A 141443-nucleotide genomic window follows, 5' to 3' on the forward strand; every position below is an offset into this window, starting at 1 on the left:
TTCCAAAATTAACATTAGTGAATTATTATTATTAATTTATCTTAATTAACAAAACTAATAATAAATTTTTACATTATCTTATCGATTTATTAGATTTACGATCTTGATCGGTGAAGGCGAAGCTTCCGGTGATAGTGAAACTTCCGGCGAAGCTTGTGGTGAAGCTTCCGACGAAGCTTCTTCTTCTTCTTGTTCTTCTTCTTCTCTGGGCATCAGTTCCAATATCAAATTTAGAAATTCTCGACAAAAAGACGATGTTGAAACAAATCGAAACGACAACGTCGACGAGATTGCCACCACCACCCACCAATGCTAATTAATAAGAATCATAGGTCTTTGTTCTCCGCTGCTGAGACAACCAGAGCTTATGAATGTGAAGGGGGGGGGGGAGAGTAGAAACAAAGATGTTTTGCTGGATGGGAGGGGGGGGGGGGGAGAGTAGAAACAAAGATGTTTTGCTGGATGAAGGAAGTGGAAGAGAACTTAAAGCTTATCCTCCACTTAGATCCTTAGGCTTTGTTTTTTAGTAAATGAAATATTGGGTATTGGAATTATTGGATATTGAATGAAATCTGAACTATTGGAAAATTTTGGGTATTAGAACTGTTGAGAAATGTTGGTAATGAATGAAGTCTGATTATGAGTGGTGGCTTGAATTGTTGGGTATTAGAATTTGAACTGTGAATGAAATGGAAAAATATGGGTAATCTTGAAGCTGAAATGTGTATTTGAAGGCTAATATCTCATTGTTAGACATCAAGGTTATTGCATACCAAGTGTTTGATATAAAGTCATTGAGAAAAATCAACTGGTAAAGAGTAAGAAAGTTCTTCATCATCGTCGATTTTGATGTCTTCGGCTTGTATTGCGTTGGTTATGGAGTTGGCTTGTAGTATTGATAAGGCCGCATAGAATGGGATTGATCTTCTCGTTTTTGTCGTTACTATATTTGAGATTTCTGAATATTTAGGAAAGTCATCCTAAACATTATGAAATCCTTCCTAAAACTCAATAAATGAGCTTTTGAATCATTTAATTTTTGTTTTGCCTTAATGTATCATAGATTGCTCCATTTAGTGAGGATATCTGATTTTATTTTGTGGACATCCTAATATTTTATCTATATATGTATAAGAGTAATAATTTGATATTGTGTCTTCCTAAATATTTTATGAAGGGTATTATGAAATTAAAGGTTTCTTTCCTAAATATTATTGAATCTTTCCTAAATTAATCTCTTTTTAGTGTTTTGTCGTAATATGTGGAAGATATCTCCATTAGTGAGGGGTAATTATATCATTTTTGTGCATATTTGGCTGTTTACTAATATCCAGACATTTTATAAGGGATTAAGATCTTGTGAAATTTATACGAGTGGGTTTGGGTTGTGTTCATGTGTTATGTATGTGGAAATGAAGAAGAATCTGACAGCGTGATATATATATATATATATATATATATATATTTTTTTTTAATGAAAGTCATTATGAATGTTAAACGATCATTCCTAAACCATCACACAATCTTTCATGAATGAAAATTCATTTATGAAAAGCCCAATATGACAAAGATTATTCCATCAATGAAGAGTAAAAATTTCAATTTTGTGCATATTCTCATGTTTGTCAATGTCTAGGATTTTTATGAAAGTTTTCCTGAAGTTCATCCTGAATTCTAAACTTTTTATGAATGTCATCATGAAATTCAAAAAACTTTCCTGAATTGGCATTTTCGGTAGGAAAAAAAACTACAATTGGCATCAATCTTTGTGTGAACAATGTACTTTTAAGGATTCACTAGATAATATGAAGTGACAACCATTTATCTCAAATTTTTCTAAATTAATATGGAATGAACCTAAGAACAACCTCAATCATCACTAGAAGAAAAGTGGAGACATAAAAGGGCAATATGAGTCGTTTATAAAGCAATCTGAGTCAACACTAGGTACTCAACAACACCTAGAAGCAATCGAAGAAGTTTCTTATAAACAACACTTATCTCAGCTTCTTTGAAACCATAATCCAAACTTGGATGACTTGAAGCTGTTAGATTCAAAGGAAGTCCGATGTTGTAGAAATCATTAACAAGCTCAGAGAATTGAGCAAACATAAGCTTCCCAATCGCAACAATGGCCAATCTCGTGTTATCCATAGTAACTCCGGTCTATGTTCCCTGGAAGTTACCACCATGGATCGCCATGTTCCTCAAAACATCGATCAACGCGTTGTCGTTAACAGAGTTATTTTCACTCTCAATCGATTTCGTAGCTTGAGGCTTCTGCAACGGATCCATGTCGTCAAGCTTATGAGCTAATTTCATGTATGAGTTTCCGTCGGGGACGTGCTCCATTATCGCCGCTGCTACAATTTTTCCAGGGTGATGCTTCAAACGATGAGTCAGATGATCAATGAACTCAGGCTTCTCACTCATCACCTCCTTGAAGATCACGGATAAAACCTCAGCTAACAACGCTTGAAAATTGGCTTTGGAGTTAGGACGTGCGGTGAGGAGTCCGGCGATGTAAGAGATAGGACGAGATCGCCGGAAGCTTCCGGAGAGGAAGCGAAAGAGAGATGTTGTGATTGAGGAGACTCGTAATCGCTTCGAGGATCTCAAATCAGAAATCTGAGTATCCGTGGAGTAAAGTGTTGACTCGTACGAGCATGGCGACTTTTGTGGCTTCTCAAAGAAGCTGAGATTTAGGTACATAATCGGTGGAGGCAGAGCATAAACTAATAATTTTTTTTTTAAATTAAAAAGATATAAATTTGTGCTAGTTTTGGAATACTGAGACTCTATGCTAATTTTGGAAGAAAAACTTAAAATGGTGCTATTTTTGAGAATTGCCCTTATTATTTTTTTTTCAGAAATTTTATAATTTGATTAGTTATCAGGTTTATAGACCCGTCATGAGTCCATAACTAACCATAACTAGCTAGGAGTGGGGGACCCTTTTTTTGTTTCTATCAAAGGAGTGGGGATCATGAACATTATTCTGTTTTACAAAAAGTGGCATTTTGACACATTTCACATAAATTAAAAAACATTAAAATATACATATCTATCTAATATATTAAAGGAGTAGTCGAAAGACCTCACATTCAATCTCACAAAAATTGACCTCCCTTGTCCTTAAAATATTTTTAGATAAGTTTTTTTCTCCTCAGACTTAGGATTACTATTTTGCCATTAATGAGATTCAAAATCTGGACGTTTTTACCTTTTTTATAATTTTAAAAAATTATTAAAATAAATTGCAAAAATATACGAAAAACTCGGTATCTCGATATTAAACACGGCCATCACGTTCAATCTGCTCATGTAGCCAGGCAGGACCCCCCAAATCTATGTATGTATTTGACTTACCATCATGTGTAACGCTCTTTGCAATCGACCGCACCACTCCGTTTGACTTGGGTGAAGCTAGATGAACTGACACTACCTGCATTTGAGTAATTACCTGATCAATCTTACGTAGAATTGAGCGGTACTTAGGCCATTCCTGAGGTCTCTCGATCGCACGTGTTACTGCTCCACAATCTATCCAGACTTCACATGATAAGATCTGTAAGTCCCGCAAATTCTCCAGACACCATAAAAGGCATTGCAGCTCTGCAGCAGTTCGATTCACTGTCGGTAAAAAAACATGTCGGGAATGAAACAACACGTCACCCACATGATTCCTAAGTATCCAAGTTCCACCCGCAAAGGACTGACTATTGACCCATGAAGCGTATAAATTACATTTGAGCGTTCCAACAGCCGGTCTAGTCCATCTCCTTTGTAAAACCAAAGCTCTTCCACCACCCAAAACAAAAGTTTGTTCTTGATTTTGCAACCTGTTCTGTTTTAACCATTCTTCTGCATCTGCCGCAGCACCCGCAATTAGCACATGAGAATCTTGATTCCTTCTATTGAAGACCACCGCATTGTGTGCCTTCCAAATCTCCCAAAGTATCCAGGGTATAGCAACCCTTATATTCGTTGGTATCTCAGTTTTGGTGAGTAACAACAACAAATAATCAATATTCTCCAAAACTGATACTTAAAAACCTTGGACAGGCAATGGCAAAGCAGTTTCAGACCAAACCTTTATCGTGAAAGGACAATGAAACAAAACATGTGACACAGTTTCGTCTCCATTATGGCAAACCAGACAGACCATATTAATTTGCAAACCATGACTCCTTAAGCAATCTGCCACCGCCAAAGCACCTGATAACACTCTCCAGAAAAACATTCTAATTTTTGGAGCCATCTCTACTGTCCATATCTTCCCTTTCAATGCATTTAATGCTTTTGAACTTTCTGATTCTCCACCAAACCCCTCAGCAACTTTAGATATCAGGCAATACCCACTCTTAACTGAATAGTTCCCATCATTAGTATACACCAGCACCATTCTATCATGTAAGCAGGAGTCCGGAGGGAACGATCTGATTTTGGCTACATCACAAGGAGGAAAAAGTTCTTGTAAAGCCTGGAGGTTCCAATCTCCTTGATTGGTTATAAGTTCAAAAACTTGGAGATTCAGATTAATCATCTGTTCCTTATTACACGGTCTCCTTGGAAGATCATCAAATACCCACTTATCCAACCAAACACTAGTATCCTGACCATTACCTATAGACTTCATTAGGCCCTTCTCCAGCAATTCTCTACCAAAGAGTATACTTCTCCATGCATATGAAGGTCGTGGACCAAGTGTAGCCTCCATAAGAGATGTCGTTGGGAAATATCTGGCTTTATAAACCCGCGCCAACAACGAAGACGGGGCATCCAATAAACGCCAAGCCTGCTTCGCAAGGAGAGCCTGGTTAAAACGTCCTATATCCCGGAACCCTAAACCTCCCTGGTCCTTTGACTTACACATTTTCTCCCAAGAAACCCAATGCATTTTCTGTTTCTCTTCTACTGCATTCCACCAGAAACTAGCCATAGCACTCGTTATCTTCTTACATTGATGGTTCGAGAGCGGAAGCAGGACATTGCATACACCGGTAAAGCCAACACTACAGCTTTAAGTAGAACTTCCTTTCCTCCCAAAGAAAGTGTTTTCTCAAACCAACCTCTTAGTCTAGAAGTTAACCGGTCCTTTATGTACGCTAACATGTCCTTCTTGGAGCCACTGAAACATTCTGGGAGACCTAAATACTTCCCGGCACCTCCCTCCTGTTCAATACCTGTAAACAACCCGATAACCCTCTCATATATGGATCCAATTTCTTCCTAAAGGTTATCGAAGACATTTGGTATAAGAACTCACACCATGTCCGTACATGTCCGTACGTCTGTACAACCAACTCATGATGGGCCATCCGTACACATTAGAAGATCAGCGAGTCCAGCCCACAAGCTAGAGTCTCCAACGGTCACAAATGATCTAGAACCATCCTTAACCTAGCCGTTGTCCACATTACACAAGTGGGAAGCAAGAGAAGTCAAATAGGAGTCACATGTGTGGTTAAGGAAGACATGTAACTTTCGGTCATATAACTTGTGCATAGGATCTATAGAGAATATTCTACTTTGTATAGTCTTTAAATAGATTGTAACTAGGACCCATTTTTAGTAAGAAGTGAGAATTCTTCTTCTCAATATTCTTTTACACTCCACACTCTCTTTCTCTTTTTCTCGTTTACACTCTACGATTCTCTTCTCTTTCTCGATCACTTGTTCTACTCTTAGTAGTTCTTTCTATTCTTACATGGTATCAGAGCGGTTATGCTCCTCATTCTAAATCTCACACCCACCAACTACTTCCACTTCATCTCTCTTTCCATTTTCTGTTTCGACTTTGAAAGTCAAGTCTCTTTATCCGTTGGACAATAGCTTTACCCAACGGTTATTTCGACATGGAAGGGTCTAAAACCTTGATTGTTCCAGTTACTCTCAAAGGAGAGAACTATTTTTTTGTGGGCAAGAACCACAAAGACGGCACTATGTGGCCGAGGGCTTTGGACCCATATTATCAAATGAAGCTCAAAAAGAAGAGCTCAACGAAGACGACAAAGCTGTAGCTGCAAGTGGTGAGGAAAAATGGTTCCAAGAAGACCAAGGTGTTCTCGCCATCATACAAAACTCCATTGATGCTCCAATACCCGAAGCCTACTCGTATTGCGAAACGGCCAAGGATTTATAGGACACCTTGCAAAATGTGTTCGGTAACACTACCAACTTAAACCGAGTATTTGAGATCAAGAGGGCCATTAACAACCTTAGCCAAGAAGACATGGAGTTCACCAAACATTTTGGGAAGTTTCGATCTCTTTGGGCTGAACTTGAGGTGCTTCGGCCGGCCACTCTCAATCCGGTCATCTTGAACGAGCGGCGAGAACAAGACAAGGTGTTCGGCCTACTCCTTACTTTGAATCCTTCCTACAACGACCTCATCAAACACATCCTTAGGTCGGACAAACTACCAAACCTTGATGATGTGTGTAGCGAGATTCAGAAAGAACACGGTTCAATAGGCTTGTTTGGGAACAAAGGAGAGCTTGCAATGGCCAACAAGGTGGAGATAGCTTCCGCGAACAAAGGCTACTTCAAACACGATGACAAGAATCCACCTATTTGTGAGCATTGTAAGAAAGTTGGACATTTCAAGAGCCGATGCTGGATCCTTCACCCTCACCTCCGTGTGAATTGACCGATGAATAACCGTGGAGGACCAAGAGCTCATCAATCGACTATGGTGACCGAAGCAACAACCTCCGAACCAAACCAACAAGTATCCGGAGGAAATGGAACTGCCCTAGCAGCTTCATCTGAGCTAGTAAGGAGATCCGATCTTGATGCACTCATCAAAGCCCTCAAGGAGGCTTCCGGTAACTCCTTTCTTGCTTTAACACCGAATAAACCCCTTATAGTTGATTCTGGTGCATCTCATCACATGATTAGTGATTCTAAGTTGATTAGTGACATTAAACCTGCCTTAGGAAATGTGATTATTGCTAATGGTGAAAAAATACCGGTTAAGGGAATAGGAAACTTAAAATTGTTTGATAAAGAATCTAAAGCTTTTTACATGCCTAGTTTTACTTCTAATATCCTATCCGTTAAAAGGGCTACAACTGATTTAAATTGCTATGCAATATTCAGACCTAATGAGGTTTATTTTCAGGATATTGAGACAAGTAAAGTGCTTGGTCAAGGTTCTACTCAAGATGATCTCCGTTTGCTTAAGGACCTAAACTTATCTTCTCCGAATTCCTCTTGTTTTAGTTCAATTTCTAGTAATGCAAACAATGTTATTTGGCATGCTAGACTAGGACATCCTCATTCTCGAGCTCTAGAACTTATGTTTCCAAATATTTCTTTTACGAATGATGAATGTGAGGCTTGTATTCTTGGTAAACATTGCAAATCTGTTTTTCCCAAGTCATTAACTATTTATGATAATTGTTTTGATCTTGTTCATTCCGATGTTTGGACCTCTCCATGTTTACCTAGAGAAAATCAGAAATATTTTGTGACTTTTATTGATGAAAAATCTAAGTATACTTGGCTAACTTTGCTTCCTTCTAAAGATAGGGTTCTTGAAGCTTTTATTAATTTTCAAAATTATGTGACTAACCATTATAATGCCAAGATTAAGATTTTGAGATCAGATAATGGTGGAGAATATACAAGTCATGTTTTCAAACAACATCTCAACAAACATGGGATAATTCATCAAACCAGCTGCCCGTATACCCCACAACAAAATGGTGTCGCCGAAAGGAAGAATAGGGATCTCATGGAGGTGGCTCGGTCTATGATGTTTCATACTCATGTACCAAAACGTTTTTGGAGTGATGCTGTTCTAGCCACATGTTATCTCATCAACCGGACGCCTACAAAGATTTTGCGAGATGTCTCTCTATTCGAGGTATTAAACAAAGAAACCTACTTTGGATCATCTTCGTGTATTCGGTTGTGTTTGCTTTGTGTTAAGACTAGGAGAATTACGGGATACGCTTGATGCCAAGAGTACCAAAGGAATGTTCATTGGCTATTCCACCGCTCAAAAGGGCTACAAATGTTATGATCCAGAAGCAAGGCGAGTTCTAGTCTCTCGTGATGTGAAGTTTGTCGAACATCAAGGCTTTTATGATAAGAGAAATTGGGAAGATCTTCAAGACTTATCTATCTCGGCTTCCGATAAGGCTAGAAACCTCCGGATCATCCTTGAACAGCTAGGTGTGGAAAATGATCGGGCCAACCAACAACCAGCTGAGCCAAACTTACCAAGAGAGCCTAGTCTACCTAATGAAGCTGAACCAAGTCAATCTACCGATCCTGACCCAGTCTCCGATCCGATAGATGCAACACACGCCGATGAAGATACATTACAACATGTTGAAACTGAGGTGCAAAGTGAGGACGAAAGCACACCAACCAAAGCTGGAGATGAGGAAAATGATCATGAGGAGGTCATCCCACTACGACGTAGCCAACGCCTGGCAGTAACACCATTAAGAGACAGCCAACGGATTGCCTCGCAAAACAATCGCGTGTACTATAACAATGCAGCAGTAGAACATCCGATTCAAGCAGTTTGTACTCTGGCTCACTTTCCGGCGTAACACCAAGCCTTTCTTAGCCAAATTGATGATCATTGGGTTCCCCAGACATATGAGGAGGCCAAAGACCAAAAGGTATGGCGTGATGTGGTTCAAGCGGAGCGAACAGCTATGGAGAAAAACCATACATGGGATGAATCTAACTTACCAAAAGGGAAAAAGGCTGTCACATCGCGCTGGATCTTCACTATTAAGTATAAGAGTAACGGGGAGATCGAACGCCATAAGGCTCACCTAGTTGCACGCGGGTTCACGCAAACGTACAGGGAGGACTATCGAGATACGTTTGCTCCGATGGCCAAGCTACATACGGTTAGAGTCGTTCTCTCCTTGGCAATGAATCTAGATTGGGAACTTTGGCAAATGGATGTCAAGAATGCATTCTTACAAGGCGAGCTTGAAGATGAGGTTTATATGAGGCCACCACCCGGGTTAGAAGACACTATTGGTCCAGGAAAAGTCTTGAAGCTCAATAAGGCTATATATGGCCTTAAACAGTCACCAAGAGCATGGTACCACAAACGGAGTACAACCTTACTTGGAAGAGGCTTCCGCAAGTCCGAATCAGATCACACACTCTTCACACTACCAAGTGACAAAGGTATTGTAGTCATTCTAGTATATGTTGATGATATCATCATATCTGGAAGTGACAAGGTAGGCATTCAAGATACTAAAGAGTTTCTTAAATCAGTTTTTGATATTAAAGATCTTGGAGAGCTTAAGTATTTCCTTGGGATAGAAGTATATCGATCTGATAAGGGATTATTCTTATCACAAAGAAAATATGCACTTGATCTCTTAAGTGAAGCAGGAAAGCTTGGATCAAAGGCTGTAACTACACCACTTGAGGAAAACTACAAGACAGCCGGAAAGGGGGAGCTTGAGGCAGCTCCATTTGAAGATGTCACACGATGTCGACGTCTAGTAGGTAAGCTTATATATCTGACTATTACTAGACCTGATATTTGTTTTGCTGTGAACCAGGTAAGTCAACATATGCAAAACCCAACTAGACATCACTGGAACATGGTAAATCGAATCCTCAAGTACATCAAAGGATTACCGGGACAAGGCATATGGATGGGAAGGAATGAAAGCACCGAATTGGTGGGATATTGCGATGCTGACTATGTCGGAGACCGTGGGGATTGTCGTTCAACCACCGGATATTGCACGTTCTTAGGAGGGAACCTGGTCACATGGAAAAGCAAGAAACAAAAGGTGGTCTCACTATCGAGTGTGGAGTCCGAGTATAGGGCCATGAGGAAGCTGACTACCGAACTTATGTGGCTTAAAGCCTTGTTGAAGGATCTTGGAGTCGAATCATCAAAACCCATCACTATGCACTGTGACAATGAGGCAGCCATTCATATAGCCACCAACTCCATATTCCACGAGAGAACGAAACACATTGAAGTTGATTGTCACAAGGTGCGAGAGCAAATTCAACTCGGTGTCACCCTCCCATGTCACACCGACAGCAAAGAACAACTAGCCGATATTCTTACAAAGGCAGCAAGTCCACAAGTGTGTGAGTATATTCACCCTAAGCTCGGCCTTAAAGATCTCACTCGGCCATGAGGTTCACTACCTCGGCACCTACACTCTTTTTCCCTTATGTTTAGTTTTTCCCAAGTGGTTTTCTATACTAAGGTTTTTTTAATGAGGTGGGTGCTCGTGAGTCCAAGCTTGATGCTCATACTCGATCAAGCTTGAGGGGGAGTATAAGAACTCACACCATGTCCGTACATGTCCGTACATCCGTACAACCAACTCATGATGGGCCGTCCGTACACATTAGAAGATCAGCGAGTCCAGCCCACAAGCTAGAGTCTCCAACGGTCACAAAGGATCTAGAACCATCCTTAACCTAGCCGTTGTCGACATTACACAAGTGGGAAGCAAGAGAAGTCAAATAGGAGTCACATGTGTGTTTAAGGAAAACATGTCACTTTCGGTCATGTAACTTGTGCATAGGATCTATAGAGAATATTCAACTTTGTATAGTCTTCAAATAGATTGTAACTAGGAACCAATTTTAGTAAGAAGTGAGAATTCTTCTTCTCAATATTCTTTTACACTCCACACTCTCTTTCTATCTTTCTCGTTTACACTCTACGATTCTCTTCTCTTTCTCGATCACTTGTTCTACTCTTAGTAGTTCTTTCTATTCTTACATTTGGAAGTTTATCTCCTGAGCAGACGCATCTCCATATAACCGTAGACATTGCAACAAGTTTGAACATTCCTTCAAGCTGGCACGACACAAAAACGACACAAAAATAAGCTATCATCAGCTAAGAGAAGGTGTTGGATCGACGGGCAATCCAGAGTAAGTTTCAATCCCGTAAGTCGACCCTCCTGTTCTGCCTTATTCATTACATGGACCAATGCCTCAGCACAGAGAATAAAAAGGAAGGGCTATAGTGGATCCGCCTGCCGTATCCCGTAAGGCGACCCTCCTGTTGTGTGTTGTTTTGGTTTGTTTTCTTTCCTTATTGAACCTTTCCATTGTTGAACTTTTATTTGACATCGAATGCAGACGATTAAAAAAAAATTGCGAAAATATATGAATTAAAAGTCAAAATTCATATAAAAAAAATGGCAAAATCGAAAATATAATATATTTATATGCAATATCTCTCTTTAAAAAAATGGAAGATAAATAATAGAATATATTACAAATATTCGTTTAAAGAAAATTTGAATTTTAAAAGTTATTAAAATAGTAAAGATAATTATGACGATTTTCCTTCTAAGCAATATATATATAGGCTCAGCCAAAACAGTAGAAGTCGGATTCATTAAGCTAAACATATAGTTTTGAGAGTCTATTTTTTGTATTATTTTGGTTCTAATGAATCAGGTTTACTATTGTATGATTTTGATTTTTTTTTCATGTTGATGTGCTATTGCTTTGGTGCTTTGCATGAATTAATTTTATGCTACTATAATTTGTAATTATTATCTTGAATCATATGAAAGTTTTACTCATTTTGTAATGTTTGATTGTGTTTTAGGTCTACCTGTTACGGACCATGGGTTTTTTTGTATATCAAAAATCAAAAACAAGATTGGACAAACAAGTTGATTAAGCAAGCAAAAAAATCAAATCAGTGAGGTATTATTAATAAGTGTGTTTATTTGTTTTTTTTGTAGTGATTGTTATTTAATTTTATTTTCTTGGTTAAACATGATCATATTTTTATTCGATGATTTTTTATTATACAAGCAAAGGAGCAAAGACAACTTTTGGTAATATAATCTTGGTGTTTTATATGATTCATCGGATTCTAATTTTTATGCTCTTTTTTTTTGTAGTGGTTGTTTGGAAAGCAAGATCAATCAATCATATACTTTGTCTATGGTTTCTCCATCTTTTAAATCATGTATGTTGTATTATTTTCTATATTTTGTTTTGTAGTTTAGTAATTTGAAATAAACTCTTATACGTAACCTAATACATAGTTTTTGTTTCAGTTGAATTCATGGATGATCATTGATCATAGTTGTGGATCTACAAAATTGAATATAATGAAAATCATGTATTAATTTTTTGCTAATCCGAAACCTTAATTTTTAAAAATAATATTGTTGCTAATTTTTTGGAATGATTATAGTTGCAAATATATGGTAATTTTCTAAAAACTTAGATTTCTTTCTGTTTACAAATAGATTTAGATTTTTACAAATATGTAGCAATCCTTATGGTTTGTAGAACATCCTTGGATCAAAGGGGGAGAAGCACCAGACAAGCCTTTTGATAGCGGTGTGTTGTCCCGTATGAAGAAATTCCGAGCAATGAACAAATTTAAGAAGCTAGCTCTAAAGGTCAATGCACAGGTAGGTGACCGAGTGTGTACACGAGGTTCAACTCAATCCAGGTGATCGAGTGACGGGTCGGGTGGGTGCTCGGGTTGTACCTAAGATTTTTAAAACAAACAAGAGCGAAAGCAAACAAGTCATACTCCGAACCAATATAAACAAAAGAACTTGATCTAGCAAGTGCTGAAATCCTAAACGTAGCAAGATAAAATTCAACCAAATGGCAACGACGCCAAATTGATAAACAGGTTTTCACCAGGGTATCAATTCCCTATGCAGTTGTAGTACAAAGGGTTATCAATCCAAGTGGTTGCTTATGCTAGCAGGAAGGATGCAATCAGAACAATGCAAGTCAAGCCAAGCAATTAAGGGTTTTGATCTAACAATCCTAAAATAAATAAAAGAAAAGAATATAAACAAAGAAACCACACGACCTAAGCACTCGATGCAAGCATTCGAGTACATGATCAGGTGGGGTGATCGAGTAAACAAAGATGGTATGAACAACTCGAGGGGTTACTCGATGCAGGTTATCATGTACCTGATTGGGTAAGTGATCGAGTAATGAATGAAAATGCAAACAATGAAGATATGAAAGCTTCTAAGGATGGGGTAATAAAATCCTAAGCATTCCTAACCAGTACATATGTCTTACATGCCTCAAGCAAATATTTCCTAGACAGTGAATCTCTAAAATCTTGTTAAAACACTCTCGTGATAAAAACAATCAACCTTGATCACTCCCTTACCCAACTCTCATTGGAGAAACATGACCAATCAGGCATTAAGATCCGATTCATTATTGTCAGTAAACCCCTTACTCATCTAATCTCTTAGGCTAAGTGAGTAAACCTCTAGAATTGGTTGATTCAAGCATCTCATATACACCTCTCGGTGGTAAAACACCTTAGATCTAATCTCACCCTCTCGGTTTGTTGACAGCATTAAGAACACCAATCTAGAAGGAAATCTATTAAACATATACAATCAACTAAGACATCCTAACCGATCAAGAACACAAAATCATCTTTCCCATCCCTAGAAACTTTACTACACTATTCGGAAATCATAACAAGAAACATACAGTATATATGAACGAAAATTGCATTCTATTAAACGATAAAGTAGAGGGATAAGAGTACAAGATAGAAATCTAAAGAAATGATAAAAAGTTATGAAATAAAATCTAAAACAAAAGGAAAAGTGTTTTGAGTCGCTCAGTTCTCTCATAGGAGCTCTCGCTCTCTGGTTTGAGGGTATGCGGCGTGCTCGTTTGCGAGGAAGGAGAGGTGGAGTTTATATAGTGGAAACCCCTTTGACCTAGCTTCCCAATCCTACCCGAGGGTCTACTCGATGGGGTACACGAGAATGAGGTCGGGTTACCCCTCGTATAGATCTTCGGGTTGTTCTTCCAGCTCTTGGATCCTCCTCGATCGTGTTGGGGTTCGGACTTGTTCTTCCAGCTCGATGGCTCCTTTGGGTACATGCTCGGGGTTGTCCTTGTTTTTCCCCATTTTAGGCTCTTAAGCACCTGTTTTCATCCAAAACATGCAAATGCAACACCCTAAATGGCCTAAAAGTGAATTCCTACAATTAATGACCTAAAAATGCTAAGTTAAGAGTATGAACAATGCAAAACATGGACAAAAAAGGATGCTAAAAACATGTAAATTAGAGAGTTATCACTTACGATAGAACTCTCTCCTGCAGGTAACCAGTAGTGGGGAATTAGAGGGCATGTTGGACGATAGGAGCCCGGAGTTAGTTTTTGTGCCTTGTGTAAAGTTAAAGTATGTATTATTGTAAAGATAAATTATGTATAATCTTTTGGCAATAGGCCTGGCCATAAAATCTATTTATCTTTTGTTAAATTTTGTCAAATATTTATTAAGTTAATAAAGTATTCAATTTTATATTCGTGTACGAATTACGGTTGATGGCGACGTAATGTGGGTGGCTCAACACTTGGTCGTCACAGGGGTTGAAAAGCCTACGTGATGACTAAAGTGGTGGAATTATCTTCAATGGACTGGCTAGGGGCCGGAATGTGTTTTAGGTCCTCGGCCGGATCGTTGTTGATTATTTCCAAAACGTAACCGGGCCAGTTTGGGACGGTTTAATCCTAAAACGGTTTGGGGGCGTTACAACGAGGGGTCACCCAATTCAGTTGAGTGCTTCACACCAAACAGCTTACTAGCCATTAAGAGTCAACACACCAATTTATTTTTGCATCCCTCCTTTCCGAAAAATTGATTGAGTCTTTGTCTAAGCGAGTTCATGAAATCTATTGGCAATGGCCAGGAGACTAATGTGTGGCTAGACAAATGTGTTTTTGATGAGATGCCAAGAAGACCTTTCTTTAAGGAGCTAAAGATCGACTTAAATATCAAAGTATTGTCTTTAATCAGTACTGAGGGAACATGGAATGTACAACGTCTCCAGGAATTGTTTCCACCATGTGAGATACCTCAGATAAGGTCCTTCCCACCAGCACCAAATCTCTTTGATCGATACTTTTGGGCTTTCACTCAAAATGGTCAATATACGGTTAAGAGTGGGAATTGGTTGTTAGCTCGGGAGAGTGATCTTTTGAACCCACTGTCCACTGATATGATTAGGGTGAACAAGGTTAAACAACGTGTATGAGGTACTGCAGCTGAGCCTAAAATTCGCCTCTTTCTATGGAGAGCATTATCACAAGCACTGGCGGTAGCAGAGTGCATGAGGAGCCATGGTCTTTCAGTTAACCCCCTTTGTCCGGTTTGTCATGCTGAAGAGGAGACAATCAACCATGTTTTATTTGGATGTACTCTAGCGAATGGGGTTTGGTCTGCAACTGGTCTTCCCATTCACTGTCTGGGTTTTTCAAACTCGGTTGTAGACAATATTTCCTCAGTTTTACAACTTATACAGCAGCCTGGAATCAGTGAGGAGGTCTGACAGGCCATTCCTTAGATTTTATGTGGGATATGGAAGGCACGTAATGCTATTAGTTTTGCACAAAGGAACCAGGACTTTCATGTTGTAGTGGCAATGGCGCTTGAAGAAGCTGGATAATGGCTGAGACAACAAACTTTAATATCTCAGGTTGCCTCTAGAGAAGCTAGCAGACATGTCCAACATATCCATCGCTGGGTTCGACCTCCTCCTGGTAAACTTAAATGTAACATTCATGCAACGTGGGGGAAGGAGTCATGGTTTTGTGATGGTGCTTGGATATTAAGGGATCATACTAGAGAAGTCTTATATCATGCGCGAGATGCATTTCTTCCGCAGAGTAATAGAATTTCTGCTGAGCTTAGTTGTCTTTTGTGGTGTCTCCAAAGCCTCACTGATCTTCATTATACAACCTGTGAAGTCTGGACGGACTGTCAGGCGGTGGTGACGGCTTTATAGTCCCCGGAGAATTGGCCAAAGTATCGTTCTGAGCTGGATAAGATCTCTAATGCAATATGGGTGATGGGGGATGTTGTAATTATACTCTCTTCACCGGAAGCCAACTCGTTGGCCAGGGCAATTGCATCTAGTGTTTACAAGAGAGGGTCGACTTACATCTTACCTTGCGTTAGGTGGTCCAGCCTGGTTGCAACATCAGATTGTGGAAGAACGGTGAAGTTTAAGGACAGAGTTCGTTAATGGTTTGCTCTGTTTTGTTCTTGCTATGTTTTGTTTTTTTACCTTTGTCATTATTGAGGTTTCTTGTACTTGAACTTTTCTCTTCATTTTAATCGAATACGTGTTAAAAAAAAGTTAATTAATTGAAAATTTTAAAACTAAATAAATTAAAAATTATTATTTAAAATATAATAATTTATAATTTAGTTCTGCGGGTCGGTGAAAACCTACTATTTAGGTATTGGCAAAAGGAGTAAAGGACAAATAAAGAGAGGTCCAAATAACTCCCGTAATTATTAGTCTTTATCCAAGATTGGTTGATATCTTCTTGTCCACTAAAATCTGCCTGGTCTACTTAAACCAGAACAAACCGAGCAAGTACCACACGTATATTTGGAAGTTTGGTAGAAAAGAAAAATCTCCAATTTTGCAATAAAGGGAATATATGATATATATAATTGGTAACAATACTTTCCAAACCTTTAAACATTACCTAATTTAATCCTGCAGGCATAAATTTTGTAAAATAGTAAAATATTTGGGGTGAACCCTTTCTTTATTCACCTATTCATTTTTAAACCAATCAGAATCTTATACGTAATATTACATTTAAAAAATAAATAAAAATTATTTTTATTTAAGCAAAACAAATAAAGAAAACAAAATATGTATACTTATAATTAAAGGAATTTAAATATTAGCTTATTTTAGATTTTACAATTAAACGAGGTTATATCAGTTTGGATTTAAAAACAAAAATTAGGGCTTAGGTTTTACAGATATAACAAAATTATATGTCGATTTGCATTTACAAATAAGTGGTTACGGTTTAGATTTGACAATTAAAACAAAATTACATATTGGTTTGGGTCTATAAAAAAATGGTTAAGGTTAAAATTTTACAATTAAATAAAATTATATGTCGATTTGGATTTATAGAGAAGAGTTTAGATTTTATAATTATAACGAATTTATGTTAGTTTTGATTTATGAAAAAGCAGTTTGGATTTTTAATTTTACAACGATGTATACCGGTTTTGTTCACCTCTCTTCTCTTTAAGGCAAGTCCTCATCACCGATTCCTTCAATCCAATCCAAAAACCTAGGGTTTAATTTTTGTTTGAATTCTTCTTCTGCGCAATGGTAGTTCACCTTACTGTGAAAATTAATGTCACGACGTGGGTTTCGAATCTAGCAATAAATAAAGAGTCTAAGAACATAGTCAAAATCTACCGAGGCGTAAAGACCGAAGAGTCAGTTGAAGACGAAAGTGGAATTGTAACACTTATAGATTCTTCTAAAAGTCTACATGAACCAAATTCTCATATCCACTTGTTTCCGCGTAGCTTGGCGTCATCAAGTCATCTCTTTGAACTCTTACGTGATGAAGAAGTTCCTTGTTGTGGATATATAGATCAACTACATGATCTATCTCAAATATTACGTAATCATCATGTTACTTTTTGCAGATATATAGGTGAGACAATCGCTCTTCAAGTCAATCATTCGTTTGCTAATGATGTTTCTCTTAGAGAACCTGTTTTCGTTACCATCAATGTGAAATACATCTACGAGAAGCGTAGTATTTTGCCGCCAGTTGTTTCTGCTCCGAGAGGTGCTCCAGCTGAAGTATTACAGAGGTTGGTTGAAGAACAAATAGTGGAATCAACGTGTTCGATTTGTATTGAGAATTTATCAGGTAACATCATCCGTATGCCTTGATGTCTGCATATGTTTCATCAAGATTGTCTTTTCGAGTGGCGTGGGCATCAAAACTCGTGTCCCTTGTATCGCAGAGTTCCGTACAAGGAGGAGACTCAAACTTTGGCTTAGGACTAAAGTTAGGGTTAGTGATGTGATCGAAGGTTGCGCTTGCGGAACGGACAAGAATGATGCTCTCCGGCCGAACGAGCTAGACGATACTTTTTTCGGACAAGGCTTGTGGATTCGAAACTAGAGACAAAACAAACGAGGGAAACGGAATATGAAGGAAAACAAACGAACCGTTTGAGAGATCGACCTTCTGGCCACGATAGGGTCGAACGGATGCAGTACGGATGGGTCAGATGCGGAAAGGCTAGCGAGTGGTTGCAATATGAAACGTTGGTGGTTGCGAGTGGAATCGAATCGATGGAAGCGGAGATGGATCATTTGTCAACACGAGAGGTTTGTCTCTCCTCACGATATGGCCAAGCTAACGACGACGAACCCGGTTCGAGTCGCTAGGGTTCTCTCTTTAGAGCAATACCGGATTATTCTATTGAATGGAGTGAGACAAGGTCAAAGAATCTCTCTTTGAGAAATGTTTTAATTTCATTCAAGTCTGAAGTCTACAAGAGGCTAAGAGAGAGTTTAAATAGCTAGGTCAAGAGAAGGCGTAAGGACACGCGGATTCATATTGATCCGCATATTTGTCCTTTGACATGTTCTCTTTGCAAATAGAACACGTCGCCCCTTAAGAGATTCAAACTTAACCACAAACTCTACTTAACGTTCAAAATAGAAGAGTCTGGACTTTAATCAAAACGCACAACATAAGGAAAGAAAGAGAACCGTCTTTGGCCTTGACGCGGGAAACGACTTGGCCTTGGACGTTTTGCACTAAGCTCCTTACCTCGTTAAAAGCTCCTCCAGTAAACCTAGTGGGAAAAACCCGGAGTGAGGAAAAAGAGTACAATTCCTCGCTATATTGACTTTGGTTGCTTTCACCCTTGGGTAAGGGTGAAGGCCATGCGAACTGATCCTTCAAAGTCTTCGTTGGTCGGGTGTTGTTGGACGAACGTTTGAACGAAGAGGTTGATCCTTTGTTTGGTGGACTTGGTGGAGCTCCTAGACCTTGTCGTGGCTCCTGGGAGGACTACTGGTGCCTTGGCCGCGTTCGAAGCAGACGTCTTGGTCGCGTCCGGTGCGTCTTGGTCAGGCGTCTCGGTCGTGTCCGGCGTGTCTTGGTCGGCTTCCTGTCCTGTGATCACATCATTCCCTCCCCCTTGAAAAGGTTTTGTCCCCAAAACATCTTTGTCGTCACCTACATCAAACGGAACGAGATCAGTACTGTCGAGTCGGTAGGCATTGTCGTTGATCTTCTTGATGACTCTGAATGGTCTGTCTCCGCGTGGGCTAAGCTTGTCCTTTCTCTTCTGTTGGAACCGCTCCGGCCTTAAGTGCAACCAAACCCAATCGCCTGGCGTGAACAACATCGGCTTGCGTCCACGGTTCAAGAAGCGTGCATACTGTTTGGTCCTTCTCTCAATATTTGCTCGAACTTTCTCGTGCAGGTTCTTGACTAACTCTGCTCTCGCGGCTCCATCTTGGTTCTCGGTCTTGTCCAGTGGTAGAGGTAGAAGATCCATAGGTGTAAGCGGCTTGAACCCATATGCAACTTCAAACAGAGACTTTTTTGTTGAAGAATGGACGGCTTGGTTGTAAGCGAACTCAATGAGGGGAATGCACTCGAGCTATGAACCTTTGTTGCTGGCGATTGCCGTCCAAAGCAAAACTCCTCTCGACCGGTTCACGACCTCGTTCTGGCCGTCAGTTTGCAGATTAGCGGTGGTGGAATATAGGAGCTTGGTGCCGAGTTTCTTCCATAGTGTTCGCCAGAAATGACCAAGAAACTTCGGGTCTCGGTCGGAGATGATGGTGCGCGGTAAACCGTGAAGTCAGATCACTTGACTGAAGAAGAGGTTCGCCAGTTGCACAGCGTCGTTGTTCTTGTTGTAAGGTATAAAGTACGCCATCTTCGAAAACCTATCCACCACAACCATTATACTGTCCTTATGTGCTAAGAGAGGTAGGCCGAGGATGAAATCCATCGACAAGTCGATCCAAGGTGCTGTTAACACTGGTAGAGGCATGTAGAGGCTGTGGGGGTGAGTTGTCGACTTCGAAGCTCGACACACTACGCAGCATCCGCAGTGTTTCTCAACCATGTTGCGCATCTTTGGCCAATAGAAATGCTCTTGAAGCACAGCTAGCGTCTTGGTGATACCAAAATGACCGGACAAGCCTCCACTGTGTGCTTCTTGGACCAACAACTCGCGTATGGATCCGGTGGGGATGCAAAGACGCCGGCCTCGGAACAAGAAACCCTCATGCAAGTAAAACTCAGTGTAGATTCCTTTCCCATGGTTCTTGAAGCAATCACCAAACTCCACATCGTTAGCGTACGCGTCCTTAATGCTTTCAAACCCCAAAACTCGGGCGTCCATTGTAGTGATCAAAGCGTGCCTTTGTAACAATGCGTTGGCTACAACGTTCTCCTTTTCCTTCTTGTATTTGATCACATATGGAAATGACTCGATGAACTCGAGCCACATGGCGTGACGTCTCTTGAGGTTGGTCTAGAAGCGCAAGTGTTTCAACGTCTCATGATCGGTGTGAATCACAAACTCTCGAGCCAACAGGTAGTGCTGCCAAACCTCCATGGCGCGGACGAGGGCATATAGCTCCTTGTCATAGGTGGGATAGTTGAGCGTTGCGCCGCTAAGCTTCTCGCTGAATTAAGCAACCGGTCTGCCTCCTTGGGTAAGCACTGCACCGATGCCTATACCAGACGCGTCGCACTCCACCTCAAACGTCTTGTTGAAGTCAGGTAAGGTAAGCATAGGCGCTTGAGTGAGGCGTCGCTTAGGTTCATTGAACGCTCGATCTTGTTCCTCTCCCCATTGAAATTCCCAGTTCTTCTTGATTACGGCTGTGAGAGGCGCCGCAACCGTACTGAAATCCTTCACGAACCTCCGGTAGAAGCTTGCGAAGCCATGGAGCGATCGGACGTGCGAGATGCTTGTAAGCGTGGGCCACTCCTCTATAGCGCGTATCTTCTCTCCATCTACCTTAAGGCCCTGCAAACTTACAACAAAACCTAGAAACACTAACTCAACAGCAGCAAAGACGCACTTTTTCAAGTTGGCGTACAATTGGTCTTCGCGGAGAGTAATCAAGACAGATTCTAAGTGCTTGACATGATCTGACAAACTAGGACTATATACAAGAATGTCATCAAAGTAAACTACCACAAACTTATTAATAAAAGCTCTTAAGACATGATTCATAAGGCGCATAAATATAGAAGGAGCGTTAGAAAGACCGAATGGCATTACCAACCATTCGTACAAATTCTATTTTGTTTTGAAGGCTGTCTTCCACTCATCACCCTCCTTCATGTGAACCTGGTGAAAATCGCTCTTAAGATCGATCTTTGAGAAGACACTTGAGCCGCTTAGTTCATCGAGCATATCGTCCAGCCTTGGAATGGGATGTCGATACTTAATGGTGATATTGTTGACGGCTCGACAGTCAACGCACATGCACCATGAACCGTCCTTCTTAGGCACGGGCAAGACAGGGACTGCGCATGGGCTCAAACTCTCTCGGATGTAACCCTGAGCCATAAGCTCGGACACTTGGCGCTCGAGTTCTTTCGCTTCTTCGGGGTTGACTCGATACGCTGGCCGGTTTGGTAGTTGGGCTCCGGGAACGAGATCGATTTGATGCTGAATGCCTCGTATTGGTGGTTAGCCTTCAGGAAGCTCATCAGGAAACACGTCCTTGAAATCCCTAAGAACATCGCGTATCGCGTCCGGTAAGGCGTCGATCGAACCTTTGAGACCTGCGACTATTAAATCTCGAAAAACCATTAGTAACACTTGATTGGAGTCCTTAAGGGACTTTCTAACATCACCATATTGAATAAGAAAGTTCTTTTCAGCGTCAGAATCCTTAGACAATTTCGATTGCATTTTGTGTACTTGATTGGGGATCAATGGTTTCAAACAGATGTGTTTATTGTCATGAACGAAATAATATTGGTTTGTGTGGCCGCAATGAGTGGTTCTCTTATCAAACTGCCATGTTCTCCCCAATAGGAGGTGGCTAGCTTGCATAGGAACCACGTCACATAGGACTTGGTACTTATACGGACCGACACTAAAGGAGACCGTGACTTGTTCCTTCACATGAATCATGGTCTTGTCATTCAAACATTTTAAACGATAAGGTTGAGGGTGGTTTGTGGTTTCAAGAGATAATTTCTTGACTAGATTAGAAATTGCAATATTAGTGCAAGATCCACCGTCTATAATCAAGCCACAAACCTTCCTACTTACAGTGCAACGGTGAAAGATGTTGTCGCGCTGGCTTGCGTCGTCGGCGGTCACTACGCTGGTGTTGAGGATGCGTCGGATCATCACGAGCTCCCCAACGTCTGGCTCAGCTACGGCCTCTTCAAGCTCTTCCTCGACTCGATCTTTCACTTCGGCTTCTTCTCCGTCGGACTCGAGCTCGCCTGAATCAGTGATGATCATTGTGCGCGCATTTGGACACTCATGAGCGTAGTGGCCTATCCCTTGACACTTGAAGCAAACAATGTCGCGGCTCCAGATGTCGTTGGTGTTACGTTGCAGGTCTTGTCGCTCGTTAGTGGCCGGCTCTCTCGGTTTGAACCTTGTGTCGACATTGGTTGCCTTCGGCTTCTCTTGGGGCCGGTTTGATGTTGACGCATTAGGAGACCAGCTTGGAACTCCTTTAGCTCTGGTGCAACTTGAGGCGGCGTTCTTCTTCTTGATTTGACCCTCAATTTGCACCGACAGGTGCAACAACTCCTTGAAGCCTTGATAAGGTTGGCATTCGACCTTGCGCATGATCCGGTTTTGTAAACTGTCCAAGAACTGCGCCATGAGAGACTCTTTGGAGTCTTCGACTTGTAGACGATTGCGCAAATGTTCAAACTCCTCGAAGTACTCTTCCACCGATTGTGTGCCTTGTGTGAGCCTCTGGAACTTCTTTTAGAGCTCGCGGTGGTAGAACGGTGGGACGTAACGCCTTCACATCTCGGCCTTTAAGACCTCCCAAACGGTGATTGGCCGGTCTCGGTTACGGTGCTGCTCAGCTTCAAGACGGTCCCACTAGGTGAAAGCGTAGTCGGTGAATTGAGCTCCGGCGTATTGGACTTTGCGCAACTCTGGGTAGTTGTGACACGAGTATAGGTCGTCCATGCGGCTTTTCCATTCAAGATAGGCCTCCGGATCAGCTTTATCAGTGAACGTTTGCGCTATCATCTTGTGAACAGGATCTTGATGTCTTGGAGCTTCGTCATAAGGATCATCACGTTGGTGACATCGTCTAGGCCTCGGCTCATAATCTTCTTTAGATTGGTCGCTTTGCTCCGGTTCTTGGCGTTGACGCCTCATCAGTAACGGATCTTCCCTCGGTGGGTTTAACAACTCAAGATGGTTCATACGCTCGGCTAGTTGCTCAATGCGGTTGCGTAAAGCTGCGAGAGTGACTCCTATTTCGGGTGGTGGTAAAGGATTCGCTGGTGGTTGTTGATCGGCCATCGTACGGACGGTATATGGTGACGTGTAGCTTTACGATACGGCTTGGGTTTGAATTTAAACCTCGTCAAAACAAAATCAAAAGCACGTGAGTATCTAATGTTCTATAGGACCACACAAGAGATATTTATCTCGTCACACAAATAATTGATGACAGCTCGCAAATTCAAACCTAGGACTAAACAAAAGCAAAAGCAAAAGTGCTAAACGAAAAGAATTGCTTTATGACCAAAAATAAAAACACGACTACGAAACAAGACTCTAACTTTATCGATCTAAAAGCGTCTAAGCAAGAACAAGGATAACAACACGAGGTTGAACCAGATGAACAATATGAACGCTAAACAACCTAAAAAATGCCTAACAACACAACACATGCACCAAATTAAACCAAATGACTAATCGGAACATGCGAAACGAGATAAAGCATACTAGAGTACCAAACAAGCTCAAGATCGAAACTTTAAACAAAAGGGATGAGTTTTAGAGAGATACAACCTTGCAGGAGCTTTTGAAGCTCTGATAGCAGCTGATGTGATTGAAGGTCGCGCTTGCAGAACGAACAAGAATGATGCTCTCGGGCTAAACGAGCTCGATGATACTTTCCTCGGACAAGGCTTGTGGATTCGAAACTAGAGACGAAACAAACAAGGGAAACGGAATATGAAGGAAAACTAATGAGCCGTTTTAGAGATCACGCTTCTGGCCACGATCGGGTCGAACGGATGCGGTACGGATGGGTCGGATGCGGAACAGCTAGCGAGTGGTTGGATATGAAACGTTGGTGGTTGCGAGTGGAATCGAATTGATGGAAGCAGAGATGGATCGTTTGACGACACGAGAGGTTTGGCTCTACTCACGATACGGCCAAGCTACCGACGACAAACCCGGTTCGAGTCGCTAGGGTTCTCTCTTTAGAGCAATCCCAGATTGTTCTATTGAAAGGAGTGAGACAAGGTCAAAGAATCTCTCTTTGAGAAATGTTTTAATTTCATTCAAGTCTGAAGTCTACAAGAGGCTAAGAGAGAGTTTAAATAGCTAGGTCAAGAAAAGGCTTAAGGACACGCGGATTCATATTGATCCGCACATTTGTCCTTTGACGTGTTCTCTTTGCAAATAGAACACGTTGCCCCTTAATAGATTTAAACTTAACCACAAACACTACTTAACGTTCAAAATAGAAGAGTCTAGACTTTAATCAAAATGCACAACATAAGGAAAGAAAGAGAACCGTATTTGGCCTTGACGCGGGAAACGACTTGGCCTTGGATTTTTTGCACTAAGCTCCTTGCCTCGTTAAAACCTCCTCCTGGTAAACCCAGTGGGAAAAACTCGGAGTGAGGAAAAAGAGTACAATTCCTCGCTATAGTGACTTTGGTTGCCTTCACCCTTGGGTAAGGGTGAAGGCCATGCGAACTGATCCTTCAAGGTCTTCGTTGGTCGGGTGTTGTTGGACGAACGTTTGAACGAAGATGTTGATCCTTTCTTTGGTGGACTTGGTGGAGCTCCTAGACCTTGCCGTGGCTCCTGGGAGGACTACTGGTGCCTTGGCCGCGTTCGAAGCAGACGTCTTGGTCGCGTCCGGTGCGTCTTGGTCAGGCGTCTCGGTCGCGTCCGGCGTGTCTTGGTCGGCTTCCTGTCCTGCGATCACATCGGTTAGGGTTAAGAAGATTTGAAATCCGTTCATTCTCAAACTCTCAATTTTCTTGTATCGACGCTTTGATATATCATATGATTTTCTTGTGAAATATCAAAATTGTTACGGTACTTGTTCACCATCAAAATTTGTTGTGTGTACTTAAAATTATTGCAACTTGAGAGATGTTGTAATCACCAATTACAAAGCTCTTTCCAAAGAACTAATTAGGTTTTGTTTCATCTTAGCGTTTCCTAGTCTTCGGTGTGAAATAACTCATATTCTTGTCAAAACTCAGTTATGATCCTGTTCTTTTTTCTTATCGCTGCAGCACTTTTAATGTCTATTGCTGGCTTCGTTGGTCTCACCAGAAAATACGGCTACCAATAATGGTTGTTGAGACTATTTTTACATGAAGCTTATTATGATCGCAAGAGAGAGAAAGCATCCAAAGTTTGTTAAAAGATAAATCCAAAACTTTTATTACTTTCTTAATCTGTCAAATATACAAGTATGTTCCCTTATATACAAGTATCAGCTAATTAACCAACTAAGCTAACCAACTAATTTACAATAAACCAGTAAACCAGATTTCTAAACCCAATAGTCCCCCTCAAGATGAGGCAAAAATGTTGTGAAGACTCATCTTGGACATTAATTGAGTAAATTGATAAGGGAACAGAGGTTTGGTGAGGATATCGGCGACCTGATCCTCAGTGTCGACGTGAAGTAGCTTCAGACGCCCTTGATCCAACTTCTCTCGGACTGTGTGACAGCCAATTTTGATGTGTTTGGTGCGCTCGTGGAATACAGGGTTAGTAGCAATGTAAATAAAAGCGGTACTATCAGAGAATATAATTGGTACTGACCCTGTAGAAATCTTCAGGTCTGAGAGTAAGATGCTAAGCCAAGCCATTTCACATGAGGCCAGAGCTAAGGCTCTGTATTCTGCCTCTGCAGAAGAACGAGAAACAGTCGGCTGTGATGATGGAGGCCTTCTACTATCTTTATAAGAACCATAATCTCCATCTGCATAACCTTTCAAAGGGAGATCAGAATCTGCAGAGTAGAAGAGGCCCTGTCCAACAGTTCCCTTAATGTACTGCAGAACCGTGTAAACTGTAATGAGATGAGAAGATCTTGGAGCTGATGAGAATTGACACAACTTGTTCACTGCAAAAGTGATATCCGGACGTGTGATAGTTAAATACATCAGCCGTCCAACAAGACTTCGATACATTTCTCGATTCTCCAATAAGTCTCCATCTGTCTTTGAAAGTTTGAAATTTGGAACCATAGGAGTAGAGACGGGTTTGCAAGCCAACATTCCAACAGAGGTTAGAAGCTCCAAAGCATAATTCCTCTGGCAAATAGAAATACCTTTTGAGTTACGAGCCATTTCTAAACCCAAGAAATACTTGAGAGGACCAAGATCTCTCAACTTAAAACTCGCCTTCAAAGCATTCATTAATTGTGTTGTAGCACCTTCAGTTGTACTGGCAATGACAATGTCGTCTACATAGACAAGTATGACCACGAATGTAGAACCATCACAACGAACAAACAAGGTATGGTCACCATGGCCCTTCACAAAACCCATCTGCAGCAAACAAGTAGAAAATTTTAAAAACCATTGCCGAGAGGCAATTTGTTGAGTCGACAAACTGCATTCTTAGGCAATTTGTCCCCCTTAATATCAGCATATCCCTCTGGCAACTTCATGTAAATAACCTCATCCAAATCTCCATTTAGAAACGCATTAGATACGTCTAATTGAGTGAGAAACCATTTCTTTGATGCTGAGACCTTTAAAAGCAACTTGACAGTGGCCATTTTAGCAACAGGCGAGAAAGTCTCTGTATAATCTAAACCTTCCTTTTGTGTGTATCCTTTAGCCACAAGTCTTGCTTTATATCTCTCTAGACTGGCATCAGCATGAAATTTTAATGTAAATACCCACTTACAACCCACTGCTTTCTTCCCTGGAGGCAAGCTTGTAACATCCCAAGTATCTTTATGTTCCATAGCCCCAATCTCCTTATCGACAGCCTCACACCATTCTTTGGAATCCCTTGCCTCAGAGTATGTTTGAGGAATCAGAATTTTTGAGATAAGATTGATGTAAGAGAGGTATGAAGGAGAGAGTTTTGAATATGAAAGAGTAGAAGAAATGGGATAAGTAATATCACTGTCAAGAGAGTAACAATGATAATCTTGTAAGTGAGCTGGGATTTTCTTAACCCGAGGTGGTAAAGAGATTTGTGATGATGGAGAAATTTGTGAAGGAGGAGAAATTTGTAAAGGAAGAGAAATTTGTGAAGAAGGAGAGGAATTAGTGTTACTTGAAGGCAAGGAATCCATTGGTGTGAATATCTCAGTAGTCAAATCATCTTGAGCTTTCGTTGCCAGAGGAAACACTTCTTCACAAAACTCAACATTCCGAGAAATGAATATCCGTGAACTCTCCAAATCCATAATCTTGTAACCCTTATATCCTGCAGGGTAACCAAGAAAAAGACATGCTCTTGATCGTGGCTCAAACTTATGTCCTTGCTTAGGAGAAGTGGAGCTATAACAAAGACATTCGAAGGTCTTTATCTGATCATAAGCCGGTTTTCTACCAGTCAAGATTTCATAAGGGGTCTTGTTTGATAATAACTGAGAAGGAGTCCTGTTGATCAGAAAAACAGCAGTTAGTATACAATCACCCCAATACTTCAGAGGAACCTGAGACTGGAACATCAAAGCCCTGGCCACATTTAAAATGTGTTGATGCTTGCGTTCTACCACCGAATTTTGTTTAGGTGTTTCTGGGCAGGAATGATAAGATGTAATACCATTGTCTTGATAAAACTCAGTGAACCTCAATTCTGGTGCATTGTCTGAATGTACCGCTTTTACTTTCACATTATACTGATTCTCAACTTGTTTTATAAAAGCAGGAAAATCTTTCAAGACCTCTGATTTTGTTTTCAGTAGATAAACCCAAGTTGCCCTTGAATGATCATCCACTATTGTCAGAAAATGCTTATATCCATCAAATGTCTCCACTGAAAACGGTCCCCATAAATCAACATGTAACAACTCAAAAGTCGAATTACAAATATTGTTTAAAGAGGGAAAAGACAACTTCTTCTGCTTAGCCAAATGACAAACATGGCAATAAGCAAAGCCTTTATTCTTTTGTTTTGCTGTCCCCAAAACTTCAGAAAGGACATCCAACCTTGAGTAAGACGGATGACCTAGCCTCTTGTGCCAAACATTAACATCTACCACCGAATTCACAAAGACTGATGGAGCTGTAGTATCCAACACATAGAGATTCCCAGCACGTCTACCTCTTCCAATTATCAACCCCTTAGTAAGATCCTATATTTCACAACAAGAAGAATCAAAGATCACCCGAGAGCCTAAATTGGATGTCAAAGAACTGATGCTGAGCAAGTTCAATCAAAAATCAGGGATAAACAGAACATTGCTGAGAATAATATCTTTGGTAATCTGAACTGTCCCTACATCACTGATCTTGACAGTGAGGCCTGTTGGTAAGTTCACATAGCTCTCTACATTTGTATCTAAGGATACAAACATATTTCTGTCATAGGAGACATGGTGAGTTGCACCAGAGTCAATCACCCATGTTCCAGTTGACAAACAATGTTTTAAAACCGCCAGTACGCCAACAAAGCTATAGGTAATGGGAGAAAAAGATATACCAGTGTAGTCAATTGGAGAATGAGAAGGACCCGATTCATTATCAAATGAGACAGAAGGAGTTTGTAACTTTGAGCTAAAAAGTGCAACAAAATGTTGAAGCTGGTCCATTGAAAGATTACCAATCAAACTCTCTAAGTTACCATTGGAAGAAGCCAGTTATGTGCTCATTGCAACCTGAGGCTGTGTGTTCAGTGCAACATGTGCCGCCACTATAGGAAGCTTCTGTGTTTTCTCAGGAATATTGCCTTTATATCCTGGGGGAAAACCATGCTTCTTGTAGCACCTCTCTGCAATATGTCCAACTTTGTTACAGAAGGAACATATGGGACGACCTTTGTTAGGCCCATTCTGTACATAACTAATCATAGTTGGATTTGCAGACGCATCAGTGATGTTTTGGTTCATCTCTGAAACCTGAAATGCAGCTGGTTGAGCAACAACTGGAGAGAAATTCTTCTGACTGTCATCTTGATCAAGGATGTTGTAGACTTCCACCAAAGAGGGAAGAGCTTTCTTAGCAATAATTTGTCTCCTGACTATTGCATAGGATTCATTTAATCCTGCCAAAAATTTCACAGTCTTCGCCCTTTCTGCTTTTAGTTGCAACCTTGCTGCTTTACCAGAAACGCAAGGTTCATCCAGTTCTTCTGTACTCTCAAGCTGATCCCATAAGATCATCAGCTGAGTATAGTAATCAGAAAGAGATCTGGTTCCTTGACGCAGATCCTGAATTATCTGAGTCAGATTGTATGTTCGTGGCAAGTTGGTGATGTGAAAACGACTATGGATATCACGCCAAACTGAACTAGCATCACAAATACGGTAAATACTGCGATAGATCTGAGGAAAAACAGAGTTCAATATCCAAGCCTTCACCATACTGTTGCATCTAGACCACAAACGATAATTCCTATATATTTCAAGAGGCCTAGGCAAAGATCCATCGATGAAACCAATCTTGTTTTTCGCATCTAAAGCGATCAACATAGCTTCGCTCCAATCATCATGATTATTCTCATCTAAGCGATTAGGGACAAGGATCAAACCTGGGTGATCAGCGCTGTGCATAAAAAACGGAGAGTGAGTCGGATCTATCAGATCTGGTGATGTGTCATCTCGCGGAGCACCGATCGTCTGAGAATCAGCTGCGGTAGGAGAATCCGGAGGAGAAACAACGTCATCAGTAGTCCATACCATTTTCCGTGTGTTGGAACTCGCCGAAGGCTTCGAGCGAGCTGTTTTACGAGTTGCCCGAGCAGTCACCATCGATGCCTGTAACGACCGATTGAAGTGAAACGTCGAGATCGGAAAAGAAGAACAGGATCGGAAACAAAGTTAATCGGAGCTGATACCATATTACGATCGCAAGAGAGAGAAAGCATCCAAAGTTTGTTAAAGATAAATCCAAAACTTTTATTACTTTCTAAATCTGTCAAATATACAAGTATGTTCCCTTATATACAAGTATCAGCTAATTAACCAACTAATTTACAATAAACCAGTAAACCAGATTTCTAAATCCAATAAAGCTGATGGTGCTCTCCGCATACTTGTGTATTAAGTAACCTAACCGATAAGAAAAATAACAGGACCACATATGTAAAAACACTGTAACACAAAATGGTTACTTTAACAATCATATTGTATAACTTATAAACAAGTCTAAGTCTGAATAAATCTATATAGAATAGAAAGGTCCAAAGATTTTGGATATGCATCAACAGAGAGCGATTGGATCTAATGTAAATCATGAAAGAAGCATAAAGTTCCTAAAATGATTCACAAAGGTTTATACACTTAAAGAACATCTTAATCTAATATTCTGAAATACTGCAAAATTGACAAAACAGATGAATGGCCCAAATAACTATCTTTTTTTCTCAAATATTACGTAAGCCACCGTGGCTTACATCTACCTTTTCATTTCTCCAATGTTCTGGAGTCAGAAAAAAAAATTGACGGAACAAGATAACGAAGAACAGTCTAGAGTTGTGGATAAATTACTTAACACTCAAATATATATATGTATATCTATATTTATATATATTGGGCCTTTTGGGCCTTCGTATACATATGTAAAATCCATTTTGTTAATACCTAGGTGTGAGACATTCGTCCGCCGCTTCTTCTTTGTATAAAAGGACTTCGTCCTCTGTTTAATAAAAACTAGAAACCTTTTCTACGAACTTCAAAGGTTTTGTCATGGTATCAGAGCCAATAATCTAGATACAATGATTAATAGGCTAACGATCTATCAAATTCCGCTTCTACTCTATATCAAATCTCTGTTTTCCTTTTCTTCTCTTCTTTTTGACCTCATCTTCATCGAACCTCTTTCGTTGAAGCTTTCTTAATGTTAGAAGACAATTCAACCAAAATCGACGGAGGCTCTGTCGCCTCTAAGAAATCAGTTGCTCGTGTTGAACACGTTCGACGAACAATATCACCTTATGATCTTACTTCTGGTGATAATCCTGGTACTCTAATTTCACAGCCTCTACTACGTGGGCCAAATTACGACGAGTGGTCTGCAAATGTTCGGTTGGCTCCTCAAGCTCAAAAGAAATTCGGGTTCGCTGATGGTTCTATTCCATGTCCTGATGAAGATTCAGAAGACTATGAAGATTGGTGTGCTAATAACGCACTTGTCATCTCTTGGATAAAGCTCACTATTGCGGAATCACTCCGATCTTCACTTTCGCATAGTGACAACTTGCATGATCTTTGGTTACATATTCAAAAACGTTTTTCGGTGAAAAATGGACAAAGGGTGCAACGACTTAAATTAGAACTTGCAAACTGACGTCAAAATGGATTTGCGATTGAGGCATACTATGGTCAATTGACAAAGCTATGGAGTAGCTTGTCTGATTATCGAAGAGCCAAAACTGCAACTGAAATTCAACAAGAACGTGAGGAAGATAAACTGCATCAGTTTCTCATGGGATTGGATGAATCTGTGTATGGAGCTGTGAAATCAAATATACTCTCTCGTGATCCACTTCTGACACTTGATGAAGCATATAACGTACTTACTTAAGATGAAGAGTCTAAATTGGCTTCACGGACTAATGATGAACGCATCGAAGGATTGAGTTTTGCTGTTAAAGCATCATCACTACATTGCGGTGCTTCGGATAACAAAGGTAACAATACTATTGTGTGTTCACATTGTGGGAAATTGGGTCACTTGGCTGAGAATTGTTTTTGACGTATTGGTTATCCACCTTGGTTTGGTGAGAAAAATCGAAACGAGTTTGGCTCACCTTACAACCGTGGACTATCTGAACAACATGGAACTGGACGCGGTATACTCGCTACTCCTAGCAATGGCGTCAAACCCCGTCCACCTGACTCTGCTCGTGTGAACCATGTGTCTTCTGGCGATAACTTGCCTCTTGTCTTTGTTCCTTCGGTTGCACACTCACATCTCACTGATTCTGATCGAGTGGGAATAAGTGGTTTAAGTGACACTGAATGGACAGCTCTGAAGAAAATGCTTAATGATCAAAAGCAGACTTCTCGTGATCGTCTTTTAGGTACGTATTTTCTTGAATCTTGGATCATTGACACATGAGCTTCTAATCATATGACAGGAGCTTTTCTACGAACTTCAAAGGTTTTGTGAATATATACACATGTGACATGACTAGCAACAAGCTTAGCTAAGAGGTTGAAGAACATGGCTGAGTGACGGGGGAATATTCTTGTATCCATTTCGTAGATTCCAAGAATGGTCAGGAGGAGCAACGGCTCTGCTTGATTGGATCAAATCTTCAAACTCTCATATCTTCAAGATCAACGTTCCTGGTTACAACAAAGATGACATAAAAGTGTAGATCGAAGAAGGTAACGTTTTGAGTATCAGAGGAGAAGATTTCAAGAAGGAAGATAAAGAGGACAATTTGATGTGGCACTGAAGTTTGTGTATGTTTGATCTAAAGAAAAGATTGTTTAAAGTATAACTCACTTTATTAGCTTAAGAAAGTCTCTCAAAACTTAAGCTCTCAATCTCTCTCAAATCTCTCACACAAAACACTCTTATGTTTTTCTGCAACACATGCATCCCTTTATATATAAAACCAAAACCAACTAATCCTAATCCTATTTGGTAATGTATGTTTAGATAACTCCTAAACATCCACCAATCCTAATCTCTCTAGGAATCCTAGTCCAAATAGGTTTAGGACAACCTAAGTCTTCAAGTCCTCTTCAAGCTTTATCCAACATTCTCCCCTTTAAGCTTGAACTCTTCTTTCTTCAAATCTTGAACACCAATGAGATTTCTCATCTCTTTAAACTTTATTCTTCCAAGTACCTTTGTTAGTATGTCTGCCTTTTACTCACTCCCAGGAACATGTTCAACCTCAATTTGGCCCTTTTCAACACATTCTCTAATAAAATGATATTGCCTATGTATGAGTTTGCTCCGGCCATGAAACACAAGATTTTTTTTCAAAGAAATTGCAGACCTATTGTCGATACGTATTGTGACTCTTTCGCTTGGAACTCGGTGATTTCACAAAGCATCTCTTGCAACCAAATGGCTTGTTTTGCAGCCTCTGTTTCGGCCATGAACTCTGCCTCACACGAAGACAAAGCTACAACATCCTGTTTTTGTGAACACCAAGTAATCAGACTTCCTCCTAGATAAAAGATGTGTCCAGAGGTACTCTTGCCATCATCTTCATCGACATTATGGCTACTGTCGCTATATCCTATAAGCTTTGGTATCTTTGTTCTACCAAAATCTAGGCCAAGTGTTGTAGTTCCCCTTAAGTACCTTAGAAACTGCTTCATCGCTGCACCGTCTGATTCTCTTGTACTTTGCATATATCTACTCACAATTCCTACACAATAAGACAAGTCTGGTCTTGTGTGAAGCAGATAGCGAAGACATCCTACATGTTTTTGAGAGTTTTAAACCAAGCTCCATGGGTGTGTGTACCGGATTACACTTATCCATCTTTGCTTCTTCGAGAATCTTCGAAGCATAGCGTGCTTGATTTAGTGTTATCCCTCTTTGATGCTGAACAACTTCAATTCCTATGTAATAAGTCAATCTTCCAAGATCACTCATCTCAAACTTTGATCCCATCTCCTTCTTGAAATCATTAATGACATCCAAGCTTGTCCCTTTCACAAAAAGATCATCGACATAAACACCAACGATCAACAAATTTCTTCCAACCTCCTTTCAATACACAGATGGTTCCTTGGTGCACTTAAAGAAGCTCAAGTCTAAGAGAATCTTATTCAATTTGTTGTTCCAGGCTTGTGGTGCTTGTCGTAATCCATAGAGAGCTTTGTTAATTAGTCTGTAAACTTTGTCTTCTCTTCCCGTATTCTCGAATCCTTCTGGTTGTGAGACATACACTGTTGCTTTTAGTTCTCCATGAAGAAACGCAGTTTTGACGTCAAGATGATGGATTTCCCAACCATGTGCAGCTGCAATATCAATAAGAAGCCTTATTGTCTCAATCCTTCCCACTGGAGCAAAAAATTCTTCAAAGTCCACACCGTACTGTTGCGCGTAATCCTTTTTAACAAGTCTTCTTTGTGTTTGTTGATGCTACCATCCGAATTTCTTTTAAGTTTAAAAACCCATTTTAACCCAATTAGCTTTGCTCCTACTGGTAAATCAACAAGGTTCCAAGTCTTTAGCTTCTCAATTGATCCAGTTTCCTCCTTACAAGCATGTACCCATTCTTTCGACTCCTTTGCTTCACCAAATTCTCTCGGTTCGTTGTTTAGAATTAACAATAGCATCTCACCTTCTTCCTCAGCAAGCAAAACATAGTCCTTTAAGTACTTTGGCATATGTTTCTCCCTTTGTGATCTCCTTAAAGCTATTGGAGATGTATCTCTTTGTATCACACCATTAGATTCATTGATCTCTGCATTCTCCACTTCGTTATTTCCTGTAACTTCTAATTCTTCTCCAATATCAAGACCTTGTTCGGTCTAGAAACCTTCATTGTCTTCTTGAAATCTACCATTACCAAACTCAGCAAACGTAAACTCAAAACCACCATTACCATCTCTCATGCTATTCTCAACATTCCAATTTCATCCCTTTGATTCATCAAAGATAACATTTCTGCTCATAACAATCTTCTTTGTCTGCGGATCAAGCAATCGATATGCTTTAGAGCCTGGTTCTGTTCCTAGATGAACTAGTATCCGTGTTATGTCGTCTAGCTTCTTAAGATGATGACTGTCCACCTTTGCGTACCCAATACAATCAAAGACCCGGATATGGTCTATACTTGGTTTCTTATCCCGAAACATCTCATATGGAGTCATATCTTTAAGAGCTCGAGTCGCCACTCTATTTAACAAGTAAGTTGAGTGTCTAACCGCTTCTCCCCACATGTAATTAGGCATATACATGTGCTTTAGAATGCTTCTCGCCATCTCCATCAACGTTCTGTTTCGTCTCTCCACTACTCTATTTTGTTGTGGAGTATAAAGTGCTGTGAGATGTCTTCTTATGCCATGTTCTTCACAAAAACTATTGAACTCATATGACACAAATTCTCCTCTTCTATCTGTTCTCAAGGTTTGTATCTTTTTATCTGATTCCTTCTCTACCATTAATTTAAAGTTTATGAACTTTTGAAAAGCTTCTTCCTTCCCTTTCAATAGAATTTTCCACATATATCTTGAGAAATCGTCTATGAGAACAAAAACATATCGGTTTCCAGCACTTGTAATTGGTGTAATCGGTCCATAGAGATCACTATGTATAAGTTCAAGTTTCTTTGTTGCTTTATATGTGGTTGCCTGCGGAAAAGCATGTCTAGTTTGTTTACCAAGTAAACATGAGCTGCAGATCATCTTCTCAAGAGTGTCATTCGGAGCTCCATGGACTAGTTTTCTCTGTATCATGGAGTTTAGAGTGTCGAAATTCACATGTCCCATCCTAGCATGCCACCTGTTTGGTTTGCCTGCATCCGAAAAGTAAAGACATGTGTTGTCTTTCAAACCCATGCGAACCTTGTACAACCTATTAGCTGATCTGTCGGTTTTGGTAAGGAGCTTTCCATCACAGTCTTTCATTGTCAAGTATCCATCTTTTAGTCTGATATCACAACCTTCCTCTGTAGCTTGACCGAGACTAACAATATTGCTTTTAAAACCAGAAATGTAGTATACATCTGTCATCTTCCTTGGCGGAGAGAGAAGCTTTTTCCGGTAGAGGTGAGTTGAGTTGCCGGAGAATGTGAAAGTCGACCAAGTTAAAGATTACGTGGAGAACGGTGTTCTTACTGTTGTTGTTCCGAAGGACACGTCACCCAAAGTCGTCCAAGATTAGGAATGTTAATACTGTATTACTAGCAAGCTTTGATGTCATAACCGGTTACGACCGGATATTTGGTTTTTATACGATGGAATAAAATTGGACTTTGTTGTTACTTAATAAATTCAATAAACCATGTAATGTTTTAGAAATATTTTAATAATTGGTTTGACAAAGATGATTATATAATAGATGATGAGCAAAGAACCCACAACGCTGAAGATTTTACATAACCCGAAAACTCTGATTCTAACCAAATTTAACCGGTTTCTGATTTTGATTCAGTGTTTGTTTATATATATATTGCTTAAAGCGGCTTATACCAAAATGAAACAAGATGCTGATGGATTTACTATTTACATCACCGGAATAACACTAGTAAAAATAGAGGGTATAGCCATGGAAAATTCAGTGATTAAGGCTATATTATCGTAGCTATATAACTACACATACATGGAAAGATACAGGAAAAAATCATGTGTATACGATCATGGCTTAAAAATAATCGTGTTTTTTTCGTGACATTATAGCCACAGTTTTGACACGCCTTATTCATAACTAGTTTAGCCATAGATTTGCCAGATAAATGTTTGTGGTTTAGTAGCCATGAAGTAATCAATGACTAATATGTGGCCTCTTCATATAGTTTTAATTTAAAAAAAAAAAAAATTGGCTATTATAGATTAAAGGAGATAGAACACTGGAGAAGGAAGAGAAGAAGAAAAAAAAGACGTACTGACGGATTCAAGTCGGAAGATTGTGGGCGACGATGGTCAAAGGCATGATGATTCTTGAACAGGAAAAGATTCGTAAAAAGATATAAAAAAAGTGACGGCTTTTTTTCTAAGTGTTAAGTCCAACGATTTGAGTGTGAGGGTTTTCGTGTTTTCTATTTTTTTTTGTCAAACTAAGAATTTTTAATAACTAAAATAAAATAATTTGGGGTAAAAAAATTTCAGCTAACCCATGAAACTCATATACTTGAGTGTTAAACAATTCAGCTATCTCGGGAAGACCAGTTATGTTTTATTTTAGTTAAATATAATTATGAAAAGCATTTTGGAAAGAAAAAACATGTTTTATAATTTGTTTTTAAATTGGTAACTTACAAACGACACAGTATATACAAATAGTTTCGTGAACAAATTGTGGCAGCTTAGTAATGGTTAAGCCACAATTTTAATTCGTTGCCACTTAGTCACGTATATATTGTGACCATAACGTAGCAAAAGAAGTCGCGTAAAAAACGAGACTAATTCATGACTAATTAAGCAATGATTTAAACACGAAAATGTCACGTTTTTCATTATTTGTAATTTCGTGGTATTTTGTGATTTTTTTTTTTGTTAAAAGACTTTCAATTAAATTGCAGGATAAAAAAGAGTTTACAAGGCCTAAACCCAATCCGGAAGCCCGTTAAGAGAAATTAGAGAAAAAATAGAAAAAACCCATAGTTATGAAAGAACCAGAAGTTGAACCATCAGTTAGAATTGAACCAGAAATACGGTTGGGAGATAACCACCTCTAACCAGCTTTTATTGCACCTGTATCGACCAAACACTGGCATAATGAAGAGTGGAGATCTTTTGGAGTTTAGGTTATGGTTGTTGTAGTTGTCGCTGCCGCTGCTTCTCCAGCGAACCAGAGGTGCAGAAGCGATAGAGATAGTTCTGGCTGTGAGTCTCGCAGACTAGAAGCTTTGTTCCTTATGAGTACATCAATTTGTCGAAGGAGGAGATCAACGGACTTGTAGTTGTTCCTGTGAAGCCGGTGATTCCTTTCCGACCAGATGGAGTAGATCACGGCTTGCCAAGCTAGGAGTGCAAGCTTTCTAGAGACCCGTGAGCCCCGGAAGTTCAAAAGTTGTTGGATAGTCGTGCTCCATTATCAAGAGGGCTGGAGGTTGCAACGGGCAGCGATAATAGACCAGATCGACTAGCTAAAAGAGCAGTCAAAGAGCAGGTGATCTCGTGTTTCTTGCTCGATCCCGCATAGTAGACACAGTGGATCTACTTGGAGACCCCAGCTGAGTAACCGGTCTTTGGTGGGCGATTGGTTCAACATGAACAGCCAGGTTAGAAACTTATGCTTAGGGATACCTCCTGGGAACCAAATGATAGTATGCCATGGAACTGATGGGTGATCTGTCTTTATCGCAGAGCAGATGACTCCTGTGGAATGACCATCTTTGAGTGAGTCGTCAATCCACCAGAGGTAAGTATCTGGTTCTTCAGTTAGATGAATAGTAGAGAATTCTATGTGGAGATTGACTTGTGAGTCCGATCTTGCAGGCGGGAGATTCCAAGCATCGTGACGCCAGAGATCAGATAAACGAGCTCCTCGACTAATGCCTACTTGATAGATCCCATCACCTTGTAGGTAAGTTGTCATTTTTCAAAACCTACTCCAGTTATCCGTCCAAAACAAACATGATTCACCATTCCCAAGCTTCAGTTTAATCCAAGGGTAAGCCATTTCTCTAATTTTTAGCAGCTTGTTAGTTAACCAAGAGTGTTTATTGTTTGTTTTCCTTATCTAGAAGCTGCTCAGATTACTAGAGAGGACTTCTCGCCTGAACCAAGCTACCCAAACTGACCCAGCACGAAAGAAGATTAACCAGATGAGCTTTAGCATGCATGCCGTGTTCCAAGCCTGTAAGTTACGAATCCCTAATCCCCCTTCCTTCTTTTCTAGTGTGACAGTCTCCCAAGCAAACCTTGCTGAATGATGACCCTCTATCGTCCCCTTCCAGAGGAATGCACTCGAAAGAGAATTAATGATCCTTACACATTTTTTGGCAGAACAAAACCGGAGCACCAGAAGTTGGAGATCCCTGCTATCACCGTGTTTAATAGTTGGAGTCTGCCTGCAAACGATAGAGTTTTAGTGGACCAAGCGTTGAATCGACCTTTTACTTTCTGAATCAATGGGGCACAGTCCAGCAAAGTGAGTTTCTTTGTACACAGGGGAATGCCTAAGTATCTTATGGGCAAATGTCCGTGGCTAATCCTAGTTGAAGCAGTGATTTAATCTATTTCAGGTTGAATAAACCAGAGGTGAAGAAACTTGTCTTAGGGAGACTAATGGCTAGACCCGATACTTCTTCAAATTCTTTGAGGACTTGTAACACATTGTGCAGCGAGGAGGTTGTCCCATCTATGAAGATAAGCAGATCATCAGCAAAACAAAGGTGGGTTAGCTTCATTTCTCTACATTTATGATGGTAATGGATTCTTCCTTCTTTCCGCTGCTTTGTCTAAACAAGCTGATAAACAGTTCATTGCCATCACAAATAGATATGGCGATAGGGGATCCCCTTGACGAAGCCCTCTACTTCCTTTGAAGTAGCCATGCACATGTCCATTGAGGCAAACAGAGAAGGAGGGGGTGCATATGAAAGCTTTGAACCATCTTAAGTAAGTCTCCGGAACTTCAATACCTCTAAGGCAACTAAAGATAAATTCCCATCTAACCGTATCAAAAGCCTTAGCTATATCTACTTTGATGGTTATTCTTTTTGGTCCATTTGCCTTATGATAGCCATTTACCAGCTCAGCTGCTAACAAAGTATTTTCTACTAACAACCGACCTTTAATGAAAGCTGTCTGATTTCTTTGTACTAGGTCTGGAAGGATTGGCTTTAACCTCGCAACCAGCAACTTCGAGACCACTTTGTACAGTGTGTTAAGGCATGATATGGGACGGAAGTCAGAGACAAGTGAGGCTCCCGGGATTTTTGGTATCAGTGCTAGGATGGTTGCATTGGTTGCTGAAGGAAGGAAAGAGGTGTGGAAGAACTTGAGGATGCTGGACGTCACTTCTTCACCAAGAATTCCCCAAGAGGCTTTATAAAAAGCTGAGGTAAAGCCATCAGGGCCTGGAGCTTTATTAGCATTCATCTTGAACATGACCTGTTTAATCTCCTGAGCTGTAGGAAATTTGATCATTGTTTGTTTCAGGTCAGAGGTACAGCGGTACGACAAAATACTCTGAATCCAGCCAAGTGGTCCATTTACAGGTTGCATTACTGATGGAGCAAGTAGAGATTGAAAATGGGATATCGCCATAGAACTCATCTCTAAAGGGTCATCAATAACTGTACCAGAGAGGGAGGGGAATGAACGGATTGCATTGAAAGCGTTTCTCATCTGCATGATTCTGTGAAAGTAAGTCGTATTCAAGTCACCCTCCTTTAACCAATTTATTCCACCTGAAGAAAGCTTCTTCTATTGTTCTGAGAAACGCCCACTTTGAGTGAATATCCTTTTTTGTTGATAAAGCTCAGGTGAAGGAGCCGCCATAGCCTGAACCTGCACAGTTTGAAGCAAAAGGTTAGTCTCTCGTACTCTGTTTTGGATATCTGAGAAGTTCTCTCTCGATAGTGTTTTCAACTCTCGTTTAAGTATTTTTTGCTTTGCACTTAATGAGGAGAAACAGGGCTCCGAGGGAGATGTACTTCCAACTAGATTCCATGCAGTTTCAATCGTAGGGTGAAATTTTGGGTGTTTGGTTAAGAAATTGAAGAACTTGAAGGGTTTTGTGCCCGCTGAAGGGAGGGAAGCAAAAAGGTTTATAAGGCTGGGAGAGTGGTCAGAGATTTCAGGCGCTAGGAAGGAGACAACTCTGTCGGGATACAAGGTAAGCCAGTGGTTATTCACAAGAACTCTGTCTAGCTTTTTTGCTATTGGGTTTGTAACGTTTTTATTGGTCCAGGTGAAAAGTGGGCCTTGGAAGCGCAGGTCAAACAGTTCCAGTTGCATGAGACAATCTCGCAGCTCTAGCATTCGAGAGGTGAAGTGGTTGATACTCGGGTTTGAATGCTCTGCTGGATGGATTATCTTATTGAAATCTCCACATAGAGCCCAAGGGATGGTATCGAGCATCAATCTTTGGTGAAGACCCAGAATTTCACACCAAAGGTCAGTTCTTTCATCACTTAGATTAGGGGCGTAAACAGCTGTAAAGTAAACGCAATGACCTCCTTGTAACGATATCTCGCAGGTGAGAAGGTGTTTGGACTGGTGGAGAACGGTTACTGCTGCAGGAGCTTTCTAGATGAGAACAATACGACCATCCTCATCCGAGTTGTGGTTCGAAGTGTAACTCCAGCCAGGACAAGCTTGGTTCATAACTCGGTTCAAATTCGGTTCCTTAATATGGGTTTCTAATAGAGCACCAAAAGTAGGCTTGTTAATAACTAGCCAGGAGGCCATAGGCCGATGCTTATCCGTGTCATTTAGACCTCGAATGTTCCAACAAAAAGGTTTTATATGCATAGGAACAGGTAAGAGGTCAGGAACTTTGAAGAGCCCCTCCTTGGCTAGGAAGAGCATCTCCAGTAACAACATAAATAGGGTTGGATTGGTCAATCACCATATCAGTTGGTTGGACTTCATTAGGGGGGAAGTTTTCAGAGGGGTCAGTGCGGTGAACAGGTAAGGGTTTGGACTGTGAGGTGGAGGCAAGTATAGAATATGGATTGGAGGTTGTTATTTCTGAGATTGTTTTAGTGGAGGGGACTACTTTTGAGGGTTTTGGTTTCTTGGCTGATTTGGAGTTTTGCTGGTTTAAAGATGGATTTTTAGGTAAGGCGGATGAGGCAGGAGGAAGGGAAGCTTGACTCGTAGCACTTATAGACTCTGCAGGAAGAGAAGAGGAGCCTGAATTGTCCATTATCGGATCTAGTGAGGTAGTGATGGGGATTTGCTCCTTAGTGACTGGCAATCCTTTGTCTTTCTGTGTAGTAGAGTCTGCTTCTTTAACTTTACTAATCTCTGCTACTTTTTCTTTTTGCTTCTGTGTCCAGGATGGCGTCACTAGAGGGAAATATCTGATTACATAGCCAATCTCTTTGCAGTGAGAGCAAGTAGGAGGAACCCAAGGATATTCAACATCGATAGTTATTACTTCTCCATTCTCTCGAACCACTTCAACCGAAGGAGGCAGCGGTTCATTGAGGTTTCTTTCAACCTTTACATGCGCCACAGATAAGCTCACTAAATTCTTTGTAAATTCATCCATTTCTTTTGGTTCTCCTACAAGACCTGCTACTAAACTAATGCCTTTGCGGTGCATTAGGTCAAACGGCATGCCTTTAAGGTGAGCCCAAATTGGAATGGCATCAAGGTTCGTGCTTTCTCCACCTGAGGCATCCCATTGTGCTGCTAGGAACATGCATTCACCAATGTACCACATTTTTTCTCTATAATATTTGTCCTCATATGTTCGTTTGAAATCCTTACCAGCATTGAGTTGTTTTCATGATTAAAGTGGATTTCAAGACGCTGTCCTCGACCCCAGATGTGGCTGAGAACACTCTGAATATGCTTGTAGGTTGGAAGTCGACCCTTAAATCTGCAGATTAAGAAATCCTTGTGAATATTAGCTCCCTCTTGAAACACTGAGTCTGGAATTTGGACTCTAGGTTTGCCTTCAGGAGATATTTCCACTGGGGCGAGTCGCGTAAGGGATCTATCTGCAACACTTTTTAGTTTTTGTGCTAGAGTTTTTTGTTGTTGGTTGCTAGTCTGGATAACCTCTGGAATTTGCTTTCTGGTTGCCTCAACAGGTTGCGAGCTAGAGCTGGGAGTTGGGGGAATGGCTATTGGGATAGTAGTAGGGGCAGAAGGAGTAAGAGCAATGGATGGGAGGATAGTAGGGTTGGGGATGGGAGGCTGGGAGGGGGAAGGAGCAATGAGAACAGCGGTTTGAGAAATTGTAGCTGGTTTCTCGAGAAAAAAGGCAACACCTTGACTTGCATAGTCTGCTACTTGGACAAGGGAGTTACTCGAAGATACATCCTTACTATAGCGTCGAATCACCTTAGGAGGGGGCGTTCGTAGTAGTCCGTTAGTTTGGGCAACAATCTTGCCCTCTGCTGCAGTTTTTCCTTCGATTATTGTAGCCACAGCTTCAGATCTAGGGATTTGACCCATGGTTTTGTAGTAAGAGTTGAGAATGGCTTGAGCTTGGGGGTTTACTACCACCGGAGTAGATTTATGATGAACTGGCAGAGCAAGGACCACTCGCTCAGGCTCAATGTAAGCAGTGTGAGCGGAGTCTGGAGAAACAGAAGAGACAGGGGAGAGGGGGGGGGGAATCAGAGAGAGAGGGGAGGGGGCTTTGGTCGGGAGGGTTGGGGGGGGGGGGGAGGGTGGTGGACGATTGGGACTGCCTTCAACCGAGGTTGAAGTTGGAATCGAGCTGGAAGTACGGTCCGCAGGGAACCAGCAATTCGCCATTGTACGACTCTAACAATGTTTAGTCCTACTTAACAAGTTACTTACGGGGAACGGTGGTATTTTGTGATTTTTTCGTGTCTAATTTGAAAAGTGCCACGTAATGATCGTGAGTCTTTCATGTCTATAGGAAAAATTTCTACTAGTGGTATAAATTTTTAACCAGACTAAATCGGATTCGATTTACATGAGCTAAATAAAATTGGACTGTATATACATACATACTTCATAAACCAAAAGTATTTGAACACCAAAGAATTGTAAAACAAGATTTGACACAAAAGAAATAACCAAAGTGAAGAAAGGATATTTTTGAAAATTGAAAACATCAAAGAGTATTTTTTTTTTAAATGACATTGAAAAAAGAATATTTTTAAAAATGCTTCAAAAAATTATATTTTAGAATTTTTTTATTTTTTCTACTGAAACCAAAAAAAATGTATTCTAAACATGAAAATGACTCAACTAACCATTATATTTTATGATTTGGTTTAGTAATTAAACCCTTAATTTGGATCACTGTAGTTTTTTCCCATAGTAGTCTAAGACAAAGATAAATTAGAGAATCTACTACTAATAAAAAAGGTTATTCAATTATTTAGGAAAAAAAAAATTAAACTCTTCGGACGAAATAACTCTGATGGCGATTACGAAGGCGATTTGCTGCTTGGTTTGAATGTTTGATCTCGTTGTGATTGAGGGACGAGGAGCGGATCTCCTTCGATCTCTGCACGTTCTGGATAATGGGAATCAGATCGGAAATCTGATTTTCCCCGGTCACAATCTGGTTTTGCTGGCTACAAATCTTGGCTTTTATGGGGATTTCCTGGTATCATCGGATCTTAATGATTCTCCCTGGTTGATTTTGATTCTGTTTCTCTGGGGGATTCGAAAATCTGGGTTCGCGGATTGGGTTTTAATATCGGATGGGGATAGGCGGATGTTATCGATAGCGATTTCAATCATGGGTTCCAAGGATTTGTAATCAATCATAATGGATGTGGATACGTTTTTGATACCATATCGTGATTCTCCTCCCCTTCTGATTGGGTTTTCTTTCGAGTGTGTTAAAAGGCTGATTTGGGGTTTTGGTAAGTATAGCTATTACTCATTTATTCCATCACGGTTGAGAATAAATTCAGATTATGCATTAGAGGCGATGGGATATTGGTTGATCGATTATGGAATGGTTGGGTTTGGCAGATTTGGTGTATCTCTATCAAGGATTTTTTCGAGTTGGTGGTATGTTCAAGGCTTATTTAGGCGTGGGAATGAAGAATCTCTTCTCGGGCATTCTCTTTCTCATTTTGTTCTATTTTGTGGCGTGTTCTTTGTTTCCCTCAAAGCGATTTCGTATTCTTTGTGGGCTGCTTATCGCTTGTTTGGGGTTTTTTTCATGGCTCAAATGTCGCTAAACAAAGGCAAAGCTTTGTTGGTGCGTACTGAAACGGTAAGGATTACTTCTTCTGTTCTAGCTCAGAGGATCCAGCAATTCTCGATGACTCTCATTGGGCGTCTTATGAATCCGACTGTTCAGAGGATGGAATCTCTGTTGATTAATTTGCCTAAGATTTGGAAGATGGAAGACAATGTGGTGGGTGCTGATTTGGGGCAAGGTTTATTTCAGTTTAATTTTGAAGCAGAGGAGGAGCTCCAAACGGTTTTGCAGAACGGGCCTTATCACTTTGATGGGTGGATGGTTTCTTTGGTGAAGTGGGAGCCGATCATCTCATCTACTTATCCCTCAGCAATTAATTTTTGAGTGAAGGTCACTGGTATTCCAATGCATCTTTGGGAGGATGCAACTTTAAGAGCTATTGCTAAGAAGGTTGGTATCCTCAGGGAAATTGATGAGGAGTCTGGGAGTTTTTGCGTGACTATCAATGGTTTCAACCCTCTTCTTTTCAAGTTGGTTGTTCCCTTTGCTACTGGGGATGGGATTATTGTGTCTCTTGAGTATGAGAAGCTTTCGGGATATTGTGATCACTGTTCTCGCCTTACTCATGATATGAGAGGTTTTCCAGAGTTGCAGAAGGGATCCGGTGAGCAGGCTGTAGAGCAACAAACGGATAAGAGGGGTGGTCAGCGACAACACCTTCAATCTAAACAAGGGGGTTATCATAATGAAGGTGGTTGGGAGAAGCCAAGAAAGGTTGTTAAGAGAGCTTTGGATTTTCATAATCAAGAGCCTATTGTCGGTGATATGGGTCCTGTTACCTCTCGACATCATGAGAGAGTTTTTGGTCCGGTCTGGGGTCAGAAGAAACAATCCACTGCTGGTCATTCTAGTGGCTCTGGTGGGCAGCGAGGTTCTTATGTGAGTAGTGATTTTCTGGGTCAGGCTTCATCTATTAATATCAACCGCAAGGGTTTTGGACCAGTGTGGCCTAAGCCGTTGTATAGAGCCAAACAGCAAGTCACTGATCAGCGGTTACAGGAGGTTGAGAATGAGGATCCCATAGCTACAGACTCGCAGTTTGGTTCTGTTTCTGGGGATGCTATTTATGAGGGTTTGGTGAAGGATCCAGTGGATCCAGATTTCATGGAGGAGAATGATGATTTGTTGGAAGATGGTGAGTGTCCGGAGGGTGGTGGTTTGATTGAGGGAGAGTTGGGTAAGGAGGGTGAGCTTCTTCCGGGACAGGGGACCGACCCTCAAACAACAAAGGATGATATTTCATCAGGTACCATTCTTATCTCGGCTCCGGGTGATATTGCTTTGGGATCTATTAATTGTGCCTTGGCTGATGTCACTTTAGGGACTTCGCATAATCATAGGCGGAGTGTGAACGAGAAAAGTGTTAAAAAAGGAGTTACGGCTCCAAGGAGGGCTGCCTTGTCATTGGCTTCCCCCGGTAAACAATTGTTGGCTAAGGTTTTGTCTAAACCTGCAGGTGCAGGGAACAAACAGAAGGGGACAGGGAGACAGGACATTTCTTTGCGTGGTAAACCAGCGGATGGTGGTCGTCAAATCAAGAAAGGGACGGTGGCTCTCCCGAAACCACCGGCGGAAACGTGAAGATCCTTAGTTGGAACTGTCAGGGCATAGGGGCTGATCTGACAGAGATGTATTTGGGTGATTTGTGGAAACAACATCGACCAGACATTTTTTTTTTATCAGAAACTAAGAAATGTTTTTCTTATTTGCAAAAATTTCAGAATAAGTTTAGTTTTAATAATTTGTTTACTGTTGAACCCTGCGGGGCTAGTGGTGGTTTAGCATTATTTTACAAGGATGAAATAAAACTCTCAGTTCTTTATGATTGTGATCGCATTATAGATGTACAAGCGTTTTTTGGTCAACAATTAGTTTATATGTCCTTTATATACGGTGATCCGGTTCCCCAAAATCGCGAAAAAGTTTGGGATAAGTTATCGGATATCGGGTCTTTTCGTGTTGATCCTTGGTTTATGATTGGTGATTTTAACGAATTGGTTGGCAATCATGAGAAAAAGGGGAGGTGCTTTGCGTCCAGCCTCCTCCTTTGTGCCTTTTACTTCCATGCTCCGACATTGTGGGATGCTAGAATTCCCTTGTTATGGTAAACAATTATCATGGAGAGGTAATCGGTGCAATAACCAGGTAGTTCGTTGTCGATTAGATCGGGCTTTGGGTAATGAGGACTGGCAAGGCTATTTTCCGAATTCTAAGATAGATTATTTGGAAATGATTGGTTTTGATCATTGTCCAATTTTAGCAACTTGCCTTAAGACACATACGAGACGGAATAGGCAATTCCGTTTTGACAAGCGCTGGTTGGGAAAAGATGGTTTATTAGGGGCGGTTGAGTCAGGATGGAATCCTACAAAAAACTTCCGGGTTCCGGGTTTTGTGGATAAGATAAAAATTTGCAGGAATTCGATTTCTTGGTGGTGGAAAAATAATATTTATTCTGGTCCAAGGCTCATTTCTTCCTTGAAGGAGGCGTTACAGGTGGCGAAAATGGATGATTCGATTTCTCAGGAGGAAATTCGGGATATAGAGAGGAAATTAAAAGAGGCGTATCGGGATGAGGAATTATACTGGCAACAAAAGAGTAGGAGGTTTTGGTTATGGGTTGGGGATAAGAATACTAAATTTTTCCAAGCCTCTACTAGACAGCGACGGGTAAGAAATAGGATTATTGGTTTGTTCGATGCAGCTAATGTATGGAATGAATCGGTCTCAGGTATGGAGAATATTGCTACAAAATATTTTGAGGATCTTTTTCGGAATTCGGATGTCCGAGGTGTTTCAGAGATGTTACAGGAGATTACCCCTTTAATTTCGGATGCTATGAACAGAGATTTAATTCGGGATATTTCTGAAGCGGAAGTTCGGAAAGCCCTGTTTGCTATGCATCCAGAGAAAACCCCAGGACCTGACGGCATGACGGCTTTGTTTTTTCAACGCTTTTGGTCTTCCTTAAAAGGGGATTTAGTGGCTCTGGTTAGAGAATTTTCCGGTCAAGTAGTTTTGACCCACGTTTAAATAAGACGAATATTTGTCTTATTCCTAAAGTTGATCGGCCACAGCGGATGGCGGAGTTTAGGCCGATAAGCCTTTGTAATGTGAGTTATAAAATTATTTCTAAGGTTCTGTGTTTTTGGTTAAAACGGTTCCTCCCATCCTTGGTTTCTGAAACTCAGTCAGCTTTTGTTTCGGGTCGGTTAATTACAGATAATATTTTGGTTGCGCAGGAAATGTTTCATGGGTTAAATACTAATCCAAGGTGTAAGTTGGAGTTTCTGGCCTTCAAAACGGATATGAGTAAGGCTTATGATCGTGTGGAATGGGATTTTTTAGAAGCGGTTATGGTAAAGTTAGGGTTTGATAGGAAATGGATTTCCTGGATCATGTGGTGTGTCTCTTCGGTGTCATATCAAGTCCTTCTTAATGGTCAACCCCGGGGTTTTATTAAACCTCAGAGAGGTCTACGTCAGGGGGATCCGTTGTCACCGTATTTGTTTATACTTTGCATAGAGGTTCTGATAGCGAATATTAAAAAGCCAGAACGGGAGAAGAAAGTAACGGGTATCTCAATCGCTCGCGATAGTCCTACCATTTCGCATTTGTTGTTTGCTGATGACAGTCTGTTTTCTGTAAAGCAGAGGCGACTGAATGTCAGACGGTCATGGAAATTATCAGAAATTATGGCAAAGCCTCAGGGCAAGAGGTTAATTTAGAGAAATCTTCTATAATGTTTGGTAAGAAGGTTCCTTCTGAGATAAGGGACCAGATGAAGTCAGTCATTGGTATTTCTAAAGAGGGAGGTATGGGCTCTTATTTGGGCATTCCTGAAAGCCTTCAAGGTTCAAAAACGAAGGTTTTTGGCTATGTCAAGGATCGGTTGGATGACCGAGTCAATGGTTGGAATGCAAAGCTTTTATCGAAAGGTGGTAAGGAGATTATGATTAAATCAGTGGCTTTGGCACTGCCTACCCATGTGATGTCCTGCTACAAATTGCCGCAAGAGTTGACATCTAAATTAACGAGTGCTATTTCCACTTTTTGGTGGAAATCCAATGATAGGGCTCGTGGTCTACATTGGGTGGCCTGGGATAAATTATGTAAGGATAAGTGTGAAGGGAGTCTAGGTTTCAGAGCCCTGGAACAATTTAATGATGCCATGCTTGCGAAACAGTATTGGCGGTTAATCCAACATTCGACGTCCTTAATGGCTCGGGTGTTGAAAGGTCGATATTTTAGAAATAAACACCCGCTAATGGCCAAAAAACCTTATAATCCCTCGTTTGCTTGGAGGAGTATTTTTTCGACTAAAGAATTGGTAGAATATGGAGCGCGGTGGGTGGTAGGGTCGGATTGTTCTATTTCGGTTTGGCGAGATCCATGGATACCGGATATTCGTCCACGTCCAGCAAATGGTCGGGGAAGACTCTGGTTACCGAGTTTGATGGTGAAACATTTAATTAATCCTGTTACAAAGGATTGGCACTTGCCTACTCTGGAAGAGTTTCTGGATCCGGGGGATATACCGATTATTCAGAGTATGACGGTCAGTAAAGTCCAGCAACAAGATCGATTAGTTTGGCATTTTACCAAGTTAGGGAAGTATACGGTTAAATCAAGATATCGGCTAGCCAGAGAATTAATGACAGAAGTCGAATACGGGCCGACTTGCACGGCCCTTAGAGCCCAGTCGTGGAAACTCGATGTTACCCTGAAGGTCCAACATTTTTTCTGGCAGATTGCTTCGGGCTCTCTCCCAGTGTTAGAACGGCTTGCGTATAGGGGTGTCCGGTGTGATACTGTATGCAAACGGTGTGAGTCTGCAACAGAAACTATTAATCATGCTCTTTTTGAGTGTCCTCGCTTGCGCGATGTTTGGGGGTGTTCACCGGTTTTGTTAGTTCCAGATGGCTTTTCTTATGCTTCAATCTATGCAAATTTGGATTTTATTTTCTGTCGGGCAGCTTCTCAGTTGGGGGATCCTGATGTAGCTCTTCTTCTCCCTTGGATACTCTGGTCACTATGGAAAGACAGAAACAAAAAAGTTTTTCAGGGGTTACAGGCCGAACCGATGGAGATTTTACTTCAGGCGACTAATGATAAAGTACTGTGGGAAGAGGCCAAATCTTACTCGAATAGTTATTCGCATACTACGCCCCTGTTGGAGGAAAGGGGGGCGTTTCCTTGATGTCAGATTGATGGTTCATGGAAAGGTTCAAATCCTCTACAAGGTCTGGGGTGGTGGTATTGTAGTGATGAAAATTCGACGCTTCTCCTGGGAGCACGGAGTCAGAGGCGAGGTCTTACTTCCTTACATGCAGAGTTACAAGCTTTGATCTGGGCTATGGAGTCACTATTGGCGGCTAGAGTTGTCTGCCAGAGCTTTGAGACAGATTGTGTAGAATTGGTGGCGATGGTGCAGACACCAGATGATTTGCCAGTTTTTTCGAATCTGTTGGAGGAGTTATTTTTGCTCAGATCACGCTTTCCTTCCTTCTCCCTGACTAGGATCATTCGAGAGCTCAACGTCAGGGTAGATTGTCTAGCCCATTCTTCACATTCTTTATTTCCTGAAACTTCTTTTGTAAACTCTTTTCCTCCAGTTTGGGCAACCAATCTTGGAGTTATCTTTTAATTAAATTAATGTTTGGTTGAAAAAAAAAAAAAAAAAGTTATTTGAGGCGTTTAAGACTAGCCACATAAGCATTGTTGAACTCTCTCTCAACATGCCATGTCATTCTTCTAAGAAAATCTCTTCTTCTTAGTGCTACGTGGCATAGATTAAAGCTCAATTTCATCTTTCGCATCTACTACTAATTTGGTGTCAATTTCATCTTTGTACATTCTTTAGTCTTTTAATACTAGCTAGTACCATGTTTATATTAAAACTAGATTCGGACCCGCATATACGTGCGGGGTTGATTTTAAAAATTAAGATTATTATCAGGTTTACAATATTTACATATGTGCGGGATAATGTTTATAAACATATTTTTAACGAATATTAGTAACATTTATAATCTAAACTCTTATCAGTATAGCATTTGATATGTTATTGTTTTTTTAGACGAAAAGGATGATCATATATGTTTTGATTTTTTAGACGAAAAGTATAAACAACTACAATTAAAAAGAGTAAGACGAATATAGAATGTTTATATCTTGACAGAAAAACCGTCATGTCCCATATATGTCATGTTTATTCTATTTTATAACTGTGATTTTAAAAATACTTTATCCATTTAAGATTGTATATTTTAGTCTAACATATAAAGAAATAGGTAGAAGATTTGGATGGGATATTCATATTTCATGTACTTTTTGTTTGGATATTTAATTTTTACAAATTAGTGGACATTATACAATTTTTCTATATATTTCTCATTATCTATCAAATTGAATAAAATCTGCCATAATGATTAAAATTCCTAAACTTGATGACCTAAATTGTATAGCGTGACAAACCCACATTGATAGACTTACTTTGTAATAGTTTTGCTATTTTTTTACTTGCCACCCAAAAACCACATGAGCAATGTTTGTATTCGCCGTGTTGAATTTGCAAAATCCGTGGGTAACATTATTTCAATAAAAAAATTATCTATAAAATATGTCATAAGAGATTGCATAAGAGATTATTTTATGTTTTGATAGACTAAACCTCAGTAAGATATTCAAAAATACTCAAATTTATTTAATTCCAAATTACTCGTACTCAAGTTAGATTTTGAGAATAAAATATAGCTATTAAAAAAAAGAATTGTAGCCTGTTACCCAAAATTTTATATATTCATGTGTGAAAAGAAGTGAAACTATTCCTCTTTAAATTTTATATTTATTCATTAGTATTTATTAACAAAACTTATCCTTATGCACTAACACAGTTACGGTAATTATGTTGGTATGATAGGTTCTTTCGTTTTAGTTGGTAAGATAGCTTCTTTTTACCCCAAAAAAAAAACTTGGTATGTTTAGTTCTATATTTATGCAATCGAATTAAAATTGATTTCTAAATGTTATGTAAAATTGATAATTACATTTCCAAAATTTTATTGTAGGTTATTGGTATCGTATAAGTTTGGATATGCAATTCTAACCAATACTCTAAAATATGTTTTGTTTGATTGCCACAATTTAAATAACACAAATTAAATGAAAATAAACAAAAAGTGAATTTACAATTTAAAAATAATTTTGTAAAATATATTAATAAACATTTTGATTTTTTATACCGCACATATATACACATATATACCTATGCTATATGTGTGGATGGTTGCACAAATCTACTATACAATTATATTAAGTAGAATCAATCACTTCAGAATTATATTATTGATAATTAAAGTCCTTTGTCAATACTCCTTCACGTTTCACTTTACATGTTTTTTTCTCCTTGACACCATATGTAGTAACAACATTTGTTCTTTTTACCGCATGCAAACATATATATGCATATAAATATTAAAATCATGTCTGACAAAAAAATATTAAAACCATGCGTGACAAAAAAATATTAAAATCATTTATATATTGGCATTTTCACGTATTTTTTTTGGTAGGAAGTACCTCCAAGTATCTATATTGGTATCTTCATGTATCATTAATAATATATAAAATGAAAATATCAATTTATAATTTCAAATCTTAATTAAAGATATTACTATTTTTCATAGTTATGATAGTCTTAAGATATAATTTCATAAAGATAAACAACACATTTTGTTGTTAAATGGTTAGGATTTTGTCAACAATGATATAAATGATAACCCTTTTCAAGGATGAAAAATATTAGAATACTAAAAGCATAAAAACCTTAAAAGAGTAGTTCAAAATAGAACAAAAACGCCACAGATATATTTTTTTGAGTTAAACATAAATTTTTGAACTCTGTAAAAAAATAGAATTCAACATAAATTAGTTTCATATTAAAAAAAGACTTAGAAAAGAAGTATGCATACTAAATACTTTATAAAGTCAAAACATTGTTTATAATTGATGATTTTTTTATTATTTTATCTGATAAAACAACATATCCCCACTGGTTTGAAAAAGCTTGACATCATGATTTGGATCTGCCATCGTTGGTAGCTATTTTGATATACAAAATTAGATATTTCAAGTAGGATCGGGTACAAAGCTCTTTGTCTAACGATGGTTATATTTATAGTGGAGGTCAGCGATTCCATTAATGGTGCAATTGATACCATATATTTTCATAACAAAATTGTTTTTTTGTTCCTGTATTTACGATTTTTTGAATTGAAATGTCGATAATTTAGGTGATAGTAATTAATATTGTGTACACATTTGGTAAGTAGATATATATTTCTAAAGATTTTGAATTTGATCCTAATGACTCATATCCTAAACAATTCAAATATGGTTGACATTTAAATTCGTAACTGTTAAGATTCGGATTATGGAAATTTTGAATGCTAATTATTGTTGTTTACTTGTTTGAATGCTAATTATTGTTGTTTACTTGTTTGAATGCTAATTATTTTTGTATGTCGTAAATGTTGTTTACTTGTTTCCCTTTTTTGTACTACTAATTATAGGTCTGTTTGGATACATGTTTACCTTATACAGTTCTTCTATTAATTGTATATGTTTGGCTCTGAATTATATATATTCTTATTCTGTTTTAAATGGCATTTCATGTAATAATCTCTTAATCTTTGTCTACTTATTAAAAATGCTTCCCTTCTAATAGTATAGATTGGTAATATGGGCTTCAAAACCCAAAAAGAGTGAAGGACAACAAACAAAGAGAGGTCCAAATAACTCTCGTAAATACTAATCTTTATCTTTCATCCAACGGTTGTTATTTTCTTGTCCATTAAATCTGCCTGGTGTACTAAACCAGAATAAGCGCGAGCAAGTACCAAACATATTTTTCGAAGTTTGACCAAAAAAGGAAAATATCACATTTTGCAAAAAAAAATAAAAAGAGGAAAATATATATGATTGGAAAAAAAAAAAAAAAAAGGAAACATCATTACTTCTATCTCTCTAATATAAGGTCGCTCATTCTGGAGGAATCAATTATTATTTTCTCTTCAATCCGATCCAAAAAAATTAGGGTTTGAATTATTCTTTCTGCGCGATGGAAAACAATATTCTGTCAATTAAAGTCACAGCATCGGTTTCGAATCTAGCAATGAATGAAGAGTCTAAGAACATAGTCAAAATCTATCAAGGAAAAGTGATCAAAGAGTCAATGGAAGACGAAAGTGGAATTGTAACACTTTTAAATTCTTCTGAAAACCCACTTGTACCAAATTCTCATATCTACTTGTTTCCACGTAGCTTCACGTCAAGTCATCTCTCTGAACTCTTACGTTATGAACAAGTTTCTTTTCCTTCGATCACTGAGGAGGAAGATGTTCCTTGTTGTGAGTATATAGGTAAACAAATAGCTCGTCAAATCAGTCACTCGTTTGCTAATGATGTTTCTCTTAGAGAACCTGTTTTCGTTACCGTCGGTCTGAAATTCATCTGGGAGAGTCGTGTGATTTTCTCGCCTGTTGGTTCTGTTCCGAGAGGTGCTTCCGCTGAAGTATTGCAGAGGTTGTCGGAAGAACAGAGTGTGGATTCTACGTGTTCGATTTGTTTTGAGAATTTTTCGGGAATCATCATCCGGATGCCTGAATGTCAGCATATGTTTCATAAAGATTGTCTTTTCAAGTGGCTTGTTCGTCAAAACTCGTGTCCCTTGTGTCGCTGATAACGTTAAGTCAGGATTCACAATATCAAAACAGAGTAAACGAAACAGAGTAAGAAACAGAGTTTATTAAGAACTTGTAATCGGAATATTGATACAACGTTCAATAAAAACGCAGCTCAATCTTCTCACCAGTAAGAGTCTCCGATGGAGATACTCCAACAATGGTGAGGACGAGATCTAGAAAGTTCTAGAGGAAAACGATTACAAACTCAGATAAAACGTGATATGAAAAACGTGAGCTAACAATGCTCAAATACTAAACACACAGCCGACAAACAGCGTCAACCAATTATTCCCTTCCCGTTATCTACCAGAATTTCTCCGTTACTTCGTCATCCTTAATCACACGTGCTTAATCGTTCCTTCTTATCTTGACTTATCTTTGACCGCATCATGATACTCCACGTGTGACCATCGCATCCTACATCAAAGCTTCCCCGTTCGAAGAACCTTGTCCACAAGGTTCGAAAGATGGAAACTTCCTCTGTAGATCATAAAGGAACTCCCATGTAGCCTCCTCCGGTGTTTCATTTGACCACTGAACCAGGACCTTTGTAGCAGCGCGCCCCTGACGTTTGACCATCTTACGATCCAGAATGAGCACTGGTTCCTTGATCAACACATCAGACACAATAGAAGGAAGTTGAGTCGAAGTGTGCACATTACCCACTACTGCCTTGAGCTGAGAAACGTTAAAGACAGGGTGTATGAGAGACCCCGCTGGGAGCAGTAGTTTGTAAGCGACCTTACCACAACGGTCAACAATCTTATAAGGGCCAAAGTACTTGGGAGCCAACTTCTGATTGGAACGGACTACCACAGACCCTTGACGATACGGTTGCAACTTGACAAAGACAGAATCACCAATTTTAAAGTTCCGATCAGTTCGATGCTTGTCTGCAAACTGCTTCATGCGGTGTTGAGCTCGAAGAAGATGAAACTTCAGAACCAGAATCGTACTCTCACGTTCTTGCAGACTTCTAGCCACCACGGCAACTTTGCTCTCACCGGGAAGATAAGGCAAATGAATCGGAGGGGCCTGACCGTAAACAGCTTCGAACGGACTGAGTTGAGTAGCAGTGTGGAAGTTTGTATTATACCAAAACTCTGCTAAAGGAAGCCAGTCACTCCACAAGTGAGGTTTATCACTGCACATGCAACGGAGATAGGTCTCCAAACACCTATTCACCACTTCAGTCTGCCCATCGCTTTGAGGATGATAAGCTGTTGAGAACTTCAAGTCAACCCCTTGTAAAGTGAACAACTCATTCCAGAAAGTACTGATGAAGACAGTGTCACGGTCACTGACAATGGAATGAGGACATCCATGTAGTTTAAACACATTGTTCATAAAGGCTTGTGCCACAGTCATTGCCGTGTAAGGGTGAGCCAAGGCAATAAAATGGGCTGCCTTCGATAACCGATCAACCACCACAAATATCACAGTGAAACCTGAAGAAGGAGGAAGTCCGTCGATGAAATCCATAGAGAGATCAGTCCACAACGCTTCAGGTACAGGTAAAGGCTGCAACAACCCCGGATAAGCGGATGTGTCATATTTGCATTGTTGACACACTGCACAACTTCGAATGTAAGTTTGTATGTCCAATGCCATGCCACGCCAATAAAACAACCCTTTAACCTTCTGATAAGTAGCATCTCTTCCAGAGTGTCCACCTACACCCGAACAATGCATCCACTGGAGTATAGAGTTGCGAAGCTGGACATCACGAGGAACAACAATCTTATTTTTCCGACACAAAACCGACTGCACCCACGAGTAATGCTTCTTAGCCTCCGGGTTCTCTTGTAACAGCTTAATTAGGTCTTTAAGTTCAGGGTCTGAGTCAAAATGAGCCTGGATTTCTTTCATAAGATCACACTCGAGAACCGACATTGCCATGTGTAGGACTTCAGCACCTTCAACACGCGACAGAGCATCAGCTGCAATATTGTCTTTTCCTTGTCGGTATTGTATCTCATAGTCGAACTCCAACAATTTAGGCAGCCATTGTTGTTGAATTGGGGTGTTCAACCTCTGCTCCAGCAAATATTTAAGACTCCTTTGATCAGTACGAATGACAAAATGGTTTGGAAGCAGGTAATGTCTCCATTTTTGTACCGCAAAAACAACCGCCAACAACTCCTTTTCATAGATAGAAAGATGCAGTTGTTTTCCCTTCAAGTGACGGCTAATGAATGCCAAGGGATGACCTTCCTGCATCAATACTGCCCCAATCCCTGTAGTACACGCATCAGTCTCGACCAAAAAAGGTTTGTCAAACAGAGGAAGAGCCAACACAGGTGCCTGACAAAGAGCTTGTTTCAGACTGTTAAAGGCTTCCAATGCCTCAGTCGACCATAAGAAGGCATCTTTCTTCGTTATTACCGTTAGAGGCCTGGCAATAGTACCAAAATTTTTAACAAAATGTCGATAGTATCCAGCAAGACCAAGGAACCCACGTAGTTGTTTCAAATTGGAGGGAACAGGCCAATCTGCAACCGCTTTGATCTTGTTTGGGTCAGTAGCTACTCCTCCAGCTGCTATGTAGTGTCCCAAATATTCTATTTTGTCAGATGCAAACTCACACTTGCTCTCCTTAGCGTATATGTGATTAGCTCGCATGACTTGAAATACTTGTTGCAGATGTTGAATATGATCTTCTAAAGAGAGACTGTAGATCAAGATGTCATCAAAGAAAATGAGGACAAATTTCCTTAAGAACTCTTTAAACACAGCGTTCATCAGTCCTTGAAATGTTGCAGGGGCATTGGTCAAACCAAAAGGCATGACTAAATACTCAAAATGTCCAGCATGAGTCTTAAAGGCAGTCTTGTGAATGTCTGCAGGATCCATCCTCACCTGATGATAACCGGCCCTTAAATCGATCTTAGAGAAAATTATAGACCTTCCCAACTCGTCCATAAGGTCTTCAATCAACGGAATGGGAAATCTATTTTTGATAGTTAAGCTATTCAAGCCCCTATAATCCACACATAGCCTCCAAGAGTTGTCCTTCTTCTTGACTAACACTACCGGAGAAGAAAAAGGGCTAGAGCTCACTCTTATTGTACCCGCAGATAGCAACTCATTCACAATTTTGTCAATCTCATCCTTCTGGTACAAAGCATAACGATATGGTCTTTGATTGATGGGATCAGAACCTTCTTTCAACACAATGGTATGGTTGTGATTCTTCCTGAAAGGAGGAAGCTCCGTAGGTTCAGCAAAAATATCTGCATACGAATCTTTTAACTTCAACACCTCAGAATTGTTCTTATTGATATTTTGACTCATTTCCACCGCATACACCATCATATCTTCCTGCGGTCCCATTTCATGAGCACAAATCATAGAAACTTGCATATTCTCCTCTTGTCGTTTATTAAACCATGTAGCTTTCACCGTTCTGACAGCACCAGGTTTAATTCCATGCAGTAGTATCTTCTGATTTTTCCAGAAGAATCCCATCTCTAGCTTCTGCAAATTCCATGTAGTGTTCCCGAGAGGTGCTAACCATTGTACTCCTAACACCACGTCACACCCTCCCAAAGGGATTATCATGAAATCATCTTGAAATTGTGTCCCCTGAAACTGCCACTTAAACTGAGAAACCCTTCCTTGGACTCCCAACCTGCTACCATCAGCTACTGCGACTCTTGTAACCCCTGCTGGTTGAATGTTGACCCCCAACGTCTTAGCAGTCTGAGGGTCCATGAAATTATGAGTGGAGCCAGTGTCCAATAAAATGAAGAGGACCTTCTTGTTGTGGACTCCTCGCACTTTCAGAGTTCTATAGTCCGTTATACCTGCAACCGCACTGATAGATACTTGAGGAATATCCTTCTCTTCTTCCTTATAAATGGCTAGATCAGTATTGCTCCACTCCTCGTCCTCTTCCTTATCTTTCACTTCAATCATGTAAACCTGAGTTTTCTTATGCTTAAGATAATGATCAGGCGTATACTTCTCATCACATATATAACATAATCCCTTAGCACGTCTATCACTCATTTCTTCTTGAGATAAGAACTTGCGTGGTAACTTCTGCAACCCGGTGTTAGACTGTTCCCCTGTAGGTTCTTTCTGCCCTTGAAATGCATGTTTCTTAACACTGCCACCATGAGAGTGTTTTGAGTAATTACCCCCCGACTGTGTACCATGTTGCACCGGATGAGCTTTCTCATATAGTCTACCAAGCACCAAACATTGCCTCACCGACTGAGGTTGAAACATGCGAATGTGCATCTGCGTATCAAGTCTCAAACCCGCCAAATATGCACTAACCAAGTAATCCTCAGATAAGGTAACTCTTGTACGGATCAGCTCAAATTTTTTATGGTAATCTACTATACCAGCTGTTTCCTGCAACCTCTTCAACTCTGCTATCGGATCCTCCAATACATCTTCGAACCGTTTCTTCAACAACAACCTATAAGAAACCCAATCACGCAACAAGTTTCTTCCAAAAGGAGTCTGCACTAAAGCATGATGCCAAGTCGAAGCATGTCCATCAAAATGCATAGCGGCCATCTTAACCTTGGAATCATTGGGTGTAAAGTCCAATGAAAAGAAATCCTCCACCTTAACAAGCCACTCCGAGATGCGTTCACCATCAAAGCGAGGGAAATCCACTCGACCTAAACGCGTAACTCCCGAGCAATGACCATTCATCGCCGATCCTCCTACATAACGTTGAGCCACCCCTTCTCCATACGAGTCTGGTGTCGCGGATACTGCCATGGGACTCTTCTCTCCTCTTGAGCCAGAGTTCGGAGTTGATTGACAACCAGGGATCATCTTAATCATCGAGAACATATCCGCAATGCTCCGATCTATCTTTTTGTTTTGCTCAGCTATCGCAAACTCCAGCGCTTGCGTCCTATCAAGCAAACTTGGTGTAACCACCGTTTCCTCTCGCTCATCAGTAACCACCTTAGATCCTTCATCTCCTCCATCAGTTTTGTTCACCTGAGATCGTGTCTCCACCATCGTTCCAAGCACCGACTAGCTCTGATACCAATGATAACGTTAAGTCAGGATTCACAATATCAAAACAGAGTAAACGAAACAGAGTAAGAAACAGAGTTTATTAAGAACTTGTAATCGGAATATTGATACAACGTTCAATAAAAACGCAGCTCAATCTTCTCACCAGTAAGAGTCTCCGATGGAGATACTCCAACAACGGTGAGAACGAGATCTAGAAAGTTCTAGAGGAAAACGATTACAAACTCAGATAAAACGTGATATGAAAAACGTGAGCTAACAATGCTCAAATACTAAACACACAGCCGACAAACAGCGTCAACCAATTATTCCCTTCCCGTTATCTACCAGAATTTCTCCATTACTTCGTCATCCTTAATCACACGTGCTTAATCGTTCCTTCTTATCTTGACTTATCTTTGACCGCATCATGATACTCCACGTGTGACCATCGCATCCTACATGAGTCGCGGAGTTCCGTACGAGGAAGAGACTCAAGATTTATTAGGGTTACGGTTAAGAAGATTTTGGAATTCTGTTTGATTTCTTAAGGGTAATCGTTCTTACATATTCCGTTCTGTCTCGAATTTTTGTATCGACGTTTAGATATATCATATATGATTTCCTTGTAAAATATCAGAAATTGTTTTTGGTACTTGTTGCATCGTAAAATTTGTTGTGTAAAGGTCAAAGAGCCTTCTTCTGTTGTGTATACTTACAAATATCGCAACTTTTGAAAAAGTTGTAATCATCAATTACAAAACTCTGCCCAAAGAGCTAATTAAGGTTTTGTGCATCTCTGCTTCTCTATCTAGTCTTCTCTGTGAAATATTTAACTCCTAGCCTAGCCTTGTCAAAAACTCAGTAATATGTAAAAAAAATCCGTAACAAAAAATGGTTGATTGAACAATCATTTTGTATAAACTAGAAACAAGTCTAAGCCATATAGAACTCATCTATTATACTAGTGTGAATAAGAAGGTCCAAAGATTTTGGATACTTCAACAGAGCGATTGGATCTAATGTTAACAATCATGAAAGAAGCATATAAAGTTTCTAAATTGAACATCTAAATCCAAGATTTATAATTAAAAGAGTACTATATTGGAAACAAAGCTGAAATACTGCAAAATTGACAAAACAGATGAAAGACCCAAATAACTACAGTAGTGTTAAAAAAGGCACACACTTGTAAAATCCTGGAATTTCATCAAACGGTTGTAATCAACCGATATCCACGATAGCAATATACACCGCACCGTAGTTTACAACTACCTCTTCATCTTCTCCAATGTTCTGGAGTCATGACGGAAGAAGATAACGAAGAACAGTCTAGATTTGTTGATAAATACTTACCACTCAAATATATATATACAATACACACAACACATGTGACATGACTAGCAACAAGCTTAGCTAAGAGGTTGAATATGAAGGATATGGCTGACGGAGGAATATTCTTGTATCCATTTCGAAGATTCCAAGAATGGTCAGGAGGATCAACGGCTCTGATTGATTGGATGGAATCTTCAAATTCTCATATCTTCAAGATCAACGTTCCTGGTTACAACAAAGATGACATAAAAGTGCAGATTGAAGAAGGGAACGTTTTGAGTATAAGAGGAGAAGCGTTGAAGAAGAAAGAAGAGGATTTGGTGTGGCACGTGGCGGAGAGAGAAGCTTTTTCCGGTAAAGGTGAGTTTTTGCGGCGGGTTGAGTTGCCGGAGAATGTGAAAGTCGACCAAGTTAAAGCTTACGTGGAGAACGGTGTTCTTACTGTTGTTGTTCCCAAGGACACGTCACCCAAATCGTCAAAGATTAGGAATGTTAATATTACTAGCAAGCTTTGATGTCATAACCGGTTTTGACCGGGTTTTTGGTTTTTATAAGATGGAATAAAATTGGACTTTGTTGTTACTTCATAAATCCAATAAAGCATGTAATATTTTTAGAGAATTTTAAGAATTGGTTAGACAAGAAGATTATATAGTAAGATGAGCAAATAACCCACAAAGCTCTGATTCTAACCGGCTTTAGCTGGTTTCTGATTTTGATTCAGTGTTTGTTTATATTGCTTAAACCGGCTTATACCAAAATGAAACATGGATTTACTATTTACATCTCACCAGGAAGGTAGAATTTTTAACCGGACTAAACCGGGTTCTGATTTACATGAGCTAAATAAAATTGGACTGTATATACTTGATAAACCAAAAGTATTTGAACATTGAAGAATTGTAAAACAAGATTTTAACACAAAAGAAGAAACCAAAAGCTGATGATTTACATCTGATTGATATTCTCAACAAATAAAACAACATCAAGAAACCAAAACAAGCTTTGTTTTCCTCTGGACCGATCGATGATGAGCTGTTTTATTTAGCGGTTCTCGAGTGCTTAATGAGCCAATCGATGACCGCATCTATGTTTATCGAGTCCTTACACGAGATCATGTAACAGCAAACCTCTCTGTCTGCTACAGATTCAAGCCCTCTGCATCAAAACAAATCCAAGTCATATACTTGGAATTCAGATCTTGTTCAATGGACTTGAAGGGAAAGAAACTTACAGTTGATCAACCAAAGCTTGCTTAGAAAGAGCTTCAGACTTGTCGATTTTGTTGCCAAGAATCAGAAGAGGAATGCCATTTAAAGACGGTTTCGTTAACAGATCACTCAATTCGCTTCTTGATATCGGTACACTATCTCGATCTGCAGCATCAATCACATACCTGCCAATATTACCATAACAATCATCAAGATTTTTTACCAAACAGCAACATGGGATCTTTAAAAAGATATCGGAAAGAGGATATACACAATGGCGGAAACTCCACGACAATAACGCTCCCACATGGTACGAAACCTTCTTTGCCCTCCAAGATCCCAAATCTTTATGGTAACATTTCCTTTTGTAACTTTCCTCATGTTAAATCCTACAGTTGGTATCATATCTTCACTGTAACCTCCAGTCTTGAAAAATACAAAAAAAAAAAAAGAAGAAGTGAAACGCGTAAGATTAGATTTGTTCGATAATACTACTTATCGACTAAAAAGCCTTTGATAATTTAACTCACAGCAATAGCATTGACAAGAGAAGTCTTCCCAGCATTCTGAAGCCCAACAAGTGAGAGCTCCATCTCTTGTTTGAAGAACAAGCTGACAAAGCAATATAAACAAACACTGAATCTAATGTCTGAAGAAGATGTTCATACTCTACTAAAACCAACCCCTTTCTTAGCATTCCTGCTACAACTCTATTAATCTCAAGTGTTTCCGCAATTTCGATCATTCGATTTCTTCCCCTACTATGACATACACCATTACCAAGTCCTGAATCAGTACTATAAACGAATTATATAATTCTAAATCGATTTCTAATAAAGATAGATTTCTAATAAAACCAATTCATATAATATGTAACCTGCACAGCCTAAGAAATAAAAAGAGTCTCAAGAGAAGTAACAGATTATGTAACACAAGTGACACAAGTTCCAAGCTTTTACTAAACCCAGAACGATATTTACAAGATACTTCAATGGAAGAACAAAGAGACCAAATCAAAACAGAGAGCAAACAAAAAGAAGAAACTGTACCTCCTGAGCCAGTTAAGAAGTGAATCCCAAAGACCCATCTCCAAAGATTCGATTTTTTCGACGATTTAACACTCAAATTCTGGATTTGGTTGAATCAGAATCGAAATTATTTGTAGCCCTAGTTCGATTTGTTGTATTTGCTTAATGGGGTTAATGAGAGAAAAGGAAAAGGGAAGAAGAATCTGGACCTTATACTTACTTAAGGTAATAGAATTTGTCAGTTTGTGTAAACGGTGTCTCTCTTCACTCTTCTGTCACGCGATTGTTGCCTTCACCAGGCAAATTAAAATGTTGAATATTAACATTGATGGAAAAAAAAACACTTGTTCTGTCACTGAAATAGTTATTTTCACTTAAACGACATAGTTTTATATATATATTTTTTATGAATTTAAATTTTATTTACCAAATTAAAATGTTTTTACATGCAACATAAAAACTTAAAAAATTAGATATTTTTACAGTAATATTAAAAGAAAAGTTAACGGCCATGTGTTCGAAACTTGAGAAATTGTTAGAAATCATCTTTTTCAGATATATTTTTTTTTTTCATAAAAATACTTTTTTTTTTAATTCGGTGTTTTGCCGTCGAGCTAAAGTGTTTTAACCGAGTTCGAACACTCTTTTCTAACAATTTACATTTAACATTATGATTTTATAGTTACTACCGGGTGTATTCAACTTGACATTTTAAGTGATTTGTGTGAAATGTACAAATTCTATGTTATTCAATCATGGATTTTAAAAATTCTATTAAAATCCACTGTTATTGAACTGATGATTTAAAAATCTATTTTAAAATCCATTAAAATCCTTTGTTATTGAACTGATGATTTAAAAATCTACTTTAAAATCCACTGTTATTCAAAACAGTTTTGTAGATTAGGATTTTAATAATTTTTAGGATTCTGGAGAATTCTGGAGGATTTGTTTAGTTAAAAATACAGAAATCCAAATCTTATGGTTTTAGGTGGGATTTGAAAGAATTTTACAGAAAATCATATGAACTTCCTTAAAATCTATTAAAATTCTAAATTTCCTAAATCCCTTCAAATTCTCCAAAATCATGGTTTGAATACACCCCCGTTACATTAATTTATATGTCCATTTGCCACTAAGCAGATAATGATTTAAACTGTTTTTTTTAAATTCAATCATACCTTTTTATATAATCATGTATTTAGTTTATGTAAAATGAGTTTACCGTCACAAGAAACAATGGCAACTTAAGCTGAGAATGACTATTGACGAAGTCACTAACAAAGTCACTAAAATGTTCTGTTTTGCTTTGCCTCGTCTGAGCAAAATACCCTAATCAGTTCTTTTTCTTTAAGATTTTATTTTCTACACTAAAAAAAACTCTCTTTGGCTAGGTAAAATTTACGTTACATTTAATAAAAAAATTTATATAATCCACAATCATGTTGGAAAAAGAAATAGCAAAACCTACTGTAAAAAAAAAAAACTCAAGACCAAATACTTCAACGAAAAAAGATCAAACACCAAATTAGAAACCCACTTCTCATGACTGTGAGACTTTTACACTATACCAAATCGTGTATCAATGTATTGGTTTTGTTAGTGTTGTTGTTGTTGTTTTACCTCTTTAGTTCACTTGAGTTCAAATACGATTTGGTATAGTGTAAAAAAATTAATAAACCAACACAAACAATAGATACAACAACAAACCCAATATATAAAAACTAGACACGTGAAGAAGTTGTTCACATAATAAGGTAAATGTATTAAGATTGAAAAGTGACTGTGTTGACAAACTAAAGAGTGGAGTTCTCACTGGAGCAGACCTCGAAGGGCCTGCGTGTAATTTGCGAGTGACCAAAGAGTGAAGATGTTCCTATAATTAGGAGAATGGAACTTCAAATTGACATTGAACACCCCACTCATTTCCTGAAGAAAGAAACAAAGAAACAACATTTTGTGTATAGTTTATGTAATGATTATAACAAGATTTGTTGAAATATGTCTCAAAAATTTAACTAAGTTAACAACATATTAATACCTCTTGTGGGAAATCTCCGTTATCCAATTGTGAATTGATCAAGACTTTGGCAGCTCGGTGAACCGGTCGAGGATCTCTTTCCATTTGACCACTCAAAATTAGACTCATAAGTGCTTGCCCTGTATTCACAACATTCGTTTTGTTGTTTCCAACTTGAGGAATGTATTTCCTTTTAAGACAAGAGAGATAACTCTCTCCCCATCCGCCTTCCGCGTTTTGCGTGTCCAGAAGGAATCGAACTGCTTTACGAATAGCCTCACAATTGTTGTAGGTATTGCCTGCAGCCACTAATCCTCTTAATGCAAACAAGGTTCCATAGAGAAAGCACACTCCCCAGTTTCCATACCACGAACCATCTGCCATTTGAACATCCTCAATAAATTTTGTTCCATTTTTGATAAACTTTTCCACCTCTTGTCTTCTATGTTTTGGAAATTGTTTCATGAAACGAGCCATTGCTACTATCGATGACCCTGTGCATTCTACATACCTAAAAAAATTTATAACCAATACAATATTTACCCAAAAAGAAAAAAAGAAAGAAGAAAACTAATGCGTCATAAAATAGAAAAAGGTAAAATATATAAATATTACGGATGCTCCACTATTGCGTCTTCCATAAACTCCACGGGACTAAACCACTACATGAGATTGATTTTAGCCATTTGTTACACTCATATAAGCCAATCTTGAACAAAATAGATTTAGAATGGTCAATACCTCTAGCCAAGTTTTCTCATGCGCTGGTTCCCATGCTGCTAAACCACCATTCTTGCTCTGTTAATATCGAAAAAAGAACTTTGAGAGAATTATTATAACAAATTATGTTCTTACGTATGAATAATAACCTGATAATGAAGAATCAAGTTGACTGCATCATATAGCCTCTTTACGTCCATTTTCTCACCAGTGAATTCCAATGGCATGGTTTCAAACATTAGGCAACACTAGCCGTGACACACACAACATGCATATAATGAAGTAGCGAGTTATTAATACATTAACCTCAATATGCTAAGTAAATTAAAACTTCATAATTGAGAGAAGGCGCATGCATGCATGTACTCACCTCTAAACTCTCAGCAGTACAATCTGATACTGGCAATCCTTGATCTTTGTCAGGAAAACTCCATGCACCTTTTGTAATGTTTCTAAACATTTTATGATGGTCACCAGGTGGGTTTTGTGTAAGCTGAGATTTCTTCAGAAAGTCATATCCTTTTTTCAGAGTTGACGTAATCTCGTCATCAACATCACAAGCTAAAATGACTTTTAGTGAAAAGGCTGTATCCCACAATTGACTACCAGAAATCTGCACCAAGTAAATATATATATATCCATCTTAACATGCTTTTGATGAATCAGCATCATATATGCAGAACGAGAAATACTAGAATAGTACTAGAGTAACCCACAAAATCATAAGTTTTCTATGATATGTACGTTTAAGTTAATTATAATTTATCTTGTTATAGAAGTTATATGGCTGACTTATGTGTTTTTAGTTTGGGAGTATAATTGGTTAGACTCGTTGTTTGTTTATTTGACGTACGGCCGGTGAGAATAAGATTACCTCGGTTTTCCAAAGATCAATCACCCATGATTAAAAGCGAGATGGCGTATAGATATAAGACGCATGCACATATGTTATTGGCAGAATTATTTATGCTAGACCAGATATTTCACAGATGCAGTAGACGTTTATGAGCAATCCGAGAAAATAACTGATTTTTCAAGTGCAGTGAGTTTTTACAACTAAATCCTTTAGCAGCAGCGTGTTATATATTCAAGGGTGATTATCAAAAGTACCACTAAAAAGAGTTTTCAATCCAGAAAAACCATCACTAGTGTTTATAATTCCAAAAATATCACTAAAATATATTTCTGAAAAAACCACAAAACTTAAACCAAACTTTAAACTTTCAAAATAAATCCTAAAAGCTAAATAATAATCTTTAAACCCAACATACTTAATAAAAAGGCAAAAAAAAAATATAAAGGGAAATATAGCAATAATATTTTTGGAACAAAAACAAAATTTAATGGTAGTTTAAGTTTTTTGTCTACATATTTAAAGGCAATCTAAAATAAAACATATAAAACACTAGGTTTTCTAGTTCCAAAAACTAATCGAACTCCATGCCAATGCTACTCGAACCCAGATAGCAGGATTTTTCTCCCTTAACCACTAGTCGACTTGGTTAGTCGTAAATGTATCTCTGACAGTAAAAAACCTAACTCTTGTTCTATCAATGCAGCATATAACTTCTTAATTTCTGTTCTCAAGTATCATATAGAGTGCAATTACTCGTTCTTTTCCACAGGTTCCCTAAAAAACAAAAGAGAGACTAACCTGGAACTTCAAACCATCATCACCAATCCATACAAAATCAAGGACTCGAGCAAGATGTTTCTTAAAATAATCACCCTCTGGCTCTTCTACCCAACATGCAAGCATACAAAATACCTACCAAATACGGACACAAAATTTGGTCTAGTTAAGATTATAGATTTTTGTTTTGTTTTGTTTCGTTTGAATAAATGAAAGATATATCGGAAGAGAAAAACATTTTCGAGTAAAACCTTTGACACAAATCCACCGGTAAGGTATCGAGTGGCTTCATTATGGTAGTGAATGAGTTTTATTGTGGTTTGAAGAGCTCTTTGTCTTATGAGCTTGTTGAAAGGCCAACAGTTTAGGATGTTCTCGGAGAGTATATGAACACTTTTCCAAAACAAATCTTGTAGATTTGATTGTTGGTTGAAAGCATCTTCCTGCATTAATATATTAAATTTACATGGCATAGTATTGGAGGTAATTACGAACACGAGATGTATTTTTGCATCATGATATCAAATAGGAGAATGCTATGTTTAATGAGATTTCTACTCAAAACACTGTTAACTTAAACGTACTTGTAACAGCATATAGCATGATTTTGTTGCAAACAATGTTAACTTAAACCGTTAAACGTACTAGCTAGTATTCTTACACTATTCTAGTTTACAAACAGTTTAAGTGTATATATTAATAGTAGAACAATTTCACATCATCAAAATGTAATAATAAGTTAATGGTATCTAGCTACTACTAGTTCTTGACAAAAATAATAATAATAATAGTAATAACCTTAGCGCATAGGCTTCTGGCGTGGCTCCAAACGATCTGTGCGTAAGGTTGAGGATAAAGCTCTTTACGGAGCTGTAGAATGAGAGATGTTGGTGTAGCTACAAATTTCTTACCGTATAGGTATGACAATGCCATGAAACTCTCCCGGAAATTAATCCATACGGTACCTACACTAATTATAAAAACATATATATGATCAAATAAAGTTGCAGCCAATCTCATCACAAATATATAAAAAGAAATAAACAAAAAATCACAAAATTCAACCTCCATTAATAGGAGAAAACGAAGGGAGCATCCAGAACTCAGGTGGTATAGCTTTGCAGCCAGACCAATCATACACTCCAAGAACCTATTAAATTGGCAAGTTTAAGGCAAATCTAGTTATATTATCTTTTATAGATTTTATTTTATATTCATAACATAAATATACCGAAAGCCAAGCTTTTCCGAACAATGGAGTATAGGTAGCTCCACCATGGTCGAGTATCCATTTAAGTGCCTTTGCACAAGCACTTCCTTGATCTGGTTCTACTCCTAGAATTCGTAGGCAGGTGTAGTTGAGGACCGTGCTAAGCATACAACTGTGGCTTTCTATGTGTAATCCCCAACCACCATCTTCACTCTACAAGATCTTACTGTGTTGTCATATATATATATATGCAATTATACATATATGTCAGTTCGATTAAATGTGTTACCTGATGGTTGTACAAGTAACGCAGGAACTCTTTGCGATATTCCACGGTGAAGATTTCTTCCAAATGTCCAGTTATGTATAAGCATAGTAACTGTGGTTTCAATATTTTACGTAAATGAATTTTTTTTCGATCAGTTTATTACAAATTAAGACAAGTCCATAACAAGTCGAACATGAGAAGTTATATTGAAAGAGAACTCTAAAAGCAACTCCATTGGTAACCCAAAAGAGTTTTTAAAAAATTCATATTAAAATTTTATTATATAATTAATTATTTTTTAAAATCAAAGCAATAAGACAATAAGAGAGCTGATGGAGCAGTTCCATGGGAGTCTCTCTATATTAAAAAATTAGTATATTGAACAAAAATTTAGGAAAAGAACGAGAAATGTCACTAAAATGAGAGATGTTTCTGATTTTTGGATACTTGTTCAGCAATTATTGGCTTCATTATTAAAAGAAAAATACTTAGGTTCACTCCTAGGGTGAACTTTCTTGTTCACTTCTTCCTTATCAACCAATCATAATCTTCTATACATTATCTTGTTTAAAAAACTAAATCAAAATTAAATTAAAAAGCAATACATATTAAGGAAACAAATTCTGTATAATTTTATTTAAGGAAAGCTAAATATTTGCTTGGTTTAGATTTTACAATTAGAATGAAATGATGTATCGGTTTGGGTTTACAAATAAGGTGATTAGGGTTTAGATTTTACAATTCAAACAAAATTATATGTCGGTTTGGATTTACAAGTGAAGTGGTTAGGGTTTAGATTTTACAATTAAAACAAAATTATATGTCGGTTTGGGTTTACAAATGTAGTGGTTAGGGTTTAGATTTTACAGTTAAAACAAAATTATATATATGTCGGTTTGGGTTTACAAATGAGATGGTTAGGGTTTAGATTTTACAATTAGAACGAAATTATATGTCGGTTTGGGTTTATAAATGAGATGGTTAGGGTTTAGATTTTACAATTAGAACGAAATTATATGTCGGTTTGGATTTACAATTGAGATGGTTAGGGTTTAGATTTTACAATTAGAATAAAATTATATATCGGTTTGAGTTTATAAATAAGCGGTTTAAGTTTTTAATTTTATAATAATGTATACAGATTTTGTTTCCTTATTTTATAAGGAGATGAATAAATATGTTATTAAATATATTATGATATGTCAAATTCTCATTGGCTAAAATAAGAAAAAGTGAACAAAAGGGTTCACCCTAGGAGTAAACCAAGAATTGTCCTTATTAAAATCCAACTAAAATATACTAATTACAGTGAAATATTAATTGTTTTATTTTATTTTGAGAGACCCAGATGAGTCTTTATCAGAAGACAGTGCGCTCTAAAAGCATCTTTTTATTAGTGATACTCATTACTCAATATGGGTGTTTTAAACATTTTTTATAATTAATTTTATTATTAATTTGTTATGAATGTCTAAAAGAGGGATATCATATTACTATCAAAATGATGGGTTTCTAAAAACTTAATTTATCATAACTTTTTTTTTTTTTAAAACACTCAACCCTTGCAGTAACTTACTATTGGAGGTGGACCAAGTGGTCTAAAAAATCTCTTGGTCTCTCTCTTCAATCTTCACATTTTTTTCTTTTTTTCAAATTTTTGATTAAAATCTATGGATGGAGCTTTTAAAACCACGAGATGGTAGATGGGGTCTTTGACCTTTAAAACTAAAATCCAAAGCTACATCCATCATTTTTCTACTAGACGTCTTTAAAGAATCTATCTCAGATCTTCGTACACTGAAGGCTAATTATGTTCAACCATTATTCCAGAAGTCACGACGTTCTCCAAACAGTAAATCCAACTGTCTAAGTGATTTTAGCAATCCGATCGGAAGCGTAGTTATATTAAAGGAGATGAACTTACGAAGGGGCCGTTGAAGAACATGACACCAGAGTTATCAGCAGGCCAGTGTCCATCATCAGCCTGCAACGCCGTAAGATAGAGTATTCCTCTTCTCATTGCTGCCTTTGCATCTTCATATGTAATTTTATCTGCATCTTCTACTCTAACTCGTGGGATTTTTTGCTCAAATTTCTTCTCCCTCATAAACTGTTTGAATCCAAATGAAACAATTTTTTTTGTTATATTATCAAGTTGACGTTACTAGTAATAGTATGCATGTGTCATGTGTGTACAAAAGACTTTCACCTGCATGCGCCAAAGAAGATCGGGACTAGTTTTGAAACGTGACCGGTTAAGCGAGAAATTCCGGCGAGCATGATCGACCTCCGCGAGTTCTTCAGGAGAGCATGCTTCTGTGTCAAAATCCCAAATCTGTCTCCCTACGTAGTTGTTGGTGGTAAACAAGTGAGTATCATCCCTAGCCGTAGCAGCTCCGATCTTCAGCCTCCACATTAGTTTACCAATAAAAAACAAAAACAAGTAGTTCTTAACTATACTCTCTCTTTACATATATATAATTAAAAAATTTAGATGTGTCTAGATGTATTTTGATGGCGACACTTCCTATAATAAAATACAGTTAGCTAATTAAAAATTATAAAAAGAAAAAAACTTGAGGATTGAAATGTAAAAACTGTTGAAAATAAAAAGGTAATAAAAGTCAAAAACCATTTTCGATGATGAGGCCATCTAATTATTATTATTTCTATTTTTATTAAAATTAAATTCCCTAAAATTTAGGGTCCAAATTTTTCTTTTCCCAAAAGACATTAGTAACAAAGATCCATTTTTTCACATTTCAGGGACCACAAATTTATTGAGCGGGGCCTGATCAGGCCAATTTTTTTTGCTTTTGTTCTTTTTTTTAATATCCAAAAATTAGAGAATTGTTTTTAGACGAATTTCCGACAACGACAAGATTTTTAACCAAATGTTGTGACTAATTTCTTACTATACCTCTATTTGTTCAGAAATTTTCAAAAAAAATTTGATTAATTTTTGACTAATATTTTTTTATTGGAAATTTGTCGAAGTTGGTCAGAAAATGGTTGGAATTTTTCTGACCACCAAATTAGTCCAAAATAATGGTTAGAAATAGACTGTTTTCTTGTAATGTGAGGCAATATTATTGTGCATAAATGTTAAAACTTTGAATCAATACAATAAAACTTGAGTGTTTTTGATGTGAGCGCCGGACATTTCGCGGTACGAACATAAACGAGCGTTTTCGAGCCGATCGAACTAGAAGCGATTTCTCTCGGACAAGACGCGATGGATCGACTCTAGGGAGTAAACAAACGATGGAAACAGAATATGGCGGAAAGCAAACGAGCGGATTGAAAGTTCGTACTTTGGTCACGTCGTGGTCGAGCGGCTACGGTAGCGGTACGGTACGGATGGTGAGGTTGCGAAGCGGCTAGCGAACCAAGGGTTGGTTCGACTAGAGGAAATGAGACGATGGTGGATTGAAGGACGACACGCGAGGGCTGGCTCGTCTCGCGATACGGTCAGATTAGTGGACGGCGAACCCGGTTCGAGGTCGGCTAGGGTTTCTCGGTAGAACAATCCCGGATTGGTTCTAAGGAGAGGAGTGAGACAAGATTCAAAGATTCTCTCTTTGGAAAAGTTTTTATTTTCATTCAAGTCTGATTTTACAAGAAATAAGAGAGGGTTTAAATAGAGCTAGGTTTAGAGGAGACTAGGGACACACGGACTCGCAATGGTCCGCACACGTTGCCCTTGACGTGTTCTCTTTGAAATCGAACACGTCGCTCTTCTAAGTGGGTTAAACACAACCACACATGTCACTCTACTTAACGTTACAAAGAGAGAGTTCTAGATATTGTTCAAAACGCAAAGCATAAGTAAAAACAACACGTCTTCGGTCTTGGCGCGGAAAATGTCCTTAACTTCAAACGTTTGCGCTAAAGCTCCTCGCCTCGTTAAAACCTCCTCCGGTAAACCTCGTGGGACAAACCCGGAGTGAGAAAAAAGAGTATGATTCCTTGCTCTAACGACTTGGTTGCCTTCATCCTTCGGTAAGGATGAAGCCCGTGCGAACGGTCTCTTCTCGAACTTCTTCGGTCGGGTCGTAGTCTTGGACGAAAGCTTGCACGAACAAGTTAATCTTCTGCCTGGTGGACTTGGAAGAGTTCTTAGACCGTGTTGTTGCTCCCGGAGTGATTTCTGGTGTGTTGGCTGGCCGTTGTCCCGCGAGTGGTGCAAGCGTCTCGGCCACGTCTGGTGAGTCTCGGTAAGGTTCTGGTCCCGTGCTCACTTTATTCCCTCCCCCTTGAAAAGGTTTTGTCCCCAAAACTTCTTCGTCCTGCGTCAAACGGAACGAGATCAGTAACATTAAAGGAGGTTGACATATTATACTCACCTGGCAGTTCAAGGCGGTAGGCGTTGTCGTTGATCTTCTCGATGACTTTGAATGGTCTGTCGCCGCGTGGGCTAAGCTTGTCCTTCCTCTTCTGTTGGAATCGCTCCGGCCTTAGGTGCAACCAAACCCAATCTCCTGGCTTGAATAACATAGGCTTGCGTCCGCGGTTCAAGAAGCGCGCATACTGTTTGGTCCTCCTTTCTATGTTCGCCCGAACCTCCTCGTGAAGCTTCTTGACTAACTCGGCTCTCACGGCTCCGTCTTGACTCTCGACCTCGTCCGGTGGTAAGGGTAAGGGATCCATCAGCTTGAGAGGCTTGAAGCCGTAAGCGACCTCGAACGGAGACTTCTTGGTGGACGAATGAATATTCTGATTGTACGCGAACTCGATGAGTGGTATGCACTCGAGCCACGATCATTTGTTGCTCGCAATTGCTATCCGAAGTAAGGCTCCAATACATCGATTCACGACCTCGGTCTGGCCATCGGTTTGTGGGTGTGCGGCGGTGGAGTATAACAGTTTGGTGCCAAGCTTCTTCCACAATGTTCGCCAGAAATAGCCAAGGAACTTCGGGTCTCGATCCAAAATGATGGTGCACGGTAAACCATGGAGCCGGATTACTTGATTGAAGAAGAGGTTCGCTAGTTGCACCGAGTCATGGTTCTTGTTACACGAAATGAAATGCGCCATCTTCGAGAAACGATCCACCACGACCATCAAGCTGTCCTTATGGTGTAAGGGAGGTAAACCAATAACAAAATCCATTGATAGGTCGATCCACGGTCCTGTCGACACTGGTAGGGGCATGTATAGGCCGTGAGGGTGAGTAGTGGACTTGGACGCCCGACACACCACGCAACGTCCGCAATGTTTCTCGACCATACTACGCATCTTTGGCCAATAAAAGTGTTCTTGGAGCACGGCCAAAGTCTTCGTGATGCCAAAATGCCCGGACAAACCTCCACTATGTGCTTCTCGGACCAATAACTCCCGAATAGAACCGGTAGGGATGCAAAGACGTCGGCCCCGAAAGAGAAAACCATCATGCACGTAGAAGTCGGTGAATATGCCCTTGCCGTGGTTCTTAAAGCAATCTCTGAACTCGGCGTCAGTGGCGTATGCTTCTTTGATGCTCTCGAATCCCAAAACCTTGGTGTCCATGGTGGTGATCAAGGCGTGTCTCCGTGATAAGGCGTCGGCGACGATGTTTTCTTTGCCCTTCTTATACTTGATCACGTACATGAAAGACTCGATGAACTCTAGCCACTTTGCGTGTCTCCTCTTGAGGTTTGTCTGGCTGCGCAAGTGCTTCAATGTCTCATGATCGGTGTGAATCACGAACTCCCGGGATAAGAGTTAATGTTGCCAGGTCGCCATGGCTCGGACCAAAGCATACAGCTCCTTTTCGTACGTCGGATAGTTGAGAGTGGCGCCGCTTAGTTTCTCACTGAAATAGGCCACCGGTTTGCCTCCTTGCGTGAGAACCGCACCGATGCCTACACCGGACGTGTCGCACTCAGTTTTGAAAGTTTTGTTGAAGTTGGGTAGGACGAGTACGGGAGCTTGAGTGAGACGCCACTTGAGTTCTTTGAAGGCTCGCTCTTGCTCCTCTCCCCATTTGAAATCTTGGTTCTTCTTGATCACCGCGGTAAGAGGCGCCGCGACCGTACTAAAATCTTTCACGAACCGGCGGTAGAAACTGGCGAAGTTGTGGAATGATCGAACGTGTGAGACACTGGTAGGCGTGGGCCACTCCTCAATGGCTCGAATCTTCTCTCTATCTACCTTTAGTCCTTGTTAACTTACAATAAAACCTAAGAAAACTAATTCATTAGCAGCAAAGACGCACTTTTTCAAGTTAGCGTACAATTGCTCCTCTCGGAGAGTGTTTAAAACATATTCAAGATGCATGACATGATCCGATAGGCATTAACTATACACAAGAATATCATCAAAATAAACCACAACAAATTTGTTGATGTAGGCTCTCAAAACATGGTTCATAAGTCTCATAAAGGTAGAGGGTGCATTAGATAAACCGAATGGCATTACCAACCATTTATACAAACCTTGCTTGGTTTTAAATGCGGTTTTCCACTCATCCCCTTCCTTCATTCGGACTTGGTGGTAGGCCGCTCTTGAGATCAATCTTCGAGAAAACGCTCGAACCGCTTAACTCGTCTAGCATGTCATCCAGCCTCGGTATAGGGTGCCGATACTTGATCGTGATGTTGTTCACGGCCCGACAGTCAACACACATACACCAGGACCCGTCTTTCTTCGGCACGAGTAGGACAGGGACGACACACGAGCTTAGAATCTCTCGAACATAGCCATGGGACATGAGCTCGGACACTTGGCGCTCCAACTCCTTGGCTTCCTCCGGGTTGACACGATACGTGGGCCGGTTTGGTAGTTGAGCTCCGGGCATGAGATCGTTCTGATGTTTGATGCCACGTATCGGTGGTAAACCTTCGGGCAACTCGTCCGGGAACACATCCGCGAAGCGTCGGAGAACGTCTCGGATAACGTCCGGTAAAGCGTCCATCGAACCTTCGAGCCCTACCACCAAGAAATCTCGAAAAACCATCAATAAAACTTGGTTGGAGTCCTTAAAGGGATTTTCTAACATCACTAGATTGAATTAGAAAGTTCGTTTTAGAGTCTGAATCCTTAGACAGTTTCGATTGCATTTCATGAACTTGTGTGGGGCTCAATGGTTTCAAACAAATACGCTTATTATCATGAACAAAATAATATTGGTTGGTGTGGCCGCAATGAGTGGTCCTTTTGTCAAACTGCCAAGGGCCCCAAAAGGAGGTTGTAACACCCGCGAACCAAATTATGCGTTTTGGGCAAGGGTGTCGATCGACTCCAAGGGGGTGTCGGTCGACACCACTGTTTTTCTGGTTCGACCAGTTCGATTTTTATTATCGATTTGGACCGGTTTGGATTAGGAAAAACCACTAAACCGTGATATTTAAGTGTTTTGTCGACCAGAAGGGTTTTGGGAAGTTCTATTGTTGCCGTTTAACGCTTTTGAGAGAAAAAGAGGAAAAAGTGTGTTCTTCAGCTTTTTGGTGATTTTGGTGAGATTCTTGGCTGTTCTTGAGAGATTGGAAGCTAGGAAGGATCTAGAAGCTTGCTAGGAAGGTTGGATTTGTTGCTTTTGGTCTGAATCTTCCTGCAAAGAGGTGAGTGCATGACCATGGCTTATCTAAGCTAAGATCTTTAGTTTTTATGTGATTTGGTGCTTATGTGGTTGTTTCTTTGAGTTCTCTATGGTATTTCGTTGCTGCTTTGGCTGGGTTTGGCTTCTGGGAATGCATGGAGCGGATTGCAGGCGAGATTCGGAGTTTTTGATCGAAGGAAATCGCTGCTCGGCATCGGTGTCAGTCGACACCAGTTGGGGTGTCGGTCGACACCAACGCGAGGACGGCTCGAGACTTTGGCGAGTGCCGATCGACACCATGTGGAGGTGTCGGTTGACACAAAATAGGGTTTTCGGGAGTGTCGGGCAAGGTGTCGGTCGACACTAGTATGGTGTCGGTCGACACCAGATTGTCAGTGTCGATCGACACCATCTGGTGTCGGTTGATACCCTTCTTTCAGCTACGACGGATGTTGCATGCTTTGTGTATTGCCTGGTTTGTTTTATTGATTATTGATTGTGGCATGTAGAGATCTTATTGCTTGTGTGTATAGCCTAGTAGATAGGAGGATTGCCTCACTGAGTGTTTATCAAATACTCATGTATCTCAATTTGTGTTTGTGGTGCAGGTAAAGGCAAAGTGTGATCATGGAATCAAGGCAATGAAGAGGAGGATGTTCTAGGGACTCGATTGGATGTTGTCTGGCATTGTTAGGTTGCTAGAATCGAGTCATTAGAAACATTGCTAGGTTGCTGGTTACCTGTTTCCTGATGATTGGTTATTGGATTATTGGTTATCTTGTTATTGGATATTGCTTAGGCTATAGTATTGGTTTTATTATTGGATATTATTGGATATTGTTGTTGGTATTGTTATTCCGTTGTTGATTGTGATTGTGGTTAGGTGGCTAGTGGATATGAGACCACTAGTTGTAGTTTATTTATATTTATATTATTTATTATTTATTATTTTTTTTATAAAAAGGTCGGTCCTTTCATTTTGGTATCAGAGCCCTTATGGTTCTAGGTTTGGGTTCACGAGGTTTTTGTTGTGATGTTTTGGATTGCATGTCTTGATTGATTATGTGAGTTAGTCAATTGTGTGTGACATGGAGTCCTAGAACATCCTCTTCGAGCCGACTGTGTGATTTCACGGTGAGTTTATGTTTCTGTGTTATAATAGAAATTGTTTGCTTAGTCTTCTGTTCATGGTAGTGCAGATAGAGATGGTGCTGTTGCTGGTCGTGGTCATGGACGCGGACATGGTCGTGGCCGCGGACGTGGTCGTGGTAGGGGCAGAGTCCCAGAGGTTAGTGAGACTGAGGACCAGATTGTGACAGCTGAGGGTGTTGGCAATTCGCAGGGTATTCCGGGGGATACCGTGAGTGTGGCAGGAGGGGGCGGTGTTGATGCTCTAGTGGCCGGTGATGCTAGGGTCCCGAGTGTGGGAGTCCCAGCAGGTGGAGTCCCTGGTACTGACGTTGTGGCTATGCTAGCACATGTGTTAGCGCGGTTACCACCAGTGGTACCGGCTCAGGCTCAGGTAGTGCCACCAGTGGTGGCGGAGGAGCGGCAGCCAGTGGTTGCGGATGTGGGAGCACATGGACGTTATTTATCCATGCTCAAGGAGACGAAGGGTGTTTTCACTAAGAGGTTTTTGGGTGGTACAGATCCTATTGTTGCGGATGCGTGGAGGACGAGTGTGGAACGTAACTTCCATACTCTGAGATGTCCTGAGGAGTTTTGGGTGGAAATAGGGGTCTACTATTTGACTGATGATGCTGAGTTGTGGTGGAGATCAGTGGCTGCTAGGAGAGTGCAGCGGGAGATGACTTGGGCTGACTTCGTCTTGGAGTTCAACCGCAAGTATTTTCCTAGAGAGGCATTGGATCGGTTGGAGGTGCAGTTCCTTCAGTTGTCTCAGGGGACACAGTCAGTGCAGGAGCTGGACTTGGAGTTCAGTCGACTTCTTTGTTATGGGGGTCGGGCTTTGGAGTCTGAGGAGGCTCAGATCAAGAGGTTTTTGATGGCTCTACGTGCTGAATTGAGAGTTCACTGTAGAGGGCGGAGTTATGCTACGCGTGCAGAGCTGGTTAAGACTGCAGCAGCTAGAGGAGGATATCCGGGCACAGTCAGTGGCGGTATCTCTAGCAGTTCAGCCTAGTAAGGCTCAGCAGCAGGGTGGTTCTAGCAGGGACAGTAGGCCTGCACAGGGAACCAAGAGGAGGTGGGAGGCTACACAGAGGCCGAGTGGTGCGAGTTGCTTCAGTTGTGGGAGCAAGGATCACAAGGTTGCTAGATGTCCCAAGAGGAGTGCTCCGACGGCAGAGTCTCGGGTATGTTATCATTGTAGGGAGACAGGGCACATCAGGCCTTTTTGTCCCAAGTTGCAGTCGGCAGCAGTGGCAGCGTTGCAGCAGGTGCAGCCTGGAGGTCAGCAGGTGGCACGGATTGAGCAGGCACCACGGGTTTACAGACAGCAGAGACTGGTGGAACCAGTGCCGGGGCGATCACATGTATAATTTCTGGTACTTAAACTTTGTGAATTTTTAGTAGGTTCAGATTTTATGTTTTCCTGTGATAAAGTGTTAGGTTCTCAACACATGAGGTTTGTATAGGGACCTTGTTGGTGGGCGGGTTTAAGTCCCATGTTATGTTTGATTTTGGAGCTTCTCATAGCTTCATTACTCCGGAGTGTGCAGAGAGCACGGGAATCAGAGGGGATCCCGAGAGCGTACAGGAGTTGTCAGAGTTGCGGGAGGCAAGTTCCTGAGAGTTATTGGACGAGCTAGATGGGATGATATTCAGATCGTAGGAGAGTCGTGGCCAGCGGATTTGCTTATCAGTCTAGTGGAGCTGTATGATGTTATTCTCGGGATGGATTGGTTGCATCAGCATAGGGTGCTTTTGGATTGCCATCGGGGTAGAGTGGAGTTTGAGCGTCCAAGAGGGAAGTTGGTGTTTCAGGGTATTAGACCGACTTCGGGGAGCCTCGTGATCTCGGCCATTCAGGCTGGGAAGATGATCGGGAAGGGCTGTGAGGCTTATTTGGTTACTATATCTATGCCAGAGTCAGTGGGAAAGTCTACGGTTAGTGGTATTCCGGTAGTGGAGGAGTTTGAGGATGTGTTTCAGTCTTTGCAGGGATTACCACCATCTCGGTCGGATCCTTTTACCATTGAACTAGAACCGGGGACGACACCATTATCCAAGGCTCCTTACAGAATGGCTCCAGCAGAGATGGCAGAGCTGAAGCAGCAGCTAGAGGATTTGTTGAGTAAGGGATTCATTCGTCCTAGTGTATCACCGTGGGGAGCGCCGGTGTTGTTTGTGAAGAGGAAGGATGAGAGTTTCAGGTTGTGCATTGATTACCGAGGTTTGAACCGGGTCACTGTAAAGAACAAGTATCCTCTTCCTAGGATCGATGAGTTGTTGCATCAGTTGAGGGGTGCTACTTGGTTCTCCAAGGTAGATCTGGCGTGGGGTTATCATCAGGTACCGATAGATGAGGCAGATGTGAGGAAGACGGCTTTCAGGACGAGTTATGGGCATTATGAGTTTGTGGTGATGCCTTTCGGGTTGACTAACGCGCCAGCATCGTTTATGAGATTGATGAACAACGTGTTTCAGGAGTTTCTGGAAGTGTCTGTCATCATTTTCATCGACGATATCCTAGTTTATTCTAAGAGTCCTGAAGAGCATACAGTTCATTTGAGGGCAGTTCTAGAGAAGCTGCGGGAGCAGAAGTTGTTTGCCAAGTTGAGCAAGTGTAGTTTTTGGCAGCGTGAGATGGGTTTTCTGGGTCACATTTCTGCAGAGGGGGTTTCTGTAGATCCGGAGAAGATTTAAGCTATCAGGGATTGGCCTAGACCGCAGAATGCCACAGAGATCAGGAGTTTCCTTGGGTTGGCAGGTTACTACAAGAGGTTTGTGCAGGGTTTTGCAAGTAGGGCACGCCCTATGACTAAGTTGACAGGGAAGGATGTTCCTTTTGTTTGGTCACATGAGTGTGAGGAGGGCTTTGAAAGCCTTAAGGAGATGTTGACTACTATGCCAGTGTTGGGTTTACCTGAGCAGGGAGAACCCTATGTGGTTTATACTGATGCATCTAGAGTTGGTTTGGGGTGTGTGTTGATGCAGCATGGGAAGGTGATTGCCTCCGCTTCACGGCAGTTGCGGAAGCATGAGGGCAACTATCCTACTCATGATTTGGAGATGGCTGTTGTAGTTTTTGCCTTGAAGATTTGGAGATCTTATCTTTATGGTGCAAAGGTACTGGTGTTTACAGATCATAAGAGCCTGAAGTATATATTCACTCAGCTTGAGCTGAATTTGAGACAGAGGCGATGGATGGAGCTTGTGGCGGATTATGATTTGGAGATAGCCTATCATCCTGGTAAGGCTAAAACGGTTGCAGATGCTCTGAGTCGGAAGAGGGTAGCTTCGGCTCAGGAGCAGGAGATGGAGTCTCTGGTGGGAGAGATCAGTGCTTTGAGTTTGTGTGCTGTTTCATAGGAACCATTGGGTTTGGAAGCAGTAGATAGAGCAGATCTTCTAAGTAGGGTGCGGTTGGCTCAGGAGAAGGATTTGGGGCTGGTGAATGCCTATAAGGATGTGGATTCAGAGTAGCAGGTCTCCGATAATGGTACTATCTTGGTGCACGATCGGGTTTGTATGCCCAAGGATGTGGAGTTGAGACAGGAGATTCTGAGAAAGGCTCATGCGAGCAGGTTTTCTATTCATCCAGGAGCGACTAAGATGTACCGTGATCTCAAGAGGTACTATCACTGTATCGGGATGAAGAAGGATGTGGCTAGTTGCTCGAGGTGCGATGTGTTTCAGCTAGTGAAGGCTGAGCATCAGGTTCCTGGCGGTTTGCTGTAGAGTTTACCCATTCCTGAGTGGAAGTGGGATATGATTACTATGGATTTTGTGATGGGTTTGCCAGTGTCCAGGACGTTTGATTCTATTTGGGTCAGTGTTGACCGGTTGACTAAGTCAGCACATTTTCTGGCCATTAAGAAGACTGATGGAGCAGTGGTCTTGGCTAAGAAGTATGTGAGAGAGATAGTCAGATTGCATGGAGTGCCAGCAAGCATTGTGTCTGACAGGGATTCTAAGTTCACTTCGGTATTCTGGAAGGCATTTCAGGCAGAGATGGGCACTAAGGTGCATATGAGTACAGCTTATCATCTCCAGACAGATGGACAGTCTGAGAGGACGATCCAGACGCTGGAGGATTTGCTGAGGATGTGTGAGTTGGATTGGGGTGGCCATTGGGCAGATCACCTGAACCTGGTAGAGTTTGCTTACAACAACAGTTATCAGGCGAGTATTAAGATGGCTCCTTATGAGGCTTTGTATGGGAGACCATGTCGTACACCGTTATGCTGGACTCAGGTGGGGGAGAGGAGCATGTTTGGTGCTAATTTTGTTCAGGAGACCTCAGAGAAGATTCGGGTTCTCAAGATAAACATGAAGGAGGCTCAGGATATGCAGAGGAGTTATGCTGATAGGAGGAGGAGAGATCTTGAGTTTTCAGGTAGGAGACCGAGTGTACCTCAAGATGTCCATGTTGCGGGGTCCGAACAGGTCATTGTCAGAGACTAAGTTGAGTCTGATGTATATGGGTCCGTTCAGAGTGATTGAGCGAGTTGGACCAGTGGCATATAGACTGGAGTTACCTGAGGTTATGCGTGCGTTCCATAAGGTTTTCCATGTGTCTATGTTGCGGAAGTGTCTCCGTGAGGGAGAGCGGGTGTTGGCTAAGATTCCTGAGGATCTTCAGCCTAACATGACTTTGGAGGCGAGACCAGTGAGAGTTCTCGGGAGGAGGATCAAGGAACTAAGGAAGAAGAAGATTCCTTTGATGAGAGTCCTTTGGGACTGTGATGGTGTTGATGAGCAGACTTGGGAGCCTGAGGCGAAAATGATGGCAAGGTTCAAGAAGTGGTATGAGAAGCAAGCCGCGACTTGAGCTTGTTTAGCCTGGTCCCATCTGTAATTCGTGGCTGGAGCGGGAATGGAGTATTCCAGCCCATCTCTCTTGTTTACTCGGTCGCTTGGGGTGGTTGGTTGTGCGACTCAGTAACAAGATGAGGTTGTGCTCGGGGTACAAAGTTTCCGTGAGGCGGGGTTTTTGGAGGAAAGTTTCCTGAAATAGAAGTTTCCAAAAGTGGAAAGTTTCCAGAAGTGGAAAGTGCTAAATATGGAAAGTTTACGAGAGTTAGAATTTGTCCATTTTAGCGGTGGAGAGCCTTGGAGGGGCTTGTGTGGCCTTAGTGGCGGACTTTCGAGTCAGTGTGCCCGTGTGTGGCGGTCTTTTTAGACATTGTGTGGCTTTGTGGCGGGCTGTTTAGTCGTGTGTGGCCTTTGTGGCGGGCTGTTTAGCCATTGTGTGGCCTTTGTGGCGGGCTGTTTAGCCAATTGTGTGGCCTTTGTGTCGGGCTGTTTAGCCAGAGTGCCTGTTTAGGCGGTCATTCGGGACAGATGGTCTTTGTGACGGTCCTTCGTATTGACCAAGATCACCCTGTCCGTACAACTATGAGGCCGTCCGTACAACTATGTGACAAGGCCGAGTTATCTATGAGAATAAGGAGGCCTTATTGGTGTAAGCCCATGAGAAGGTTCGAGATCCTCCTTGTAGCCGTTAGAGAAGAAGAGAGAGTGGAGTCACGGATTGTGCTTTGTTTAAGGAAACAAGGAGGGGTCGCTTTCAATCTTGGGAAGAACCAATTCTCTTTCCTTATCTCTTATGCGATTTATTGTAAAGGGTGTAGCCCTAGTTCTCTTAGTATATATAGTCTTTTGTAAACCTTTGTAAGATATACTTATGGAATATAACTTTCTTTCATTCTTCTTGCCGACAATTCTCTTCTTCTCAACCTCTTCCGCTTAAATCCCAACATGGTATCAGAGCAGTTTTTCGATCTTTGATTCTCTAAACCTACTCTTATTCTCCCTAATATTCTATCCTCTTCAATCTTTCTCTCTATTCTCGGTTACTTGTGTTCTATACTCGCTACTCGACATTCTTAGTTATCATTTCTCTCTATCTTTCGTGAATCTCGCTCATGGACACTACCAAACCTATTGTTACACCGGTGGTCTTAAAGGGGGCCAACTATTTGTTGTGGAAAAGAACCACAAAGACCGCGTTGAGTGGCTGGGGACTATGGATTCACGTTGAAATGGACCAGTTTCCCAAGAAAGTCACCAAGAACGACGGTAAAGAAGGAAAGGAAGAAGACAAGGAGGCTGAACTCGAGAAGGAAATCAAATGGTTTCAAGAAGATCAGACCGTGCTTGCCATTCTTCAGAATTCGCTTGATGCACCAATCCTTGAAGCATACTCTTACTGTGAGACGGCCAAGGAGTTATGGGAGACACTTGCGAACGTGTATGGAAACGTGACCAACTTGACCAGGGTGTTCGAAGTCAAAAAGGCTATAAACTGTCTTCACCAAGAAGACTTGGAGTTCACAAAGCATTTTGGCAAGTTTAGGTCTCTTTGGGCCGAACTAGAGATGCTTCGGCCGAGCACCATAGATCCGGCCATCCTCAACGAAAGAAAGGAACAAGACAAGGTCTTCAGTCTCCTTCTCACTCTGAATCCGGCGTTCAACGATCTTATCAAGCACATCTTTCGTGGTGATAAGCTTCCGACTCTTGAAGATGTGTGTTCTCAAGTTCAAAAAGAGCAAGGGTCGCTAGGCTTGTTTAGCGGTAAGGAGGACTTGGCTACGGCTAACAAGGGAGTTTACAAGCATGAGGACCGGAAAGGAATGGTATGCGACCATTGTAAGAAGAGGGGTCATCTGAAAGACAAATGTTGGATCCTTCACCCGCATCTCAAGCCAGCGAAGTTCAAGGCCAACCTATCGCAAGGAGGACCAAGTGGTCAAGGCACCGGAGCAGCAAATCAAGGAGATGCAGCAGCCACGGCCATGGTAGCTTCCCTTGGAGACCTGGTGAGAAAGTCGGACCTAGAGGCCCTCATCAAGTCTATTGCCGCACTTTCTTTGCTTCAAAACCTAGTACCTCACTTGTTGTAGACTCAGGTGCTTCTCACCATATGATTAGTAACCTTAGTCTTATACACAACATAAAACCGGCACTAGGTAATGTTATCATTGCTAATGGAGAAAAAGTACAGGTTAAAGGAATATGAGAACTAAAATTGTTTGATAATAGTTCTAAAGCCTTCTTTATGCCCTCATTTACTTCGAATCTATTATCGGTAAAGAAAGCTACTACAGATTTGAATTGTTATGCGATTTTTGGGCCTAACAGTGTACATTTTCAGGATATTGAGAGTGGAAAGGTTCTTGGAGAAGGAGATGGTAGAGGAGATCTCTATGTCCTAGAGAAAGCTTCAAGTCCTTCTAATTCGTTTTCTTTTGCTTCGAATCTTAGTAGTAGTTTAAGTGATGTGTGGCATGCTAGACTAGGCCATCCTCATTCTCGTGCATTTGAATTAATGTTGCCCAATGTTTCGTTTGATAACTCCAATTGTGAGTCTTGTATTCTTGGTAAACATTGCAAGGCTATTTTCCCTAAATCAAGTACTATTTATGAACATTGCTTTGATTTGGTACATTTTAATGTATGGACATCTCCTTGCCTATCTAGGGATAATAACAAGTATTTTGTGACCTTTATTGATGAGAAATCTAAATATACTTGGCTCACCTTGTTACCATCTAAAGATAGAGTCTATGATGCCTTTGTCAATTTTCAGAATTATGTTACTAATCAATTTAATGCAAAAATAAAGGTACTAAGGTCGGATAATGGAGGTGAATATACAAGCCACAAACTCAAAGAGCACCTAGCTAATAATGGAATCCTCCAACAGACCAGCTGTCCATACACGCCTCAACAAAATGGAGTGGCCGAGAGGAAAAATCGACACTTAATGGAGGTGGCTCGGTCAATGATGTTTCATTCGAATGACACTAGGCGGTTTTGGGGTGATGCGGTCATGACGGCGTGCTACTTGATTAATCAGACACCAACAAAAGTCTTAAATGACATATCACCCTATGAGGTACTAAACAAAGTTAAACCTTCTCTTGATCACTTACGCGTGTTCGGGTGTGTTTGTTTTGTTTTAGTGCCCGGAGAACAAAGGAATAAACTTGAGGCCAAAAGCACTAGAAGTATGTTCATTGGCTACTCAACTAGTCAGAAGGGGTACAAGTGTTACGATCCGATCACTGGCCGTACACTAGTCTCTAGAGATGTGAAGTTTCTTGAACAACAAGGGTACTATGATAAGAAGGACTGGGAAGGCCTCAAAGACTTATCTCAACCCAATACTGACCGGGCGACCAACTTGCAGTTCCTCCTTGACCATTTGGACGTCACCAAACCATCATATCCTGAGGCGTCTCTACCAAAAACACCCTCCAATGGGCCTACAATATTATTGGAACCTTAGGGAACTCATGATGCTTCTCCTTCCCATACGGAGAACAATATTCAAGAGCCAAGAGAGACACAATCCGAAGAAGCCTTGACTACACCACCTGATCTATCACCTGACGATAGTACAGCTGAGACAGGCCAGCCCACACCATCTCCACCACCACTTTGGCGCAGTGAACGTTTAAAACAACCGCAGCGTAGTGAAAGGTTAACGAATCAACGAGTCTACTAAAACAATCAGGCTGTCGCCCACCCTATTCAGGCCGTGTGTTTGCTTGACCTTATCTCCTCGGATCACTCTGCCTTCCTTGGTAAGCTTGATGAGCACTTTGTTCCTCAAACCTACGAGGAAGCTAAGCAAAATAAGGAGTGGCTTGATGCGGTGGACGATGAAACGGCGGCTATGATCCGGAATCGAACTTGGGACGAGGCTGATCTCCGGAGGGATTGTTTCTTTCTCAAAGGAAGTATACACTTGACCTTTTACATGAGACAGGTAAGATAGGAGCTAAACCGGTGTCCACGCCGCTTGAGGAAGGTTACCAGGTCAAGCGAAAGGGGAAAAGCCAACATCCGGTGCTCCAAATAACAAGTCGCACGAACCATACGAAGATGTGGGATGCTACCGTAGGCTGGTGGGCAAGCTTATCTATCTTACGATCACGAGGCCGGACATATGCTATGCGGTGAACCAAGTCAGCCAACACATGAAGGCTCCAACGAATTTTGACTGGCAGACGCTCGAGAGGATCCTATTTTATCTCAAGGGTAGTCCAGGACAAGGCATTTGGATGGGAAAGAACAACAACACGGAACTTGTCGGCTACTGTGATGTGGACTACGCTGGTGATACAATAGATAGGAGGTCCACGACAGGGTATTGCACATTCGTTGGAGGGAACCTAGTGACCTGGAAGTCAAAGAAACAGAAAGTTGTGTCTCAATCAAGTGCCGAGTCGGAATATAGGGCTATGAAGAAGCTAACCAACGAGCTCATATGGCTCAAAGACCTCCTCAAGGACCTTGGAGTGGAGTCTGATCAACCAATCACCATGCATTATGACAATAAGGCGGCGATACACATAACAACCAACTCGGTCTTCCATGAAAGGACTAAGCACATTGAAGTAGATTGCCATAAAGTACGAGAAAGGATTGAAGATGGTGTAGTCTTGCCGTGTTACACTCCAAGCAAAGACCAACTGGCAGACATCTTCACCAAAGCAACGAGTCCTCAGATTTGCGAATAAATTTCCAGCAAGCTTGGACTAGTAGATCCAACACATCCGTGAAGAAACTCCTCTAACCTGTGAAGATCGTACTCTTTTCCTTAACATGGTTTTGTCCCATGTGGTTTTCTATGTTAAGGTTTTTAATGAGGTGATCTTACGCGGGTTCCAAGCTTAGCCGTCTCCCTTGGCTAAGCTTGAGGGGGAGTATTGACGAAGATCACCCTGTCCGTACAACTATGAGGCCGTCCGTACAACTATGTGACAAGGCCGAGTTATCTATGAGAATAAGGAGGCCTTATTGGTGTAAGCCATGAAAAGGTTCGAGATCCTCCTTATAGCCGTTAGAGAAGAAGAGAGAGTGGAGTCACGGGTTGTGCTTCCTTTAAGGAAACAAGGAGGGGTCGCTTTCAATCTTGGGAAGAACCAATTCTCTTTCCTTATCTCTTATGCGATTTATTGTAAAGGGTGTAGCCCTAGTTCTCTTAGTATATATAGTCTTTTGTAAACCTTTGTAAGATATACTTATGGAATATATATTTCTCTCATTCTTCTTGCCGACAATTCTCTTCTTCTCAACCTCTTCCGCTTAAATCCCAACACTTCGATATGATCGTGGCAAGCACGGAGCCAGGGGCTGCAGAGAAACCGGAGACGATGGGAAGGATCACTTGTTCAAAAGCTAAGGAGATGGCCAAGGAACCTCACTCACTCATAGTAGACGGGTGATGCAACCTACCGAGGATCCAAGTCTTCAACATATCCACCTTGAAGACTTCACCCGGTAATGATAACTAGATAACTTAGGTGTGAAGTTTGTATTCTTTTTCCCATAGCTGAGTTTTGTCCCAATGGGATTTCTCAGTATGGTTTTTAATGAGGCAAATGGATCACTACGTCAAGTTATCTAGAAGTCATTACCAATGGGGAATAATGTACTTCTGTACTAATACAAGTGACTTCTGTACTACTACAAGTCACCTAGACGTTTCGCTGTTTTCTTATTTCCTTTAAACGTCTTGTTATTTTATTTTGAACTTCATGTTGTTTGGAGTGTCGAGCCCTAGGGTTAATTATAAAACCCCAAAGCTACGCCTCTTTGTTCTTTAGCGAAGAAGTTGTATGAACAAGTATTGTTGAACTTTTTCTCTCAATTCGAATCCTTGAATGCGTTCTTAATTCTGAGTTTCTATACACTTTGTGATTCAGAAACTCTTCACTTTGTTTTCAATCCATATAACCATCTAAACTATCCTCACCATCTCATCATTGCTTTTATCACTCGATCACCTCCACATCCACCCACATTATCGTTCATGCACCATCACCATCGAATCTCATCACTAGTCACTTGCCTTCAGCCTTTCATCGGAGTTCTATCCTAGGGAGATCGTATTATGTGGTATCAGAGCCAACTCTGTGCCAAAGGCTAAGCGATTCTAAACCCTAATTTCATTTGTGTTATTTTGATTTATTTTGTTCGTTAGTTTTACGGTTTGTTTTGTTAATCGTTTGTGTCTAGATCGAGTTCTGTGAGTCTAGGATTTAGTTTTGTGTTGTTTTCGAAATTTGATTGCATTAGGGTTTAATTATTGTGAGTTTGTTAGTTATAGGGTTTGGTGTTGATCGATTTTCTTGTAGTCTTGTTTGATATTAGAATTTCGAGTCTTAGAGTTTATTTTCGTTTCTTTCATTCAAGGAACATTTTACTTCGAGTTTCTTCTTTAATTTGCAGGTACAATGGAGCTTTCTCCATAGGCTATGGAAGCTTTGAACCAAGCCATATCTAAGCAAATAGCAGAAGAAAATAAGACAATGTCTACTTAGTTTCAACAACAGATGGAGCAGCTCAGTAACAAGTTTGAGAAGCAGATCGAAGATATAGCTCAAGCAACTATCACTTCAGATCAGAGTTCTTCAGAACCTCCTAGTCCTAATGAGGCTCTCCGCTTAGCTAAAGGAAAGGCACACGTGGGAGCTTCTTCCAAACATACACGGCTCAGAACAGTTAAGTCACCTACTGGGAGAAGAGAGACTTGTTTCAATCAGAGAAGAAACACTCAAAGCACAGAAAGAGAGCATCGCAGAACTGGTAGAGTTCTACACGCCCACGACAAGCTGAACAAGTAGCTGGGCATCAAATATACATTGAGTCAGATAGAGAGTATTCTGAAGAAGAAGAAGTTTCAGATCATAGTCAAGAGACAATGAGGAGAAACAGGAACAGAGAACATGGCATGGATTATGATCCTTTGAGGCAGCAGCTGAAGCACCTCAAGATTCAGTATCCTTCTTTTCATGGTACCAATGACCCAGAGACTTATCTAGACTAGGAGAGGAAGATGGAATCTAACTTTCAGGTTCAAGGTACTTATGAGTTGAACAAGGTGAAGATAGCCATATCCGAATTCAATGGCTATGCTTTGTTGTGGTGGGAGCAGCTGGGACTTACTAGACATCGACAGAGAGAGCCTGCTATCACTACATGGGAACAGTTAGTCACGCAGATGAGAAAGAAGTTTGTGCCTACACACTACCAGAGAGAGATTCTTAACAAGCTGAGGTGTCTCACTCAAGGCACTAAGTCTGTAAGAGACTACTATCAGGAGCTGGAAACGCTTATGATCAGGGTTGATCTGAGGGAAAGTGAAGACATGGTTATGTCTAGGTTTCTTGGAGGTTTGAACAGAGAGATTCAAGACAAGATAGAGCTGCAGAACTATGAAGATGTGCAAGAAATGGTACATAAGGCAGAGTTGATTGAATCGCAGATCAAGAGAAAGGGAGTGAGGTCTACATTTACGCCTAACATGTCCAAGCCAAGAGAGTTCAGTAAACCCGCCTTCACCAAGGATAGCAAACCCGCGACAGCCACAGTCAAAGAGGAAGTTAAGATCAATTTCAAGCCTAAGAGTAGCACCTCTACAAGTCATATCAGGTGTTTCAAATGCCAAGGAATGGGGCATTATTCCAGAGACTGTCCTAACAAGAAGATGTTCCTTCTTCAAGAAGGAGGAGAGATTGTGCCAGTAGACAGTTCAAAGAGTGAACCAGAGTCTGAATTCGGTGAAGAAGGTGAACCAACAGTCATGGGAGAGATGTTGGTAGCACGCAGAGCTTTAAGTGTTCAGATTCATCCAGATGATAGAGGACAGCGTGAGAACCTCTTTCACACACGGTGTATGGTTCAAGACAAGGTCTGCACCTTGATCGTTGATGGTGGAAGCTGTACTAATGCAGCTAGTGAAGAGATGATACAAAAGCTTAACCTGAAGACCACTTCACATCCGAGACCTTACCAGTTGCAGTGGTTGAACAACAAGGGAGCTTTGACAGTTTCGCAGCAAGTGATGGTGAAACTAACCATTGGGAAGTATGAGGATGAGCTGCTATGTGATGTGATTCCAATGAAATCAAGTCATATTCTGTTGGGAAGACCATGGCAGTTCGACAGAAGAGTGTTTCATGATGGCTACACCAACAAGCAATCGTTAGAGTTCAAGGGACGTAAGGTTACTCTTCTACCACTTACACCCAGCAAAATCTACAAGGACCAGCTTCACATGAACCGCAAGGATACAGAGAAAGTGTCACATAGCCTGTACATCAATCACAGCGAGTTCAACAAGCTATTTGATCCAGAGATGACCACATTCATGTTTGTTTATAAGGAGACACTCACCAGTACCAAGCCAGCAGAAGAGCTTCCACGCGAGATGATAGAGATTATAGAGCAGTACAAGGATGTGTTTCCAGAAGAGATACCTCCAGGCTTGCCTCCAATACGTGGGATAGAGCATCAGATCGATTTGGTACCAGGATCAGCTCTACCGAACAGACCAGCTTACAGAACCAATCTAGTAGAAACTAAAGAGCTTCAGAAGCAAGTAGAAGAGCTGATGAGCAAGGGACACATCAGAGAGAGTCTCAGTCCATGTGCAATACTAGTTTTGCTTGTACCTAAGAAAGATGGTTCATGGAGGATGTGTGTTGACTGCAGAGCTATTAACAATATCACAGTGAAGTACAGACATCCGATTCCGAGATTAGATGACATGATGGACGAGTTATGTGGGTCAACAGTCTTCTCAAAGATCGATTTGAAAAGTGGTTATCATCAGATCAGAATGAAGGAAGGAGATGAATGGAAAACAGCTTTCAAGACCAAGCAAGGGCTCTACGAATGGCTAGTCATACCGTTTGGTCTCACCAATGCTCCTAGCACCTTCATGCGTTTAATGAATCATGCTCTCAGACCTTTCATAGGCATCTTCGTGGTTGTGTACTTCGACGACATACTCATCTACAGCAAAGGTCTAGAAGAACACTTAGAACACATCAGCCAAGTTCTAAATGTTCTTCGTTCTCAATCCCTCTTTGCTAATTTTGCTAAATGTTCATTCTGTACTACTGAGGTTGTTTTTCTAGGCTTTGTTGTCAGTGCAGAAGGAGTTAGAGTGGACGATGAGAAGATCAAGGCTATTAAGGAGTGGCCAACACCCAAAAACGTGGTAGAAGTCAGGAGCTTTCATGGACTAGCAGGATTCTACAGGCGATTTGTCCAAGACTTCAGTACTATTGCAGCGCCACTTACAGAAGTTATCAAGAAGGATGTAGGATTCAGATGGGAGGAAGCACAAGAGAAGGCGTTTTCAACCTTAAAGAGAAGCTTATCACTGCCCCTATTCTCTTACTTCCTGATTTTATGAAAACTTTTGAGATTGAATGTGATGCCTCCGGAGTGGGTATAGGTGCTGTTTTGATGCAGGATAGGAAGCCAGTAGCTTACTTCAGTAAAAAGCTAGGAGGGTCGACGTTGAACTATCCTACATATGACAAGGAGCTGTACGCCTTAGTTCGGGCTCTTCAAACGTGGCAGCATTACCTGTGGCCCAAGGAGTTCATCATTCACACTGATCACGAGTCCCTGAAGCATCTCAAAGGACAACATAAGCTCAACAAGAGACATGCCAGATGGATGGAGTTCATAGAGACTTTTCCCTACACGTTTAAGTACAAGAAAGGTAAGGATAATGTAGTTGCAGATGCATTATCCAGGAGGTACACTCTCGTTTCTACTTTGTCTTCTAAGCTAGAAGGTTTTGATTAGATAGTAGGACTTTATGAGACTGACATCAATTTTGCTGAGAGCTATGGCAAATGCCATAAGTTTGCTTTTGAAAACTATTATAGGCAGGATGGATATCTGTTCTTTAAGGATCGATTGTGCATACCAAGAGGATCCATGAGAGAGCTGCTGATCAAAGAAGCTCACGGAGGTGGACTAGCTGGACATTTTGGAGTGTCAAAGACTCTACTTGGACTGCAAGAACACTTCTATTGGCCTCAAATGAAGAAAGACGTTGAGAAGGTTTGTTCTAGGTGCCATATCTGCAAAATGGCGAAGGGTAAGGTACAGCCCCACGGCTTGTACATTCCTCTCCCTATCCCTTCTCAACCTTGGACTCATATTTCTATGGATTTTGTTCTTGGCTTACATCGAACCAAGAATGGTAGAAATTCGATTTTTGTTGTGGTTGACAGGTTTAGCAAGATGGCTCACTTCATTGCAAGTCACAAGACGGACGATGTTGTTATTGTAGCTAACTTGTTTTTCAGGGAAGTAGTACGTCTACATGGAATGCCTCAAGTAATCGTCTCAGACCGAGATACAAAGTTTCTAGGACTATTCTGGAGGATGTTATGGGCTAAGCTAGGAACCAAGCTATCATTCTCAACCACATGTCACCCGCAAACAGATGGGCAAACCGAAGTGGTGAACAGGACGCTATCTACACTCCTCAGGACCTTAGTGAGAAGCAATCTCAAGTCATGGGAAGAATGTCTACCACATGTTGAGTTTGTATATAATCACGCTAAGCATTCTGCTACTCTATTTTCTCCTTTTGAAATTGTTTATGGTTTTAATCCACAATCACCTCTAGACTTGATTCCTTTACCTTTAAGTGTGAAGTGTAGCTTTGATGGCAAAGAAAAGGCTGAACAGGTGAGGAGGATACATGCTAAAGCTAAGGAGAACATAGAGAAAAGAACCAAGCAGTACGAGAAGCATGCGAACAAGGGCAGAAAAGGAGCTCGTTTTCAAAGAAGGAGACTTAGTGTGGATTCATTTACACAAGGATAGGTTCCCAGAAGAGAGGAAGAGCAAGCTTCTACCACGAGCTGATGGTCCATTTGAAGTCATCATGAGGATCAATGACAACGCATACCAGATTGATCTTCAAGGTAAGTATACCATATCATCAACATTCAATGTTTCTGACTTGCTCCCTTACTATGCAGATTCCGATTTGAGGACAAATCCTTTTGAAGAGGGGGAGGATGATATGATCGTGGCAAGCACGGAGCCAGAGGCTGCAGAGAAACCGGAGATGGTGGGAAGGATCACTTGTTCAAGAGCTAAGGAGATTGCCAAGGAAGCTCACTCACTCATAGTAGACGGGTGATGCAACCTACCGAGGATCCAAGTCTTCAACATATCCACCTTGAAGACTTCACCCGGTAATGATAACTAGATAACTTAGGTGTGAAGTTTGTACTCTTTTTCCCATAGCTGAGTTTTGTCCCAATGGGTTTTCTCAGTATGGTTTTTAATGAGGCAAATGGATCACTACGTCGAGTTATCTAGAAGTCATTACCAATGGGGAATAATGTACTTCTGTACTAATACAAGTGACTTCTGTACTACTATAAGTCACCTAGACGTTTCGTTGTTTTCTTATTTCCTTTAAACGTCTTGTTGTTTTATTTTGAACTTCCTGTTGTTTGGAGTGTCGAGCCCTAGGGTTAATTATAAAACCCCAAAGCTACGCCTCTTTGTTCTTTAGCAAAGAAGTTGTATGAACAAGTATTGTTGAACTTTTTCTCTCAATTCGAATCCTTGAATGCGTTCTTGATTCTGAGTTTCTATACACTTTGTGATTCAGAAACTCTTCACTTTGTTTTCAATCCATATAATCATCTAAACTATCCTCACCATCTCATCATTGCTTTTATCACTCGATCACCTCCACATCCACCCACATTATCGTTCACGCACCATCACCATCGAATCTCATCACTAGTCACTTGCCTTCAGCCTTTCATCAGAGTTCTATCCTAGGGAGATCGTATTAGTGGCGGTCCTTTTTAGGACATTTGTTTGGCCTTGGTGGCGGTCCTGTTTAAGACATTTGTTTGTCCTTGGTGGCGGTCCTCTTTAGGACATTTTGTTTGGCCTTGGTGGCAGTCCTCTTTAGGACATTTTGTTTGGCCTTGGTGGCGGTCCTCTTTAGGACATTTTGTTTGGCCTTTGTGGCGGCCCTTGTGGCATGTATATGATCCTGGTGTGGCATGTATATGATCCTGGTGTGGTCATGAGGTATTCCAGTGAGGGGATATGTGGTTGGTAGGACATTGAGATATTTTACGCGAGCCATGGGAAGGAAGCCTGGATAGGGATAGGACTCAGACGTGTTCAGAATTGTTTGCTCGCGACTCTTGGAGGACTTAGGTTCTCCTAGTACTGCCATATTCAGAGACTTTGTGGCTTGAGAATATGGTTGGTATATCGACTTCGGATGACGATCCGGGGGCGCGCTGTAGGGTGCCAACCCGAGAGACGAGTTTGGATTTTCCTTATATATTATGGCATGCGGGTTTAGGCCCGATGAGGAGCCAACATTATGGCATGCAGACTTAGGTCTGATGAGGAGCCAATAAAAACTCAAGGTTTAGGCCTATGAGTAAAGGAAAGTCCAAAAGTCGAGAGCAAATGACGCCTGGAGCGTGAGTCTATCGCCTAGAGGTGACCTTCTGTTGATCGGTCGGAGGATTGCTGGCTGTGGAGACGATTGCACAGGAGTCCTTGGCTGATGGTTGTTCGAGATTCGAGGACGAATTTAGATTGTTGGGGGAGAATTGTAACACCCGCGAACCGAATTGTGCGTTTTGGACGAGGGATCTTCTCTCGGGGGACCAGTTTGGTTTAGGGAAAACCACTAAACCGTGATATTTAAGTGTTTTGTCGACCAGAAGTGATGTGACCCGAAGACGCGGTCACGGTACGGTCGCGGCTTGAGCTCTCGGACAACTTTCAAACGATAGAACTTTCCTCGGCCAAGGTTCTGGACTTTGGATCTAGCTAGGAGAGAATCAAACGAGGGAATCGGAGTTTGAAGGAGTTCAAACGAGCCGTTTGGGAAATACGTCGAGAAGCTGCGAACGGATCGATCGGATGGTACGGATGCGGAACGAGCGAGCGAACGGTTACGGTGGAAACGATGGTGGAGACGAGTTGAGGTGATTTAGTGGAGAACTCGAGAACTTATGACAGAGGACTCGAGGTTGCGAAGGGGAAAGATGGGAAACAAAGTGAGGGGAAATTACGAATGGATCGAGAGACGACACAAGAGGTTTGGCTCTCCTCTTGATACGGTCTCTAACAAGGTCAAACCCGGTTCGAGGCTTGTTAGGATTTTCTCAAGGTTCAATCCCGGATTGAAGAAAGAGAAGAGTGAGACAAGTTTCAAGAATCTCTCTTGAAGAAAAGTTTTATTTTTAGACAAGTCTAAGGAGGAACAAGGGCTTAAGGAGAGTTTAAATAGCTAGGTCTAGATAGGAGCTAAAGGACACGCGGATTCATCTTGATCCGCACATCGTCCTTTTGACGTGTCCCCTTTACAAAGAGAATACATCCCAACCTTTTGACTAACACGCTTAGCCACAAATACTCTCCAACGTTCACAAACATTAGGATCAAAATTAAACCAAAAATAAGAGGGAAAGAGAGATAACCGCCTTGGCCTTGCGCGTGAAGCAACTTAGCCTTTAGGCGTTTTGCGTTTAGCTCCATGCCTCGTTAAAACCTTCTCCGGTAAACCCATTGGGACAAACCTGGAGTGAGGAAAAAGAGTACACTTCCTTTCTTAACGACTTGACCGTCTTCACTCTTGGGTAAGAGTGAAGACTAAGCGGACTGAGCCTTCGGAGTCTTCATGGGGTGGCTGGCGTTGGACGAATGTTCGGACAAATAGGTTGAGCCGCTGCTTGGCCGCCTTTGCTGAGCTCTTGGATCGTGTGGTGGCTCCGGGAAGGATTGTTGGAGCCTTGGCCGCGTCTGAAGAGATTGCCCTGGTCGCGTCCGATGCGTCTTGGTCAGGCGTCTTGGTCGCGTCCGGCGTGTCTTGGTCTTCTTGGAAGAGGTCACGTCCTGCAATCACATCAAGAAGGGTTTTGAGAAGTTCTATTGTCGCCGTTTAACGCTTTTGAGAGAAAAAGAGGAAAAAGTGTGTTCTTCAGCTTTTTGGTGATTTTGGTGAGATTCTTGGCTGTTCTTGAGAGATTGGAAGCTAGGAAGGATCTAGAAGCTTGCTAGGAAGGTTGGATTCGTTGCTTTTGGTCTGAATCTTCCTGCAAAGAGGTGAGTGCATGACCATGGCTTATCTAAGCTAAGATCTATAGTTTTTATGTGATTTGGTGCTTATGTGGTTGTTTCTTTGAGTTCTCTATGGTATTTCGTCGCTGCTTTGGCTGGGTTTGGCTTCTGGGAATGCATGGAGCGGATTGGAGAAGATTGGAGGCGAGATTCGGAGTTTTTGATGGAAGAAAATCGCTGCTCGGCATCGGTGTCGGTCGACACCAGTTGGGGTGTTGGTCGACACCAACGCGAGGACGGCTCGAGACTTTGGCGAGTGCTGATCGACACCATGTGGAGGTGTCGGTTGACACAAACTAGGGTTTTCGGGAGTGTCGGGCAATGTGTCGGTCTACACGAGTATGGTGTCGGTCGACACCCTTCTTTCAGCTACTACGGATGTTGCATGCTTTGTGTATTGCCTGGTTTGTTTTATTGATTATTGATTGTGGCATGTAGAGATCTTATTTCTTGTCTGTATAGCCCAGTAGATGGGAGGATTGCCTCACTGAGTGTTTATCAAATACTCATGCATCTCAATTTGTGTTTGTGGTGCAGGTAAAGGCAAAGTGTGATCGTGGAATCAAGGCAATGAAGAGGAGGATGTTCTAGGGACTCGATTGGATGTTGTCTAGCATTGTTAGGTTGCTAGAGTCGAGTCATTAGAAACATTGCTAGGTTGCTGGTTACCTGTTTCATGATGATTGTTTATTGGATTATTGGTTATCTTGTTATTGGATATCGCTTATGCTATAGTATTGGTTTTATTGGATATTGTTGTTTGTATTGTTATTCCGCTGTTGATTGTGATTGTGGTTAGGTGGCTAGTGGGTATGGGACCACTAGTTGTAGTTTATTTTTATATATATAATTTATTATTTATTATTTATAAAAAAAAAGGTCGGTCCTTTCAGAGGTGGCTAGCTTGCATTGGAACCACATCACACAAGACTTGGTCTTTGTAAGGACCCACACTAAATGGAACCGTGACTTGTTCGTTAACATGAATCACGGTCTTGTCATTCAACCATTTGAGTCTATAAGGTCTCGGGTGGTTTGTGGTGTTAAGAGACAATTTCTTGACCAGACTAGAACTTGCCACATTAGTGCAAGATCCACCATCGATGATCAACCCGCAAACTTTCCCACTTACAGTGCAACGAGTATGGAAGATGTTGTCACGCTGGCTCGCGTCTTCGGTCTCCACGCTGGTTTTGAGGATGCATCGGATCATCAGGAGTTCTCAATGTCCGATTCGGCTACGGCCTCTTCTAGCTCCGCTTCAGCTCGATCGTTCTCTTCGGCCGGTTCTCCTTCGAACTCGAGCTCTCCGGACTCGGTGATGATCATGTTGCAAGCGTTCGGACATTCTCGCGCATAATGGCCTTGTCTTTGACATTTATAACAAACGATATCTTGGCTCCGGACGTCATTGATGGTACGTCACGGTTCTTGATGATCGATGGTGGCCGGCTCCTAAGTTTTGAACCGGGAATCGACATTGGCCGTTCTAGGCTTTTCTTGTGGACGGTTGGAGGTTGACGCGTTTGGAGACCAGTTTGGAACTCCTTGGGTTCTGGTACGACTTGCGGCGGCGTTCTTCTTGTCGATTTGGCCCTCAATTTGCACCGATAGGTGCAACAACTCTTCGAACCCTTAGTAAGGTTGACGTTCGACCTTTCGCGCGATCCGGTCTTGTAAACCGTCAAGGAACTGCGCCATGAGGGATTCTTCAGTGTCTTTGACTTGGAGTCGATTGCGTATGTGCTCGAACTCCTCATAATACTCTTCAACGGACCGCGAGCCTTGAGTGAGCGTCCTAAACTTCTTTTGGAACTCTCGGCACTAATTTCTCGGCAACTCTCGTCACTAATTTCTCGGCAACTCTCGGTAATTCTGTTACCGCGGTTCTGGGTCGTTACATTTCTCCCCTACTTAAGACTGATTCGTCCTCGAATCTTTGCTCTCCTTACGAGGAATCTCTCTCTTATCAAACCACTTCTTGAAGTTCACTTTCATAACTTCCTCGGGTTCCCAAGTCGTCTCTTCTATCCCTTCACAATCCCATACGACTTGAATTAGCTTCGTCTTCTTCTTCTTGTGCGGACCTCTCATCTTCGTACCAGTTATCCGAACTGGCCGACCGATGATGGTCATATTCACTTGCAGGTCAGGTGGGGGTTCGGAGATCACATTCTCCCGTCCCGTGATGCATTTCCTTAGCATCGACACGTGAAACACCGGGTGAAAAGCTGACATAGCCGGAGGTAACTCCAACTTGTAAGCCATCAGACCAATCCTTTCCAGGATTCGGTACGGTCCCATGTATCTAGGTGTCAACTTAGTGTTCAGTGCTACTCGATCCTTACCCTTATAAGTCACCGTCTTGAGATAAACCATATCTCCAACCTGAAATTCCAATTCCCTTCGGCGTTTATCCGTGTAACTTTTCTGTCTAACTTGAGCTTCCTTCATCTTCAGCTTCAAGATCTTGATCTTCTCGGTCGTTTCGTCCACGAAATCTCGACCATAAACACTCCGCTCCCCTACTTGTGTCCAGCACAAGGGTGTTCTGCAAGGTCGACTGTATAAAGCCTCGTACGGTGACATGCCTATACTTGCGTGGAAGCTGTTGTTGTAGGCAAATTCTGCTAACGGCAGGTGCCTCACCCAGTTATCTCCCCAATCCAAGACACTTGCTCGCAAAAGATCCTCAAGCGTTCGTATGGTACGCTCGGACTGCCCATCCGTTTGCGGATGGTTGGCCGTACTCATGTCCATTCGCGTCCCAAAACGCTTTTGTAAGGCCTTCCATATTTCCGAAGTAAACTTTGAGTCTCTATCCGATACTATGCACGCTGGAACACCATGCAACCGCACTATCTCTTGTACGTACACCTCGGCCAATTTCTCGGCCCCGTCCTTTTTGTTGATGGCCAAGAAATGTGCCGATTTGGTCAGTCGGTCCACGACTACCCATATGGCATCCTTCTTATTGCACGGCGGCAAGCTCGTGACGAAATCCATGGTTATCATGTCCCATTTCCACTCGGGTATCGGTAAGTTTTGCAACAAACCGCCCGGGACTTGATTCTCTGCCTTAACTCTCTGACATGTCGGGAAAGCTGCGACCCATTCTTCCACTTCTCTCTTCATGCCCGACCAATGGTAATACCTCTTCAAGTCTTGGTACATTTTGGTGGATCCAGGATGGATCGCTAATTGAGACTGATGCGCCTCCCTAAGGATTTCGGTACGTAGATCCTTGTCCGAAGGAACACACACTCGCCCTTAACCAAAATAGTACCATTATTTGCTGTCTCATACTCGGTTCCGTCCACCTTGGACAACCGTATCAGCTCTGCATCTTTCTTCTGTGCTAACCGTACCCTTGTTAGCAAGTCTACTTGGTTCACGGCTCCAAGGCCTAACGGCTCCAACTGTTCTGCCAATGCATTCAACCGCAAGGTTCTGACCATTCCTACCAAATTCTCCGCGTCTCTCTCAGCACTGATAGCCGACCCTCTCCTACTCAAGGCATCCGCTACTAGGTTAGCTTTACCCGGATGGTAACTGATCTCCAAGTCGTAGTCCGCGACTAGTTCCATCCATCTCCGCTGGCGTAGGTTCAGCTCTGACTGAGTAAAGATGTCATGCTTGCGAATCCTTTCACAAATCGTCGATAGTATCCGGCCAGTCCTAGGAAGCTTCTAATCTCCGAGGCGTTCCGCGGTCTAGGCCACTCCGCTATGGATCGAATTTTCTCCTGACCAACGGACACTCCTTTGTCCGATACTACATGTCCTAGGAACTCAATCTCTCACTTCCAAAAGCTGCACTTGCTCAGCTTAGCGAAAATCTTCTGCTTCTTTAACCTTTCTAGCATTATCCTCAAATGCGCGGCATGCTCCTCCTTACTCTTTGAGTAAACCAAAATGTCGTCTATGAACACAATCACAAACTCGTCCAGGTACTCTCAGAAAACATTATTCATGAGCTTCATGAATGCTGTTGGGGCGTTGGTTAACCCAAACGGCATGACCACAACCTCGTAATGGCCGTACCTTGTCCTAAATACTGTCTTCCGAATGTCGGACTCCTCTATAGGGATTTGGTGATATCCCGAAGCCAAATCAATCTGCGAGAAATATGTGGCTCCTCGAAGTTGATCTAACAATTCGTCGATTCTCGGTAAAGGATACCGATTCTTCACCGTGACCTTATTCAATCCTCGGGAGTTGATGCAAAGTCGAAAGGTACCGTCCTTCTTCTTTACAAAGAGTACCGGTGCACCCCATGGTGAGCTACTCGGTCTCACAAATCCCTTCTCCATCAACTCTCCTAGTTGCTTCTTAAATCGGCCATCTCTGCCGGTGCCATGCGATATGGAGCCTTCGATATCGGAGCCGTACCAGGTTCCAACTTGATAGTGAACGGATCTGACCGTGATGGTGGCAACCCGGACAAAGGTCCGAACACGCTCTCATACTCCCGTACCACTGGTATCTCTGATAGTCCTGTACCCGTGCCTACTTCCTCTATCATGATCGAAGCCAAGTATGCTTTGCACCCATTAGTGATCAACTGCTCAGCCTGCGTCGCCGAGACCAATAGGTTTCCCGACAATGGCCTGATGCCCTGATATTCTAACATCCCTTTCGCAGTCTCAAACAGTTCACGCCCGCGGTAGCAGTCCAAGTGAGCTCGTTGTTTGCTTAGCCAGTCCATACCCAATATCACATCGTGTGCCTTCACTTGACATATGACTAAGTCTGCCGGCATATCCATACCGCTTACCATGACCGAGATGCTACGTACCACCCCGTACGTAAACATCACCTGACCGCCCGCTGCTTGCACTAAACCAAAATGATCTCCGGGTTCCTTCCGGAAACCACCTTTACCAATCATATCCGGACTCACAAAACAATGCGTATCCCCGGTGTCAAACATCACATGAGTTTCCACACCACCCATAAGTAAAGTCCCTACACAATTCTACTTGCTAAGAACCTATCCACACACAAACAACACACGCACACACACACAATATTCACGCAAGAAATTCACTAAGGTGAGTATCCCACTTACCAGTGATCTGCTGTGAAGTGCTCGCTTCCACCTGCCCGTCCACGATCGAATACACCCTAGGCATAATCGCCAGCCGTTTCGGCGGTGGTGGCAACGGCAGCACCTCGCTGGCCCGTTTCTACCCTTGCGTTCCCAATTGCGGACAGTCCGGCCGAATGTGTCCCGGCTGTCCACATTGGTAGGACACTCGTGTGTCGCTCCCCTTCTTCGGACAGCTACTTGCCATGTGACCCTACCTCACCGCAATTAAAACAAGTGCCCATCAACTGTCGGCACTGTCCTGAGTGTCTCTTACGGCAAGTCGGACACAAGCGCACACTGCCCTTACCCGTAGGCTTCTGTCTCCCAGTCTGCTTACTTCCGGTTCCCGGTTCAGTTTTCACCATCGGCGCCTGCTGCACCGCGATTCCTCCAGGGTTTTGCCGAGCTTCCTCAGCCAGTCCGTCCTCCAACCTGGCCGCCTTTTCAACCAGCTTAAGCAAGACTCCCGAAGTTTTGAATCATACACCGGTTGCGGACATCCACCCTCATGCCTCGCAAGAACCGACGTATCTGAACTTGCTCGTCAACCATCTCATTTCCACCGTACCTCTTGAGTCGGTTGAACTCAGTCTCATACTCTCGCATGGACCGGTCCCCTTGTCTCAAATCCAGGAATTCCGACTCAAGACGGTCAACAGCCTCTTGCGGAAAATACTTCGCAAGGAACAGCCCACGAAAAGTCTCCCATGAACAATTCGGGTTGACCATACGGTTTGCCATGCCTGTCCACCACGCATGGGCTTCCCCGGACAGGTAGTGGGTAGCGATGTCCTTCCGATACTCCATCGGACAATGCACCGAATCGAATTTCCTTTCGAGGCGACTTCTCCATTCATCAGCCTCGGTAGGATTCGCTCCTCCACTAAAATACTGCGTACCCAACTTGAGCATGTGATCCATGATAGTCAAGTACGAAGGAGCTGCCACCACTGGCACCATGTTAGGTACAGGCGGGTTTACGACCTGTGGTGGTGTCACTTGGTTCAGTATCTGGACCAAGGTCTCCAATACTTGCCCCATCCCCACATTCGCATTCACATTCGCACCTGCACCCACTGTTGGCGTCGCTCCCGTACCGACTCCATGTTCTCCGGTTTCCGTACCGGTTCTCGCACCTACTAGCCCAGCGTTCACCGCAGTAGTGTTCGGTGCATCCTCAACGTTCCCTCTGATTCCTGGTCTAGCCGAGGTATTAGCTGAGTTACGAGTGTTGGGTGCCATCTGAAATACCATAACCGATTCTAAGTTAGCGTCCAAACCAACTTAGCCTATCACCCTATAATCTAAACGTGACCAGTCTTACCGTGAGACGTTATTGGCAAGGAAGGGATGGCTTTTTAGTAACAATAACCCATGCACCCATTATATGAACATGTCCTAGAACTATAACCTTGCTCTGATACCAAATGTAAGACTCCGACCCTAAAAATCTATACTCGGACCAAAACTGGCCGATAAAAATTTTTCTAGGGCCGACGAATTCCATGCGAATATTTAACAAGTACAACAGCAAATATGAATAACAGGTGATATAACTTAAAAATACAAATTCATTAAAATAATAAGAGGTTCAATTCATCCTTAAAATAACAAAGGTGCTCATGCATGAGGAATAGCAACTAAATAAAGTAACGCCATGAATATTTCTACCCAAAGCCAACACCATCCTCCTTCCTTCCTTGCCTCCGTCACACGAGCTGGTCAGCCAGTAAAATCCCGATCATCAAACCTATCTTTTCCTGCATCCATAAAAGGAGGCGTAAGTAAACAAGGTTTACTTAGTGGAGCGGTCATCCCGTCTCACTAGGCTCAGTTCAACGATCTCAATCTAACACAGGATCTATTCCAATTAAGTCACGCAAGTCAATCAAATACCATGGATAGTCGCCTAAATCTCTTAGACCAACCATCAAACCATCATTCATATTGCAATAGAAACCATAACCATAAAGACAAGCCATCAACAAGACTAAATAAACCACGGGTCAAGAGAATGAACCATGGAACTCGGCCACAGTCACACACTCACCTTTGGTATCGACCTAAGGTGTTGATCTCACGGTTTCTATGCTCGGATCTGATCCCCGCTTCTACACGGACAGATCGATACCATTAGTATACGAGATATATCCATTACCATAACCATAACCATAACCATCGACGGATCAAGGTGGAAGGACACTTACCGTTCCTCTCTCGACTTGGACGTAGGATCTCTCTCTCAGGTAAGCTCGACGGAAACTCTCCTCTTTCTCTCTTGTGGCGGCTCTCGGATACTTATGCGAAACTAGAGAAATTCTAAGGGTTTTATCCCTTTATATAGGATCTTCGAACCGCCCTAAGTTGCCTTAGAACGATAAGTCTCACCGCCCATAACTTCCCATTATTTTCGCATCTATCCTTATCCGATCACCTTTCCATTACCGCGAGTTTCCATTTCTCTCGGGTTTCCTTACCCGTGAGTCGGCTTAAATCTCCGCGAGATTTCCCGAGTTCTCTAGGCCCTCCATCGGCCCATCGTCCAATCGATCCACTCTTGTCCCTCGGCCCGGTCCATCGATCGCCGATGCAACCATTTCCGGATAGTTCACTTCACTATCACTATCACTTCACTATCACTATCACTTCACTATCACTATACTATCACTATCACAATCACTACACTATCACTAGGACTTTCATTCCTCTTTTACTCGGGCTGTCTCTCGGACTAAGTACCGAGACCTCCCATCTCATTTCTGGACAATTTACAAACCTGTTCGTCCGAACCAATTTTCATCCAGAAACTTGCTAGCCTGAATGATCTGATCACTGTAAACTTGGGATTCTATTTCTTCAGTTCAAACGTCTGTTCACTACTTCAGTAGTCTCGAACTCTCCATTTCCATACCCAATCCCCATAATTTATCTAGTTCTACCGTGGGACTCTATCGTCGCTGGCTACCGCATTTTCTCGGCAATCCTCGATACCAAGTATCGGCAACTCTCGGCAATCCTCGATTCCAAGTATTGGCAACTCTAGGCAATCCTCGATACCAAGTATCAGCATTCCTCGGCACTGGTTACCGGTATTCCTTGGCTTTAGTTCTTGGTAACTGTCGATACAGACTCTCGGTCTTTCTCGGTATCGTTCCTCGGTAACTCTCGATACAGACTCTCAGTCTTTCTCGGTCATTCTCGACACTGATTCTTTGGCACTCTCGGCACTAATTTCTCGGCACTCTCGGCTCTAATTTCTCGGCAACTCTCGGTAATTCTGTTACCGAGGTTCCGGGTCGTTACAGATTCTTCAGTGTCTTTGACTTGGAGTCGATTGCGTAAGTGCTCGAACTCCTCATAATACTCCTCAACGGACCACGAGCCTTGACTGAGCCTCTTAAACTTCTTTTGGAGCTCTCAGTGGTAAAATGGTGGAACATATCGCCTCCTCATCTCTGCTTTCATGACCTCCCAAGTGGCGATCGGTCGTTCATGATTGCGGCGTTGCTCAGCCACTAAGCGATCCCACCACGTGAGGGCGTATTCGGTGAATTGGGCCACGGCGTAGTTGATCTTACGCATCTCCGGATAGTTGTGACACGAGTAGAGGTGGTCCATTCGGCTCTCCGAGTCGAGGTAGGCCTCCGGATCATACTTGCCGGCAAATGTTGGTGCCGTCATCTTGTGACCAGGTTCGTTAGGCCTCGGATCATCCTCGTATTGGACGTCGTGTTGGTGGCGTCGCCTAGGTCGTGGTTCATCGTCCTTGTCGAACTGATCGCTTCGATCCGGTTCTTGACGTTGGCGCCGCATGGGCAAGGGATCTTCTCTCGGGGGATTCGCGAGCTCAAGGCGTGTCAAACGCTCGGCCAAGCTCTCTATACTGTTGCGTAAGGCCGCTAATGTGACACCGAGATCTGGTGGAGGTAGAGGATTCGCCGGTGGTTGTTGTTCGGCCATGGTGATCGTACGGACGGTCAAAGGTGATTTGGCTCGACACGATGCGTTGTTTGATTGATTTTAAACCTCGTCATAAACAAAGAAAGAATATTCGTGAGTATATTACGTTCAATGGACCACAAAGAGATATTTTTCTTATGCCACACAATGATTGATGACAGCGATGCAAAAGTAATCCTAAGACTAAACAAAAGCAAAAGTCAAAGCGAGTCACGACAAAATTTCTTTTGGACCACAACAAGAATGCAAAAGCAAACACGAAACTTTATCAATCTAAAAACGTCTAAGCAAGAACACAGATGAACAAAGCTATGAACACGAAGACCACAAGAAAACCTAAGCAAACTACTAACAACACTACGCATGCATCAATTTAAACCAAACGATTAAACGAAACAAGCGAAACAAGATAAAGCAAACGAGTCTACTAGATATGCTCAAGATCCAAACTTTAAACAAAAGAAAATGAGTTTCTGGGTTAGAAAGACACAACTTTTGGTTAGGAACGTGGAGCTCTGATACCAGCTGATGCAAGCACCGGACGTCTCGCGGTACGGACAGAAACGAGCGTTCTCGAGCCGATCGAACTAGAAGCGATTTTTCTCGGACAAGACGCGGTGGATCGACTCTAGGGAGTAAAAAAATGATGGAAACGGAATATTGCGGAAAACAAACAAGCGGATTGAAAGTTCAAACTTTGGTCACATCGTGGTCGAGCGGCTACGGTAGCGGTACGGTACGGATGGTGACGTTGCGAAGCGGCTAGCAAACCAAGGGTTGGTTCGTCTCGCGATACGGTCAGACTAGTCAACGGCGAACCCGGTTCGTGGTTGGCTAGGGTTTCTCGGTAGAACAATCCCGGATTGGTTCTAAGGAGAGGAGTGAGACAAGATTCAAAGATTCTCTCTTTGGAAAAGTTTTTATTTTCATTCAAGTCTGAGTTTACAAGAAATAAGTGAGGGTTTAAATAGAGCTAGGTTTAGAGGAGACTAGGGACACGCGGACTCGCAATGGTCCGCACATGTTGCCCTTGACGTGTTCTCTTTGAAATAGAACACGTTGCTCTTCTAAGTGGTTTAAACACAACCACACACGTCACTCTACTTAACGTTACAAAGAGAGAGTTCTAGAAATTGTTCAAAACGCAAAGCATAAGTAAAAACAACACGTCTTTGGTCTTGGCGCGGGAAACGTCCTTGACTTCAAACGTTTGCGCTAAAGCTCCTCGCCTCGTTAAAACCTCCTCCGGTAAACCTCGTGGGACAAACCCGGAGTGAGGAAAAAGAGTATGATTCCTTGCTCTTACGACTTGGTTGCCTTCATCATTGGGTAAGGATGAAGGCCATGCGAACGGTCTCTTCTCGAACTTCTTCGGTCGGGTCGCGGTCTTGGATGAAAGCCTGCACGAACAGGTTGATCTTCTGCCTGGTGGACTTGGAAGAGCTCTTAGACCGCGTCGTTGCTCCCGGAGTGATTTCTGGTGCGTTGGCCGGCCGTTATCCTGTGAGTGGTGCAAGCGTCTCGGCCGCGTCCGGTGAGTCTCGGTCAGGTTCTGGTCCTGTGCTCACATCATTCCCTCCCCCTTGAAAATGTTTTGTCCCCAAAACTTCTTCGTCGTCACCTTTGTCAAACGGAATGAGATCAGTAACATTAAAGGAGGTTGACGTATTATACTCACCTAGCAGTTCAAGGCGGTAGGCGTTGTCGTTGATCTTCTCGATGACTCTGAACGGTCCGTCGCCGCGTGGGCTAAGCTTGTCCTTCCTCTTCTGTTGGAATCGCTCCGGCCTTAGGTGCAACCAAACCCAATCTCCTGGCTTGAATAACATAGGCTTGCGTCCGCGGTTCAAGAAGCGTGCATACTGTTTGGTCCTCCTTTCTATGTTTGCCCGAACCTCCTCGTGAAGCTTCTTGACTAACTCGGCTCTCGCAGCTCCGTCTTGACTCTTGACCTCGTCCGGTGGTAAGGGTAAGAGATCCATCAGCGTGAGAGGCTTGAAGCCGTAAGCGACCTCGAACGGCGACTTCTTGGTGGACGAATTAACAGCCTGATTGTACGCGAACTCGATGAGTGGTACGCACTCGAGCCACAATCCTTTGTTGCTCATGATCGCTGTCCGAAGTAAGGCTCCAATAGATCGATTCATGACCTCGGTTTGGCCGTCGGTTTGCGGGTGTGTGGCGGTGGAGTATAACAGTTTGGTGCCAAGCTTCTTCCACAATGTTCGCCAGAAATAGCCAAGGAACTTCGGGTCTCGATCCAAAATGATGGTGTGCGGTAAACCATGGAGCTGGATTACCTGATTGAAGAAGAGGTTCGCTAGTTGCACCGAGTCATGGTTCTTGTTACATGGAATGAAATGCGCCATCTTCGAGAAACGATCCACCATGACCATCAAGCTGTCCTTATGGTGTAAGGGAGGTAAACCGAGAACGAAATCCATCGATAGGTCGATCCACGGTCCTGTCGACACTGGTAGGGGCATGTATAGGCCGTGAGGGTGAGTAGTGGACTTGGACACCCGGCACACTACGCAACGTCCGTAATGTTTCTCGACCATACTATGCATCTTTGGCCAATAAAAGTGTTCTCGGAGCTGGAGAAGAGAAGAACGAGAAAGAGGAATAAGAAAATAAAGCAGTTTGAGAGGTGCCTTTGGAGGCTCGTCGGTGCCGGATGTGACATCGGATTAGAAAGAAAAAAAATACCTGCGTGATCACCATCAAGCCATGAGCTCGTAGCAACTGACGGAAGTCCGATCGGAGTTATATTCAAGAAATTATGTGGGTTGCTTCCTACGCAAGAAATTACTGGAACTGCCCAAACCAAAAACCCTAGAAATCAGATTCGAGGTTGTCTCCTTGGAACAGTGTTTTGTAGTCCAATATTTACCCGATCGAGCTGAGATTTTGTGGGAAGCTTCACGGTACTACTGGCTACAGTTTCAACCGTGGGATTGTGATTTTAACGGTTAGTTGTGGTTTTCCACTGGTGTGTTTTGAGACATTTGTATGAAGTAAATAGTAACATTTTAATGTTTGGTTTGACAAACGTAGTTGGATGGAGCTGAAGCTTTGTATGAGTGTTCTTGAATATTCGGACTAACATGGGAAATGAGAAATGAGTTTCAACATTTAAGTGGCAAAGGAGGAGGAGAATTCTCGAGATAACAAAACACAAGAAGTTACGAAAGATGAGGATATATCTCAACCAAAGAAAATGGAGATAGATGCTGAGATTAAAAAAAAAAGATGATGAAAAAACTGTGACGGAAGATAAAGATTCAGAGATTTAAACAAATGGAGACAATGTTGAGACTGAAAAAGCTGTGATGGAAGATAAAGAATCAGAGGTTAATTTGTGATTGTAAGCAAGGCTCATGGAAGAAGAGATGTTAGAGTTTTACAAATACTAAAATGCAGATTAAAAGACCACTAGAGTAAAGTACATATCTTTGTTTTGGAAGAAGAAATGTAAGAGTTTTACAAATACTTAACTGCAGACTAAAAGAACACAAGAGTAAAGAACATATCTTTATTCGAAATGCTTCACGATGGAGCAAGAATAATGAATATGTCTCTTTGATGAAGAGATTGAAACTAGGAACCGATAGGAGATACATTTTTCTTCATTCTTATTTACTCATAGTTTTAATGCTACATAAGCATAACTATGATGTGATTTCGAATATGCGACAGAGGTGGATATTGAAATATTTTTTTGTTTGAGTTTGAGGCGGATTATGTTTCAAAGAATTTCATTATAAGATTTATATGGTATGGTTTTGGCATCCTAAAATTTTTTATTATTTAAATATTTGACAAATCATGTTTTTATAGATAATTTTTATATGTTGTTTGCAATGATAATAAAAAATCAAAACATGTACTTTACTCTAGTGGATACTATCCTAGTACTAATAAAAATAGCAAAATTATATTTTTAAAACGTCAAAAAATTATTACACTTTTCGTCACATATGTGAGAGTTATAAACGGAAAGTTTCTATGCTTCTCACTGATTACAAAACGCACATAGTACAAAATACTAGGAAACGTTAATTAACCTAATTAATAGGGACTTAGATAAATGCAATAATTAGTTCATAGCACACAACCAAAAAAAAATATAAGTCCTACGACAAAATTTTATGATTTTCTGTTTCGGACAGCACATACTAAAATTATTCCATATTGAAAAAAGAAAATATAAATACTGTATTATTTTCTTATATAAATTGAATTTGAAGTCAACTAAGAACATCTCCATATTTTTAATGGAGTTTTTAGTAATAAATAATGATAAGTATGTTAAAAAATAAAAGAAAATTAGAATTTATCTCCTTTCAGAACTTATGAGAATCATTGTTTGCCACATACTTTTACATTAGAGAAAATTGCCGAAAAAACTTCTATGTTATTTTTATTTGGACATTTAATATAGAATTATTTTTATTGGAATAAAAATACATGACATAATAAAATCGTGTCAACAATAAATATTATTATTTTCATACATACAATTTTACAACAAAATCAAAATTCTAATTTTATCTCGATTATCTAATTAATTAGTAATTTTTAATATTAAAAGCTCCGGGTTTTTATTAACCATATCAAATACCGACAACAATAACAATTCTTGTCGTCTTCTTCTACGGCGGTGGCCATGAAATCTATCACTGGGAATCACCATTGTTTATCAAGCCAGAGAATTTGATTCTTTATCACAATGGTGGCTATGAAAGCAGCATCTCCTTTCCAATCATCCACAACGACTCGTCATCACCACCGTTAATCACCCCGGAGAATCTGATTCTTCCTATCGCCACTTACGTATTATAGAAGGATTTATAAGATCCTTATTATCAAAGAAGATATTAGAAATATATTATAGAGATTTGTATATATCTTATATGATTCTATTAGTTAGATAATTATGTTAATTCATTCCCTATATAAATGTGTATCTCTATGTACATTCATTCTCATGAGAGTCGATATACTATTTCCTAAACATTGAGGTGTTCTTCTCTCATCAACACTCAACATGGTATCAGAGCAGGTTTGCTCCCAAGTTTAGATCTAAGGATCAAACTATTTTTTTTTTAAAGCCAAGTGCTTCCACATTCAAGTTTCTCATGAACCTCTGAATCTAAGCTATCGAGCTTCTCTTTGTTCAGATCTATCATCATAGATCTCTGATCTCTGAATCTAAGCCAAGTGCTTCATCTTCTCATTTTTCTTTGTTTTGTTTTGTAAGAGAAAAAAATATTTTTATTATTTAAGCTTCTTATGAGCCTCTGAATCAAGCCATAATGCTTTTTTAAATTATATAAAAAAAACCATCTTATTTTCCAGTATCAAGCTATCGATGCTTCTTCAAAATTTTATTTGTTACGTTTCAATTCAGTGAAAAAAAAAAAGAATATCGTTTTTCTCAAGCTATAGTGTTTCTTTCTATTTAATTTTCTTAAAAAGAAAAAAAAAATCTCTCTTTCCTTTTATTTTATATTTTCTTTCATTAAAAAAAAAATCAGATCTCCTTCTCTAACCATCGTTGATGCCGGCCACCTCAACATCACACAACTCATCACCGGATTGGGACTACACTTTGACTTGTCAATCTCACGCTGTTATTTCTGCTTTGCTTCATCACCCCTTGAGCTTGAGGGGGCGTATAGAAGGATTTATAAGATCCTTATAATCATAGAAGATATTATAAATATATTATAGAGATTTGTGTATATGTTATATGATTTTATTAGTTAGATAATTATGTTAATTCATTCCCTATATAAATGTGTATCTCTATGCACATTCATTCTCATGAGAGTCAATATATTATTTCCTAAACACTAAGGTGTTCTTCTCTCATCAACACTCAACACACATCTTTCTCCAAAACCTTTGAAACCTCATCGTTTCTCAAGTTCGTTAACTTCACAGCAAAACAGTCGGTTCTTGAATTATGTAATGATCATGGTTTATAGGAATATCCAGTACACTAATCCACATAATCGATTTTGATGTTGGATACGGACAGTGATCATCTCTAATGCAAGAACTCGCTTCTGGAGGATGGAAAAAGAAGATACAAAGAACCGCCTTTGAAATTAACGGTCTACTAAGCATAGAGCTTCTTCTTAACCCAGCCTATTGGCATCTCCCTCCTTTCATCGGAAAAAGAAGCAATTGTAGTGAATTCCCAATAAACTATGTTATTTCTAGTTACCTCCGTTGATCTTCCGTGTCTTCAAACAAATATTTTGTTTTTGGTAAAACAAAGGGAGTAAACTCCCTTAATTTATTAATGAAACATAAACTCAAATACAAACAGCCCGTGGTATAGTATGACCACTAAAATCCTGCAAAAGCACCGCCGCAACACAAGGCGGGCTAGTCTCAAACAAGTGAAAGCCTAAATGTAAAGAAAAAGCATAGGCTGCTAAACCATCAGCAAGACGGTTAGCCTCTCTATGCACATGTGTAACCTGGACCACCCAGTCTCTTGATATGAAGCCATGGCACAACCGTACCAGGGGAGACAACGGATGAGACGCACTTATCCCTGTCTGAAGAAAACCGACCACTAACTCACTATCCACCTCCAGTTCCAACCTTTCAACTCTCCTCTCCCAAGCTACACACAACCCGTAATAGACGCCCCATAGTTCTGCCATTGGAGCGGAGCAGACACCAATATTAAGAGAAAAACCCACCTACCATTAACCTGTTTCATCTTGCAAAACACCACCTGCAGCTGCCAATCCCGGATTCCCTCTTGAAGCTCCATCAGTATTCATCTTTCACCACCCCCTCTGCGGATGCGACCAACTTATTAACCTCTCCTCCCTTACTGGTCCAGCTTGGGTAGTCTTCGTAGCTTGATGAGCGAGGCCGACTTCTTTCGCCAGATCCTTAAGAAACTTTACCCTGTCCCTGCATTTGCCTTGCACTCCAAACATGTTGCCACATCTCCATTTCCACCCCCACCAAGCCGCAACACTGAACAAGGTAGACCACACCAATACCCCTGAACCACACCAATACCCCTGAATCTGTTGCCACCGAAAGGCTTCAAACAAATATTACCAAACATCGTTGTTTGCTCGGTGATGCTTTTGGTTTGATATGATTAACTAAACAACTGTGAATTTTTTATATTAAAAATTAAAAATTAATTAGATAATTGATGTAAAATTGGAATGTTCATTTTAATTTGAAATCATGGATATAAAAATAATAACACTTGTTTTCTTGGACTTTAAATGACACTTTTTATTATTTCATGTATTTTTATTTTAATAAAAAATAATTAGTTATTAAATGTCCAAATAAAAATAACATAAAGTTTTTTCGAAAATGTTTCCTTTCATATTATTGATCAGTTTCATTTTATCATTCAAAATTTTATTTTAATAACAAAGTATTATTACTTTAATTTTGAGATCTTCTTCTCGTATCCAAACGGATGGAGATGCTCTAACAAATATCTACGATGGAGTACAACTGTTACACATGTTTCACATGTTGAGTGTTCACAGTTGTTTAGTTGGAAGTGTCGGCCCATCATGTTGAAATAAATTTAAAGCATTTTTTAAAAAATAACAAATTTTAAAGCTTATGATGGCCACCTTTTTTAATGATACTTAACGTGGCTTAAATCTTGACATGGTTAAAAAGTTTTTTTTTTTTGTTTTTTTCTCGAAATTCTGTTTAAATTATATAAAATAAGTAAATATTACAAAGGTCTTATGCTCAGTATGTAAATCATTCAAATTGCGATTGAAACTATAATTCGAAAACCCAAACATGAATTACCAGCCCACATGGGTAATGTAGATGTAGAATATACATACACAATATAAAAACTGAAGATTGGAGTATCTCAAAAGACCTTAATTTCAAAGACTAAATCCATATTTATTGTGCTCCATGCATGTTTGAGAGACTTTAAAGGTTGGTACATGATCCCTTCAAAGTACTATTATTGTTTGTTGATTGTGCCAATCTTATTTGAAGAGAAGCTAGAGATTGTTCCATAGATCTAATATATTATGAAACTCTCATGCTAGCTCAAAATTTAGCTTTCATCATAAATTTATCTTTACTTTTAGTAAGAAATTTATGTTGACCAAGCGTCGATAGCTCAACTGGTAAAGACTCTCTAGCAAAGTCTAGAGATCGCCGGTTCAAGGGACGACGTTTGGGAGGAGACCATATAAAATGCTCTGGTCCCTAGTCTGAGGGGATGTACGGATCTAAGTTCGGAACCTTAGTAATTCAAAAAAAAAAAAAAAAAGTTTCCTGTTCACATGTAAAATGGGTTCAACAATCAACATCCACGTAAACTGCAATTATTTTGGCTTCATCTTTTGTTTCTTCAAAACAAGTCTTGCTTATATTATTAGTAGCATCCAAAATATTACATGGATGCATGTGAAATAGACAATACATATGAATAATGGCTTGTTTCTACGAAATAATTGTTTTCACTACATTTTAGTATTCTACAAAAAAAAAAAACCAAGGTGTAACCAGTGTGAGTGAGAATTACTCAATGTCTAAGCATTAAAATCAAACTGTTTCCATGAAAAGTATTTTCTTTATTAATTTATAACGCAATCTTTAGGAACCCAAAACACGAACATACAAAACCACAATTACCTCAGAATAAATAATACTTTGTGTAACAACTAACAAGACACACACTTGTCATAATTACACATGTATCGAGCAAGCAGGTCCAATTTAACAAGAAACTGGTGTAATGTTTTTATTTTTATTTTTGTAAATACTATACTAGTGACCAGGTTTAGGAGCAGGGGAAGGAGAAGAGGAAGAAAGAAGAGAGGAAAAGAGATAATCGGCTAGGATTTGATTAGCCGAATCGGACGGATGAAATGCGTCCCAGAAGACAAAGTCTTTACGGTTTTTACACATTTTGGAATTGGGAAGACAAAGACCTCCAACGCTTGTGTCCACATTGCAACACGACGTGTTTGCTATCTTAAACCCTGCGTTCATTGTAAAATCACATATTTACACGTTATCGAACAAAATTATTCCAAATTATGAATCCAAGAAATAGCTAAGAGTTCTTTTTCCTTTTTACCGTAGTGAGTGGGATTGTTGATGAGATCAAGAACTGCGGGATAAGTGTCGGCAAAGACGAATTTAGCTCCAGGGAGGCGTTTGTTGAGATCTTGAAGAAGCTTCGTCGTTCTTGAGTTGAATTCCAATACCCATTCGTTGACACGCTTCAGACACATGCCTGTCTTCGACTTCACCCTTTGTGATGGGATACACCCCAACGGGCCTATCCCATGAAATATTACCTTCCTCGCTCCTAATTTGTATATTGTCTGCTCCACAAAATCTCAGTCATTTCATGGTTTGACTATAGACACAATAACCTCAAACTTAAGTTTAATAAAATAAATGTCTTTAACCTTTTAATTTTAAATAACATTTGTAGTCATTTACTAAGGAACCATAGTTACATAATAGTATAATACATATCTCAAAGCGACACAGTAACAAAAATTGAGATATAATATGACCAAAAAACTTGTTACTAAGAAAATAGGGAAATCCATTAGGAAGAAAAGAACATAGAGAAATGCTTCAACCCATGCATATACAAACTTCTTTAAGCCTTTGACGTACGAGATTTAAACACCAAACTTTTCCAAAGTAGGACAAATTAAAAAGTTTTCAAAGTAGGACAAAAAGAATAAAAATTTGCCTTAATAACAACAATAAAAAAAAGGGCAGTGTAGGACAACCAATTTGTTCACTCGAATATCTCTGTTTTGAAATTTTTGATTAAAAAACAAAAACGAAATAAAAATAGAGCAAATATATCCCAAAATGAAAATGGAAGTAGAGGTTGTTGGGAATACCGTAAGCTGGTTGTGTAGGGTTGAGCTCAAGAGTTCGACAAACTCATCATGTGTATATTGCTGGCCATCTGCCATGAATGGCTGCAAGAAATTGTTTACATAATCGTTGCTTCCTATTCAAAATGAAAAAGAAGAAAGTTGTAGTAATTGTGATTGTAATTATATAATAATACACTTTTCAAAATGAATAAAAAAAGGAAGAAGAAGCTATATATAGATGAAACCAAGTGGTTGAAAGTTAAATTTATACCCAAACCAATGAAGTACATGGCATCATTGACATGCTTGCTTGCAGCTCGATCTCCGATTTTCGCCCTAAGAACTTCTTTAGTTTTCTTGAAACAGTTTATTTGATCATCGAACGTCAGCCTTTGAATCTGCTCGATGAATATAAAACAATACAATATTAAAATAATTACAAAAAATTAAATTCTTAAAACAATACATAGAAAAGGAGGAGGAGTAATACGAAGTAAATGCCAGTTTCATTGAGAATTCCAGCTCCTCCAGATGCGTAATTGATACCACTGAGATATGCTTCATCGTTTTGTGATAATGATAGATATGGTGGTGGCGATGGAATCCCAAGCTTTGTAGCTATAACAAACATATAACTATGTTTTTAGAGATGTTAACATATAGATTAGAAATGGTTTATGGAGTTTTAGAGTATTTCTATAAAGTAGGAGTATCGAAAACCAAAACTATAAATAATGCGTAACAGTGGGTATAAAAACCGAACAATCATTTAAATTCGAACAAACAAAACCAAAATCAAACCTTATTTTAAGAAGTTATATGTATAAACAAAAGTATAGATCATGGCCACATATATTTAGAAGCATAGGTAAAATGAGAAAGAGAGAGATATATACATATGATATCGCCGATAGTCCGACCGTTGGTAAATCTTCCGGTAGCTTTACCACCAGAGAAATCAATTCCATAATATGGAAAGTCTGCTCTCGCTAGGGAATATTGCAAATAATTGTTGTTACCAACTTCGGTTAGAGAGTCGCCGAATATATAAGTTACAAGCGACGACGACGTTGAGGCTGGTTGTGCGGCTGCGTAGGCAGAGATTACAGCCGCTAGAGCCAGCCTTAGGATCATCATTGTGTTTTGTGTTAATTTCAATCTTTCTTGAGTTACTTAATCTCTCTAATTTGGACAAAACGCATGTAAGCGAATGTTTCAAATATATAGTGATGATGGATTCAATTTTAAAATATATATTAATTATACTATTGGTTATAATTATGCCCATTACAACAAGTTTGTACGTATTAGTTAGGTGATTATTTTCTTAACTATAAACTTTCTTGATGTTTACATTCATTCACGTTCTGATTGTTTTGGAAAAATTAATTTTCTAGAGAATCATCATGGTTGGGAAAATATGGATGATGATACATCTACTTTAGGTTAGACTCCCACGTTTTGTAAAAATTGTTTTGAACATTTACGTAAACATTTCAACTCTGTATTCAAACTTCGGTTTTGTTCAATACAATTCTATAGGGGGCCAATCTATATTATAATTTGATTAGGTCTTGTTTGTTATGGTTTTATTTATTTGTTTATTTATTTGATTTCAATTAAATAGAAATTGAATCATTTAAAACCATTTGTGATTTTGAGGCAAATCTGATTTTTTTTTTTGTTTTTTAGTTTGGGTTAGATATACATAGGAGGTGTATTGAAGAAAAGAATTTACTAGAATCTTATTGAATAGAACAAAAGACATACGGAAAAAAAAAGTGGTTAACAAAAAAAAATTAAAGAAGTAAATTACAGATGTTCAAGTATTGTAAAAGATTTTAAATCGTTCTTTATAATTCCAACAATTATATTTTGTAACATTTTAATGAAGATCATAGAATAGGATAGAAAAAAAATGACAAAAAAGCTTCTTAAATTCTCAATTTTGTTCCCACTACTAACTTGTGTAATATGATTATCTTTTTCTTTTATATGAAAGTATATAAATTTTAATGAATTTTGGTTTAATCGATTTGGTTTGGTTACAAAAAAAGTAGGTTTCAGTTAGTTTGGTGCCAGGCGTGCAGCTTTATGAACTTTGTGTTTGATTTTTAAACCAATCCGATTTATTCCAATTTAGTTTTTACAGTTAGAGATTTTATTTTAATTTTATTTTCTTATCTAGAGGTTTATAGTCATCAAAGTTAGTTTGTTCCATAAAATAAACTTAAAATAAAAATAATATGTCAATTAGTAAGGTATACATATTTTTAAAAAAATACAATCCAAATCTAGTTTTATAAACCAAAAGTTCCCAAATTTAAATAATTCAAAGTATAAAATCCAAAGAATATAGTTCAAATAATTCTAAGCGCAAAATAAAATCTAGTCTCATAAACCATTTTTCTCCCTTTTTTGCAGAAGCAAATTCATCACCATCTTCATCTCTTACTAATATGGCATTGCAAGTATGCTTGGAATTTGACTCAGTTCTTGCAGGAAGAAAACTCTCTTGTCGTTTAACAGACTCAGCAGTCTGTGCAAATTGACTCTCCAGCTTCTTAACATGAATATTCAATACATAAATCTTTCCATTAATTTCAGTGTAGACATTATTAATCTTCCCATTGAAGTTCACTGTCAACTGCTCCTGTCCTTGAAGAATCTGATCAAGCATGGCTTCCATTAGGCTCTCAGAAGCTTGGAGAGGCGGATACTGATAAGATGAATTACCATAGGTCCTTGTAAAACCGTTGTTCTATTGTTGCTTCTAGTAATTTGGCTTAGGAGTGTAGCCTGAAGAGTTTCCATTGTAAGAACTTTTGCCTTGCTGATTGCCGAACTTCTGTCCCTTATACCTAGCTCCATACACATAGTTGACATCCTCTTCTGTAGTTTCTAGCTTTGGCTCAAATGTCTCAACTTCTGCGTCCAAATGGACAGATTTCTTACCGATAAGAAGGTTATGGACTGAATCTAGCTTACATTAACCGAAGCTAGCTGGTTTGAATCATAGCTCCATGTAACCTCTTCCTTTCAGAATCTGCTCACTTAGTGCTATTGTTGGAGGCTAGGTTTTCAATCGAATTATCAGCCTCATCAGGAAATCTTGTCTTGAACTTTCCATGGCTAGCAGCATCCAAAGCTAGTTGATACTCCCAGTCACATCCTGTGAAAAAGATACTCAACAGTTGCACCCTTGAGAAACAATGGTGTGGACAGTCTCTTTTATAAGCTTTGAGTCTCACCCAAGGTGCCTTGAAAGCTTCATCTTGTCTTTGCTTGAATGAGGAGATCTTGACTCTCAACTAATCATACATTGCGTCATCATAAAAATAGTTGACAAAAACCACCTTCATTTGTTGCCAAGATGTCAAAGATCCGGGTTGCAATTGCTTCATTTATTGCCAAATGGTACTAACGTGGTTGGTAGCTCCACGAACGCCTGTTGGAAGTGGGTGTCGATCGAAACCCTGTTGGTGTCAGTCGACACCATCAACCTGCTCCTCAACGACAACGATTTCAGCAATTGTGTTGTCTTCTGCATCAATCTTTTGGCCCTGCTCGTTGCGCAAGTGGCCCTCTTGATCTCTCGGAACTCCAGCCTCATCTGCTCTTAGAATGATTGTATTGACCATCTTTGAAGATTTGGCTGTTTTTCTGTTCTCACGCTCTAGTTTACCTAACTCTTGGTTTGTAAGCTTTACAACTTGACCAGTTTTATTGTTCCTAGTGTTAGGCTTAGGAGGCATGTACCTGAGACACACAAAAGAAGAGAAACAAAAAGCGTGTTAGTAAAATAAGAAAAAATAGAAAATAAAAATTGAGAGAAAATCAAAGATTTTAATCTAATGGTAAATCAAAGAGTCTCCGGCAACGGCGCCAAAATTTGATATGCTTAAATTGTAATACCCTAATGGTACTAACAGCTTTGCAGTTGTAATACTCTAGAGGTCGAATCCACATTAACTCTAGATCACACAATATATCTATTAATCTTTTAATTATGCTAAATCAAAATATTAATTTTAAAAACAATGCAAAAACAGAATTAAAAAGTGTTGTAGATTCAAGAGTTAAAAGCACTAGGTCTAGGGAAATTATCAGGAAATTATAGAATATTAAATCAATCAATAAATCAGGATTCAATCAATTAAGATCAGATCTAGAACTCTAAAATCAATTCTAAAATAAATCAGTTCTCACTGCAAATATTATCTAAGTTTTAAAACCTGAAAATTCAAATCTCTTTGCAAAATTCAAGTTAAAAACCATCTTTGAAAACAAGTTTAGATTTGTTCACAAATTTACTAAATCAAAATCTCTTTGCAAGTAATTTTGCTCAACTATATTCTCATATCAAATTTTTTTCCTAGGTTATTAATTCTAGGTGATCAATCAAGAATTAATATGAAGAAAACCCTATGATGAAGATCACAAAAGATAATGAATCCTAAAAATAATCAGATTTAATTAACCATAAATACTCTGTGAAAAACCCTGAACCTAACAAACAACTACTCAGACATATTCAATGAAAAACAAAACATCTTCTGAAAAAATTGCATAAAAAAAAGAATAAAGAAGTAAGGGAGTTCTGAATCTTCTCTGAAGGAGTCTTGATTCTTCTCTCCAAAAGCTCTCTAAAATCACTCAGGGTTTTGCAAAAAATAAAGCTTAGGTTTAAACAATGACCTAGAAAATCTATTTATATTCCTAAAACACGTCTAGAGACTAATGATGCAAATATGGAAAACTTTCGGGCAGATTTGTAAATCTTCAAATTTTGGGATTCTTGTGTCGGCTAAAAGGGGTGTCGAGCAGATTTGTAAATCTTCAAATTTTGGGATTCTTGTGTCGGCTAAAAGGGGTGTCGACCAACACCAAGGGTGGTGTCGATCGACTTCGACACCATCACCCTTGATCGTCTCCAAGTTGATTTCTTCGGTTCAAATGCTCCAAAACGTCCCAAATTGCACCACTATGCTCCATCCATGCCAAAATCCTATAAAACCTGTAAAGTCTCACAAAGAACCTAAAAACACATCAAAAGACTCTTAAAGACTCATTATATCATGGTTAAAAACCACAAAAACCATGATATATCAATCAGTACAAGAAAACCTGCGTTTAGCAACTACAGATTGTGACTCTTTTTTTAGTCGCAAAAAAATAGCGACTATTTTGCGATTAAGTTGAGACTACTTCCCGACCAACGTTACGGCAGATACAAAACAGTCGCACATTTACGATGAAGCGAATATAGTCGCAACAACATCGCAATTTGAGACGGTTCAATGACTACACTTTATTAAAAACAAAGAGTCACAAATTAGCAACCTTTTGCAACGTATATTCCGATCACAAGTTTCTTTATCGACGACGTGTTACGAATTTGCAACTCCTATTTTTTGCGATAAAGTTGCTACCACATTTGCGACTACTTTGCTACTACTTTTGCAACTGTTTTACATCTAACACCTGAGTTAGATACTATTTTGCGACTCTTTAGCAACTCTTGATTTTTTGAATTTGAAATTTCACATTAGAAAAATGTTAACATGTTTCTATACACATTTCTACTTTAAATTGATCAATATCAGTCATATAAACTTTGTCAAAGCTTTCCATTTCAATATTTAGACACAAAAATTTCATAATATCTAAATCATTCTAAAGAGTTATATGTTATTTCATAAGAAGGTTTGTAACTGTATAAAAACTAGATATTAACCCGCGGGACTATTTTTTATATAAAAAATGTAATTTATTTTATAGATTAACTATATATATAACTAATATTTAATTTGTATTTTTTTTAAATGTACAAACTAACTTGGTATAACTAATTAGCATGAATGATCTTTTATAATTAAGCTGCCAAACAAAAATACAGTAACAGTTCACAAGAATAATTATTTAATCAAAAAAATCTAGAATTTCAGAAATCTATGTAGTAAATAAAATAAAATAAAAATATTAGAAGAATTGATCAAGATGAAAATTCACTTGGTACTTCTAATTTAAGTATTCGATTCATGCTTTATTTTATCCTACACAAAAACACAATGCATAAAACAAAAAGTAAACGAACATAAGTAAAAAAATGGCCACGGATAAGCAGTTAAGCCAAGATAACGCAAATTAAAAGCAGGCAGTCATTACTCATTAGAGAGAATATGATAAAAGAGTAGTAGTTGGTCATTCATTATTTATGGATTATGGTTAGGTGACCAAGCAAACAAAGTGTAGGGGAAAAGATGAAGATCTCTCCGTTCCCACGAAGAAGGGAATGACACCAAACTTATGACTACTACGGAGCAATAAGACAAACGCCAAACGCAAAGACACCAAGACATATGATATGGGAGGGGGGGAGAGAGATCTAAGATGATGGATCCTAAAGAGAGCTGACCACCCCTACTTCAATGGCTTCCCAGACGAATATCCGACCTTCTCGATGACCTTGACGACGTCCAACCCTTCCACGACCTGCCGAAACACCACATGCTTACCATCGAGCGAATCGGTCTTCACGGTGCAGATGAAGAACTGAGATCCGTTGGTGTTGGCTCCGGCGTTCGCCATCTACAGGATTCCTGGTCCCGTGTGCTTCCTCTCGAAATTCTGGTCATCGAACTTGGCCCCGTAGATCGACTCGCCGCCTGTTTTGTTCCCGGCTGTGAAGTCTCCTCAAGTTTATGATGAAATCTCCTCCCTGGCACATGAAATTAGTCATATGATAGTTAGTTATGGTTAGCTTAAAGAAAACAAAAAGTAAACGAACATTAAAAAAAAACAGAGTGAAAGTGAGAGATGACTCGATTGCAGTCAAAAATGGTTTTTATAGACTTGCAGAAACATAAATTTTGGAGCGAATAATTTGATTTTTGACTTAAACTTTCAATTTATTGCTAAAAAATTTTAGATCACAATCTTAACAAAAGAAACTAATAGAGATATATTAGGAAACAGTATTTATAAATTCAAAATAATCTAAAAATCGAATATCTTAAACCCAATTGGTAATAAATTAGATATTATACGATAATCATTAAGTATAGATTATTTTGGTAAGTAAAAAATTACTAAATAATAGGAGCAAAATTACTAATAAAGATTGATTCAAATAATAAAAATCGTAATTAAGTGGTCAGTAATCCGATACTAAAAATAAGGAAAGTAGGATCCGCGTCACTCTATTCTTGATCCGAATCTATTATTCCCAAACCGATTAATATTAGTTTCTTAAATCGATTAATTAATAATTAACTCAATGGCAGTCTTGTAAATAAGTTTGAAGTTGAGGATTTATTTCATAATTGTACTTGGAAAATGTATATATAGATTTCAAAACAATATTTTAGGCTAATAAACTATTTGATATATCTATAATACAATCATGAGTCATTATTGTTGATTGATATCAATAGAACTGGTAAAAAGTTATAGATTTCAACTATTTTTATTGTGACTAAAGTTTGAGAGTCATAATAGAGTAACAATTTGCAACTAGCCTGTTACGACTTTTGCAACTCCTATAGTTTGCGACATTTTCACAATGATTTCGCTACTCCTCTGTTACCATTGTGTTACTCTATTTGATAGTTGTCTAATTTTAAGTATTTTTTGCTAAGGTTTAGGCGCATTATATCCCCCTCCATATTTTTAGTATGTATCTCTTTTGCGACTACTTTGCGACTCCTCTTCGTTAATTACTAGGCAAAGAATCCATTTAGGGTTTCTTTATCTCTTTCTAATTTTCCACAAAGTGTCGAAAACTTCTCAAATCTCTCCTCTTCTCGTTTTAAATCGTTTCTTTCTTCTCTTTCTCAACCGAATTCTCAACTCTCTCTAATAGCTGGTAATAGAAGGCCGAGTAGCGGTTGCGGAGGCAGATCCGCTGGAGGTGTTAGGATCTTCAAAAAGTGCGACTACAGGGGAACCCAGATCTGGCGCAGGTAATCGGGCCTCCAATGGTGCGACTTCACGCGGAGGTCGAAGTGGTGTCGGAACTTCTTCTCACTCCTCGAATCCATCAGGGTCTCAATCTGTGACTAATTCAAATAGAATTATACCGTCCCAGTTTCCTCCGAGGATACAACCATCGCCTCCTGCTTCTCAACCACCACGTCCTGGTTCTCAAAAACCGCGGGTTGCTTCTCAACCACCACTTATTGCTCCTCAACCACCGCTTCGTGCTCCTCAACCACCGGTTCTTGCTCCTCAACTCATACCAGAACAACCAAACCTAAATATGGAAGAGGATTATAGCAAAGAAAACCCTAATCCCAATCCTGCCCAAGAAGAAAACCCTAATCCTAATCCAACCCAACAAGACTACCAAGATTTGTTAGATGTTTTGCTAGCTCTTCCAGGCCGACAACATGTACCACTTCTGTCTATCGAACCCATCCCCGGCGTTGAGACTGGTAATTTCTTTCCTTTGCTCTTTTTGCATATTGTTTTGTCATCACCTATCGGAGTTTGCTTATCATTTTGGAACTTGCTTAGTTGACTTTAAGTTACATCCGCTTAGTGTTTGTATTTGTCTTGAAGGACTGATTGTGACAATGTTTTTATAGAGACTATGTTTTCATTTTGTTACAGGTTTAACAGGCACAAAGGAAAATTTTCTCGAGTGCTTTTTATGAAATATTTAGAAGGAAATTTAATGGTCCTTACAGTTAAAAGGTTACTCCTACACCTATTCAAGAGAGATATTTCAGGACATTTGCAGTAATGTCATATAGCTTTCAAAGTTTTATTATCACTCATAACTGACTTAGTATTATTGCTAACTTAACTCAATTGTAATATGTAGCGCAAGTTCAATTGGGATAATGGGATTATTGAGCTTGTTAGAGAGGGGTTCTTAAAGATAGCCAAGAAACGAATGAAAGGCATTGTTAGTCAAGCTAAAACTAGTGGTAAATAACCTGTTTGGATTGGTGGAGAACTGTGGGCTGAGATGTGTGCTCATTGGATTGAACCTGATGTAATGGAGATGAGCTCAAATGCTTCACAGTGCAGAAACTTCGATCGTGGTGGTCTTGGAGTCCACAAACACCTTGCCGGTCAGAAATCATATGTGCAAATTCATCAAGAAATAGTAATTTGAGACTTTGTACTTACATCCACTTACATCCGATATTGCTTCCATGATTTTAACATTTTACAATTTCTTTATAGAAGGAAGATTTGGAGCGTCCGGTATCATTTGGCAAAATGTTCATGAAAACACATACTCGAGCTGGCGGATCATTTGTTGATCAAAAAGCTAAACAAGTAGCTGAGACTTATGAGAAAACATTAGAGGAGAGACTGTGTGAAGTGGACGATGATGGTCCAGAAAATTCAGGAAATTCTTCTGAACGTTCAACTCATCGTACTCTCAGCATTGATGAAAAGAATGAAATCTTTCTTGAGGTAACTCCTTAGTTTCTTTATTTTGATGAGTGTATGATTATTCTTAAAGTAACTCCTTAGTTTCTTCGTATTGATGAAAATAATGAGTATTTTGCTTTCTTAATTACCGCATTTTGGTTTCTTAATCCGCATGGTTTCTTTATTTGTTGAGCATTTTGGTTTCTTAATACTTGTTTCTAGCCTTGACTAGTGAAATGCTTTTGTTTTTCTTTGTTTTAGTGTACTCAAACAGAGGAGAAGGTAAAACCTTTTTGGCCTTGGATCTCTTGTTGAGACACTTAGGAAAGGGAAAAGGAAAGAAAGCTATACAGAATCTTCTCCATCAACACTTGTGGAGCTTAAAAAAAAACTTCGCCGCAAGATAGCTCATCTAGATGCTGAGAATGATCCGCCAGCTCGAGTATGTGTTTACTACAAGCTTCATTCACTACAAGGTAAAATCTCTAGATTAATCTGATTTAAGGGTTGACTCAGTTTTCATTTGAGTGTCATTAGAGTTTTAGTATTTTTGAGTATCAGTCTGCTAAGTTTTTTTCCTTATTTCATTTCAGATATACAGATTGAGTTATTTTATAGTTTTATATTTCAGAGTTGAGAATGATGTGTAAAGAGGTTCGTGAGGAAGTGAATCAAGCTAGAGACAAGGCAAACTAAGTTGAAGGAAAGGAGTATATGACAACATAAACTCAAACAATCTTCCAAAGCAGCTCAAGAAAACTAAATGCTCAACAACAATAACAAGAAGATGAGCAACAAAAGATTATAATTTTTCTCATTTAATTTTGTTCACATCATTAGACTCGATTTTTAAGTTCGACATCTATAAAAAAAAAGACATGTTGTACTTGTAAATTTTTTTTTTTGTCCTTGTAAATTAAAATTGAGGTTTTTTGGAATTTAAAATTGGTAACAGAATAAAATTAAAAAAATTGCATTATATATACAAATGAGATAATATTTAATTGCATACATACAAACGCTATTGTATACTACAATATGACAGCAGAACAAAAAAGGCTATCTAAAGTGGCTGACCTACGATGACGAGCGCAAATACAGCATTTCTTAAAAAGCTATGGTAGCGTTAGATAGCGTTTTTCAGACGTTAAAAACGTCATTTTTCTTGTAGTGAATGAAGACCGATAAGCTTGTCATCTACATGAAAGATAAAGACCCAGAATTTGTAACTTTTATGGCTTCCTTGCATAATTCAACTGTACTAGCAACCACACCAGGCACCACACCTGAACACACCATACCTGAAGACATCATACCACCAGCCACCGTGTCAGGTACCCACCAGCCACCGCGTTAGGCACAACACACACCCACCACATCTCCTTTCTCCACTTACTCAAACATCTAAACAATGACTTCTAAAAAACATGAATTGCTTGTTTGATGTTATTTCTTGTTTTGCTTTAGGATGATCTTTTTGGTTAATGAATTATTATGATAATCTTTTTGGTTAATGAATGATTATGATATCTTTCTTAATAAATTGGTTTTCAATTTTAATTTATTGTGATTCATTCCAAATATAGTAGATAAAACAGATTTCTTATATGCCAAAATGTCACCAAATTGTGACCAAATATGCTTCTATAAAACTATCAGATTAGTGGCAAAATGGTTACAAATATCCGAGGACTACTTTGCGACGCAGATAAGGAGTCTTAAATTAGTCACACAATTTAATCACTAACTTGCGACTGACCTGTAACTACATTTACGACCGAAGTTTCCAATATAAAGAATTCTGTAAAGAGTCGCTTATTTGCGACTATAGATAGTTGTCATAATTCAGTCGTAAATTTGCAACCATTTTGAGACACGTAAATTTTGCGACCTTTTTTAGCGACCATCTGAAATAGTTGTTTATTAGTCGCAAAGTAGGTATTTACGACTGTTTTGCGACTATTACTGGAGTCGCTAATCGCAGATTTTCTTGTAGTATGTTATCATCTTCATTTTTACATTTGTCAAATGTTTTAGCATTACCTCTCATTCTTCATTTTGGCTTTGATTCTTCTTCTCTTGTGTCTTAATATCTCATCATAGGCTTATCAATGACGTAAGTAATGAGTAAGAAGATCTAGTTTTTATTATTTTTGAATTCTTTTATTAATTGTAATAAATAGTAAATAAATTAAATTAGTATTTAAATCAAACCAACATAACTTAACTATTTTATGTTGACGAATATTACTGTTCCATTCTCTTTTATGGCAATGCAAATAGGAACCTTAGTTATCAGGTTCAAAGTGTTAGTGAAATCATTTTAAATGTTTATAGTGTTAGTGAAATTATATCAAGGTTTAAAGTGCTACTCAGTGATACTTTGAAGGTTAAAAATGTAATATATATATATATATATATATATATATATATATATATATGGGTGTCGATGTAAAGATAAGATAAGAGACAATAATCTTTCTCTTGTTCTCCTCCACACTTATTCGTGACTATTCAACTTCTTTCTCATGTTGATCTTCTTGTTTTTGATTAAATCTTTTAATTTTAGTATTTACATAATTATCATTCCGCAAATCTGACATGGTATTAGAGCAACTATTGAATCTCCCTCTTCACATTTCTATGATTCTGATTGTCCTCAAAGGAGAAAACTATTTGATATGGTCAAGAACCACAAAAATCACGTTGTGTAACCGCAAACTTTGGTGCCATGATGAAACCTCTCAAGCTACCAAACATGATGAAAAGAAACCATCAAAGAAGATGATGAGGAGGCTATACTCGCCAAGAAAATCAAATAGTTCCAAAAATCAAACTATCCTTGCCACTCTCCAAAAATCACTTGAATCCCCCATTTTTTGAGAGACTCTCAAGAATATGAAGATGACTCAGAGGTGGGAGAAGAGTCTATGATTCATGAGAAAGGAAAAATGGAGGAAAGAGAGCCTAGTCCACAACCTCTTAGACAAGACCCTACTCCACAACCTCTCCAAAGAAGCACACAGGGTCGTAGTAATTCCTCCACTTGGAAAGAAAATCAAGTCTACAACAACAATCAAGCTGTAGCTCATACAATTCAAGCATATTGTTTTGTCTCCCTTTAGCCTACCAATAATCAAGTCTTTCTTGACAAAATTGAGCAATACCACATCTCTCAAAGCTATGAGGAGGCTTCGAAAATTAAAGAATAGATGAATGTGGTTGATGATGAGTGTGACACCCTAGTTTCAGAGACTTGCGGAGAGGTTTGAAAGAATTTATTTGACCACCTATGTCACCAAAGTGAAATTATTTTTTCGGTCAAGGGTCCTGAGAGAACTCTAGAGTTAAGCGTGCTTGAGCTGGAGTAGCCCCAAGATGGGTGACCTTCCGGGAAGTGACAGTCGGAACTGTGCGAGTGAGGAAAAAACACAGGGAAAGATCATGTGGTGATTTGTAGAGACGGTAAAAAGTCTTTAAAACCTCCCGGACGTAGCAAACTGACTGTCGGATATGGATGGGCTCACAGGCCTAGTGAGAGGACGTGAGGCCCATTAAGGAAGGTGGGCTCATGGAGTGGGATTGGACATGGGGCCCACTAAGATGTGGCGATCGGGGCATTACAAGTGGTATTAGAGCCGAACCTAGACGAGTGTGGAGTCGAGTGAGCTCACACCGTCGGGGATGACGGTCTTGGTCTGCAACGAGGTCGTTGCGATCTGTTAGTGGGGGTGAATTATGACACCCTGGTTTCAGAGACTTGCGAAGAGGTTTAAAGAATTGATTTGGCCACATATGTCACCAAAGTGCACTTATCTTTTCGGTCAATGGTCCTGAGAGAACTCTAGGATTAAGCGTGCTTATGCTCGAGTAGTCTCAGGATGGGTAACCTTCCGGGAAGTGACTGTCGGAACTGTGCGAGTGAAGACAAAACACACGGAAAGATCATGTGGTGATTTGTAGAGACGGTAAAAAGTCTTTAAAACCTCCCAGAGGTAGCAAACTGACTGTCGGATATGGATGGGCTCACGGGCCTAGTGAGACGACTTGAGGCCCATTAAGGAAGGTGGAATCATGGACTGGGATTGGACATGGGGCCAACTAAGAGGTGGCAGTCAGGGCGTTACAAGTGGTATCAGAGCTGAACCTAGACGAGTGTGGAGTCGAGTGGGCTCACACCGTCGGGGGTGACGGTCTTGGTCTGCAACGAGGACGTTCTGATCTGTTAGTGGGGGTGAATTATGACACCCTTGTTTCAGACACTTGCGGAGAGGTTTAAAAGAATTCATTTGGCCACATATGTCACCAAAGTGAACTTATCTTTTCGGTCAAGAGTCCTGAGAGAACTCCAAAGTTAAGTGTGCTTATGCTAGAGTATTCTCAGGATGGGTGACCTTCCGGGAAGTGACTGTCGGAACTGTGCGAGTGAGGATAAAACACAGGGAAAGATCATTTGGTGATTTGTAGGGATGGCAACAAGTCTTTAAAATCTCCCAGACGTAGAAAACCGATCGTCGGATATTGAAGGGCTCATGGGCCTAGTGAGAGGACGTGAGGCCCATTAAGGAGGTGGGCCCATGGACTGGGATTGGACATGGGGCCCACAAAAAGGTGGCGGTCGGGGCGTTACAAGTGGTATCAGAGCCGAACCTAGACGAGTGTGGAGTTGAGTGGGCTCACACCGTCGGGGGTGACGGTCTTGGTCCGCAACGAGGACATTGCGATCTGTTAGTGGGGGTGAATTGTGACACCCCGGTTTCAGAGACTTGGGAGAGGTTTGAAAGAATTGATTTGCCCACCTATGTCACCAAAGTGCACTTATCTTTTTGGTCAAGGGTTCTGAGAGAACTCAAGAGTTAAAAGTGCTTGAGCTGGAGTATTCTCAGGATGGGTGACCTTCCGGGAAGTGACTGTTGGAACTGTACGAGTGAGGATAAAACATAGGGTGGTGATTATGTAGCAACGGTAACAAGTCTTTAAAACCTCCTGGACGTAACAAACTGGCTGTCGTATATAGATGGGCTCACGGGCCTAGTGAAGAAGGTGCGCCCATGGACTGGGATTGGACTGGGGCCCACTGAGGTGGCGGTTGGGCGTTACAATGAGGTTGGAGCTGTGGAACGCAATCATATGTGGGATGAAGCAGGTCATCCTCCTGATAAAAAGAGCGATAAGCTCAAAACAAGTGTTCACCATCAAATATTCGAGCAATGGAGAAATAGAATGCTACAAGACTCACTTAGTGGCACGAAAGTTTACTCAAACCTATGGGGGATGACTACACGGACACACTTGCTCTAGTGGCCAAACTCAACATGATGAGGGTTGTTCGTTCTTTAGCCATTAATTTTTTTGGCATTTGGGCAGACTGATGTCAAGAAGCGTACTTACAAGAAAAAATTAAAGAGAAACTTTACATTCCTCCACCGCCCGACCATCAATAGTTTAAAAAAATCTCTAGAGACATGGTATCACAAGTTAAGCTTCACACTCAAAGAAAAAAGGTTCAAGAAGTCCAAGTTGGATCGCTGATACTATTCACTCTCCAAAGTCCGAAAGGTATAGTTGTAGGTATTGAAGACGTTAAGTTTCTTTCTTAAATCGATTTTTGACAATAAAGACCTAAGAAAACTTAAGTACTTCTTTGAGATTGAAGTATGCCGGTCTCTAGAAGAATTAAAAATATTATATGAATTTGAAGAATAAACTGAGTCTTAAAAATATTCGATTTTCTTTGGAGTCTTATAAATCACTCAAAAGGAAATTTTATTTGCACAATTTATATTGAAAAGCACTAAAGTCCTAGTTCAAACGTTGATCAGTTTGTATGCATTTGTTACTTATGTTTATATTTTAAAGAGGCAAAATAACATTAGACCAAACAATATCGACTTTAATTTATTACGATTATGGGTTACATTTTACTTAATCTTTTCTTTAGAAAAATTCGAGAATCACCAAAATAATACTTGACATATTTCCAATAACATTATTCCTCATGATCAAGAACTCTGGTATTGGTTTGATTGTTGAGAATTCATCATTACACTCATTCATCCATGTTATCGTACCACCGACACTATTGTTTAAACCGTCATAGTCATAATTTTTTACGCAGCCTAGATATATATTATGAGAACGAAAATCAATCGCATTGTCCGCAAACAACTTTAATTGTTTTCTCGTATCTGATATATATCGAATTAACTGATAAAATTTTTGGTAATATCAGAAAGATCCAATGTTGAAATTTCCGAGGTTGATTTTAGAACCTCAAAACAAAGTGAAGAAAGATCTTTTTTCTTGGTGCAGATAAACTCCATTTGAGCTTTTGTAGTCATCATACAAATTTTTGTATATGATGAGACAACAAAAAGTAAAACCACAATAAAAAACAATAAATAATTTCTTTTGACGGATGCTACCATCTTTTTTTGTTTCAAGTATTTAAGAACTTATGTGATGTGAGATTTATATAGGATAAAACAGATCTTACATTTCAATATGTTAATAGATTATGTACCATAATAAAATAGTTTTACAATGTTTTATTTTGTGAGATTTACCCAGTTTGGCACAAATATGAGATCTCATTACTAGTTTAACTCTCGGAATTATACTAGAACTAGATTGACCCAACATTTTAGTAAAAAGACCAAAAAGGCTAAGTTGTTTTTATTACTCAATTGTATTTAACAAAAAAAAGGAAAAAAAAAAAAAAAAATATTACAAAGGGGAAAAAAATCTATTCGACCATATTTTTTTTCCCCGACGAACACTTAACCAAAAAAATAACTTTGGTTCTTCCTCTTTGCATCTTTCACTTCCCCGGCGAGGTAGAGGTCGAATCGCATTAATTTTTTCGTCAAATTGACAATAACAACCCTAATCGCCACCGCTGCTCCTTGTTTTGTTCGCCGGCGCAGTCGAAGCTTTGTTACAACCGCTGCTGCTCTCTGTCGATTTCACCACAAACATAATCCGGCGAATCTAAAAGCCACGGAACCGAAACGAGGAGTTTGTTGTTGGTCTGATTTGGTAAGTATCATGTGTTGCATGTTGTTTGGATTCAATTTAGTTTCGGGTTGATTATAATCGGTGGTGCTCTCGATTTTTGGCTTGTTTAATTTATCCCCTTTTTGTTGCAGATCTTGCTCCTCAATTGTTTCGGTGGTCCTCAAAATAATCGGTGGCTTTTAGTTTCATAAATCTGGTAAGGAAAACGTCTAATTTGATGGGATTTGTTTAGACAAAATAATTTCCCCCAATTCGACAGTGAATGATTTAATTTGTGAATTGTTACAGCTACCGAGCACTGTGTTTTCTCAAACCGGTGACTGAAATTTCCGGCGGTGCTGTTTACCTTCCAGCAAGAAGTTCTTTCTTCCATTGTTCTCAAATTTAGTCCTTTGGTGAGTTTCGTTTAACTTCATCGGATACCTTTTGGTGATTTCTTTGGCCAAATTCTTGTTTGATATAGAGTTTTATTGATTTAGACACATATTTATGCAATGTTAAATATTGATTTATACACATATTTATGCAATGTTAAATATTTTGGTGATCAATTTTTATTGATCTCATTCACACATGTTTTGGTCTTCAGCCAGCTAAAATTTTTAGATTGTTTTTTTGGATTAGTGTAATATTTTACAGATGTTTTGTTTGTGATGGGTTTAAAATGTGTTTGAAGCTAATCCTATCATTATATTTGTTGACTCATGATTTAAATTTCAATATTTATAGGAATGGCATCCTCGAGTACAGTCTCAAAATATCCTCCTCGCCTCTATGAAGAAGGAAGATCTCCCTTGCAAAACAGGAGCATGAACCACAATTGCTATTTGTCAAAAATTGGGAAAATGAAAGAGGGTTTAGTCTTGGATGTTGATGTTCATATATTTTACCATGTTTTCCTTTAGTTTATTCACATCTTTTGCATCTTTTGCTAGCCATTTTCATCATTGTTGTGTAGCTTTAGGACTAATCATGCATTAGAGTTTAGTTGCATTGCATTTGCATCTTTTCATGCATAAACAGGTGATTTTGGAGCTTAAGGAGCATGGAAACAATCCTGAGGAGAAGTGAAGCAATCTTGAAGGGAAAGCAAGAGAGTTAAGGCTGAAGAACCAAGGTCCAGAGTCCAACTCGACCAAGCACTCGACCGAGTGGGTAGATGGACTCGACCGAGTGGAGTGTACACGAGAGAAGCCAGCTCGACCATGGACTCGACCGAGCACTGGTCGAGTTGACCGAGCCGTTGACTACTTTGACTTTTTCTATTTTTAGGGCTTCCACCTCCTCACCTATATAAGGCCTTGTACCTGCAGCCACCAAAGAGTCCAACTTTTTAGATATTCCCGAAACCTAGTTTTTACCTTTTTTAGCTTTATTCCTTTTGCATTTTTATTTTTAAGATCTTGTACTTCCTTAAGAGAGAAGACTAGATTCTTGTATTTTGTTGGTTCTATAACTTTCAAGATATTGAGAATTTGAGTTTCATCCTTTCATCAATATTGAAGATCTTTGTTTAATCTTTCTAATAATGCAAGTTTCAATATTTTTTGGGTTTTTGACTTTGTTCATCATGTATTGTTGTGAGTAGTTTGCTTAGGATCTTGAGGATGGGTTAGGATGGATTGATCTTGTGGTTTGTGTGATTTGGTCAAGCTTGATTGTTGTAGATCTCTTCTAGGGTAGATGATCTTAATGCTGATTCTATATCTGAGAGGGTAGAGTCTGATTTCAAGCTTCTTAGCATCACACCAATGTTTAGGAAGCATAGATAAGGCTAGATCTAGAGCTTACCATTAGGCTTGCTAAGAGATTAGAGGTCTTGTTTGGTTTGAGATGTATTGCTTAATGCCTGCTTGTGTAGATTCTTTACTGTGTGAGAACAAGTCTAGAATTGCATAGGTTTGATTGTTTCTTGACCATGAGAGTGGGAGAAACTTGTCTTAGATTTATATGTCTAGAGGTTAGCTCAAAGTTTGCTTGAGATTTGTTGACCAAGTTAGACAACCACAATGGTTAGTTCATCCCATGAATCCATCCTCAAGACCCTCTTTGTTTATTGAATTTACAGTCTTAATCCTGTTGCTTGCTTGTAGTTTGATTTGGTTTAGCATTACTATGTTTTTATTGCATTGCTCTGTTTTTCCAAATTTGTCTAGCTCGACCACTCACTCGACCTACACTCGGTCGAGTGCTGCTCGAGTTCATCCCCAGAACTTTGTGTTTCATGATTTGTGAGTGCCTTGTTTCATTCCTGTTTCATTCTAGTTGCATTTCTGTTGCATTTACTTAGTTTTCTGTTCATTACTAGTCTTTCATCAGTTCATTAGTAGAAGTTTCTATTTCTGTTCTTGCATCATTACTGTTATAATCATCCTGTTTCATTTGCATTTAGTTCTTAGTTCTTGTAGTTTACTTTCTGCATTTTACATTTTCATCTTAGGATTGTTAGTGACAAACAATCTTTACATTTGTCTTAACTTAGATTCATATGCATATCTTAACTGTTCACAAACACTCATTTAGGATTGATACCTCTTGTACTGCAATAGCATAAGGGGAATTGAAACACCCATCCATCATTCCATTCATATCTCACCATTGCATCATCATCATTCACCACACAAATATTTCAGTTTCAGATGTGTGGCGTAAGTTGAAGGAATCATCGCTTGGAGTATTTATTAAGTTAGCTGAAGTATCATACACATGTTCTGCTGCAAAAGTTCACTATATCCTTACACATCAGCTAGCAGTCAACAATTCGCATGAGGTATGGTCGTTGATTGATGGTAGACCTATCAGATTTTCGTTAAATGAGTTTGCTGAAATAACATGATTAAACTGTCATCCAATTGACTCGTCGGAGAACATAGATGTTGATCATCATGCATTTTGGAGAGAAATGGAGATTGAAACAACTTCAGACGGTCCAAAGTACACTGAGTTGGAAAAGGTTATGGATTTTAGTAAGACATGGTCTGAAGAGAAAAGGATGATGGTTGGTAGGCTAATGTTATTATCTGTTGCAATACATGGCATACATCATGGCTCTAGGATCCCTCTTTCAAGTGCTAAAAGGGTGTTTGATCCAGATGGTTTTGAAAAACATCCTTGGTGTCGAGTGGCTTTTACTTGCTTAGTCAATTCAGTCAAGATTGTTGATTTAGATAAAGACTCTTACACGGTACAAGGATGTGTGCATGCTTTGTTGATTTGGTTGTATGAGAGTGTGCCTGGCATTGGAAAACTGTATGGGTTGAGAAGGTCTACGGGTACTGGCATTCCTTTGCTTGATTGGCAATCAACACGGAAAGGTATCAAGATGAATGAATTGATAAAGGATGAGTATTCTAAACATGGACAGGTTTGTTTTCGAATTTATGACTACACCATTTGTTTTATAATTTGTCTCTGTTTAGCCTTTTTTCATGTTACGATGAACACTTATATTTTAATTCTATGATATATATAGGTCCGTGTAAAGCATATGGTGGATGTTTCAGAGGATCATATGTATCCTGAATGGAGTGACGATGAAGAGAATAAGGATCCAGCCCTAGACAAATTGATTAATGATATTGTCAATGATTGCTTACCTTCAGATGTTTGGAGAGTTGACACAACAGTGAGCATGGGAAGAAAAAAACGAAAAGCTAAAGGAAATGAGACTGGCGAGTGTCGAAGCAGTGCTAAAAAATTGAAAACGAAAGCTGATTTCTCAATCGATGAAGAAGGAGAAAAAGATGTAATGAAGAAGGAGAAGAAAGGCAAGGAACATATGGAGGTTAGTTATTTATTCACTTGCATATTCAATATTGTTTCTTAAGTTATTATTAACAGTTCTATATACACATGCTTATTTCTTAAGTTATTAAAACACATGTTTCTTAAGTTATTATTCACTTGCATATTCAATATTGTTTCTTAAGTAATATAGTAACAATTAAATCATTGCAGGATGTTGAAGATGAGAGAAAAAGCTTGTTGGATATTTGGAGGATGATAGAAAAAATGAATGACTCAATTAGCGACTTGGGCAAAAATTTAATCAGTAGGATGGATGCATTAGAAGGTAAATTTGAAGCTTTTGTTGAGAAGAGAATGGTTGTGTTAGATGAGAAGCTTAGTGATAGGATTAGAATGGTGGAGGTAGATTTGAAAGGGATGAAAGAAACAAAACCCACTAATGTCCCAGTTGATTCGACTTCAAACAACAATGAAGAGGATGAGGCTAATAGTCATCAACCAGTAAGTTTTATTTTGGTATTTAATTTGCAGTTGTTTAATTTTGTCTCCAATATTGTAATACGATTTCATTATGTCATTTTTTTCAATCTTTGCAGTCTTGGATGGTAGAGATGAAAGAGACATCAAAAGATGAATTTCCAGTCCCTCAAGTGGTTAAAAAGACAAACACTGTGAGTAATAAAAAGAAGAAGTCAGAAACTGAAGTATCTGCTGATCTTCCTCTGTGTGAGCAGACTTATGTCACTCAAGATCATCAGAAGAACTTAGTGGGTGATGTTTTAAAGAAACTTGGTCGCAAGAATGTTCGGCCAGCTGCTGTCAAAGTTGAAAAGGAGAAGGGAAAGAGGCCAGCTGCTGATGGTAGTGAACTTGAAGATATTACTGACAAAGTTGTTGCTCTTGATACAAAAATGGCTTCTAGTTCAGAAGATACATGGGATGACCCTCAACAACAGTTGGTTAGTAAAAGGCTTGATGCAACATTGACACGACTTGGAGAGCATTTAAAAAATTTGGATGGAGATACGACACTAGCAAAATGAGTTCTGCAGTTGGCGAAATTTCAAAAGTATCCATTTGTTGGTAACTCTACTGTGAAACGAATAATCTCTTCCAACGTGTCTTATGATCATCTAAAGCCAGCTGAAGATGCTAAATTACAGAAACTTATGGATTTCCTGAAGCTTGATGAGTAAGTATTATCTTTAGCTTTATGATACTTTGTACACATTAGCCTTATGTCGGTTTACATGTTCTTGATGAGTAAGTATTATGCTTTGTATTTCCTATTAGTACACATTAGCCTTATGTCGGTTTACATGTTTACAGGGAGGCACCTTTGCAAACTGGGAATCCAGATGTTAGATTTTATTGGCAGATTATGACACCAAGATTGGACTGGCCTAGTTTTGATTATGGATGGTTGAAAGACTTTGTAAGTGTATACATATTGGTTTCTATTGGCTTTTTTTTGTGGTGTTGTTATGATCATTTCTAACATGAATTTGCTTGTAATGTAGCACATGGGCGCTGCCATGAAGATGTTCCGCAACAGATTCATCTGTGATCCTTCTCAGTACCCTAACCAACGCATAGCCTTTTTGGATCAAGATATGCTCTCATCACTATTGAGAGATTTCGACCAGTTTGCACTTTCACGAAGAAATTTCTTGTTCAGAGACATGTACTTGGAACACTACAATGGTTTAGCTCCTGTTGACTCGCAGACAAAGAAGAAGTGGTACGTTGATGTGGATCATATACGCTTGCCTTTTTGTCAACAAAAATCATTGGGTGGCTCTGGATATTGACTTGCCAGCTAGAACCATATACGTGTATGATAGCATTCCATCCTTGGTGAAAGATTCTTATTTGGTGAAAGAATGCATTGCACTTAGGCGAATGATCCCTGCATTGTTAAGTCAAGCAATTCCTCCACAGGTTCGCAAGAAGAGCTATGCCATGCTAGAGGTGAAACGAGTGACACAAGGTGTGCCATTGAATAAAGATCCAGGCGATTGTGGTGTGTTTGCTCTAAAGTATATTGAGTGCTTGGCCCTTGGGAAAAAATTTGATGGGATATGCGATGAGAACATCCCGGCGATTCGGATAAAACTTGCATGTGAGTTATTTGATGAAGTTGGTGAGAGTATTGGCCATAGAATGACTACTATTTTGTCTCAGCCTAATCAGTTTGTAATACCCCACCTTATTGATGAATCCCTCACTTCATTGATGAGTGATGAGTGATAGTTTGTTTTGAGTTTAAAACCTTTTATGGTGGTGTCTTTGTTTTTGTTGTAATTCATGTTTACTAACGATCATGTGGAATTCATGTTTACAAACGATCATGTGGAATTCATGTTTACTAACGATCATTTATTTGTTTTGGGTTTAAAACATTAGTTTACTAACGATCATGTCTTCGTTTTGGTTAAGTGTCGTAAGTCAAGTCTTGTTTTATGTTTAAGGCATTGAATTTGAATTTGAGAAACCTGCAGTTTTTGAGAAACCTGCAGTTTTAAGTCAAGTCTAGTTAAGTCTAGAGCCTCATAGTCAAGTCTGGTTAAGGCTAAGTCCTTTTACTCAAGTCTGGTTAAGTCCTTAAGTCAAGTCTAGTTAAGTCTAGAGCCTCATACCTGCAGTCTCGTTAGCATCGAGAATTCTTGCTGTCTTGCTATTATTTTTGCAAACCAAAAATATTACAGTCGAAACTAAAACAAAATCGAAGATAGTTTAACAATAACCAGAAGTGTATTCAAAGGGCAAAACAAAAACAAAAACACAAACTGAACTGAAAATGATACTCTAGTTATTACATGTCTTTCGATTATGTCCTACTTGATTGCAATTACCACAAGTGTATTGTATTCTTGGTTTTTTCCTTTTCATAGCAATCTCCAAAGCAGACTTCATTCTTGAATTCTTTGGCCTTCCAGGTTTGTTTTTAGGTATCGGTGGTAAAGCAACCTTGCTCACAACTTGTTCAGGAACTGGTGTACCAAAATCATGTGGCATGATGGCAGTTGCATAGGAATCACACAAGTAGCTTCTACGGAAATAAGGATGACACATCCTTATTCGAGATATGTTCCTCTTTTCACAAGCCGCAATCGCATGTGCACAAGGCAACTTCTCCAAGTCAAACCTGCGACATGTACACCTTCTATATTTCAAATTTACAACGTGGAGAGATGATCCACTTGTAACTTGTACTTGATTAGCATCTATATCTTGCACAGTAAGTAGCTTAGCATACTCTACACGACTCTGTAAAACAACATAAAATCATTATTAGTTTAACAACAAGTTATGATTAGAGAATATATACGACAATAAGAAGAGAATATATACCTGTAGAACTTTCTCAACACCACGAGTTAGAGATGTAGTCATTTTTAATGCATCATTCCTTCGATCTGAAAACCATCTAGTCATCATGGACCTAATTGTTTCTAACAGTTCCACAATAGGATAACTTCTAGCGTGTGACATCACCTTATTCATTGATTCTGCAATGTTACTAGTAAGCAAGTTGTACCTATCACCAGGGAAATGTGCACGTGTCCAGAGTCGCACATCTGCTTGGACAAGGTAATGATGAAGTGCAGGGTTCAAAGCTTCAATCTGATCAAAAATGGTTTGAAAATCGACTACTCTGTAAGCATTCGCCGCCTTCTTAACAAAACCAAATGCTTCCCGACCTTTAAATCGAACCAATATATTTTTGTACAAATGGTATATACATATTCCCCTACTAGACTTTGGATAAACCTCCTTAATTGCTTTTCCAATAGATTTGTGCCTATCATAAATTATGGCTAGACCTTCGTCATCTGGTATCACACACCGGAGTTGTTTGAAAAACCAGTCCCATGATTCATACGGCAATAAGAAGAGAATATATACCTGTAGAACTTTCTCAACACCACGAGTTATAATTAGAGAATATATACGACAATAAGAAGAGAATATATACCTGTAGAACTTTCTCAACACCACGAGTTAGAGATGTAGTCATTTTTAATGCATCATTCCTTCGATCTGAAAACCAACTAGTCATCATGGACCTAATTGTTTCTAACAGTTCCACAATAGGATAACTTCTAGCGTGTGACATCACCTTATTCATTGATTCTGCAATGTTACTAGTAAGCAAGTTGTACCTATCACCAGGGAAATGTGCATGTGTCCAGATTCGCACATCTGCTTGGACAAGGTAATGATGAAGTGCAGGGTTCAAAGCTTCAATCTGATCAAAAATGGTTTGAAAATCGACTACTCTGTAAGCATTCGCCGCCTTCTTAACCAAACCAAATGCTTCCCGACCTTTAAATCGAACCAATATATTTTTGTACAAATGGTATGTACATATTCCCCTACTAGACTTTGGATAAACCTCCTTAATTGCTTTTCCAATAGATTTGTGCCTATCAGAAATTATGGCTAGACCTTCGTCATCTGGTATCACACACCGGAGTTGTTTGAAAAACCAGTCCCATGATTCATCATTTTCTGTATCAACCACGGCCCATGCTATAGGAAAAATCTGAAAATTGCCATCTTGAGTTGTGGCCGTCAGAAGTGTCCCTTTGTATTTTCCTTGTAAAAAAGTACCATCAACAACCAACACTTTCCTCATGAAATGAAATCCATTCAAGCTTGCACCATAAGCTAGAAACAAGTACTTAAATCTATCAGCATCATCAAGTTCAAGCTGCGTATATGTTCCTGGATTTGCCTTCTTTAACATGTACAAGTAAGTATTTAGCTGCATATAACCACTCTCTGGACTACCCCTAACCAATTCTCGAGCATGTCGTAGTGTCCGATACGCCTTCCAGTATTCCATCTGCAAAACGAATTATTAACGATAACTTTAGCTAAAACTGTGTTAAAAATATTGAATCTTAAACCAAGCAACGTACCTTGATCTGGAAGCGTTTGTTTAACGCTTCTGCAACATGCATTGGCAATACCTTCGGCCCAACTCCACCAATGAAATCCTTGTACAACGCTCCTAGAATCTCATGAGTTGCTTGTCGGGTACGTGAAAAACGCTCTGTCACTGAACATGTATGTTGTAAAATAAACACACGGACATGAAACGTTGGATAGTCTTTTCCTGTTGTAGCTCTCACCCTCCACTTACAACCTTTTACCCAGCATTTGACAATTAGCAACCTTGGGTTCGATTTATATTTGTAGTAATCAAACTTCTCTACTACGGTTAGTATTTTCAATCGTGTCTCCAAATGCTTCTTTGTTTCATAACATTGACCAACAGCCAACTTAAGAGAAGACAAGTCTAACTTTGCATAATTATCATCTTCCTTCTGTTCTTCAATGAATATACCTGAACTTGTCTTCTTATTTGGTGAAATAGCAGTAGGTTTTTCTTCTTCTTCTTCTGGTGGAATCCCATACATGCTAAAATTTTCATCATCGGAATCTGTTCCATCAGAATCATCACAGTAATCAAATCTCATTTCTTCATCGTCCACTTCTGAATCTTCATTAGTAATGTCTCTGTCAGCCAATTCAGTATCTACGTCCACCAACAAATTATCATCTCTGGCTCTTTTTCTCGATCCACTCTTAACTTTATCCGTCACTTCAACACAAAGTCGAAGTGTGTCGCTCTTCAATTGCTTTAGAAAACCATGAAACTGTCGAGAATTGGTGATAAATACTGGTGGTGTATCGCTCGGTAAGTTTTGTAATAACACCTTCGAAATCTTGTAACTCAACCCAATATCATATATTTTCTTATCCAAACCGTAATCTTCATACACCAATTGGATACAATCATCGTAACTCATTTGGTTGTTACACTCTAGAATACGACCCCCTCTCTTATTATCAACAACAAACAACCACTTGACTTCATCAAAGATCCATTTGCCACAGACCACAATCACGTGATCCA

The 141443-nt window shown here is 40.0% G+C and overlaps 13 protein-coding genes, 1 long non-coding RNA gene and 5 pseudogenes across 18 annotated transcripts in view; 10 read left to right on the forward strand and 9 right to left on the reverse strand.

Annotated features, from left to right (window-relative positions):
• The first annotated feature begins 6655 nt into the window (after window positions 1-6655).
• Window positions 6656-9583, forward strand: LOC147931149 (uncharacterized). Its single transcript, XM_087477197.1, has 5 exons — window positions 6656-7305; window positions 7940-8540; window positions 8616-8926; window positions 9374-9498; window positions 9555-9583. The coding sequence occupies exons 1-5, from the start codon at window positions 6656-6658 to the stop codon at window positions 9581-9583; spliced, it is 1716 nt and encodes a 571-aa protein (XP_087333323.1).
• Window positions 9584-17150: 7567 nt separating this feature from the next.
• Window positions 17151-17732, forward strand: LOC147931150 (uncharacterized). Its single transcript, XM_087477198.1, has 2 exons — window positions 17151-17263; window positions 17480-17732. Exons 1-2 carry the CDS (start codon window positions 17151-17153, stop codon window positions 17730-17732), a joined length of 366 nt encoding a protein of 121 aa, XP_087333324.1.
• Window positions 17733-21523: 3791 nt separating this feature from the next.
• LOC147931151 (uncharacterized) lies at window positions 21524-21973 on the reverse strand. The gene has a single exon (XM_087477199.1). It carries the CDS (start codon window positions 21971-21973, stop codon window positions 21524-21526), a length of 450 nt encoding a protein of 149 aa, XP_087333325.1.
• A 157-nt stretch (window positions 21974-22130) lies between these two features.
• Window positions 22131-32271, forward strand: LOC147931152 (uncharacterized; annotated as a pseudogene).
• A 12-nt stretch (window positions 32272-32283) lies between these two features.
• Window positions 32284-36094, forward strand: LOC147931153 (15.7 kDa heat shock protein, peroxisomal pseudogene; annotated as a pseudogene).
• A 1496-nt stretch (window positions 36095-37590) lies between these two features.
• Window positions 37591-38388, reverse strand: LOC147931154 (uncharacterized). Its single transcript, XM_087477202.1, has 2 exons — window positions 38000-38388; window positions 37591-37828 (listed from the first exon to the last, which is right to left on the reverse strand). Exons 1-2 carry the CDS (start codon window positions 38386-38388, stop codon window positions 37591-37593), a joined length of 627 nt encoding a protein of 208 aa, XP_087333328.1.
• Window positions 38389-40223: 1835 nt separating this feature from the next.
• Window positions 40224-40880, reverse strand: LOC147931155 (uncharacterized). The gene has a single exon (XM_087477203.1). It carries the CDS (start codon window positions 40878-40880, stop codon window positions 40224-40226), a length of 657 nt encoding a protein of 218 aa, XP_087333329.1.
• A 2943-nt stretch (window positions 40881-43823) lies between these two features.
• LOC147931156 (uncharacterized) lies at window positions 43824-46495 on the forward strand. The gene is made up of 2 exons (XM_087479769.1): window positions 43824-45919; window positions 46130-46495. Exons 1-2 carry the CDS (start codon window positions 45019-45021, stop codon window positions 46252-46254), a joined length of 1026 nt encoding a protein of 341 aa, XP_087335895.1. The 5' UTR covers window positions 43824-45018; the 3' UTR covers window positions 46255-46495.
• A 185-nt stretch (window positions 46496-46680) lies between these two features.
• Window positions 46681-47706, forward strand: LOC147931157 (uncharacterized). The gene has a single exon (XM_087477204.1). The coding sequence runs from the start codon at window positions 46681-46683 to the stop codon at window positions 47704-47706; it is 1026 nt and encodes a 341-aa protein (XP_087333330.1).
• A 6088-nt stretch (window positions 47707-53794) lies between these two features.
• Window positions 53795-54415, forward strand: LOC104733877 (uncharacterized). Its single transcript, XM_010453408.1, has one exon. It carries the CDS (start codon window positions 53795-53797, stop codon window positions 54413-54415), a length of 621 nt encoding a protein of 206 aa, XP_010451710.1.
• Window positions 54416-60581: 6166 nt separating this feature from the next.
• On the forward strand, window positions 60582-61361 carry LOC104732652 (15.7 kDa heat shock protein, peroxisomal pseudogene; annotated as a pseudogene). The gene has a single exon (XR_015575135.1). The product of XR_015575135.1 is annotated as a 15.7 kDa heat shock protein, peroxisomal pseudogene (transcript).
• A 222-nt stretch (window positions 61362-61583) lies between these two features.
• On the reverse strand, window positions 61584-63309 carry LOC104732653 (ADP-ribosylation factor-like protein 8c). Its single transcript, XM_010452220.3, has 5 exons — window positions 63001-63309; window positions 62482-62563; window positions 62223-62377; window positions 61975-62136; window positions 61584-61898 (listed from the first exon to the last, which is right to left on the reverse strand). Exons 1-5 carry the CDS (start codon window positions 63036-63038, stop codon window positions 61781-61783), a joined length of 555 nt encoding a protein of 184 aa, XP_010450522.1. The 5' UTR covers window positions 63039-63309; the 3' UTR covers window positions 61584-61780.
• Window positions 63310-64674: 1365 nt separating this feature from the next.
• On the reverse strand, window positions 64675-71269 carry LOC104732654 (seco-amyrin synthase). Of its 3 annotated transcripts, XM_010452221.3 has the most exons (14): window positions 71040-71269; window positions 70755-70940; window positions 68852-68941; window positions 68584-68775; window positions 68418-68502; window positions 68151-68317; window positions 67604-67795; window positions 67374-67487; window positions 66090-66332; window positions 65869-65967; window positions 65741-65797; window positions 65615-65661; window positions 65021-65510; window positions 64675-64908 (listed from the first exon to the last, which is right to left on the reverse strand). In XM_010452221.3, exons 1-14 carry the CDS (start codon window positions 71244-71246, stop codon window positions 64792-64794), a joined length of 2286 nt encoding a protein of 761 aa, XP_010450523.2. In that variant the 5' UTR covers window positions 71247-71269; the 3' UTR covers window positions 64675-64791. The 3 variants fall into 3 exon arrangements, 2 of the variants coding, with proteins under 2 accessions (XP_010450523.2, XP_087335397.1); XR_015575034.1 differs by lacking the exon at window positions 65615-65661 and having other exon boundaries at window positions 71040-71246; XM_087479271.1 differs by lacking the exons at window positions 68852-68941; window positions 70755-70940; window positions 71040-71269 and having other exon boundaries at window positions 68151-68322; window positions 68584-68621.
• On the forward strand, window positions 70704-71474 carry LOC147931158 (uncharacterized). Its single transcript, XR_015575035.1, has 2 exons — window positions 70704-70834; window positions 71032-71474. It is a non-coding gene; the product is annotated as an uncharacterized LOC147931158 (long non-coding RNA).
• Window positions 71475-100742: 29268 nt separating this feature from the next.
• On the reverse strand, window positions 100743-101878 carry LOC147931159 (uncharacterized). Its single transcript, XM_087477205.1, has 3 exons — window positions 101729-101878; window positions 101493-101610; window positions 100743-101389 (listed from the first exon to the last, which is right to left on the reverse strand). The coding sequence occupies exons 1-3, from the start codon at window positions 101876-101878 to the stop codon at window positions 100743-100745; spliced, it is 915 nt and encodes a 304-aa protein (XP_087333331.1).
• A 12183-nt stretch (window positions 101879-114061) lies between these two features.
• LOC104732655 (GDSL esterase/lipase At5g37690-like) lies at window positions 114062-116625 on the reverse strand. Its single transcript, XM_010452223.3, has 6 exons — window positions 116257-116625; window positions 115851-115978; window positions 115632-115758; window positions 115382-115494; window positions 114592-114841; window positions 114062-114493 (listed from the first exon to the last, which is right to left on the reverse strand). Exons 1-6 carry the CDS (start codon window positions 116495-116497, stop codon window positions 114279-114281), a joined length of 1074 nt encoding a protein of 357 aa, XP_010450525.2. The 5' UTR covers window positions 116498-116625; the 3' UTR covers window positions 114062-114278.
• Window positions 116626-130675: 14050 nt separating this feature from the next.
• Window positions 130676-131178, reverse strand: LOC104733881 (uncharacterized; annotated as a pseudogene).
• A 1323-nt stretch (window positions 131179-132501) lies between these two features.
• On the forward strand, window positions 132502-137265 carry LOC109128155 (uncharacterized; annotated as a pseudogene). The gene is made up of 8 exons (XR_015573709.1): window positions 132502-132666; window positions 133764-133779; window positions 134401-135131; window positions 135240-135551; window positions 135725-136015; window positions 136111-136706; window positions 136844-136949; window positions 137035-137265. The product of XR_015573709.1 is annotated as an uncharacterized LOC109128155 (transcript).
• A 715-nt stretch (window positions 137266-137980) lies between these two features.
• LOC147931160 (uncharacterized) overlaps window positions 137981-141443 on the reverse strand; it is a 3464-nt gene continuing 1 nt past the window's right edge. Inside the window, exons 1-6 of the mRNA XM_087477206.1 lie at window positions 141077-141443; window positions 140443-141043; window positions 139494-140366; window positions 138334-138784; window positions 138154-138228; window positions 137981-138027 (exon numbers count right to left, since the gene is read on the reverse strand). The exon at window positions 141077-141443 is cut by the window's right edge and continues 1 nt beyond it. Coding sequence (XP_087333332.1) covers window positions 137981-138027; window positions 138154-138228; window positions 138334-138784; window positions 139494-140366; window positions 140443-141043; window positions 141077-141443 — 2414 coding nt within the window. The remainder of the gene's footprint in view (window positions 138028-138153; window positions 138229-138333; window positions 138785-139493; window positions 140367-140442; window positions 141044-141076) is intronic.

Source organism: Camelina sativa, chromosome 12, assembly GCF_030686135.1.
Source record: "Camelina sativa cultivar CO46 ecotype springtype chromosome 12, ASM3068613v1".
NCBI classification, from domain to species: Eukaryota; Viridiplantae; Streptophyta; class Magnoliopsida; order Brassicales; family Brassicaceae; genus Camelina; species Camelina sativa.

Coding starts and splice junctions, on each gene's coding strand:
- LOC147931154 (XM_087477202.1), bottom strand. CDS start 38,388: ATGACAACTTACCTACAAGGTGATGGGATCTATCAAGTAGGCATTAGT. Junction 37,829..37,999: donor GGTCTCCAAGTAGATCCACT/GTGTCTACTATG, acceptor ACGGGTCTCTAG/AAAGCTTGCACTCCTAGCTT.
- LOC147931155 (XM_087477203.1), bottom strand. CDS start 40,880: ATGCTCGATACCATCCCTTGGGCTCTATGTGGAGATTTCAATAAGATA.
- LOC104732654 (XM_010452221.3), bottom strand. CDS start 71,246: ATGTGGAGGCTGAAGATCGGAGCTGCTACGGCTAGGGATGATACTCAC. Junction 68,503..68,583: donor TCGGAAAAGCTTGGCTTTCG/GTATATTTATGT, acceptor CCAATTTAATAG/GTTCTTGGAGTGTATGATTG. Junction 68,318..68,417: donor GTTTTCTCCTATTAATGGAG/GTTGAATTTTGT, acceptor TAATTAGTGTAG/GTACCGTATGGATTAATTTC.
- LOC147931151 (XM_087477199.1), bottom strand. CDS start 21,973: ATGATTCATGTGAAGGAACAAGTCACGGTCTCCTTTAGTGTCGGTCCG.
- LOC104732653 (XM_010452220.3), bottom strand. CDS start 63,038: ATGGGTCTTTGGGATTCACTTCTTAACTGGCTCAGGAG. Junction 62,564..63,000: donor CTTCTTAACTGGCTCAGGAG/GTACAGTTTCTT, acceptor TTGCTTTGTCAG/CTTGTTCTTCAAACAAGAGA. Junction 62,137..62,222: donor CGTGGAGTTTCCGCCATTGT/GTATATCCTCTT, acceptor TAATATTGGCAG/GTATGTGATTGATGCTGCAG.
- LOC147931149 (XM_087477197.1), top strand. CDS start 6,656: ATGAATAACCGTGGAGGACCAAGAGCTCATCAATCGACTATGGTGACC. Junction 8,541..8,615: donor TAGAACATCCGATTCAAGCA/GTTTGTACTCTG, acceptor TGGGTTCCCCAG/ACATATGAGGAGGCCAAAGA. Junction 9,499..9,554: donor ACGATGTCGACGTCTAGTAG/GTAAGCTTATAT, acceptor GCTGTGAACCAG/GTAAGTCAACATATGCAAAA.
- LOC147931157 (XM_087477204.1), top strand. CDS start 46,681: ATGAGAAAAAGGGGAGGTGCTTTGCGTCCAGCCTCCTCCTTTGTGCCT.
- LOC147931156 (XM_087479769.1), top strand. CDS start 45,019: ATGCATCTTTGGGAGGATGCAACTTTAAGAGCTATTGCTAAGAAGGTT. Junction 45,920..46,129: donor AAAGGATGATATTTCATCAG/GTACCATTCTTA, acceptor CTAAACCTGCAG/GTGCAGGGAACAAACAGAAG.
- LOC147931150 (XM_087477198.1), top strand. CDS start 17,151: ATGGTAGTTCACCTTACTGTGAAAATTAATGTCACGACGTGGGTTTCG. Junction 17,264..17,479: donor CGAGGCGTAAAGACCGAAGA/GTCAGTTGAAGA, acceptor TACTTTTTGCAG/ATATATAGGTGAGACAATCG.
- LOC104732655 (XM_010452223.3), bottom strand. CDS start 116,497: ATGATGATCCTAAGGCTGGCTCTAGCGGCTGTAATCTCTGCCTACGCA. Junction 114,842..115,381: donor CCCTACACAACCAGCTTACG/GTATTCCCAACA, acceptor TTTGTGGAGCAG/ACAATATACAAATTAGGAGC. Junction 114,494..114,591: donor CAACAATCCCACTCACTACG/GTAAAAAGGAAA, acceptor CAATGAACGCAG/GGTTTAAGATAGCAAACACG.
- LOC104733877 (XM_010453408.1), top strand. CDS start 53,795: ATGGAAAACAATATTCTGTCAATTAAAGTCACAGCATCGGTTTCGAAT.
- LOC147931159 (XM_087477205.1), bottom strand. CDS start 101,878: ATGGTGAAAACTGAACCGGGAACCGGAAGTAAGCAGACTGGGAGACAG. Junction 101,611..101,728: donor CTTGTTTTAATTGCGGTGAG/GTAGGGTCACAT, acceptor ACGCAAGGGTAG/AAACGGGCCAGCGAGGTGCT. Junction 101,390..101,492: donor CACTTCACAGCAGATCACTG/GTAAGTGGGATA, acceptor AGAATTGTGTAG/GGACTTTACTTATGGGTGGT.